Source organism: Salvia splendens, chromosome 9 (genome assembly GCF_004379255.2).
Source record: "Salvia splendens isolate huo1 chromosome 9, SspV2, whole genome shotgun sequence".
NCBI lineage: Eukaryota > Viridiplantae > Streptophyta > Magnoliopsida > Lamiales > Lamiaceae > Salvia > Salvia splendens.
The window spans coordinates 16,359,485-16,501,740 of NC_056040.1; the positions used below are offsets into that span (position 1 = coordinate 16,359,485).

Here is a 142,256-nt window from a genome sequence, read left to right on the forward strand (position 1 = left end):
TGGAGCATGCAAGAAAGAACTCCAATCTGTGAAGGATGATCTGACAGCAGCCTTTGATATGATGGACTTGGGCTCGGCCAAAAGGATATTGAGGATGGATATTGTGAGAGACAGACAGAAGAAACTGATTTGGCTGACTCAATATGATTATGTGTCAAGGCTTTTGAGGAAATTCAAGATGAATAACATTAAGGAGGCTGCCACTCCTTTGGCTCAACAATTCAAGTTGTCTGTGGAGCAGAGACCAAAATCAGAATCTGAAGCTATTGAAATGCAGAGAATTCCATTTGCCAATATAGTTGGGAGCATAATGTATGCTATAATCTCAACAAGACCAGATGTGGCTCACTCCATCAGTGTGATTAGTAGATACATGCCCAACCATGGAAAGGAACATTGGAGAGCACTCAAGTGGCTAATGAGGTATCTGAGGGGAGCTGATGATTTTGGTATAATGTTCAACGGAGATGATGAGTACAAAGGGGATGTGATAGTGGGTTTTTGTGATTCTGATTTTGCTGGGAGCATTGACAACAGGAGGTCACAAACCGGCTATATATTCACAATGTTTGGAGCAGCTATAAGTTGGAAATCAAGCCTTCAAAGTGTAGTTGCACTAGCAACTACAGAGGCTGAGTTTATGGCCTTGACTGCAGCAGTAAAGGAGAGCTATTGGCTAAAGAGGATAGCTGCTGATTTCGGTTTCAAACAGGAAGCAATCTCAATAGGCTGTGATAATAACAGTGCATTGTGTTTGGCAAAGCACAAGGTGTATCATGAACGGAGCAAACACATTGATGTCCGTTTACACTTCATTAGAGAAGGCATAGAAAGAAGTGAAGTAAAGGTTTTCAAGGTGCACACGGATGACAATCCGGCTGATATGTTGACAAAGTCACTGCACAATGATAAGTTTGAGAAGTGCAAGGCTTTGGTGAATGTCTGCAAGTTAAAGGCAGATTGAGCTTCATTCAATCAAGGTGGAGACTGTTAGATGATTGATTGTAGCTGTGGTATTGAGCTTAATCGAGCTCAATCTTGGTTGTTTTAGGGAACTACTGAATGGAGCAATCTGAGCCATCGGATGATGTTTAGTTAGATGGTTTAATGACAGCCGTTAGATTTGTTTGAGTAGTTAGTAATTGAATGTTAGTTAAAAGGAGGCAAAACTCAGATTTGAAACTAACTACTGCTGTATCTACCATTTTTCTTCTTCATTTTGAATAAAAGAATTCCTTCCACGATTTTGTGTTCTTAAGATTAATTGCTCACAATCCTTGTTCATCAATATTGATCATTGCAATTAACTTTTATTTTGATCTTAGATTCTATTTTTCAACCGTACATCATATTTAGTTTATTCTTTGTTGAGCGTGAATTTTAAGAAATGTAAAAAAAATGAAAGCGAGTCAAAAAATCGAATGAAACATGAGTTTCACATCTAATAATTTTTATTTAGGGACCTAGGTATTCGTGTTATTACTATATTACGTGGGAGCATTGGGGGGGGTCCTTGGGACCCCAACCATTCGTGTTATTACTATATTACGTGTATGCTTACACCACTTACAAATTAGTTCGCTAGGTTAGTTGGAGAAAATGTTGGGTTGAGAACCAGGAGGACAATGGTTTGAATTTCCTTTAGTGCCAATATTTTGGATTTTTTTTAATTTTACCTTACTAATTCATTTATCAATAAATTAATTCACTTTTATAATTAGTTTCTTTTTTTAATTTTCTCATGCTAATCCATTTGTCTATTAATTAATTATTTTTTTATTGTTTTCATAGTTATTTCACTGGCTAATAATTAATTTATTCATTGATACGCTTGAATTTTGCAATATTTTAAGGTCATTTATTGGTCCGTTTTGATTATTAAAGTTGTATTACATGTCCATTATTTGCATAATTTATCTATTTTGGTATTTTGACGTGTTTTGTGAGAAATGTGCAAATAGAGCTAAAAATTGGCATAAAAACGTCAATGTTCGGAAGCTGGGCCGCTGAAAACCACTCCAGAACGTTCTGACTCTCTCCAGCGCCCGCTGGGCCCTAGCCAATGGCCCGTTGGGCCCGGTCGCGCACGACAGCCTCTGTTCAAACCCATTTTTCTGGTGATTCTGAAGTCCGATCAGGGCGTGCTACATACCATTCTGTTCGTCTTTGAAAGAGCTTCGTGTTGGTACCTTTATCATCTCAATCGAAATTCTGTGGAGAAAGTTATGACCGTTCTACCAAAGTCGCGCAAAGCTGTCAAGTGCAGAATTTATGCGAAAATTCAAGGAAAGAAGATATTACCTTGTGAAGACAAATCTTTTCCTTAGCCCATGGGGCACGAAATTTACCTTCTCCAAACCTTTTTCAAGCCTATAAATACCCCATAACTTAATTCATATTATTCACTAATCTTAGAGCCATAATTCCATCCACAACCTTATAAGTAAATTCTTCCATCTTCTACAAGGAGCATAGAATTCAAGGGAGATCAAGCAAGAGCAAGATTAATTCTTTCGGGTTTTATCTAGTTTTTGTTATATTGAACATGTCTTATTTTTCTTATATTTATTTAGATTATCTGACCATGGATAGCTAAATTTATAGAATCCCAGGGGATGAAAGTAATTGACTCTATGTAGTTCTTTTTATTTTGTTTATTATTCAGAACTCATTTTACTTTAATTATTCCTTGGTTTATATTTAACTGCTTGGTTGTTACTTTGATTATTGTTAATCTCTTATCGGCGATGACTTTGAGTGGTTTATATTTTATGTGTCAATGCAATATTTGTGACATGAGTGTTGATACACGATAGGAATAACTCCTAGTAGAGCTTGAGTCGGATGAACATAGAACTAAATAATTAGAATTACTAATGAGTTGATGAAATTATTACCCTAGGATTCCGTTGTCTCATCTGCTTTCTCAAACCAAGTTAACTACAAACCGTGAAATTGTTTCATTGTTTTCATTTAATTGCTTTCTTTACTTGCTTTTATTTGCTGTTTTTCTTAGTTTAATCAAATCTTAACTGTGTGTCCAAATAGTATATGAGACTGAGTATGTGGTAGACAGTCTGTAAATTTATTCCCCATGTTCGATATCCCGGTACAGACCTTTAATTATACTATATCTATCCTGTATACTTGCAGGTATTTTTAGTGCTAATAAAAAGTGCATCATTCATATACTGTATTTTTTATTTTCTCGCACTAGTATTTTGTGTAAATTTTATTTATTTTTTCATATTAAGTAGAAGAGAGAAAGAGAGAAAAAGAAAATGTGAATAACATAGAACAACAAAAGTAAAAAGTGATTAATTAATTAAGCGTGACTTTACATTTTGGTGAACGGCCGGAAATGAAAAGATGAGACTTTTTTTTGTGAGCGGGGAAAGTAGTAATTTGAAACCCCCCACCAAATATCCAAATCCTGCGTCCGTCACAGAATCTTCCTATATTGGATGAGTGAGAAAAGTTGGAAACTATATACTACTCCAACTCCATTTAGTTTGAGACCTTTTGGGATTGACTTAAAAACAAATCCGTGCGGACGGGATCGACCTAAAGCGGAAAATATCAAACTAATATGCAGTCGACGATGCTAAGAAGTGGTATTAGAGCCAAGGTGACTTGGTTCAGGCCTTGGATGACCAAGGTCGGGCCCTGAATGACCCATGTTCAAGTTGGGCCTAGGATAACTCAAGTTTGAGTCGAGCCCGTAATATCTTGGTGTGTCAACTGTGTTCCGATGTAGTCTGGGTTTGAGGGGAGGTTTGTTGGGTTACAAACTCATCCAACATCGGATGAGTAAGAGAAGTTGGAAGTTATATATAAGTGTTGTCCAACTTCGAATTAGTTGACACCTTTTGGGAATAACCCAAAAACAAATATGTGTGAATAAGCTCGGTCTAAAGCGGATAATATCAGACGAATGTGTAGTCGACAATCCTAACAGTTTTATATATGAGTGTAATGATTTAATAGACAGTGAGATCTAATTAATCAAAATAAAAATAAATTTAGTTATGAATATGCTTTAAAATTGATTGTAATTTTATACTAGTATTGGAGATGGATTCAGTATTGCACCTTGGGCCCTTGACAAAGGGGTGGTTCAAGTCGACTATGGAAGCAATTATTGAGGCATAATCTCATATTCAGGTACTTATAATTTATTGTTTCGTTTCCCTTTTTAATATCATCTACATAAATAGCAAAGGGAACTATAATTCAATGTTTCTACTTTTTTTTTACTTCTATATTTCAATATCATAAAATTTTATTTAACTTTGTTATAGATATCACATACATTGTCAATCCCCACTTCTAAACTAATCCTCCTACCTTCGGCTAAAGTGATTAATTTCTTTTTGGCTGTTGTTTTGTGAAAATGATAATAAATAGTTAAAGTGAATAGAAAGTAAAGCAAGAGAGAGAATAATATAGAAGAGAGTCGTATCTACATTATTATCTTACTTTCTCTCCACGTTAACTATTTATTATATCATTTTTCTCAAACACGTGCGAAAAAGTAGTCAATCACTTGAGATGTAACAGAGAGAGTATGTTTTTTAATTGATAAATGAATAACTGAATCACGATAGATTAAAATCTGAGATCACTCATCTCAAACACTAATCACTTTATCACTAATCCATCACACGCTTCAAAACCGATTATGTTTCCAACCTCTTTGTTTCTAATTATTCGCTTAACGTGTTCATATACATGTATTTTTGGCTCATTCAGTTAGCACATAATTAGCTGTTTGAAATCATAATACAATTAAGCCATTTCTTACTGGGACACGAAAGAATTACACAGCTTCCTCAACAACATTTCTTTTAAAATCAAAAAATTAAACTCAAATCAATTACAAATTTGACAAATCTCCAAACATCATATTTTTATTATTATTTCTGATATGAATCTCAAACGAAAATGGAATAAACCAAAAAAAGAAATGAATTAGCCCTAGGATTAAAACTACAATATAGAACAAATTCCTAATTCTAAAAAATTAAATAAGTAAATACTACATTAACTTTCTTAAAATAGCAATGAAAACTTTTGAAAGAGCGAATTGCTAAGAGCATCAGCAATGGAAGCGTCAAAACCGCGACGCCGATTTTTCGCCGACACCGAACCATTGCGACCGGCGTCGGCGAAATCGGCGTCAACTTCGGCGTGGCCATGCCGATTCGTGTGATGACGCCGGTTCTAACGCCGATCCTCACGGCGCCATTGTAGGCACCGGATCGGCGTCAGACCGGCGTCAGATTTTAATTTAATTTTTTTTTTTCGAAAACACTATATATACGCGCTTTGAACGTCATTTTTATTCGCACCACTTGTTTTAACGAGTACTCCGAGGTGAAGGATTATCTTCGTGTATTGCTCCAGAGCCAGCGTGAAGAATTGGAGGCGATGAGGAGGGAGACCGGCGGGAATAGCCGCGGCGTAGGTGGCGACAGAGGCGGCAGCGACAACGGTGAAGAAGGGCTGGGCGACGACGAAGACGAGGACAGCGGCGAGGAGTGATTTTTTTTACTTTTTTAATTGTACTTTTTTTAAATTATTGTACTTTTTTTAAAAATTAATGTACTTTTTAAATTTTAATAGCATTATTCGAATTTCCCGTATTTGTCTCGTAAATTAAATTCCGTTTGTTGATACGATTGTAAATTAAATTATATAATTGTTATTAGTGATGTGGATAGGTAGTGGGAAGGCTATGTGAGAGCTATTTGATGTCCAGTTGATGTGGCAAGCTGATGTGCCAGGAGAATTTTAGTGCTGATGATGTGGCAGTGTGAAGGCTATGTGAAGTCCAGTCTCATTGTGGATGCTCTAAAAGAAAAGTGGATTTTGCGCCCTTTTAGTATGTGAAGTAGAAAAAATCACGTTTTAGAGACCTAAACAAGAAAAAAATTACATTTAAAGTGCCTCAAGCCCTCAACTATTATTTTTCCCATGAAACATGAATGATGTACAAGTAATTTTATTCATCTCATTATTACGTTCTCGCTCAATATCATTTATAGAGTTAATAAATGTCAGTTTTTTATTATTATTATTACATTGCTTTTTCAATCATGATTTCATAGAAATACTTAGTCCGCCACTGACATTTTAATACAAATTTAATATATAAAAATATAATTCACTTTTTTTCATATTTATTGTTTTTATATTTTTAGAACTCAAATTAAATCAAAATAAGATAAATAATTACAGTCGAACTCATGATAAATATACTTGCCTACTCCTGCGTATACAATAAATTAATGTGTATTTTTGTGTGCATGTATACAATAATTGCGTCCCAGCATGTGTCAGGACTGGGTTCGCAATCAATCTTCTACCAACCCCAACTTCTCTTGTTTGTTCAGATATACACTCCCACTACTAATTTGGAGTTGGGGGGAGTATTATTTTAATTTTCTAGTGAAGGAATTTGGAAATTTAAATCATTATATTAGGAGTAGTATTTGTAAAGTGCAGTGCAATCAATATTCCTAAAGAATGGGTAAAATTTAAAACTTTTGGGGCACCAGTTTCATGCCTAATTTCGAAATTTGAACATAGCTATAAAAGGTCTGGGTCTCAAATTCGAATGTCATCAACCCATTACAAGTCAATTTTTTTATACCAGATTTTTCTAGTGCGCTTAACTTCTGGTCTTGTGTTGCACATTATTTTTGTTGATCCTTTGTGATCTAATACTAGATTTTTTTTCTAATAGTCACTCCGTACTCTTCTCGACATTATTCTCTCTTTTACTTTACCATTTTTCTACTTTAACTATTTATTATCATTGTTATAAAACATGTGAGTTGAAATGGGACAGATGGGGCATTAATTTTATAATAACATGTGAGTTAAAATGAGTTAGTGAAATGTGAGGTCTACTACTAAAAATATTTAAAATAAAGTGAGACAATTAATAAGGGACGGACCAAAATAAAAAACTGGAACACATAACTAGGGAGTACAATTAACTTCCTGTCACTGGCTTCACATTCACAATTCTCACTTACTACAAAGTACTCCATCCGTCCTAAGATAAGCGAGTAATATTCCTTTTTGGGATGTCCCATTACAAGTGAGTCATTTTCTTTTTTAGCAAAAAATTATCTCTCTTACTTTATTATCCATCTACTTTATTCTCACTTTACTTCTTTACTTTTTTCTCTCTCATACTTTACTTTCTCTACTTTAATTCTTTAAATATTAATTTCTTAAATTCTGTGAAAAAAAAAGTGTTTGGTTATCTTGAGACTGAGAAAGTAGTAAAATCTATAGATAATGGATGCTGCCAACACAACGCATCAATAATGGAAAAAAGGCGGTAAGACCAAAACTATTGGGTCCCATGGTAAAATTAGGGTTAAGTATGGGGAAAAAGCAAATGAAAATTGTGGGGAAAGGACGGGCAGTTGACCGTAGAAAATGAAGTCATAGTATAGTAAGAGCATCAGCAATGGGGCGGACGATAGCGCGCCCGAGACCAAAACTATTGGGTCCCATGGTAAAATTAGGGTTAAGTATGGGGAAAAACAAATGAAAATTGGGGGGAAAGGACGGGCAGTTGACCGTAGAAAATGAAGTCATAGTATAGTAAGAGCATCAGCAATGGGGCGGATGATAGCGCGCCCGATGCGTCGGGAGCGCTATCGTCCGCCACTGTGGCTCCGCGGACGACGGGCGATACGTCATCTGCGCCCGACGCTTAGTCCGCGGACGAAGCGCGGACGACAGGGCATCGTCCACCCACTGTGGGAGACGCGGACGATGCAACGCGTTTTTATTTTTCTTTTTTAATTTTTTAAATTTGAAATTTGTCTATTTAAACCTCGATTGTCATTCTATTTTTCATACGAACATTTCTCGCATCAGTTCTCTCATCTCTCACACATCTCTCCAAATCTCACAAGCCAAAATGAACCACGACCACGACAGGAGTTCCTCGGAGGACGGTAGTCCGATCTTGACTCGAGCCTTAAATGCAGTCGTGCACGACGCAATGGTGGAATGCTTAGCCATAATGCAACGCGAGGAGGCGGCGACGGCGGCGGAGGAGCAGATCCCCAGGCCTATTCGACCTCGGAAGTTTGTCCGACGCGATCACGCCGCAGCTCACGAATGTCTAGTTGCAGACTATTTTGCCGACCAACCACGGTGGGGCCCGGCTGTTTTCCGTCGTCTGTTTAGGATGCCTCGTTACCTTTTTCTCAACATTGTCCAGACGTTGGAGTCCTGTGATGAATACCTCAAGTATCGGGAAGATGGCATCGGCAGACCCGGGCTTATGCCGTTGCAAAAGTGCACAGTTGCAATCCGCTAGTTGGCCTACGGCACCAGCGCTGACATGTTCGACGAGTACCTCCACATCGGGGATACAACATGCCGCGAGTGCCTGAAGAGATTTTGTAGGGGAATTGTGGAGACGTACATTGCCACATATTTGCAAAAGTCGACGGCTGTAGATTGCCAGGCCCTAATGAACATGCACGAGACGGCGCACGGCTTTCCTGGGATGCTAGGGAGGGTCGACTTTATACAATGGGAGTGGAAGAATTGTCCGTCGGCGTGGAGAGACCAATTTACTAGTGGATACAAGGGCAGCCACCCGATGATAATCCTCGAAGCCATCGCTGACTATCGGCTCTAGATCTGGCATGCTTACTTCGGTGTAGCCGGGTCGAACAACGACACCAACGTCCTCAACTCATCCACCCTCTTTGCCGAGCAATGCAACGGCAACAGCCCGGCCATCGAGTTCACTGCCAACAGGCGCCAATACCACATGGGGTACTACTTGGCCGATGGCATATACCCAAAGTGGTCTGTTTTTCTGAAGACGATCAGTTGCCCAATGGGTGAGAAGAGAGTTTTATTTGCGCAAAGGCAGGAGGCGGCGCGGAAGGACGTGGAGCAGGCATTTGGTATGCTCCAAGCATGGTGGGCAATAGTGAAAGGGCCGGCGCGTCTCTAGTTCAAGGAAGTCCTCGCCGATGTCATGTATGCATGCATAATCTTGCACAACATGATAGTCGAACATGAAGGTATGAGCATGTCCAGAGCATTTGTCCTAGCGGCAAAGAGCTTAGACATTATTGTATTAGGTGCCGAGTTCGAGCCCTCTTAACATCATTTTTAATTTCCTCCTTTCTATGGGAGTTTTTTAAAGAAAAAAAAACATGAAGGTATGAGCATCACCGATTGGACCGATGACGAAGGTGCATCTAGCTCCTCGGGCACGGCGACCCCGCCCCCCGCTCGAGGATTACCGACGGGCTTCAATGAGGTTCTATCTAGATAGACCTCAATGCGCAACCAACACGACCATGCGCAGCTCATGAATGACATGATTGAAAAAGTGTGGGCCCGTAACCGTCGTCGCTGAGTTTGCGTATTTTTTTAAAATCCGTATTGTAATGTATTAATTTTATAAATGAAATGAAGGTTTTTCTCAATTTTTTTAGTTATTTAAATATTCAAATAGAAGAAAATGCTTATGGCGCGGCTTAGGGCGCCCCATTGCAGGTGAAAGGGCAGGAGGATAAAATGTTGACGTGACGGTGCATACGGCGGGCTTTAGGGCGCCCCATTGCTGATGCTCTAATAGGGTTAGGTTAGTGGGCAATAAATCGTGGTCACGGGCAGGGGAGACAACCACCAAACGATGTCGTTTCCTCTTCTTGATATGGGCCATTGGGCCCATTTGCAACAATAAGTTAAATCAGCTTTTGAAAATCTTATCCATAAATGGGCCTATGGGCCCAACGGGACCACGCCTCTCTAATCATATCTCACCAAACTTGTTAACTTCTTTCACCTGCCCTGCTTTTGCTAACATGCACCGCCGTGGCGCAGTTTGAGTGTCGTTTTTTTGAGGTGTTTTTGGCTTTATTTGCGGAAAATGGAAAAGTAGTCAATATTCTTTCGGATTTGGGAGTTTTGGGGATATCTTTTTTACCTTAACAAAAAAAATCACTGAGATGAATTGTTTCGGTTGTAATTTGTAAACTACGGAGTAGTATTTAAAATTTGTTATCCTAATTATTACTTCTATATTCCAAAGTATTTGAATTTATGAAAGAATGTACTCCTTCCGTCCCAAGGAAGATGACTCTTTCCGTGGAGGCATGAGATTGTATGCAAATTAATTTTGTGAGTTGAGTTCAGAGAATAAAGTGATAGATCATGGAATAAAGTATAGATAAATGTATTTTTATTTTTAGTGATGCGTTATTTTGGTTTGGACAAACCACAAAGGAAAATAGGTGTGGAGGAACTGGAGAGAAAATTACTGCCAAATAACTGTGTGGTTTCTACTGATTAGCTTTTGGGTTTTTTCTCTCTAGTTTTTGTTGCTTTTTTAAGAGCGTCCACTATGGGTAGGACGCGGCTATAGCCGCGTCTGGGGCGGTGGGCGGGCGGCTATAGTGGGGAAGGTGGGCGGACAACTTTTGGGGGCTATTGGGGCGGCGGACGCGGGATAGCCGCGTTCAGGGCGAGGACGCGGCTGTGAAAATGTAGAATTTTGTATTTGAGGGCTATTGGAGGTGTCGACTATAGTGGCGGAAATAGAATTTTGGGGCTGTGGACAACAAAATTAGGGCTATGGACAAAAACTGGGGCAGGGCTATTGGGCGTGTCCGTCTTAGTAGATACCCTAATGATCAGATTTACTGTTGATGTACTGTCAATTTTTTAAAGTCTTGTTGTAATTAGTCTTTTATTGTTTTGCATTATATCTTACCGCTGTTAATGGTTTGAGATTTTGAATTATAAAAAAGGCTCAAATTTTTGAAATTTCCATTAATGTAGTTTATAAAGATACGGCGCGTGATATAGAACATCAGGTAAACGCAATGAATAAATCTTCTTACCTATTTGTGTCTAAAAAATAAATGAGGGCATATAATTCTTTGACTTTTGCTTTTAGATGAAAATGACTTTATAGTTTTTACAGCTCCTATCTCACTGTAAACTCAACTTAGTCAACTAAGCTAATAAATTAAATTATAATACAACTACTTTAATCTATAATTCAAAGTTAAAATGTTAGTAGACGACTGGATTTTTGTAATTCTAGTCTAATAATTGTATCATATATAGCTAAGTTTAAAAGATAAAATACTACTCTATCAGCAATTTCTTTCTTTGAGTCTGTTTAATTGTATATACATGTCTTTACAAAACCAAGGAGACATGCTTACTAGCCGATTTATTTATAGTAATAGTAATATAGTTCAAGGAAATATGTTGTAGTAATATTTTTACATTTTATGAAGTATTCGTTTTGAAATCATAGAAATGATAGTAGATGCTTATTAGACCATCAGCAGTGGGGCGCCCTAAGGCGCGCCCTATGGCGCGCCACGTCAGCATTTTTATCCTCCTCCTTCTCCACCTGCAGTGGGGCGCCCTAAGGCGCGCCCTATGACGCGCCACATCATCATTTTATTGTTTTGTTTAATTAATTTAACTGTTTTCAAATAACACGTAACGAGTAAAAAAATGACTAAATAACAAGCGGCGAAGTTTTAATAATAAAAAAAATTACACCATTCAACTAAAAAAAGAAAAAAACTAAGTCGGGCTAATTTCGAACTTCCTACGCAACTCATCGAGTAATGCACGGAGATACTCGGCTTGTTCGGGGTCGGTGCACTTCTTGAGGGCCTTGTGCGTCTGCAACATCGTCCTTGCCATCGACGCTGTAGCTAACGACGCAAACTCGGTGGCCGTCTGCGTCGGGAGCTCATCCGGGTCCGGAACAGGGGTTGCAGCGGTCGACGATGACGTCACGGTCGCCTTCCCCTTGGCCTTCGCAGCCTTGATGCCGGGAGGACGCCGGGAGGACACTGGTGTGCCGGAACTCCCTTCATCCACGTACGTCCGGTTGAGGTCAATCGGGTTAGTGCCGCTGCCGCTGCTCGTGTAGTCACCAGCTTCGGTGACCTTCGTCCTCTTCGGCGCACCAGTGTGCAGAATTCCACCTTGGAACTTCTGCTTCTCTCTCAAGAGCGCCCAGATGGCCTCGTGCTTGAACTCGCCGAACATCGACCGGTACGACAACATCGCTTTAGAGCGCACGTCGTGCACGCTCTCGCCGCTCCCCTGTGACCGCGCGCACTTCTCGAACTCCGCCGAGTACAAGTTCACTTGCTTCTTGATTTGATCTCAGTGCTTGCGGAGTTGCTCACTCTTGCGCTTGTACGCGGTCGGCGGCTTGACCTAATTGTAGAGGTCCGCGATGCGCTCCCAGTACGCGGTCTGTCTCTGGTTGTTGGCGAATATCGGATCTTCCGATATATGTACCCAACACCAGGCCAAAGTGAGAGTTTCGTCGTCGGTGTAGTTCGTACGGCCGGGGGCGTACTCATCGCAGTCACCGGGAGGCGTCAACTTCTGCGCCCGCTGCCGGTTCCGCTTCGCCTTCCCCTTGGCGGCACCGGTCGCCGCGGGGGCGGGGGCGGTGCGGCAACGGCTCTATATCAGACAACCCATACGATTCCGTACTGAAATCGGGATCGTAATGGGTGTTGTCGCCGAACGAACGATAATCGCCGGGTTCTGTACCCGGCCAATGCGCCTCTCCGCTAAACGTAAGGCTATTGGGGCTTGAATCCATTTCGTAGTAATTATGTAAATGTAAGTTTCGAAGATGAAATCGTGTGAAATGAAATGTTACAAATGAACGCTATTTATAAAAAATGAAACCGCGTGCCATCGTCTGCGGCTTTCACAATGGAGCGGACGATGGCCATCGTCCGTGGTTTAAGTCGCGCCCGAAGCATAGGCCGCGACTATCGTCCGCGGCCTATGCCACACACCCACAGTGGGGGCGGACGATGAATGGCGCGGACGATGCGCGCCATCGGGCGTGCCATCGTCCGCCCATTGCGGATGGCCTTATGTCAGATCTTGAATCACACATACATACAAGATCACTGAAGACAACATAAATTGCTAAATTATTAGTATCAAATAAAGATGGATGGAACATATAAATCACATCATATCAATTTGTCTATTTGACACCATATTTCGTTGCCAATCTTCTAGTGGTTGGTAATAGGAATTAATGCATGCCCATTTGCTAACTAAATGCATTGTTAGACCTAATTTATCATTGTAGGTACAAGTACAAAGAATTTGATTTATTTGATACCCTACACAATTTTGAATGTAAAATTTCCAAATTCTTCAATGTTAGACTTTTTACTATTTCCCCTGCTGTATACCCTTGCTCAGTTCTTTAAATTCCTTTTCCCAAATGCAAGTGGGGAGGGCACCAAAATATTATATTCAATGTTTTGATTTATGCACGTATATATTGATTCCAATATTGAGAGAAGTTGCGGGTGGAAATAAATGATTTTGAAGAAGAAAATGATGCTCACAATAGTGACGAAGAAAAATAGCCTCCTATAATGAAACTAAAAAAAAAGACAAAGACAATGTTGAATACAATGTATGTATTGATAATGACTATATTATCAATTCCCGTAATAAAGTATTATGACTTTGGATTTATTAAGTATATAAATCACGTAATTAATTTACATTTTTCACTATAACTTTCGTTATTTTCTACAAATATTTCTTATATAAGTAGTACTATTAAATTAAAATTATTTTGCAAGTATTTTACAAGTAAAATATTTTAGCTAAATTAGTTTTTTTAGTTATTCGATAAAAATACCGAGTATTTATACATTTTTTTTATCAATTAACTATACCAAGCACAAGCTCACCGTTTGAGCTACATAGTAGTATTATTTTCAATTTACCACGTTTATTTTGCCCGAGAATTTAAAATAAATATTCCTCGATCATGTACTACGTTTAAAAAATTTAAAATAAATATACCGAACGACAACACTTTTGTGCTCGGTAGAATATTTATTTATTTTTTAAAACATAATTGAGTTAAAAATATCAAGCACTGAGGGCTTGGTAACATATTAATTTTTCTAGTCTCGATCTTTTTAAAAAAATTGAGAGGGATGTGTTCCACCACGATGGGAATTATTAGCGAGCACTTGACGCTCAATAAAGATTAATAATAATAATAATAATAATAATAATAATAATAATAATAATAATAATAATAATAATAATAATAATAATAATAATAATGTTATCGAGTACATGGCGCTCGATAAATGGTATAATGTATACGAGTTTGAAGTCATTTTCCACTAGTATTTCCATGCCTTCTCTTTATCTCTTGTGTATCCTTGTTTTTGCGGAGAGTCATATCGACGACAACAACCACATAATCGTCACCACCTAACCCTTATACTTCCTCGGTTCCATAGTAGTGGATACATTTCTTTTCGGCACGGCGATTAAGAAAAATTGTGTTAAATGAATTAAGTAAATGACTAATAAAGTAGGAAAGGTAGACAGATGGAGAGAGAATAAAATAAGAGAGAAGAAATGTGTTTACTTTTACTTAAAAAGAGAAATGACTCTACTATTATGGAACATATCAAATGGCCAACTGTCTCTGAGATGATAGATGATAGATCCATCTGTCTCTGAGATGACTTGAACCTCCGACGTATTAGATGGAGGATATGCGTCTTAATTACAACTAAGTTGCACTTCATCATTCTCTCCATGTCTCCATTTCTTCTCCTTTAGCTGTCTGTTTCTCCTTTTATGGTAATATGATTTCTCCTTTTATGATTATCACGTAACAATCCCGCTCACAGATAAACAGTTGCCACTCACAGATAAACCATTGTCCCCATAGACCAATATATACAATTCTAAAGATTGAATAGTATTATTTTTAAATTTAATTTATGTACTTAACCTGTGTTAACTTGAAAATAATACTAGTCCGTATTAATTAACAGTTTTTTATTTATATTTACAACTCCTTAATAATGGCAATCATTGTTTATACTTTAATTTTTTTCCATACTTTCTCTTTCTCTTATTTTCGAATGCCTTGTACTCCATATTTTAACTAGGCGGAGAAAATAGAGACAAGATTGTGGTAAAGCATTGCATTATGAATAATTGAAAAAGTGTGATGTGTAATTGGCACCAATAAATTAAATTTATTTTCTGAGCACTAAATGCGCTCGGTAATGTAAATAGTAAATAGAAAAATTAATACCGAACGCACCTAGTGCTCAATTATTTTTTCCACCCGTCATTTGAAAAAGTTATAAATACTACGGAGCACCGTGATGCTCGGTACTATCTTTAGTTCGTCATTAAAAATTGGGCCATTCGGCCATTGTTTTACCAAGCACTGACATTTGGTCATTAGGTGCTTAGCACCTAGGCTTGTACCAAGAACCCTAAGTATACCGTAAGTGCTTGACATTTTTGTTTTATCAAGCACTTTTATTTTTTTTACGATCAAATATCAATATAGTAGTGACTAAATTATATCACGTCAAGATTCGGTGTACGTAATATAAATCACATCAAATCAATCCTCCTATTTGACATTATATTTCGTTTTCAATCTTCTAGTGGTTGGTAAGAAGAATTAATGCGTGCCCATTTGCTAATTAAATGCATTGTTAGACATAATTATCATTGTAGGTACAAGTACAAAGAATTTGATTTATTTGGTACCCTACACAATTTTGGATGTAAAAAAATCCAAATTCTTCAATGTTAGATCTCAAATTCAAATTTACAAATACAAGTGTAGAACGATACTGCAATTGTTCATGATACATTGTCCACATATATTTAAATTGTAAATCTCAACTTTCTTTACAAAGAATAGACCTATAACTATGAATCTACTATTCAGCATGCACGGTTAGGGGTGGGTAGGTACGGTATACCTTACTGAAACCATCATACCGTATACCTTACCGTAAATATGTTATGCGAAAAAGTCATACCTTTACCTTACCAAAATTTTCGGTATACCGGACTTCGGTATACCTTATTTTCGATATGGCGAATTTCCATACTGATACCGTATCGAAGTTCGGTATACGTAAAATTTTGCGGTATACCTGACTTTCAACATCAATTTAAATAGAAAATTTAAGTTTTTAGAATATTATTTATATTTTATAATTTTAAAAATATATTGAATACATTTTATTCATAATTATATTTATATTGCACAATAGATTTTATAATACAAAAAATATATAAAATATATTTTATATATAATTGTATTTATATTTTTACGGTATATACCGAATTTTGGTATGTTGCGGTATACCGCGGTATTTGAAAATTCGTATCGTTACCTTACCGGAATCTTTCGGTAAGGTATCATACCGTACCGAAAATCATGGTATACAAAAAATTCGGTATTTTCGATATTTTTTCGGTATGATAAGGCCGGTATATCGGTATTTCGGTATTTTTCCCCAGCCATATGCACGGTAGAAAGATGACTTATTTATTTAGTTTATATTGTTTTCATAAATAAAATAAATAAATAATAATAATAATAATAATAATAATAATAATAATAAGGCAAATTGTATGATATAATGATTTATTTTAATTATTTAGGAAATATGTACTATTATACATATAAAATAGCACAAAGTATGGTTTTCAGCATATATTCTACTACCGTCCATAAAAGATAGACTAATTTTACCATTTTGGAGTGTCCTCCAAAATTAGACCAATTCTAAATATGAAAGTTTTAAACATATACTATCACTACACATCATTATAAATGTGGACCTCACAATCCTCTAACATTACTTTCACCACCTTTTTCCTCCATCTCTCTTACTCTACCAATTGCGCATTAAAACTCGTGTCGCTTACAACTTTGTCTATTTTTTTTGGATGGAGGTAGTAGACCATCTCCAACCATACACCAAAAATGAGTTTTGGTGTATAAATCTTCTCCAACTATACATCAAACTCAAACCCATTTTTGGTGTTTTTTGTGAAACAACACCATATTTGGTGTTGCTGCAAAAGTTTTGTGAGACAAAATCCCAAAAATGGTGTAAATCTTAAATTTGGTCTAATTGGTTGGAGTAAAATTATTTTTTGGTGTGACTTATACTCAAAATGGGTTTGAGTTTGATGTAAATGATTGAAGATGGCCTAACAAACTTTTGCCAATACTCAAAACATACAAAAAATTAGTAGTATCAATTATAATCATACCTAATAAAATGGATATGCTAGTATGCCACCCATTCATTTTTTATAAGAACCGTATGTAATATATAGCGTGAATATACATCAATATAAACACTGCATCTCATATTCTAAATTACTAATCTATATATGTTGCTTATTACTAGTATATCTCAAGTTGTTGTGATAACAATATACTATGGTACCAAATATAATTATTAAAACTAGTAGAATGTAGACTTTATAATTACTATAATTACCCATTACTATATGGACAAAGTTTATTGGTCCAAATTTAAGTCAAATCAACTATTACCAACCCTTCCCCAAAAATAAGTGAGTGTGAAAAAGAAAATTAGAGAGAAGTGTGTGTTGACTCGAAAGATTTCAATAAAATCGCTTTTGTCAACTATGCCAATCTTTCCATGATGTGGATATCTATGCTTCCATTTCTTCCTTTTTCCAAATGTTTCCATGTAGTCTTATAGTAAATATTTAAATAGTATTAAATTGGAAAGGACTTATTGTAAATCTAAAAAATTGTCAGGTTATATTAAATTGCAAGATTATTTATTGAAATATGAAGATTCCAATCAATTAACGATCACTACATTTGAATAATCTCTGAAACATTTGATGCGTTGAAGTAACGCATACTAGTATAATTTACAAAAATATTGAAAATAATTTAAAGAAGAATTTGCTATTTGCGTCTTTAAAAAAATCGAGTCCACTATATATTAAATATAAAGTGACACAAGTGCATGCTTCAAACCTAAATACAACAAAATATTAATGATTAAAATGAACCAATTGTTGTGAAATCTTGATTGTAGATAAATGTATTTTATTGTCACAGTGAAAATAAATAATTGCTGAAATCATGATTGTAGATAAATCATGATCGAGAGAGAGGAAGCAATTTCGTGTCGAACAAATTTATAAATTAAAAAAGTAAAATATCAACAAAAATTATTATATTTTGCAACGAATATGTCAGCATACTCATGCTAAAAATGTCGTATTTTGCTAAGAAAAATATTATATCTACTGTAGGATGACAATACGTGGTTGTGGAAAAGATGGATTATTTATTAGTATTAATATTTATAAGTTTTATAATTGCATATTTCTCCCCGGCAAGAATGTAGGATAAACAATCTAGTCTTTTTCAGATATATTTAATCACAATTATGTTGACATGTTTAATTGTTGGTCTTATTAAAAGGTGATAAGAAAGCTGCAAAATAAGAAAGGCAAGTCCCCACCTAGCTTAATTAAACATCCATAAGAGTAAAATCACATTATTTTAGACTGAAAATTAAGTGTATCCAAGCATATTATTAACTACCTTTCCGTACTTCATTTCCCTCAAAATATAATGACAATGATTTTTTTATTTTCGAATAAGAGGTAAATAAATTTGATTACGAATGGAATGCAAATATGGGTGACAAAGATAAATTTAAGTAATTATTGGGCAATTAACTAATTTAGATAGCAAAGAGAAATAAAACATCGAAGCGGGACCCACGATGCAGTTGGCGAAGTGGGCCCAGTTATTTAACAGAGGAGCTGCGGTCTGCGTCGGGCGGCTGCCAACCATCGCCTACAACCACAGAAATTAATAGCTGACGTTTCAATTATTGCATATGACACCCTGAATTTTCTTTTATTTTTGGATCAACCTCAATACTACAACCTATTCTCACCACTGCCTCTGAATCCTTGCATTGTGCCCCCTAGAATCGGGAACTTACTGAACATTAAATTTACATTTTACTCCCTCTGTCCCAGATAATTCGTCACACTTTAGTGGAAGGTGGGTCTTACTTTTATATATTAGTTTTATAATAAAATGTGAATATGAATGATTTAGTGGAATGAGACAAATTTATGTGGGGATGGACCGAAATGGAAAAATGAGACAAATTATCTGGGACGGAGAGAGTATATTTTGTGATTTCTCGCAAGATCACCCCCCGTTTTTTTCTTATTGTAACAAACGTAATTTTTTATTTTCATATTTTTATTCAATATTCTGTAATCGTGAATAGATTTTGATTGCACGCAAGTTCAATAATTGTAGCAACTTTTACTAGTATTAAGCTATCAATCATATCGACAAATTTAACAGGGTTTGACTTTTGCAAGGTGGTAAAATAGTCAAGGTTTGAAACATCATCTTCACAAATAAGAATAACTAATTGTTATTGTGAAATTGTTTTATATTGGGATTTCATAAAACCACTCACTACAATTTTTTTCTCATTAATTATTGGTCATAAACATGTACAAACTTACAACAAGGATGTCGCTGATAGTTGAAGTAATAGGATTCTTAAAAATTATTTTCTTTTGTCAACTTTACATTAACTGTCAAATAAACAAATCTTTATAAAATTTCCAGGATTCATATATTCTCATATTATGCGAGGTCCACGACATATTTTTCATTTGTTGGTAATACAAAAAGAGATATAAATATTAGAGCATCCACAACGGCGCGTAGGAGGGCATCAGTCCGTCCGTGCCAGCGGCACGGAGACCTTGTCCGCCGCTGCGCCGCTGGCAGGTGACGTGGCAGGCGCTGATTGGCCAATGGCATAGCCGTTGGCAATTTGATTTTTTTTAAATCGGTTTTTAATTAAAAATAAAAAAATATATTTTCCCACTTCTCAAAAAAATTATATCCGTTTTTTACCCACTTTTGATTTTTTTTTTCTTTTTTCCCCCCAAAAATACACATTTTCATCTATAAATACCCCCACTTTCACACCTAAAAATTCACACCACACTACACAATTCTCATCTACATTCTCTCATTTCCATTCTCATCTACATTCTCTCATTTCCATTCTCAATCTTTCTTCCACTCCTACAACATAACAATGTCCGGTCACGGCGATCACCCCCGGGGCTCCCACGGTTGGAACCCCGATTGGTTCGGTTCACAACCGTTTCCTAGTCCGAAAACGGAATATTCGGCCCCTCCTCAAACCCAAAGTTCGGGAGGTCCGGGTGGCTACCGGCCTTACCCGATCGACGACCAAGATGCCCCCGAAGGGCTATACGGGTGGACACCCGAGCCTAGAGCGAGGTCGAGCGGCCCCTCCCAAACTCCGACTCCTCCTACTCGTGGTGTCAGCACACCGTACACTCCAGCGGAGATGGTGCAATTGTTCAAGGCGTTCTTGTCAATCTCCAAAGATCCGCAGGTTGGCACGAACCAATCCGGCGATCATTATTGGTGGCGCATCTGTTGCCGGTGTAATGAAAACCGGCCGGCGGGAACAATCGAGCGCAACAAGAGTATGGTGCGCAACGCCATATACAGAGCCAACGAAGAAATCCAAAAGTTCCAGGGGTATTACCTCCAGGAAGAGCGGTCGGCAGGGAGCGGCCGGAGCGAGGTCGACATCATCAGTTCCTCCTTGTCGATATACGAACCCATGAACTACAAGCCGTTCAAGTACCTCAACATTTGGCAGGAGACGCGGTCGCATCCGAAGTATAGGAGAGGCGTAACATCCTCCTCTAGCGGCTCCTCCAAACGGTCAAGGTCGGTATCCTTATCCGACGCCGGCTCCGAAGACGTGGCTAGCCAACATGCCGAAGCTAACTTGGGTAGCCCCGGCGCCGGCCCGAGCGGTTCCCAACGCCGACCGCAAGGAAGGAAGAAGGCGGCGGCCAACTGCCGTCGCGCCGCGACTCCATCCGGCGATGCTCCCGAACCCGCTCCCGTTCCCGTTCCCTATGCGCCACCTCCACCCCCCACCAACTCGTTGTGGGCGATTTTGGCCCAACTCAATATGGCCGATAGGTCAACTATGACCCCGTGCAACTTCGATCGCATGAGGCCATGATATTGGGTCTCCAAAAATAATTGGGGGTAGTGCCGCCGGATGAATAGTGTTCCACGGGGTATTTTTAGCCTTTAATTATGTAATTTTTAATTTTTAGGAGTTTAATTATGTAATTTATAATTTGTAGGAGTTTAATTATGTAATTTTTAATTTTTAGAATTTTAATTATGTAATTTTTATTTTTTAGGATTTTAATTATGTAATTTTTATTTTATTTGTAATTTGTAATATTATTTTGGTTTTTTAATGAATTTTAATATTATGAAATGTTTTTATTTAAATTGAATAATAGAATGGTGGGACCCTTTTGCTCGTCCTTGCGGAAGAGCACGGCTGTGGGTGTTGTGCTCTTGCCTAAGAGCAGGCAGAAAAAGTGGGGCCGTGCCCACAACCGTGCTTGTTGGCAAGAGCACGGTTGTGGATGCTCTTAGATCCCAAATTTCGGACATTATATATCCAGTTTTATAAAATTTCAATATTATTCTTAATTTCGATTTGCTGCTAATTTGTCCATTCATTTTACTATTTTAGATGATATTGTAGGTAATGTAAGGGCATCATTAACGCGATAGGCCGGGCCACAAATCGCGAGTCGGAGGAGACGGATTTCCGGCCCAGGCCGGTCCCGGGGTCCGGCCCGGCCCGGCGATGGAGGGAGAGGGGCCGTGATGAAGCTGCAATTTTTGAATTTGGAGGAGGAAGAAGAGGGAGGAAGAGGGAGAGGGGCGACGGAGCCCGATTTTCTGATTTCTTTTGCATTTGGAAGAGGAAGAAGAGGGAGAGGGGCGACAGTCGACAGAAGGAATTTTCTAATTTTTAATTTTTTTTTGCATTTTTGGCATTTTTTTATGTTATAATTTTTAGTTTTTTAGTTTATAATTTATTATTTTTGAATTAAGAATGAATTTCTCGTATTATAATTGTTCAACTTTTTCAATTTTTACACATAAAATAGGTCGAAGTTGTAAATAATGTCATTTATTAGTTGCGGCCGGGTTGTGGCCTGCAGGGTTAGAGCAGTTGGGGCCTGAGCCGCAACTGTAGAGGAATGATGACGTGGAGGGGACTTGGAGCCTGAAACCGGGCAGGAGTTAATGATGCTCTAAACTTCCATCCAATTATAAAACTGAGTGAAGGCTTATTATTTAAAATTTTATCGTAAGGTGTCTGGCGGGTTAGTTATTGATCAATGATCAGTCTGAAGTTAATTTGACAAATTCAAGATTTTTGATGGGTTAAGTTTAAGTTGTAATTTTGTACGTCAAATAAAATAGAGGACAATCTCAAAACGGCCTTCTAAAGCTATCAATTAGTTTCGAGTTTTAATTTTGATGGATCTCTAAATAATACTCCTACTACTAGTTCCAAACTCACATTACAAAATCACAAAGGACTAAATTAATAAATTTAAACAATACTATAATGCCACAAAGGACTAAATTAATAAATTTAAACAATACTATAATGCTTTAGAACTTGATCTATTTTGCAACAAGGTCTAAAATTTGAAGTTTAAACTAAAATTATCTCTATGCACTTGCTGATCCCATGAAGGCCATAATACATATTTTTAGCAACAGGAGCAAAACCTATAAAACTGTGAATTAAGTACGAATATCCTGTGACTTTTTTTATACAAAGGAAATGTTAATTACAAGTCAAAAACTGACGAACAACATATTAGAATATAAAAGAAGTTGAGAACATAATCAACGACAAAATAATAATGAAATAAAAAAATAAATATTTTATCGAAAATTATTGTGTAAAGGTAATCCAATAAACCACAAAGAAAATAAGAAGCAAACCCCGACTTTATTGTAAGAGTTAAGCCTACTTTACGAAACGAGGAATTAAAAAGAAAATTCCAAGTAATATCGTGCTATGGAGTCAAGGTCATTCTGGTAGAATTTGTGGTATCTACATTATCAATACAAAATTGTTACTATGGTTTAACTTTTCTAGAGTTTGCCATAATCACAAAGCAAGAATAAACATTATTATATTTTATCGTGGCCCAATTATTTCTACTTGTGTTGAGGAATATTAAAATTTCCACATGCGTGCACCACGGCGCAATTGACTTTATAAAATAAAATCCTTTATTTTCTTGAATCATAATGATTATTCCTAATTTGCTAAGCTCGTGACTCGAGCTAACAAGAATCAGTTCGTAATTAGTAATTTCGATAAATACTAGTTTTTCACTTAATTGGTTATCATTAGGTACTTTCATATTAAGATAAATATGCGAAGGATGGAATATCGTGTGTTATAAGAAAATTTTTATCCAAATATAAGGAGGAATTTTATTATTATATAGCATTGATGTAAACAGAAGCAATAATTATATATGTGAGTCATGATCTCATTTAAATAATAATTTTATTTTTCCCTTTTCTTGAAATAGTGGGCAAAAAATATCTTATGGAAGCTTCTAATGTCTCTACCTAACACATTAGAAAAATGGTGGGACAATAAAAAGTGACTACCTTTTCTATTTGCTAAAGGGCAAATGTTTTTGGGTTTTCTTGTTCAACTCATATGCTACTCTCACTTGTCACTTTAGCTTGCAACCATGCATGCGCATAAACTCTATGGTTAAAAAAACTCTCCCTATATATGATATAATTGAATTTCAATAGCACTTATTTAAGTAAGACTTACCCCATTTAAGCATCCATGAAGTAATTTTCTGTCGCAAAATGAATATAAAAATGTGATTGGGTAATATGATAGAGAATTGAACCTTAATTTGTGCGATTTCTAAGTAGCGGTTGGTAGAATTTTTTAAGTCATGTGATTACTTGATATGTGTATTTAGTTTACAAGTAATTGTCACGTGTCAAATAAAAGTCAAAACTTCAGTCTAAGAGCATCCACAGTGATGCAGATGTCTCGACGGACATCCCCGCGGACATCCCAAAAACACCTCCTGCCACGTCATAAGGACTTCCCACTGCACTGCCACGACATAAGGACATCCCACTGCACAGTGACGGACATCCCCAAGGACATCCCGACGGACTTCCCACAATAATAAAAATTCACAAATTCACCAAATTAAATAATTTACGGAATTAAAATTTCGATACAAATACGGAGAAATTGCAACCACTTTATTTAAAAAAAACATACATAGTACAAAAAAAAACATACATAATTATTAAAAAAAATTACATAGTTAAAAAAAACCTCCGTCTAACTCATCGGATTCCCCGCCGCCAATACCCTCGTCGTCCCCGCCGGTAGTCCCCTCGTCTCCACTCTCCGCCATGTCTCCCAACCCCAAATCGCGCCGCATACTGTTGATGATATACTTCAGCGACGACCTGTAATGGCGATCGGTCGATGTCCGCCATTCAACCATTGCACGTAACAGGGTTTCATGTTGCGCGACGCAGGCGAGTGAGGGGAGCTCGGGATCGTTTTGGGTAGGAGCTACCGATTGGGCCTCGGCGGACCCGCTGGCGCTTCCACTCGCCATCCGCGCCGCAGACTGTTTCCCTACCGGCCGACGATGAAGGTGTCGGGAACTCTGCCTCGGCGGGTGGGGGGAGTTCGTGGGAACCAGCACTACTACTGCACTCCCCGGAGGAGCTGATCTTCGTCCGCTTCCGCCAGCCAGATTCAACACCCGCAGTAAACTTGGCCGAAGTCTGCACTACAAGATACGCCTCCCAATATTTGAATTCCCCGAACCCCGCCGCAGCGTCTTTGAACTGATGGTGAGACAGAAGCTTCACATCCTCGGCAAACATGCCGCTGGTTGCTGAGCGGAGGTTGTTTGTGTAAATGCCGGCGAATCGGCTGCGATGCCTCTTCAGCCGCTCCCACTGTTTTCGGCATTGCTCTCCGTTATGAGGCTTCCCTCCTGGCGGTTTGAATTGGAGGTAGCTTTGGCTAATGCGCACCACATCCTGTCTATATGCTGGTTAGCCTCATATATGGATCCTCCACTATACTGATCCACGCCTTCGCAAGCGCGATGCACTCCTCTGTGCTCCAGACGGTCCTCTATTTCCCGCTGGATCCCTCCCCCACCTCAGCGGCCACCGCCTCACCATCGTACCCCGCCGCAGGCGTGGTAGTGCCCCGTCCCCTGCCCCTCCCTCTCCTTGTCCTCCCCCTCCTCCATGTCACCGTTGGTGCGTCTGTGGGAGAATCCCGGATCGGAGATAGCCCCAACTCCTCAAACGAGAACGTCTCGATGTCAGTGAACTAAGTCTTGAGAGGAGTACTCGGGCGTTGTCTGATACGACCACAAGTTCCGAGCCTCAAGAGTCACTCGTACTCCATGAGCCTTGGGTAGATTGGGGTCCAAGAACGATGAAAAGGCCATGACAAGGAGCTAAGATGTAGCTGGGGTCTGATTCAAGCAGTGATCTGACAAATCAAATGACGTCCAAATTCTCTTCCAAGGCAACCGATGTCTTCGTCTTCGAAAGAGGGTCGCATGAGTATGTTCCACGCCTCGATCGGAGTTCAGTGGAGAGAGTTATGGCCAATTTACGAAAAGCGCGCGCTGAAGAGCGGATGACTCCAGGGAGAAAGCGCGACCGGGCGTTTTGAGATGTGAAAAACGCCCGGTCGGGCGTTTTTGTCCGATTTTAAGAATTGAGGCAGAAAGTTCGCCCGGTCGGGCGATTTGCCGTGTTCTAAACGCCCGGTCGGGCGTCGGCACTGTTTTGGCCAATTTTTCACTTATTTTGGGCGCTTTTCTTGGGTTTCCAACCCTAGCTATAAATACCATTTGTGAGACATTTATTTGCAGACTTTGATGAATGAAATTATGAAGACTCCTTTGAGAGCATCTCGCTTGTGAGATTTTTATCCAGATTCCTACATGTTAGGTTGCTTGGTTTATGTTTAATAGACTAGATCAAGTATAGGTATGCATTTATAGTTGTGTAGTCATGAATGTGGAGCCAATGTAGTATTTGCTTTGGGTGAAAGTAGCCTAGGATTGCCTTCATCTTTTTGAGGGAGGTCATAGGTTCCCAAAGAGGATTCCTCCCTCTTTACACTTTCTTCTCACCTCTTTTCTCTCCATCAAAATCCATTTTGAGCCTAGTTTTTGTGGCTATCTCAACTTATCTTTGTTTATCTTAACTAAAAATTGGAATCAAACACTAGTTTGAGTATTTCTTGGGCACATGGAAGGATTCCCTCACAAGGAACATTATCATTGTCCGTCAACAGTAAATCCATATAGGGGCGATAGACATTGTCCACCGGTGATTGGGGGACCTCCTGCCTACTCCCCCCTCAGCGACAGGCGAGCCCTGCATCATCCTCGGCATCATCATCTCGGTCATCTGGGGCGGCATCATCCCTGACATTCCGGGCATCATCCCCGGCATTCCGTGCATCATCCCCAGCATTGGGGTCATTCCAGCACTCACCCCGGGCATTTGGGGCATCATCCCATACCAAGGCGGGTACATATTGTAGTACCCGGGCATCATCCCCGCCGTCATTTGGGGTTGGGGCATCATCCCCGCCATTTCGGACATCGTGGCGGACATTGGGGTACTTCCGCCAACGGGAAAGATCGGTCCATGTGACTCGCTCGTGGCGGGGGAATCACTATCGCGCTGCTCCATTTATCTTCGAAAGAAAAGTATTTAGAGAGAGAGAGATACTCGTTAATACAAGTGGTGCGAATGAAATGAAGTTCAACGAGTCGTATTTATAGAATTTTCAAAAAATAATAATAAAATAATCGGGACGTCAGCGCGGACGTCCGTGGAGTCAACACAACGGCGGACGTCCCGGGAACACCACGGAACTCCGGTGTCCGCAGCGGACGTTCGTATCCGCGTCACCGCTGCACAATGGTGGACGTCCCGCGCGGAACTCCGGCATGCCGGCCGGACGTCCGACGAGACGGGCGCCATTGTGGATGCTCTAAGAATAATTCGTGATCTTAATTCTATTGCAATACATGCAAATACAGGTTCATTTATTGATTTTGAGCGAATTACACGAGCTATATGCGTCGAGCTAGTATATTAATTAGAGTACTATATTGCAAATGTGGAAAATATTGCACCATGCCTAGACAGGCTTAAACTTATGATCTCTCGAAAATATTGATAACAATTAAATTTTACCAAAATGACCCTTAATATGTTGTTGTATCAACAGAAGCTACATTCACGTAAGTGTTTAAAATCACTGCCTCATGCTCTTGTGTTCATATTTATACAAAGAGTAGTCTCACCCTGATGCAGTTGTGTGGGATGTGTGTGTGTCAGTATATATTTAACATGCATATTGATGAATTTTTATTACTACTAAAATATTATTGTAAGTTGATAATGTTATTTCAGTATAGCTAAAGTCATGTGTGGGTATTGTCTCCAGAGAGACTAATGTTTAGGGTTCCTAAATACTGCAACTTAAATCTCATGTATTATCTAGATCATAGAAGTTAAAAATTGTTTTATCCAATTAAACATAAATGCATAATAGCAAATAAAAAAAGATATAAAACTGGCCATGAGCAATTAAATAAGGGGATTAAAGGATTTTATTGATTTCATTAACTCTTCGGTTAGTTCAATTGTAAATCCAATATCCAAATATGACTCAAATTATACTAAGACTATCAAGCCAATTCTAACACTTGAATGAGTGTAACTCTGTAAGATACATGTTTATATATTAATTGAGATAGATTACATGTAATTTGAAAAATTCTTTAATACTATGTAGATCAAACTTTTATGATGAAGTACCATTTAAAAGTGTAATTTTTATTCTAAAGTATTGATGTTGAGTTAAGCCAAATCAATGATAGTAAGAAATATCAAACGAAATGATATAGATTGACAATGCGCGCGATTGAATAATCAATGATTAACTGATTAAACAACATTTATTTGATTTGTACATCAAATTATAGGTCGACACTCGACACAAATGTAATGTTGTAAGGGATTAAACTCTTACCAAGCCTATTTTTCATTATATTTTTCGGAGCCTTCAAATTTATTTAAATTTTATTTAAATTGTTATGCAAGAGCCTTTATTAATAATTTAGATCATCTAAACTTTTTTGATACTCTGTATTTTAGAAAAAATCCCTTCGAATTTTTTTGTATCTATTCTATATCAAATTACATGAATAACAAGTTTATAGTATTATTTTTATGAGCAAATTATAGACGTTGTTTAGAGAAATAGACGTATCACTTTTAGTTAAGCTTTTATTTCCATGAAACAGTTAGACAAGAGTGAGGAGACCTAACATAATTATTAATTAGGTAAAAAGAGAGGTCAAATCACCTAGTATCATTGAACAAATTTCATTATAATCTATATTGAAAATAAGGCTTAAGTCTTTTTAAATTAGTGTAGTGACGGATGGAGGCGGAGGCGGAGGTGGAGTCGGATGCCCAACCCGAACATCGAACTATATGGGTATTATATTGTTGTAAGATTTCACAAATCGACATGACAATCCATATCAGCTCTACCTTCAACTTCACGATAGCTCTGCCTCTTTCCCAACCCTTCTTGCTTCTATTCATTACTCTCTCCGTTCCTAAAAAAATTGACAAATTTGTAAATGTCACGAGTTTTAATGTGCAATTAGTAAAATAAGAGAGAGATGAGGAAAAGTAAGAGAGAGAGGAAAAATGTAGTGGAATGAGTGTTAGTGGATTGTGGAGTCCACATTATAAATGATGTGTATTATTATTAATATTTGTTGAAAAACTTTCCATATTTAGAATTTGTCTAATTTGGGGGATGGTAAAAAATGATCAAACTAGTTTATTTTTTGGGGACGGAGAGAGTATTTCTTTTTAGATTGAGGAATGATGTTTCATTGGTATGACATGACATGAAAATGTATGAATTGATGTATGGTTCTCTCAATTTTGAGCCCTAGTTAATGTATTTATATGGGAAAGAGATTGAGCTCCAAAACTATCTCCAAAGTCGCATTAGGGCGGATGACCTCACTCGATCGAGCGATGTTTTTGCACAAACTCACTCGGCCGACTCCTATGATGAGTCTTACTCGACTGAGAGACTTAGTTGCAACATCTCACTCGGCCGAGTCACTCTTTAGTCATCCCCTTCCTGATTTAGCCAAGCAAAAAGGATAAGTTAATTGGTCGGAAAAATCATAAACTATTGCTGAAATTTGGTATTTTGACAATCTTTAAAGTTGGTCGGATAAATCACGAACTTTAACAATTATGTGAATTTCCCACAATGATTATTTTCAGCCATGGCTAATACTGACGTGAATTATTTAATTTCATGTGGCAACATGTGTGTCATTTCTGAAATAGAAATGTATTTATAAATCCCATGTAGGCTTATTAGTTTCCAACTAAGAATCCATATTATTTAGCCTCTAATTTCAAAGCAATAATCGTTATGGGAAATTCAAATAGTTATTAAAGTTTGTGATTTACTGAAACAACGACTTTAAAGATTGTAGAAAATATCAATAGTTCATGGTTTTACGGTCCAATTATCCAAAAAGATAAGGTAGACTTAATTGAAGGACTTTGCTAGAGAAAAAATAAAACTCAATGACACTCCACTTTCTTATCAAAATCAACAACTTCACATCATGTATTACAATGCCTCAATCTTAGGGGTTACTCGGATAAATTAGCTAAATCCTCTAACCTTTAAATTGCATTGTTGATAGAGGCCATTTCTTTTGTTTGCCTAGACGACACCCGTCTCAGTCGTGCTATGGTTTAGTTTTAATATTTCCTTCGTGGGTTCTTCTTTTCCTTGCTACTTGTGATCATCAAATGAGGATTTTCAATTGATTGCTACGTCATTTGGCCTTGATATGCGTTGCAAAATTGATTTATGTGCATTGGTGCTTATTGTAGTTGGTTTCTTGTCATTTGCTAATTTTCTATTGCTTTTTAGTTGGATTTTTTATGTTGCGTTGATTTTGCTATTATTTAAGTATATATTTTTATTATTTTTGATAGATTATGCTCGTCACTAAAATGCTTGATAATATATATTAAAATTAAACAATTAAAAAGCAAAACCGAGTTTCTTACAAACCAACTGTTCGAATTTGTATGAATTTGTAAAGATGCATTATTACAAGGATTAAATATTTAGGTGGAAGAGTTAAGTACTATAAAAAGCGGTTTGACCTAATCTCATAACTAATTTAGGTATACCATAAATGAAGTGATATCAAAATCAAACTTAAATAGGACAACAATATGATGACACCACCGAATTAAAATATTACATATATGTGCGTGGAAAATATAGTATTTACGTCTGTATGTAATAAAACATGATAAAGCAGTGGTGGTGATACTTATTTATAAGATAAATATTGATAGGTAGGTAAAAAAGGTAGGTCGATCACGGCTATAAAGAACAGATAGTAAGTTAGAAGTTGGTAGAGTGATATTGCTCTAATATATGGTCTACCCATTTTTATCTTATGACTATCCTATTAACTTTTTATTTTATTTTTTTATTCAACTTAGTTTTTGTGGTCATAGTAGGAAATAGGTAATTTATTAAATAACATGATATACATAGAAGAAAATATTTTTAATTAAAAATAATTTAATTAACTGTTTATAAATAATATTTCAAAGTGTGCACTACTACTTTATCGTTCTTCAATTTTTGGTTCTGAGTTTTGATCCTTTTACATCAAACACATAGTATACATTAAGAATAAATATATATAATTATTTAAATTATAAGAATGTAAGATTGTCTATTTTGAAAATCACTTATTAGGTGCAGAAATATAATTGAGTGAATGAAATCTCCTGTACTTTTAAATGCGAAATTAACTCATCTATATGCAGTAGTAAATAGATCAAACAAGAAGCCCATTACTACAAGATGTGGCCAATTTACCTCCAAACTCAGGATTAAAAATTACCAACCACTTCATTTTTACAAATCACTAACTACTTATAACTAATCAACCTTCAAACTCATGATTAATTACTAAACAAGCTAGAATTAGTTATGTTTCTAAATATGAATTTATTATTGGTGCCATTAAATCAAATATATTGTACCAGTGTGCTAAAATTATCATTATTATTGAGTATTAAATTATTACATTTATTATGTTGGAAGAGATGGGTTACCCACCTCTGGATCTTCTTTTCTTCTCATCCTCTCACTGCTTATCCATTTTCTCTCATTCATTCATATCCTCTGATAAAGAAGACAAACTGCAAATAAAGGGAATCTAAAATTAGTAAAAACAGGCAAAAGTAAAAGAAAAGAAAAGGAGAAGATCGACGAACATAAAAATAGTGTTTATTTAAGGTCACATCGTTCAATACTCCATGTCGCATGATTCATCATATATTCCATATTATATATATAAAAACATACCAATTGCACCAAAGTATTTAGATAAGGATGAAAATTGCAACTAACCAATTTTATGGAGTATTAAAAAGAGTCACCTTTTTTGTAAAATATGTACCCAAAGATCAACTACCTGTTTTTTCTATTAATTATAGTACAGATTAAATTCTATATATATTCAAACTCCATAGAAATATAGTACGAGTATGAAATAATTTTGAAGCAAAAATTAAAATAAAGGAGTATTAAGATTTTGGACCACTGCACCAGTTGGAGTAAGTCCCTATGCAACAGAGTTTAGCTACCGCAAGTACAAAAAAATAATGCCTTGATTTTGAAACATTTCATCAAATTCACGCGCGACAATGTTTATTTAAGATTTACTTGCTCATCCGACTTTGAGTCAAATCCTTAGGGACAAAAGGTGATTCGCTCACCCCAGGCGCCCCCATAACCCGGCCCGACATCGCTATGGAGGGGTTCAAACACGGTACCTCAGCGGCCCATTAGGTGGGAGGAACTTACACTGGTAACCAGCACACAAGGAGCCACCACAGTGGTGAAACTCCCACACTGCGGCTGCCAGCATTCGATCCTGTCTGCTTAGGGACAATCTACCACCCAGGAACCAACTGAGTTAAGCCCGTGCGGGCAACTTTGAGTCAAATCCTCAATCTATTTGTTGGAGATGAAGCATCTTTCAAATCATTTCATAAATTTTGCCTCGGTGGCAAGAGCGAATTGCTAAAAGCCTAAAGCTACGGATCAAATTTCAAATCACTTCATCAGGTGTCCAACCTGATCGTATATATTTCGACAGTAATTATAAATTTTGTTAAATTAGAATACTCAATCCGTTTCAAGATAATTGAGGCATTTCTTTTGAGCACATGAAATTAAGAAATTGGGGTGTTAAAGGTTAAAGAGAAGAAAGTAAAGTAAGAGAGGGTAAAGTACGGGGGAATTAGAGATTTTGTAAAAAAAATGAATCAACTATCTTGGGACGGAGGGAGTATCTTAATTAGTCAATAATAATTTGCTATAATATGCATAATCATCAATGTTAATTATGTAAATATGACTTGTACAAGATTGATAGAGAAATTTCACAGAAGAGAATATCCCAACTAATACTAGTAATTAATATATCTTCAAATTTCTACTATATTTCAAGAATTAATCTTAATTCTTACAAAGAAAAAAAAGGTAAAATATGAGATGAAAGTAGTAATAAGAATGCCACGTCATTTCATCTCCAAACTTCTATAATCCAAAACTCCAGCTTTCATGCCCAGAAAATCATAGCCAGAATAACTGCTGCTTCCATTAATATTAATATTAATATTAATATTATTATCATCACCACCGCAGCTGCAATCTTTGCTCTTGTGGATTCCCGTACTACACCCGAAGCACAACGTACCACCGCCCCCCTCCCTCTGATTCGGCGGGCTGATTCTCAGCTCAAGATTCAAATCCGGGCATTTCTCCCTCTTCACCACCGCCGGGCTTCTCTCCCTCTCTCTCACCACCACCTCCTCCTTCGCCGAGAACGAGATTGTCTTCGTCTCCGCCGCCGCCACGCACGCCGGCTCATTCATCGCCCGGTGCGTCGCCGGGTCGATCCCCCGGCTCAGAAGCTTCCTTCGTATGTGCGTGTTCCAGTAGTTCTTGATCTCGTTGTCTGTCCTTCCCGGCAATCTTCCCGCTATCAACGACCACCTAAAATTAAAGAAAAGGTTTAGCAACAATGATTTTTTTAAAGTTTTTTTAAAAAAAAAAGAAAAAAAAGAAAAAAGAGAAAGGCTTACTTGTTGCCAAGAAGGCTGTGGAGTTTGATGATGAGATCATCTTCGTCGTCGGTGAAGTTACCGCGCTTGAGGTCGGGGCGGAGGTAGTTGATCCAGCGGAGGCGGCAGCTCTTGCCGCAGCGGAGGAGGCCAGCGGCTTTGGGGAGGGAGCGCCAGCAGCCCTCGCCGTGGGCCCGGATGTAGGCGATGAGGCGGTCGTCTTCCTCCTTTGTCCATGCGCCTTTGTTAGTGTGAGCTTTCTCACAGCAGGGAGATCTTCCCATTTTTTATTTCAAGGGAAAAAAAAAAGTTTTGGTTTTGGGAAAACCCTTTTTAGATGGGGATGATTTATGGAGTGTGTAGGTGGATTCTTGAATCTTGAACATCAGCAGCAGCCCTTCATGGACATGATGGGGAGTTTATGTGTGTGTATATATAGAGACACACATATATACATACAGCCTTTTGACTCTATATGTGGGGGAGGGGGTGGTAATTTCTTCTAGATGTGAGTTGGTGAGACAGGTTTGAGTTGAGAGAGAGGCTGGTACCATCTCTCTTAATTCATCTTTATTAGCTTCACATATATACATATACTACAATAGGGAGAGGTAAAAAGTGGATTCAATTCCAATTTTATGAGTGATGGAAATTTCATTTTTTGAATTTTATCATTTTACACACCGTTTATTTAATAATATCAGGGTTTTTGGATGTGGGAATATGAATTGTTGGGTGAATTTGTTTGTGTATATTAATATAGGTATTTATATTAGGTGAAAGTGACATAATATATAGGTGAGCTTTCAGGTAGGTGTAAAGTAAGGTAATAAATTAAAGGCAGGAAAGTGTGCGATATGGTGTGTTGTTGCCTTATTTCATCCAAACTCTGAACCAACCATTATTAATAAATTCATCTAACAATCACTACATAAATTTGGGAATCCCATTTTTGGGGCCATCTTAATGCTTTCTGGTGAGGTATTGCAAACTATTCTGCACATTTTTTATGTTATTCTATATATTACCAATATCATTATTAATGAGTAGAGAATTCAAATTTCAAAAACCTTGGTAGAATTTGAACTTAAAATACCGTGTTTCGGCCCACTCGAATACTAGGTCCTGGGCCCATAGGATCTATTCCACATTACTATTATTTTTAAAAATATTTTATTTTAAAAAAGATCTAGTGACAAAAGCCAGATCTAAGCAATTGAAACATTCTCCCACAAGATTCATTATTTTTAGAAACTAATACTAAAAAGAATTAATTTGTTTAATCAAATTTTCTCAACTGTGAAACTAGATGATGATCAAGTCCAAAATTTGATATGGAGAGCAACAAATTAAAGTGATTTCCGGAATAAATCCAAAACTGTCAAAATTAAGTGGGACTAGATGTTTGTTCCTTGTGTGTGTGGGTGATTAGAAATATATGATTATGTAATTAAGTTAGTTGTGAGTTGTGAGTTGTGAGTTGGGATTATATATTTTAGGCAATGGGAAAATTGCTTTTGCCTTACTCATGAGCATCATAGATGGTAGGTTGTTGCACTTTATATTCTATTGGTGCATGTAGATTGTTGTTATTATGGGGCTTCTAGAAGGATTTATTAATTTGAGGTTGGGTGCAAGCCAGAATGACATAACAACAAGTGCAAGTATTGATGTGGTTGAGACTTGAAATTTGAGCTTTATTTCACCTTCCACTCCTCTCTCTCTCTCTCTCTCTAACCTTGTGCTGCAAGTTTAGGCATTGAAAGTGGGATTTAGGGTAGGGTTAGAGAAGGGTTTGGGATGGCTGATGAATCATCAAACTTTGAGGAATAAGGTTTTTAATTGAATCTTGCAATAAATTTTAATTGGGGTTATTCACCAGTATAATTAATAAACTCAACTGACAATTACTGCGATAAAATAGGAACGAAGATAAATTATAATCATACATTATACTTAATTTGTTGTACTCTTATAATCACTTTTTATATCATAACCAAATATGAATATCAGGGGTTACATGTGTTATAGAAACGGTCTTGATTACGACACATCACAGCATTGCATATTTAATTGGTGATGTTGTGGGATATTTTATGAATTTATTTTATGTTATAGTATGATTCATTGTTGTGCGAAAGTATGTTTTTTGTTGTATTAAAACATAGTAGTAGTTGTTCTTAATTTGTTACATTGAAGTTCATTTCGAATTGATTATAGTGCTAATATACTGTCAAAGACAGCTGGAATTTGAATCTACACATATTCTCTCATAAAAATCTCAAAAGAATAATAATTCTGTTGATTAAAATTATTTTTTCATATACCATGTATTAAACTTAAAGTAATTTTATGAGAATTCAAACAAATCAGAATTGTATGCGTTCAATAAAGACATTTGCACGAGAAAATAGAATATTTAAGTATCTCAACATACTATCGGCACACAATAAATCATATTATAGCACAAAATTGAAGGAAAGAACATGGCGTGAAAGCGAGAGTGTGACATCTGACAGTAATTGAATTTTACCAAATAACCCGTTTTGGTTATGATATAAGTGCTATGTATAACCATAATGCAATCCTATGTGTGTATACGTATTATTGGATTTAATTGATGTAATATAAATATTGTATGTGGTCTCATAGAGTTTGGAATAACATTGAGTAATGCCTACCGTGTGCATACAATGGTAATATAATCAAATCGGATAAATAATTGAAGGCATGGCTCCACTTATATATCAAGCCTAATTCGTGATTATATACATACACTCACAGAATTTATCACAGTTACAAAATTCCATTATTATACAATTTCATCGATCAAGTTCCAAGCAACATATTTAACTCATCGATAATCGTCACATAATTGATTGATAATCTGCACACAATTTTTCTACTGCTTTATAAATACACACTCCTATATACCCGAAACGTTAAATTACGTGACAAATTTTGATGATTTAGTATTATTATTGACCTAATAATTTAATAGAGTTAATTGCAATACTTGGCTACTCAAACCAAAAGTGTTTGGTCGAGTGAGATATCCAACCGTATTAAAGTGTTTTTAATTAGTATCTGTTAAAAGAGAATACCCAATTTACACTTCCCTGAATTGCTAGAAGAACGAATATATACACCTTCTCCAACCCAAACACCCCTAATATAGAACAATTAGGCCTGTCAAAATGGATACTGGGTATTGGATACCCGATATCCAAACCCGAAAAAGTCGGGTAATTGGATACCCGAAACCCGATTTTTCAGGTATCGGATCGGGATCGGGTAGTGAGAATTTTGGATGATCGGGTATCGGGTAACCCGATACCCAATCGGGTATACCCGAATTATCCGATTTGTTTTTTTTAATTAATAAATTATGTTTTTATTATAATTAAATGTAATTTAATTTCTTAATTACATGTGGATAGATGAAAGATGTTAATATGTCAATTTCTTATTATGGATGGATGAAAGATGTAATTTAATTTAATTTAATTTTTTATTGTGGATGGATGAAAGATGAAAAATATAATTTAATTTCTTAATTACATATGGATAGATGAAAGATGTTAATATGTAATTTAATTTTTTAAAGTAATTTATTTTCTTGTTGTGGATGGATGAAAGATGTTAATATTTTACTATAGCTTATGAATTTTGTATTTCTCAAAGTTTGTAGTTATTTTTCTCTTAAATTCAAACTATTACAAGAATTTTGTATGTCTAAAAGTTTGCGACTATTTTCTCTTGAATACTACTTCAATTTTGTATTGAATTCATTCGAACTAAATAATTATTAAATAAATTGTAAAACTTTATAGTTAATTTTGAAAAATATTTAAAAAATATACAATCAGGACTGGATACCCAATTTTCGAGATTGGATACCCGAGTCGGGTATCTGGGTACCCGAAATCAAATTCGGATCGGGTATCGAGTATTGGATTTTGGGAATTTCGGGATCGAGTATCCGCGGGTACCCAATTTGACAGGCCTAAGAACAATAATGAAATCATATTCTCCAAAACAATATTTCTTATTATAACAAATATGGGGAAAGGATTAAAAGAGGGGGAAAAGTGAAAATTGAAACACGTAACATCACACATAAATAGCACTTGTCACCCACCATCACATGATTTTCTCCTCCCCTAACCCGAAATAACATTGATAACAACGTGTGCCCGTCAATCACAATCCTTAAATCTGCCCATCAATTTGGTATTTGTTATTTATTATGTGTGTCACATAGAGATAGAGCAGGGGAAGAGAGATGTCTATTTATGTAATTTCATGCCTTAATTCTTTACTTACCTATTTCATCTTTTCCCCCTCCAAAGAATGGCTCCACCTTAACGGCCACCGCTACTGATTTTAGTTCCACACGAACATTATCTCTTCTTATATCAAAAAGATAAGAATGCATAAATAAATAAAACCTTCCATATTTTTCTTCCACAAAGCTTATCCAAATCCATTAACAAGCATATTTTTCCTAATTAATAACGCAAACACACAAATTTTCATTCTCAATTTCCATCTTATATTTGTAATTTTTTTTTCTACAACTTTAACACGCCTCATATTACCTAAGGTGACTTGAATTTTCCCGACCTATTTGTATAAGGGGAACGTGTTAAGCTATATTTTCAATCATTAACACACATACTGACCGAATAAGTAACACAAAAAAATTTATTTTTATTTTTTGAAAAAACCTAATAACCTCACCCACAACGAATTTGAGGACATTTAATAGCTTGCCCTCCGTCACTTTCCAACCTCCATTAAACTTGGATTGGCACTTGTCATACCAATAAAGTTAGGTTGGATCAATTCTTAGGCTGTGGGGTTGTACAAAATTCCAATCTATCCCAACTTATACCCCTCACAATCACACACACAAACATAGTAAAGGGAAATAACACAAAAAGGGCCCAAGTATTCCAAAACTTTTCCAAGATTGGTTAAGGTGATTGAGTGTTGGGTTAGGCCATAATCTTGAATAGTTAAGGGTGGCAATTAAAAGGAGCTCGTGCACATCATGTGTTTAGGTATACAACAAGACTCATGGGGTTGTCCTAAACAAATAAAAGTGTGGCTTACCTACCTCTTTTGGTCCTTTTCACTTCACCATGTGAGTGAGGCCCCTTGTGTGTCATTTTTTGTGGGAGATTAGGGTCTTTGTCAATTGACTATAACTTGGTTGATAAACCTAATGTCAACCCCATCTACTAACAATGATCTTTTTTTAGAATGGTGTTTTTTAAATTCTTCCTATCTTTATTTGGACATGGACAATAACTTGGTTGTATAGTTTTAAGTTGTTAAAACGTAGAATCTGTAGATGGATTAATAGATTATTCCAGCAACTAAATAATTCGACCAAAGATACATAGGTAAATACTAGCTCGAATAACAAATTTATAAATCAGTAACTGAGTATAGCAGGAACTATCGCCATAATCACATCATTAATCAATAACCGAATGGAAGAAAGTTAGGAAAAGAAACATAAAGTTCGAAATCATTGTGTGGGCTCAGTGCTCTCTCTCCCCACCTCTCCCTCTCAATTGTGTGTGTGGGGCCATCCACAACGCTGTTCCCATACCGTTCCTAAACCGTTCCTTAAACTACTATTTGCGGACCCTACTGTACTTTTTTACTCCATTCCTTAACTAAGGAACGGAACCTGCAACCCTCCGTTCCTTAACCGTTCCTTAAATTACTATTCTTTCAATTTCATTTTTTATTTTTATTTCCAACTCAATTCAATTAAAACAAACACACTTTAATAAAAAACAAACACACTTTATTAAAAAACACACAACATTAAAACAAAGTTACAACTTAAACTTAAAAAAATAAAAGCACACAATTAAAATCCTAAAAAAATAAAAGTACACAATTTTAATAATTTCATCCGCCAAAGTTTGCCCAAATGTGCTCAATTAGATCCTGTTGGAGAACCCCGAACGCCCTCTCCACATCCTTGCGAGCGGCCTCCTGCTTCTGCGCAAAAAGAGCCTGCTTTGGGTTCGCAGACCCACTGGACGTCTTCACGAAGGTAGGCCACTTCGGGTAGATGCCATCGGCGAGATAGTACCCCATTTTATAAAGCCGGTTGTTGGCGACGAAGTTGATGGCCGGCACTTTACCATCCAAAACTTCGGTCAAGAGGTCGGACTGGTGGAGCACGTTTACGTCGTTGTTCGACCAGGGAACCCCGAAGTACGCGTGCCAGATCCAAAGGCGGTAGTCGGCAACGGCCTCGAGTATAACGGTTGGGTGGGTGCCTTTGTGGCCGCTCGTGTAGGACCCCTTCCACGCCACCGGGCAATTCTTCCATTGTCAGTGCATGCAATCGACGCTGCCGAGCATCCCGGGGAATCCGTGCACTGTTTCGTGAAGGTCGAGCAGGAACTGACAATCAGTCGTGCTTGGCCTCCGGAGAAATTCGTCGGTGAAGACTGCCCAGACGCCTTTGCAGAATTTGAGCAAGCACATTCGCCCAGTGCTGTCTCCGATGTGGAGGTATTCGTCGAACATGTCGGCCGTTTGTCCAGTCGCAAGCTGGCGGATTGCTGCAGTACATTTCTGCAGCGTCGTGTGGCTAGGACGGCTGACCGCGTCGAACCCTTCCTGGAAGAACTTTTCCCGGGCTGCCAAAGTATTGGCGATGTGGAGAAATAACGGTTTCCCCATGCGGAAACGGCGACGGAAGTACGTATCTCCACAAACCGGGTTATCGCAGAAGTAGTCGCGTACTAACCTTGCGGCGGCTTCCCCCCGTTTACGTTGGATGTATGTACGGGAGCGTTGTTGGGGCGGCGCGGCTTCTTCCGCCTCCCGTCGTCGATCTTCTTCAAGTGATTGTTCCAATATTTGACGCATTTGTTCAAAAGGATCCATTAGTTTGATTAAATTTGGGAGAAGAAAAACATAGTTGATTTGAGATGAAAATTGGGGTGGAAATAGAGAGGATTTGAGAGGAATAGATGTGTGTTTGTGAGTGAAATGAGTATGAAATAGGAGTATTTATAGAGTAAATAAATTTAAAATAAATAAATAAATAAATAAAAAACGGCAAAAAAAACGGTAACAATACCGGTGCAAAAAAAAATTTATTAAATTCTAATTTTTTTAAAAAAAAACAAATTATTGCGTCACCGTGACGACGCCCACTCACGGGGCAGCAAGTGGGCGTCACGCGTCGAATGGGAGGCCGCCACGTCGCCTCGGCGCGTGGCGGAACGTGTCGTGCCGCATCTCGCGGGAACGGCACCCGGCACGGAATGGCGACGACACGGGCAGCTGCAACGCGTGCCGCCGCGGTTCCGTTCCTCCGGAACGAAATAAGCCACCGCAACGGCACGCGTTGCGGGTGCTCTAAAACATATTCATTTAAGCTTTCACATACTGGCCTAAATTTCAATGACTCATATTTGATATATTTCACATATGTCAACAGCTGAGTAAAAGTTATGTCGATTTAAAAAAGAATATAACATCAAATCAAGAATCCTAGAAAGAAATTCATTACCTGTATAGGCTGCGGTAAGACGCATTAAATTTCCGATTGGCTCGCCAACGTGGTAGCAGCAGCTGCGGATATCTAAAAAAGAAGGCACAACAAACTGTATAACCTCTAGTGTGTTATTTCAAATATTTAGCAAGTGGTAAAATGTATCCACATACAAATATATGATCCGGCTAGAGGGCAGGGACCAATGCCTGTCTCTGATTATCATATCACAGTAGAGAATATAAAAATGTAACCATGTTTTAGTATTTTTTATTTTCTTAATCTACTTCATCTTTTCCTGGCTTCATATAAGTAGCCAGCGATCACAACGGCAGCAGCAACAGCAACTCCGAAAGCACTTTGTGCTAATATAGTGCCATCTTTGACGATTGTCTTAGCTCCAGGAGGAGTGAAACCTAATTCAGAAAGCTTTTTGTGTGACTCTGCGTAGTCTCTAAAGAAGGCATCTTCATCCTGCATGTGCATATGACAAGACGAAGGTTACAATTTTTGTGATAAGATTGTGACGAAAGAAAAGGAAACTAGAGTGCGACAGTAATAGCATTGGCCAGTTGAACAAATTTGACTATGTCACCGACTAGAAATAGCAAAAATTTCATATGATATGTTGTCATGGCTGAGAAACTAATCAAGCCTGATGCATGATTAGGGTTGAATTCTAGCAGGTCCACATGGAAAATGGTATGTTTCGAGTTAATGGGTAGGTTGAAGACAAATAAACGATTTGGTGGCTTTACATTTCTGTATTCGGAATGGCTGATAAAGGTCTTGACTAAGATTAGTAGTGCAATTATTTCGTGACGCAGTTTTTTATGTGGGAGGCGCGCTAAAATTAGGGCTCTACATCACTCTGACCAAGGAATTGCTTGTTTCTAGAGTAAAGTTTATTTGTTCGGAAATAGAGATTGGCACCTGACAGTTTTTATTTGCTTTTTCTAGACAAATTCACACCAAGGGTCCTCGATTTGAATATGACGAGATTGAACTTTCTAAGTACTCCTCCGTCCCTCTGTAGTAGAGGCGTTTCTTTTCGGCACGAGATTTAAGAAATTGTGTTAAAAGTGAGTTAAGTGAAGGAAGGATAAAGTAGGAAAGGAAAAAGGTAGAGAGATGAAGAGAGAATAAAGTAAGAGAAAAGAAAGGTTGGTGCTTTTTACCAAAATAGGAAATGACTCAGCTTCAGTGAGACAACCAGCGACTCAGCTACAGAGGGACAGAGGGAGTATATTGCACCAACTTGAGATGTTCATCTCTTTAACTTCTTATACACTTACTTGCCCAAGAAAAAAGAATAGATGGCTGAAAATAAAACACTATGCCGTACCTTAGCATAAAGCTCCACGTAACGCCTAAAATCAGGATCATCCAGCAAAGCCAGATCAGTGGAGAGTTTTAGCAGACCCTCTGATTCCCCCTTCAGCAGCTCCCTGGTTTAGATGTGCATTAGAGACATATGCAAAGAGTCAATTCGACAAAAAAAAATGGCATGAAGTGCTCTTAAAGACTTACTGAAAATATGAATTGTCAAATTTCAGTGGCTCTTTAGTCCAAGCACCGTCGAAGCCTGATCTTTCAGGATGTGCCCTTCCCTGTATAAAAGCATTAACTATCATTTTACTGAACAATTTTTTTTTCCCTTTCCGTGGTACATTCAGACCAGTGGAAAATTGATATTACCAGGGTGTGACCGCCAGAAAGTGCTACAATGTCTTTATCAGATAAGCCCATCCGATAAAACACCTCCTTCAGATGTGGCACTCCTATTATCACAAGACAATAAAGTACATCAGTTCACCTTCTAGTAAGCTTTTAATGTAAATGACACTAATTACTAATCTCAAATTCTCAATTTAATCCAGTATATCAGTATATGGAGTGTTTTCTCCCAAGTCCACTGAGACAGAATTCCTCAAACTTATACTCCACTGTGAGAAAGAGCACGCTGTACCCATAGACAAGAAATTTTTTTATATAAAAGTTAATTAGAGTCGCAGTATATTTGGCCAGTATCTTAAGCGTAAACAAACTTTTAATTACATCTCAAGATTATACCAAAAGAAGGGACGGCCAAAAAGCATGTGCAAAAACAATCAAAACATAAATAATGTTTTCAGAGAAGGAAACATAAAAAAGCACTGGACAAACGAAGGATCAAGATTCAAGAACTAAGACATTCATAATATTTTTATTTAACCTTTATTAGCATCTGGAAGCCGCCCTTCCTTCGGAGAAATCTTTGAGTCCTGAAAAAATGACCCGGCTATCACTGTATTGTTCATTAGATTGAAATGAAATGCCAATGCACAAACTAATTGAACTAAAACCATTGCAGTGCACAGGGGAAAGAGCTTTAAGATCGGGCACAAGAATGTTTTTCTTTTTTCTCCGAAGATAGACTAACAGTACCTTTCTACCAGGAACAAAACTGACTGTGGGCCCACCAGTAACTTCAACTGCAACAACACCTGCAAGCTATTGATTAAAAATAGTTTGGTTAGCAGATGAATACTAGTATTATTTATCCTGATTCCTGACCGCATTTTCTGAAGAAAGATTGAATTCTTCACTCCAATCATAATCAACAAGTATGATCCATTTCCAGTCTAAAACAGTTCCTACTTGCTCACATGGAGTTCATTGTGCCAGGCAACTTCTAAACATAATCAGCATGTACCTGACTTCTCATTGTTCCCAAGCAATTATATAAGGTGGACAGGGTGACTATAGATTGTATAGAGAAGTATTTTATTTTGACTGACAGAGCAAAGCAGTTCAAATTACTAAATTTTTGGAGTAATTTTGTTTCAACTGGCGAAGCCCAACTAATTCAAACACATATTCTCTCACTCGTGCTCTGTCTACTTAATAACAGCCAAACCGACCACAAAAGAGTATCATATTCTACCATACATGAAGACTCAATTGTACAAGTTCATTAAGATCATAATTACAAATTTGACAAATAATTCACTCCACTTATACAAAATTTATCCAAAGTAAGTAAAAGAGCTTTGAGCTTCCCTTGTACTATTAACCAGCAGCCACTTAAGGGCATGAAGAAAGATTACCTGGTAGAGATCGGCATATGTAATTTTCGGGCATTTAGACTTCACTTGTTCTGCATTCAAATATAAGATAAACCCCAAGAAAAGTTGCTGGATTACTTTTTTATTACCGAAATTTAGAATTCACTGAAAAGCTCAGTAGTAATATAGAGTATATCTACTGCCACAAGAATAATTGAAATTTTATCTGATAACTATACAAACCCAAAATGTGGAAGACTACTTTGGAGTAGCTTAAAAACCTACCTGAAATATCTTTTAAGATGTAAGAGTTCATGAGCTCCTTGAAATAAGCTTTTATCCATGCAGCATTCCCATTACCACACCCAATATCTCACAACAATCATCGTGGAACAATTAATTTATATAAATAATACCGCCTAAATGTTAAACATATTTCACAGTTAGCATGCAACTAACCGACATACACAATAACAGTAAAATCCAATCCGAAGCAGTAACACAATCAATCAACACTGCCACAATCAATAACAACCTCCTCAACTTCCTACTACTAAGAAACAGAATCTAATATCGCAATGAATTATACAACAAACACAAGCATTCTAGTGTAACCTAAACAGAAATTCTCACAACAGATCAACACCAGCAAAATTTCAAAAATAGAGAACAAAAACCAACCGCAAAATTCAAGCGCTATTTTCAAGCCACTGTTAGCTCCGTGAGCGTACTCCTCCTCATTCCGAATCGAACCGTTCGGACCTCCGGTCTTCGTGTTCACATCATAAGTCCCCGCGTCATGCCACCTGTAAATCGAAAACACAATTCGAACATAGAAAAGAATAGTTCCAATCGAAGTAATCAAAAACGAAAATCAGAGGAAACAATCCGACAAAGTTGAGAAGTAGAAATTACGCCAATCGAAGCATGATCGGCGCGCAATTTTTGTTGGAGATGAGAGCGCGGAGCTCGCGGCGAGCTCTCTCGACATCCTTGAGGTATTCGGAGTCGACGCTAACTTTGGCCATGGCAGAGAGGAGCAGAGCAATGAGAGACGCTGAAAATTGTTTCCGAATAAGATAAGCTTTTTTGTGAAATGTGCTGCCTGGCGTTAATATATATGCCGATATATATGAGCTGAGGATTAAAAAGAAGGCTGAGAGTATCTTTTTAATTGAGCTTATTTTTATTTTTATTTTTATTTTTATTTTTATTTTTATTTTTATTTTTATTTTTATTTTTATTTTTATTTTTATTTTGGGGTTGTTGTGATTGGTGATATATGACAAAGAAACAAGTGGATTGAAAAACGAGCCCGATTTATGAGTAAGATAATGTACGGGCCGCCGTTCACAGCTCCTATTTTATTTTTATTTTTCATTTTTATTTTATTATAAAATACTAAATTAATACTTCTTTCGTCCCATAAAAATATGGGCAATGGATATGGCACGAGGATTAAGATAAAAAGCTTATCCTACATTATTATGATAGTAGAGAAGGGAAGAGAATAGTATGGTAAAGTAAGAAAGATGAGTAGAATGATAGTTAAAATAATGTTAATAGATAGTGAGACCTACATTATTAAATTGGTATAACTTTCAAAAAATGAAATGCACATATTTTTATGGAACAGAGAAAATGTACATATTTTTATGAGATAGATGGAGTATAAATTTAAAGATCACAGTTTCAAAACTTTTGGCATTAGCCATTAGAGATTAGACCAACTTACATCCAAAATAAACAAGAGGTGGTTTCATATTTTCATCAAATTATCATATGTTGAACTATTTGGGTACAATTGATATAATTTGATAGTAGTACTTATTTATAATCTTTTTTCAATTTGAAGTACTAATCACAGGACGGCAAACCCCCCTTCTCCTCACTCACAGAACACGTAGTCATCCATCGCTGTGCAAACCACACCCCAAGCTCTAGTTCGTCGCTCATATTATTGGTGTCTCAAGTGTATTAGAAAATATTGTAGGAAACGTTACAGGTGCTAAAATAAACAAGATTAATGTGTTGATTTTTGTCATAAAAAAAATAACTCAACTGCAATGAAGCGAACTTAAAAAAGAATGACTCAATTACAGTAAAACGAAAGGCGGAGGAAATCAAAGAACTTCTCTGACTAACTTAGCTAGTTAGGCCCACAACGACAAATTTATCATGTCACAAATCGAGATTGTCTATCATTACATATTCTCATTTTTTCTTTGGAATCAGCAACGAGTTGAGATTCGTCAAATGGGGCATGACCCAGATCCAAACATTAGTAAAACACTGATAAAATGAGGTCCAAATGTGTGTAACTTTAAAACTTACTCCATTTAAATCATTCCCAACACACACACAGGTAGACATTCCGGGGCATTTCATCAGTGAAAAATTTTACAGCAATGAAGTTCAAGCGTGTCAAAATGAAACTCATAAAGAGAGAAATCAACAAAATATGCAAGGATCCAAATATGTCAATATACACAACCGGCACATACAGGAATATAAGATAGCTGTTCTTGTCAAAACCAAGCTCGAAAACACCTGTGCCGTTACACAATTACATGCTCATAATAACTCCATTATCTCAAGCAAAACACGAGAGTGGCTAACCTCAAGTCAAGATGTTTGCCACTGCAGCTCAATTTGTATCCGCCCATTCTTTGAGTCAATGAGATGGAACTTCTCGTTGATCCTTTTGTTGCTGACAACATCTGCTAGGCTGATATCAACATAACCTAATGTTTCCTGATTTTGGGGGTTGAGCCACATAGTCAGAAATTAGTCAGATGATGTATATGCGTATGCTGTATGTGCAAGATAGGTATATACTGATGTAACTGTAATGATAGGTTGGTTGATACTCTGACCATCCTTCTTGATATTCAATCATGCGCCAAATTGTTACATTGATAGAAAGGTGAACTTGAATACCTTTGGGTGCAGCAGGCCAATCCTGGTTGATGTGCTGAGTACTTCCACATGGAGCTTATCCTTCAAAGGTGGTTCTTCCATCATGAATGTGAAAACCTCATCCCACCTAGGATCCCGGTTCTTCTTAACTTGCTGTATAAACATTTAAATCAACCATTAAACAGATAATCCACTACTACACTTACAAGCATCATTTGGCACAATTCATAACACAAAGCAGCAAAGAGATCTAATTTATTTCTTAGACCGGTCTTGTATAGGGCTGGTTTCCTGGGAAAGTAAGTATTTGGTGGTACTTATATGAGGCCAAAGTCAAGCGTTTATTTATTTTGTAACTAGCAGAATGCCTAAAGTGATTTCCTAGTTTTCTTGTTGTTCCTTCCCTTTCGAGATACCAATTCTTTATGTTTCACTAGTCATCATGCCTGTGTTCAAAATCTTTGTGTGATCGCCTTTGACTGTATCACATTATCATGCGAAATATATTATTTAGATTCTCTAAATGAATTCCCTTAGAATGAGTTTCCATAAACTTTAGTGGCGCCTAGAATCTATTTGCTACACAAAATATGCACAGAGAACTAAGTCAGAGAGTATAGCTCGAATAATATACTAAAACAGTGAGGGGAAAAGTTAATTGCACACCTTAGTTTTTCGCTCCTCTCCTTTGCAAATGATGCGGACATATGGGTTAGTGTGGTGCTTTCCCTCAACATCTTGAGCTTCATGGACTGTAACCACTAGTGCACCTCCACCCGGTGGTGTGCCATCAGGAGCCTTTTGTACTTCACCAGTTTCCTCAAAATCTTTTGGCAAATCCTCATCCTTAAAAGGTTTGTATGTCAACTCGACCTCAATCTGACCACGCACCTTATCATTTTGAACATCATTTGGGTCCATATTCTTAAGCAGAGGCAGCGTCAAAGTTTTTGATTCATCCGGGGGGAGGTCCTTCAATGGAACTACATTCATACCCATCTTTTCATGTTTGCCCACCTTACAAAACAAAAAATTTCAATTTTCAAGTGTTGGACATCATAACATAACAATATGCCTAACCTGCAACTAAGTATGTATACCTGCTCCCAGTCATAAACAAGAAGTTCCAATGCTTGTGTTTCAGGATCTTTTACTACCATGCTGAATTCTTCATTCCACTCAGGATTCAAATTCTTATGTTTCACTGTGGTCTTCTTGGATGGAGCCTTTGTTTCAGTGAGCTTCAGTTTAACATAAGGATCGGATGCCCCTAGTAGATCTTTCTTCTTCAGCTTTAGTGCACGCACAACCTTCGCATGAAGAATCCCAACAGGCTTCTTCATAGCTCTGATGGTTTAGAGTCAATCAGACTGAATATAAGGTCCTCCAGAATGCAGGCTATTTATAAAATAATTATATGAGAATGAGAAACATACTTTGTCGGATCCAAAACTTGCACTTCAAGGGTTTTAGGCCACAGATACATGTTAGCAACTTGATCTTTAATAGTTTCCTGCAGAAAGGATTATTTCCGTCCCCCTCACAGAATGGGGAAGGGATGCGCAAAATGGTTAGCACATATGATCTGACAAAAAGAAGTTTATATCACCAAGTCCCAAATTTAAGTGTATAAACAAACTTTAGTACTCATTTGGCAGACCCTGGTATATATAGTTTCTTCCAGTATTAGCAAATAAATCAAAAACAAGGTTAGAGTACCCTTCAATAGAATCTCGGATTGCAAGTTAAAATTCAATGTCAATAGCATCACAACTTTTTAAACAGATGCAAGTGAGCTTCAATTATCAATGTTTGTGATGCACATATAAGCTATCTTAAAATACAACTAAGCAATACTATTATTATTCAATAAGACCACAATACATATCTGAATAGATGCAAGTAAGCTTCAAATAAGCTCTCTGAAAATGCAACTATGCAATATTATTCACAATATATATGTGGCATCTAGAGCTCATCCTTTTTGGTCATATATTGTAAATTCCATTTTCTCAAATAATGTGTTTCAAGAATTGATATAATGGAGTTGTACCTGTACAAACCCATATAGGCCAGGAATTGACATGAGATCAGCCCCACCAAGCTTAAGTCCAAAGTCAACATGAGGCTGCAAAAAACGAGAACAGGCCAAAGCCAGCTTATTGCAAAAGAATATCAATAAACAGGACTTTTTAAACAAATATAAATGTGAGATCTGTACTAGATGAAAGCATTTCAAGTTCTAAAGAACTAACTTTAAAGTTTCCAGTGGGCCGAGAGAACTAAAAATACCTCCCTTAACTTGTATCACAGGCGAAAAAATATTACGAAGTACGAACGCAGTGAATATATTAATTCCACAGGTATCTTTTGTGTGGCATCCCTTCTCTCCTAGTTTCATTTTTATATTTAAAATGAAGGAAAAGTAATCCACCGACCTTCTCCATAAGAGACACACAGATGTTTGCGAAACATGGAAAGCTAGGAACAAGAGGCTTAAGTGTAATGCGGGGTACAGTAAAGACTTGCAAATCAACAACCTGCATTACATACAATTAACAATTCCATTTTATTTCATCATATTTCTTTGGAAAAAGGTAAGGAGGCAGAAATTGATCAGATCATACAATTATATAAGTGAGAAACTATTCAATGAAATTAAAACAGCTAATAACCTGAACTGTTGCTTTTAGTCCATAGGCTTTCACTGCAACAGTGACATTAGGATTTCCTGCCCATTTCAAAGCAGGCTCCATAATCAACTCCTTTTCTTCAGTAAGATAGACTTTCATCCCTGTCATTGAGATTTTATCATTATGTTTCGGGACAACGTAAGTCAGGCCACTACAACTAGACTTTCATGTTGCTTCTATGTTCTGCTATGTTCTTTAAATGACAACAGACTATGGCCTAAGCAATTCAGTATAAAAGTGTAAAATTGATGGCCCTTTACTTTACTGACCTTGAAAAGTAGGTGGTAGAGCTCCCAGAGTTAGTGCTTCGAATTCAAGGGACTCAATTTTATATTTTGGAATTTGTTCAGAAATAATTGGAGTAGCAATATTTTTGGCTGTCTTGCAAATTGCCTGCGAGCATACAACAATTAATGCAAATAAAAGCGATCATATGGACCAGGTAAATTAGACAGAAAACATAATGTAAATCAATACCTTGTCCAGGTATGGCCACATAACTTCAAGAAACTTGTTAAGCCAGTCAACCTTCATTCCAGAAGATAGAAAAGGGGTGGGAAGACATTGATTACAATCTATTTAAATCTCAAGAGACTAAGTAACCAAGTGATTGCAGAAGTGACTGAGTCCTCGCAAACTTACACGATCATAGTCTGGATTTTTCACCCAGAAGGGTATTTCAGGTAATAACTGTTGCAGAGTTTTAGAGTCTTGCTCAACCAAAGGGCGGATTGTAGGATTCTGTCGAAGTACAAGAGTAAGAAGCATTTATCATATTTGGCAGCATATCTCAATCGATCTATATATTCCTCTTCTACATTTTTTCATTCACAAACCACATCCTGAACTTTTAAAAAATTCGAACATATGGTGTAGTAATTCTTAATGGAACAAAGCAAAAAAAATATGCCAAAATGCCAGAGCTCAAGTATGTTATGCCAGAATGAAAACTGAAAATCTTATTGAAAACACAAAACATATAATAAGTGAGTTGGACACTAATGCTCTCAAGAATTCAAGCTGATTGAGCTACAAAGATGATATGTATTTTGGCTGCATTATTCACCCACATTTAACAATGTAGGAGCTGATACGGATTGGAGGAGGGGGAGAGAGAAAGATGGTTGGGCCGGCAGAGAGAAAGGAGGAAGCAGGTGGAGAAGATTAAGGGAGAGAGTTGATTCCTATTTTTATGCTTTTCAAATATTTGTTATTCGGTTGCCTTTATTTTAGCACTAGAATTGCCTATATATAGAGAGAGTCTCCTAATAGAGAGATCATCTTGGAGAGATCATTATTGGACGAGTTTTTCTCGTTGGCCTCCTTCGTGAGGATTAGGCCTCTGCGGAGGATTTCCCTTTCTTGTTTTGCTATTCAGTTTCTTTCAATAAAGCCGAGCATTTCAGATTCCAGATTCTATATCATATTCTTGTTCGTCAGCCTTTACTCCTATCAATTGGTGCGGTGAACGATGGTGAATTCCAGGACGGATACGCGATTGGACGGATTGGAGAAGGCTGTAGCAGAGTTGAAGTGGCGGTCCCAAAGGAGGATAGATCAATTCGAGGATTTGAGTACTAAGTTAGACGAACTCAGACGGGAGTTTCGAGCTTCCCTTGCTGCACATCTGAGGACCTTTCCCACACCCAGCAATAATACTGCGGCTATCCTACCCACGGTGACAGCCCCATTGCTGCCCTTTAGTCCACCTACTCCTACACCAGCAACTCCACCTACACTAGCACCAATGACAGCACCGCTGCTGTCCTCGTGCACTATTATGCCACAGTTTCAACCTTCCGTCTTGCCTCTGTTCCAACATTGTGATCCTGCGGCTGCTGCGAACCATGCCAAACTCTTGGTTTCTTCTGGTCCGCCTACAACAACCATGGTTTCAACACCACGGTTGTCCTCCAGCCCCAATATTCAGCTTCAGCCTTTGCGTGGTTTAGTTTTGGCTGCTGCCCACCAGTCTATGCAGTCGATAGTTTCCCTTCCAGACCCCCCATATGCAGCAGTTGATGCTCCATTCTCCCATCAGGCCATGCTGTTATTCCTTCATATAGTTGGCCATCTTCTATGGTTCAATGCTCTGGCTACTACCCAAAAGTATGAGTTTGAACCTCCACCAGACGAAGTACTTAGGGTCCAGATTTAGACCTCAGCCTTGAGGGCAAGGCTGTTTTGAGGGTGAGGCTGATATTGAGTTAAAGGCAGAAGTAAAACAAGAACTGGAATTCAATATAAAAGAAGAACAATCCTCCAAAGAGGCCAAGATAATCCTCCGAAGAGGCCTACGGTTGATACCGTCCTAATACACTTTATTTTTCGAGATATCTAGCTCTTCTAAAGAGGAGCTATTTATAGGGATCAACCTATAGATAAACAATGAAACAAATCCTCGACATTTAAAGTAATCTTTCAACAATCTCCATAATAATGAAAATAATCTCAAGAGATAATGGAGATCATTAGCTTGATCTCTATCAATTGTAATCTTTCAACAATCTCCATAATAATGAAAATAATCTCAAGAGATAATGCAGATCATTATCTTGATCTCCATCAATTGCCTCGCTGTCAAAACAGCCTTGCCCACAAGGCTGGAGTTGAAACATAAACACATTGCTTTGATCGGTGGAGGCTCGTACTCGTGCTTTCGAAAAGAATCCACATTGCCGAACAAGAGAAAATGACCAACAACATTAATGCATTGCTTGGGTATCCTTGTTGTTGGGCTTGCAAGTAGCCATTCATACTGAAGATGTTTGGTAGTCATATGCATCACAAAGGTACACCAACAACGAGCTTCAATGAATTCACATGTGGAATTGGGAGAGGAAAACATGAGCGAAGAGAGATGGCCAGCCCCAACTGGATGTACAGTGAGGGACGGAGAGAGTGCAAGCAGTTTTGATTGTGAAATGGATGGTGAAAGTGCAACATTAGGTTGGGTGATGGGTGATGGGCAACTTATGGAGATGCTGATTTGCAGGGATGGATGGTGCATCCAAACATGGGAGAGTCACTGGTTGCAGGAGTGGTTGTATCTCCTGCACAAGGGGGCTGGTTGGGGGAGGATTAGGTGCAAGAGGAAGTAGGGGCGGCGTTGGCTCAGTGTTGAAGTTGTGGGACTTGGTATTGTTGGTGTGAGATAAAGGTTGATCATCTAAAGTGAATGCGATCTGTTGCCTGCGCTCCCGAATGAAGCCACGAGACTGCAGATCCTGCAAGAATGGTGCCAAGGCATCATTGATACGGTTAGAGATCCGGGCTTCGAATGTGCTCATTTGCACTTTGATGTTCGCGACCGCCTTCTCCAATCTGTCAAGACGTTCTTCAGTGCTCTGAGGGTTCACCATGATGCGATCCACGTTCGCCGCACCAAATTGATATGGAGTTAAAGGCGGAAGTAAAACAAGAACTGGAATTCAATATAAAAGAAGAACAATCCTCCAAAGAGGCCAAGATAGATATCTAGCTCTTCTAAAGAGGAGCTATTTATAGGGATCAACCTATAGATAAACAATGAAACAAATCCTCAACATTTAAAGTAATCTTTCAACAATCTCCATAATAATGAAAATAATCTCAAGAGATAATGGAGATCATTAGCTTGATCTCTATCAATTGTAATCTTTCAACAATCTCCATAATAATGAAAATAATCTCAAGAGATAATGCAGATCATTATCTTGATCTCTATCAGAGGCCGTTGATACGGATTGGAGGAGGGGGAGAGAGAAAGATGGTTGGGCCGGCAGAGAGAAAGGAGGAAGCATGTGGAGAAGATTAAGGGAGAGAGCAGATTCCTATTTTTATGCTTTTCAAATATTTGTTATTCGGTTGCCTTTATTTTAGCACTAGAATTGCCTATATATAGAGAGAGTCTCCTAATAGAGTCATCTTGGAGAGATCATTATTGGACGAGTTTTTCTCGTAGGCCTCCTTCGTGAGGATTAGGCCTCTGCGGAGGATTTCCCTTTCTTGTTTTGCTATCCAGTTTCTTTCAATAAAGGCGAGCATTTCTGATTCCATATTCTATATTATATTCTTGTTCGTCAGCCTTTACTCCTATCAGGAGCTGTACTCCAATATATAAAAATCGACCATAGCTCGCAGAAATTGCGATCGATTCTGTCTGCCAGTATCAATAGGCATTCTGGCCGATTACGATGAACTGGGCCAAACTTAAATACTAGCATGGCTAAGGCCTAAGAGAAACAAATCATCAACAGTTCTCACCTTACATGAATTCCATCTACAACATAAATCTACTGAAATCTCGACCAGAAATAGCCGTTCCTACTTCATTTCTAATTCTCGGCCTACCTCAAAATCCCCTCCAAGAAATAACTACTGAAACCTCTATTATATGTCAATTATCCGAAAAACTTAGATATATACAAATCACAAATGCTCACAGCTAAAAATCACCTAAAATTGTGCACAGCTAGCAAATTGAGTGAGTTTCGGAATGTGCGTGCGTGTGAGTGCGTTTCAGAGAGAGAAACCTTAACATCGGAAGGCTGAAAGTAGATGAATAAGAAATATCCAGCAACCAATCCAGAAGAAATCCCTACTCCAAATCCACAAAACCCCATTATCATACTGACAAAACCCATCTCGACCAAAAAAATTGAAAATCCTTTCTCCAAAAGCAATCAAGTCCCACTAGCTCAAATCAAACCGCGAATTCTCCCAATACTTCCAAAATTTTCGAGTTCAAATTCATTCTACCCAGTTTCTTCTACAAGTCATCTTTCCCCTTTCTCTCTCCAATCCTTGTTTAATTTCCATTAATTTCGATGATAATCGATATACATAAAATGGATAAAATTAGGAAATGACCAAAAGCACACCCGCGGCAGATTCCGAATACATAGCTGACACGCTAAAAGTCGGGCCGTTGCGTGCCCATTAAGGTCATTTCAAGGCGCGTGCGACCATGTCGACCATTCCGCGGAATGTGTAAGAAGAGGGGAAGCGGCACTTTAAGTCCATCCACAACGATGTTCCTATACCGTTCCTATACCGTTCCTTAAACTACTATTTGAGGGCCCCACTGTACTTTTTTACTCCATTCCTTAACTAAGGAACGGAACCTGCAACCCTCCGTTCCTTAACCGTTCCTTAACCGTTCCTTAAATTACTATTCATTCTATTTCAATTTTTATTTTTATTTCCAACTAAATTAAATTAAATAAACACACTTTATTAAAAAACAAACATACTTTATTAAAAAACAAACATACTTTATTAAAAAACACACAATATTAAAAAAAATTACAACTTAAACTTAAAAAAATTAAAAAAAACACACAATTCAAATCCTAAAAAAATAAAAAACACACAATAAAAAACACACAATTAAACGTGGAAAAATAAAAAAAACTACTCCGCCGGCGAATCATCCTCCGGAGGCGGTCGAGGTTTAGGGGGAGGGGGAAGACCAAGTAGTCCTGCCATATGCACAATTCCGTTCCACCAGGCCGTGTATTGGGCGTACGAGAAGCGGGAAGTGTCCGCCATTGTGGCGGTTATGTACGCCACCATAAGTGTGTTCGAGCCTCCTTGTGAGCCCGATCCCGAGGCCGACTGGCTTGATTCTCCTCGGCCCTTCCTCGCTCTAGCCGCTTTCGCCGCCTTCGTCCCTTGCGGACGACGGCGCCCACGGCTAGATCCCTCGTACTCGGCGGCCGTAACCCCAACCTCCTGCGTGCCACGATCACTGGGCGCATCGGTGTCACCAGACGAGTACTGGCCGCTCGTCGTGTGCTTCGTCCGCTTTGAGGTTGATCCCGAGCTGGAGCGGACACCACCGGCCCACCTTTCCTCGTCCTTGACGAGCTGCCAAATATCAACATATTTGAACTGTACACCGGTGTCCTGGTGGAAGGCGCGCATAGCCGCCCTCAGTATGTCGGCGCCCGAAGCTCCGCTTTGGTAGTGCGCCGCTTCGGTGGAGTAGATCCCGCAGAATTTTTTGACCTGTAAATCGACTCGGCCAAAGTGAGCACGAAGCATTGTATATTTGCGCTTCCGGGCCCCTTTCGGCTTAGTCTCGTGGTAGACATCACGGACCTTTTCCCAGAAGCACTTGGCGGCTTGTTGGTTGCCGACGATGGGATCATATGAGACGGTGAGCCAGGCGGTGTACACCGCCTTTGTTTCTTCGTTGGTGTAGGGATGCCGGCCCAGATCCTCCGGCTCCTCCTCCTCATCCTCCTCGGGTGCCTCAGACGCAGCCCTGTAGCTTCCACCGCCTCGGCCTCCTCCCTGAGTGGGTTCAACGGGGATATCCTCCCGAATCTGGGACAAACCCTGGGAAAGCCGCGAGCCGGAGCCTCGAGCGTAGGCATCCACATCGAAAGTGGGTGGTTGGTACCCACCCGGCGTCGCCGACCCCTGCGTGCCCGGCGTCGATGACCCAGAACCACCAAGTGTGTTGTACATGGTCTCCCAATCGCCGAACGCGTTGAGATCCCACCCTCCGGCGCCGCCACCACCGTAATTGCCGTCGCCGGACATTTTTTGAAGAGATAGAATATGAAAATTGGAGAGAAATTGATGTTGATGTAGGAAGAATAGATGTGTAGTTGTGTATAAAATGAATGAATTAGGTGTATTTATAGAATAAGAAAATAAAAATAAAAATTAAAAAAATTAAGAAAAAGTTAAAAAAAACGGTAATGTTACCGTTTAAAAAAAAAAATTTTAAAAATTCGATTTTTATTAAAAAAAAATAATTATTGCGTCATTGCTGACGTGTCCCACTCGCGGGCCGGCGAGTGGGAAGCACGCACGCACGGGGATCGGCCACGTCGCCCAGGCGCGTGGCGGCTTGTTCCGTGCCGCGTTACGTGCCGTCGGCACCCGGCACGGAATGGGAACGGGACGGGAGCGGAATGCAGCGCCGCAACGCGTTCCGCGGCGAAACCGTTCCGGCGGAACGGCACGCGGAACGGTTTCGGCACGCGTTGCGGGTGCTCTAATTGGGCCAAGCAAAGTTCGGATGCTCTAAAATTAGTCGGGCCCCGCCTGTTGTGGTGGGCCCGAATTATTGTCTTCCTATGCGATGGTGACGTGGCGTGCGAATATGAGTGCCACTAGGGTGGCCCGTATCCTGTCACTCAGGGACGGGACGTCGGTGTGATGCGTTGCCGCGCCCCATCTAGTCCCCAACCCGTCACTCGTCCTGTTCCGCCGTGACGAAACACGAGACGGCTCGCCACGCGCCGAGGCGACGTGGCGCGCTCCCAGGCCATGCGTGACGCCCACTCGCCATCCCGCGAGTGGGCATCGTCACGCTGACGCAATAATTTATTTTTTTTTAAATAATTGAATTAAATAAAAAATATGAAAAGGTAATATTACCGTTAATAGCCGTTTTTTCCTTTTTTTAATTTTTTTTATTTTTTTACTCTATAAATACTCCTAATTCATCCTCATTTCACACACAACTACACATCTATTCTTCCCAAATCATCTCCATTTCCTCTCCAATTTTCATCTAACATCTCATCACAAAATGTCCGGCGACGGAAACTCCGGCGGTGGCGGCTCCGGCGGGTGGGATGTCAACGCGTTCGGCGACTGGGGGAGCATGTACAACACATTGGGTTGTTCCGGTTCCTCGACGCCAGGGGTACAAACCACCCAATTTTGATGTTGATGCATATGCTTGTCCCTCCGCCCCGCGGTATTCGCAGGGATTATCCCAGATTCGGGAGGATTATCCAGTTCAACCCACTCCGGAAGAAGGCCGAGGCGGGGGAAGCACCAAGGCGGAGGCCGAGGAGGAGGAGGATCTAGGCCGGCATCCGTACGGCCCCAAAGAAACGCTGGCGGTGTACAACGCCTGGATCAGCGTCTCGTACGATCCCATCGTCGGGAATCAACAACCCCGGAAGTGCTTCTGGGAAAAGGTCACCGTCACCGAGGCCTACCACGAGATTAAGCCGAAAAAGACCCGCCGCCGCACATATAAGATGCTCCGCGCTCACTTTGATCGAGTCGACAGAGAGATCAAACGATTCTGCGCCATCCACAAGAATGAAGCAGCTCATTACCAAAGCGGAGCCACGGGAACCGACATTCTGAGGTCGGCTTTGCGGGTCTACTTCGACGACACCGGCAAATAATTCAAATATGTCGATGTTTGGGAGGTCGTCAAGGACGAGGAAAGGTTGGTCGGCGGTATGCGGTCCAGCATGGCTCGACGTCGAAGCGCACGAAGCATACGGCGAGTGGCCAATACTCGTCTGGTGAGGGCGGTTCGGGCAGCGGGCCACAAGAGTTTGCCTCGCAGGAGGTTGAGACCCCCGCAGACGATGCCGGGGGATCCTCCCGTGGGCGCCATTGGCCGCAAGGGAGAAATGCGGCGAAGGCTGCTAGAGGGAGGAGGGGCAGAGCCGAATTAAGCCAGGCGGGCTCGGGCTCGGGAGGACCCCCCAACTCCCTTATGGCCATGTACATGACCGCCACAATGGCGGACACTTCCCGCTTTACGCCCGCCCAATACCAAGTCTGGCTTAACGGAGTTGCGTTTATGGCGGCACAACTTGGCATTCCGCCTCCTCACGGCTTCAGTGCACTTCCACCGCCTCCGGGGGATGATTCGCCAGCGGAGTAGTTTTTTTTATTTTCTGTAAAATTGTATTTTAAATTATGTCATTATTATTTTTTTATGATTTTAATTATGTCTTTTTTTATTTTTTGAATGTTAAGTTGTATTATTTTTATGTTGTAATTTTATTTTTTTTTTAATGAAGTGTGTTTTTTTAATTGAATTTGGTTGGAAATAAAATTAAAAAATGAAATTGAATGAATAGTAATTTTAGGGACGGAGGGTTGCAGGTTCCGTCCCTTAGTTAAGGGATGGAGTAAAAAAGTACAGTGGGGCCTGCAAATAGTAATTTAAGGGACGGTTTAGTGTCGTGGATAACCTGGTCGTATGGTTTTTGTCCTTTATAATTTTTCATTGTCAACTTCTTGATGATGACTAGTTACTAGATAGGGTATTTGTGTGATTTTTAAATAATATGCAATCGTTAGGTAACCATGACTCTAGTTCATTGATATTCTTCAAAGTGATATTCTTCACATGTTTTATGTATGGGATGGCATATTTGCTGCTTAATGGTATTTTTGTATTTGACTTGTTAATAGTTTTGATATTACTATTAAGTTTAATTTGTTTGGAGGGGGTGGCTTTGCTTTAAGGACTGCGAATGATCAACTGTTCTCTATTTGCAAAATGTATATATTAGAAGTAGCAATTTACTAGTACCTAAATAAAAAAATCAATGAAATAAATACAAATAATGAGAGCACTATCAGGATTTATGTAGAAACTTCTCTTCAATAAGGTAAGAATATAAGATCCAAAGATCTATAAATCTAATATCACCGAGTCAAAAGTAGGATAATCAGTTGCAGACGCAGAAAAATTTCTTAGCGGAGGCTTCACTATATATATTAAAAAGTAGAGGGAACATCATTTTAGGTCAACGAACTTTGCCAAAGTATCATTTTAGGTCCGTGAACTTTGAAAATCTTATTTTAGGTCCGTGAACTTTGAGTTAGTATCATTTTAGGTCCTTTTTACTATTTCCAAGTTTTTAGGACGAAAATACCCTCAATACCTTAAAAAATATATATTTTTAATAAATTTATCATATACTCATATTTTTTATAAATATATTTACAATATATTTTTGACAAATTTTCTAAATATAATTTGACCTTAAATATTATCACTTAATTTTGTGACATGCAAGTAAAATTGCTTCTTCAATTTTTTATATTAATTTTTTTTAAAATTGAATAAAGAACTTTTCTTTAATAATAAAAAAATTGAATAAAGATCTTTTTATAAATATCTTTACAATATATTTTTGACAAATTTTCTAAATATAATTTGATCTTCAATATTATAATTTAATTTTGTGACATGCAAGAAAAGATCTTTATTCAATTTTTTTTATTAGAGAAAAGTTATTTATTCAACATTAAAAAAAATAAGATAAAAAAATGAAAAAGCAATTTTACTTGCATGTCACAAAATTAAGTGATAATATTTAAGGTCAAATTATATTTAGAAAATTTGTCAAAAATATATTGTAAAGATATTTATAAAAAAATTTGAGTATATGATAAATTTATTAAAAATATATATATATTTAAGGTATTGAGGGTATTTTCGTCCAAAAAAACTTGGAAATAGTAAAAAGGACCTAAAATGATACTAACTCAAAGTTCACGGACCTAAAATAAGATTTTCAAAGTTTACGGACCTAAAATGATACTTTGTCAAAGTTCGTAGACCTAAAATGATGTTCCCTCTAAAAAGTAATATTCCCCATCCACTTAAGGGGACTCGTTTTCTTTTTGGGACGTCCACCTAAACTGACCCGTTTCCTTAATTAGAAACATCACCATCTATACTTTTTTCTTTCCTTACTTAAGCCTAAAAAACACTACATAAAATCTCATGTCTAAAAGAAAACTTCGCTTTATAGCATGACAAAAAAAGTATATCATCAAAATATTAGCGCATTTCATATTATATTTTTATTTATTTTTACTAAAACGGTGAATATTGAGTACTGAGTGTTCTCACAGATTAAATTATACTACTCCCTCCGTCTCATTCAAGATGGTCATATTCTTGAGTGACACGTAATTTTAGGTGTAATAGTTATTTGTGATAAAGAAGAATGGAAAAGTGATTGAACATTTTAATGAGGAAAGATGATAGATAAATTTAATTCAAAATATAAAAAATGAACATCTTGAATGAGACAAACTAAAAAGTAAATGTGGACATCTTGAATGGGACGGTGATAGTACTTTTTAAAGAGTGTAAATGTTATTTGAATCAACTTCTAACTTTGAACAACTTAAATTCAAACTTAGAATAAAAATTTTAACCCAAATATTTTAAAAGCCAGGAAAAGGAATCTATTTTTTAATAAATCACATAACTTTATATATATGAATTATACTATACTACACATCCAATCATATTTTTTATATTTTATTCTCAAATTTTCATAATAAAGTAAATATAAAGAATTACTATAAAATATAAACATTTACATAATTGAAAAAAAAATAAAGAAAAAACTGAACTTAAAAATTAAAATTGATCCATGATAAATTGTACTGATTATATAGGAATAAGTTGAAGCCATTAATAACTTTTTCGGTCGACCTCAATTGCTTTTTTTTCTTTTTAGTCAATTATTATTAATTTTTAATACTATCAAATTATGGATTTTTAGTGAATTTACTAATACTGTAATTTTTAAAGTCAATAAACATATAGACACAACATTCAATAAAGCAACTGTATAATATAATAATATAATATTAAATGTTATCTTCTTCCTTCTTCCTTCATTGGACGGCCATTTTTCCTCAATATTTTCTTCTAAAAATTTTCACTTTCCAGGTTTAATTCAGCCCTCTCTACCATTAAATTTTTGTAGATTTAGTCTTCAAAGGCACTATCTTGGCAAGGGCTGAAGCTTGCTTTAGAAATTTTCAAAAAAATTTGAAGTAGAAAAAAGGAATAATTTTTTTTGTTGGCATGTGCTTAAGCCCTCCCCTCCCTCTTACTACTGTGTCCTCTCTACCGTATTATCCTCCACTGAGGATAATATGGTCAACAAGTTTGTAAGTGATTTATAGTTCTTAGAACATAAACTAATTATTATATTTGTAAGTTTAATTCAAATTTCTTTTTAATTCCATGTGACGACTAATATTCCACATGCAAATTAAAATATTCTCACGGGGAGATGTTAAAATGACAAAGCTATTTTGGGTGACACTGTGCCACCAATATGAGCCATTAGATTTTGGGTGAGATGTGGATCCTATGATATATAAACTGCCACCTGGCATAATAATTATATACAAAAAATATGGGATTAGGCGTGGAGGGGTATTAGAGCATCCACAATAACCGGCGTCACCACCGCCACGCCGATTTTTCGCCCACGCCGGTTTGACGCCGAACCATTGGAACCGGCGTGGGCGAAATCGGCGTCAAAATCGGCGTCGCCATGCCGATTCCCGCGCTGACGCCGGTTCCGACGCCGATCCTCACGGGCGGCATTGTGCGTCCCGGATCGGCGACAAACCAGCGTCGGATTTAAATTTTTTTTTTTTTTTCGAACACACTATATATACGCGCGTTGAACCTCATTTTCATTCGCACCACTTGTTTTAACGAGTACTCTCTCTCTACCTTACTTTCTGTACAAGATCAATAACGAGCAATGGAGAACAACTACGAAGGTACTCCACTTGTTTTCGCCCACTCCAGTTATGCCACCAAAATCTGATTTGGACGGTTTTATTCTTCCATAAATTCAAGCAATTAAGAGTATGGTAGATAAGAGCATGCGTAACGCTTGGGGCCGGGCCGCAAATTGCGAGTCCCGGCCCGTCCCATGCATTACACGGAAGTGCGGCACGGCTCAGGACCGTCCCGGTGACGCGTGACCGGCCTGGGGAGCGTCCCGCGTCCCGGCCCGGGACGGGGTTGCACGGAGACGGGCCGCAAGTCCCGCGTCCCGGCCCAGCGTTGCACGGTGACGGGCCGGGCCGCAACCAAATATTTTTTTTTATTTTAAATTCGAAATTTTTTTCTATAAATACTACACCATTTTCATACACATTCAACTTCACATTCAACTTCAAATCTCTTCCTAAAATTCGAAAAAATGCCTCCTCGTCAAAGAATATTCGAAGATCAATTGACCCGAGTGTTAGGAGAGGCGGTACCGGCAATCCAAGAAGAAATGAACAACGAAGTTGAACGCTTCCAAGCTGCTATTCAAGCTCGGAACGAACAACGAACCCGGGTACCACGTACCCGGATGTATATTCACCGAGACCGTGAACAAGCTGCCTTGCGGCTTTTCACGGATTATTTCTCTAGAGATCCGCGATGGAGTGATCAGATGTTCCGTCGCCGGTTCCGGATGCGGAGGCCTTTGTTCATACGCATTGTCAACGCCGTTGTAGCTCGTGACCCGTATTTCTGCCAAACTACCGATGCTGTGGGCCGGGAAAGTATATCGACGTTGCAGAAATGCACGTCTGCCATTCGTCAACTCGCTTACGGAACTACATCAGATATGTTCGATGAGTATCTCCATGTAAGCGAGCCTACTGGACGGGAGTCCCTCGCTAGATTCTGTCGGGCAGTCGTCGAAGCATTCAAGGATACGTACTTGAGAAAGCCAACGACCGACGACGTTAGCAAGTTGGTCGACATGCACGAGCGGGCCCACGGCTTCCCGGGGATGCTTGGAAGCATCGACTGTATGCACTGGCAGTGGAAGAATTGTCCAACGGCTTGGAGAGGACAATACACTAGCGGCACAAGGGCACACATCCCACGATTGTGTTGGAGGCCGTTGCCGATTGCAGATTGTGGATCTGGCATGCCTACTTTGGTGTCGCGGGGTCCAACAACGACCTCAATGTGTTGAACGAGTCTCCATTGTTCAACGACTTGTGTGCTGGGCGAGCACCGAACGTAGAGTTCACGGCCAACCACCGTCGGTATAATATGGGGTACTATCTGGCAGACGGGATCTACCCTCGATGGCCCGTGTTCGTGAAGACTATCACAGCTCCGACAACCGATCGGAGGGCAATGTTTGCCCAAAGGCAAGAGGCGGCTCGGAAAGATGTCGAGCGTGCATTCGGAGTCCTCCAAGCGCGGTGGGCTATCGTGAAGGGAGCGGCCCGTGGTTGGCAGCGGTCAAACATCGCCGACACAATGTATGCATGTATCATAATGCATAACATGATCGTTGAGGACGAACAAGATAACGTCACTTTGTGGAGCGACGATCCGCTCGCCAGCACCGGGAGTAACTACGTTGTCACCGAGCCGCCCGTGCAGGGCCTTCCTCACGACATCCGCAATGTCATGGCTCGTTCAGCTGCGATGCGCCAAGAGGAACAACACACTCGCCTCCAAGCCGATCTAATCGAAGAAATTTGGACTCGCAACAACGTTTTCCAGCATTGACGTTATGTTTTCATGTATTTTATTTTCAGTTTGAAAATTTATATGTTGTAATTTTGCAGTATTCGATGAAATTAAATTTTCCGTGTTATAAATTTACAGCGTTTTTTATTTTAATTTCAAAATAGGTTGGAGTTGTGAATAGTGTCATTTATTAGTTGCGGCCCGGGCCGCAACCTGCAGGGTTACAGCAGTTGTGGCCTGGGCCGCAACTGTAGAGGAATGATGACGTGGAGGGGACTTGGGGCCGGAAATGGGGACGGGGTTACTGATGCCCTAAGGTTAGTTATTATTCTTCCTAATATTATGGCATGTACATTATTTTTTGTAAAAGTTATAGATTTATTTCTCTTTTATAATGTCGATTATTTGATTTCCTTTATTTCTTTACCCATAATTTTTTCATATGCATGATATTATTTGTTAGCGCATACAGTATGCCTATCATATTGCAGTGTAATGTCTTAGAATTTGCTTGTTACTAAATTAATGTACATGCCATAATATTAGGAAGAATAATAACTAACCTTATCTACCATACTCTTAATTGCTTGAATTTATGGAAGAATAAAACCGTCCAAATCAGATTTTGGTGGCATAACTGGAGTGGGCGAAAACAAGTGGAGTACCTTCGTAGTTGTTCTCCATTGCTCGTTATATTGCTTGAATTTGCTTGTTACGTGATATTATTTGTTAGTAGAACGTGATTTATGAAGTACTCGTACTTCATATTTGAAGTTTACATTTTTTTAATACGTGCAGTACAACGCATTACAATATAAAAGAGTCTGCATTTTATACAACTTGTTATTGCATTAATCATGAAATAATTGTTGTAGAGTTTACATTACATAGAAATATTATTGAAATAGAAAAATACATTGACTTCCATCCATCACATGTAAATGTAACAAATTTGATCCACAACAAGTCATCATATTCTTCGATTTCCATAAACCTGCAAAAAAAACAAAAATCAATTGAAATTTATTATAAACATGCGCAGTGTATAGTTTTAATTTTCAAATATTACATTGCATATAATAAATATTAGTACATTATATTACATAGTATATTACCCAACATAATGTCCAGTAATATGCAATTACATATACTTTGGAAAGCAAGATCACTATACCAAATATGATGCAAATTCTAGAAGATAACTAATTTTAATATGAGGTTTTGAAAAGCAAGCAAATCTCATTGAAGAGGATGCAAATTCGTATAAAGAAACAAGCAATTTTTTTAATTGTAATATGCAAATCAGTAATGCTCAAGCATAAAACAAGCTACCTAACAAAACTGACCCAAAAATCAGAGAAACAACACTTCCATGATTATCAAGCAATTACGAAAGAAAAAACAAGCAATTTTTTATCATATAGCAAGCAATTTCAAGCATAAAATAAGCTACCTAACAAAATCGACCCAAAAATCAGAGCAGCAACACTTCCATGATTATCAAGCAATTACGAAAGAAAAAGCAAGCAATGTTTTATCACAAAGTAAGCGATTTCAACCATAAAACAAGCTACCTAACAAAATCGACCCAAAAATCAGAGCAACAACACTTACGAAGGAATAAGCAAGCAATTATCAAACAAAATACAAGCAACTCACATTAATTGAACAATTTTTCAGATTTGCAAAATTCCACAACCGAAAACATTGGGACCAAAATATCAAAATCAGAATGGGGATGCAGAACCAAGTCCCAGCAATGGCAAAAATTGACCTAAAAATAGCACCAACTCAACGACGTAGTTAAAATAGATAGCCACCCAATCTTTCGACAACAAAAAAGAGAAGCAACACTTCTAGTATTATCAAGCAATTACCAAGGAAAAAGCAAGCAATTATAACATTTATAACATACACTAAAAAGCCACAACAAAAAACATAAGGATGAAAACACCAAAATCGGAATGGAGATGCACAACCAGGCCTTAGTGACGGCGAAATCGTCCTAAAAATCGTGACAACTGAATGACAAAATTGTATTAGAAATCCGCCGACTCTTTCCATGGCAAAACTAGAGTAGAAACACTTGCAACTATGCTCCACCCATGTCAATAAAACCCTCAACAACGAAGTGAAAATTGGGGTCGTTGTAAACCCCACCAAAAACCGCATATGTCGAACGAAAATATATCGGAACAGAAAGAACATAAGGATTTATGAGAGTAGTGGAGGCGCGATTGTGAAAATCCTATAAACCCTACAAACCTCAAGAGAAATTGCAGAGAATCCGGTGGGAGAATTGCTTTTAATCTTCAACCCTGGCGTCTTCCTTTGGTATCGAAATCGGGCTAAATTCCAAGAAACTACCTCCGGGGAGGTAGTATCCGCCATTTGTTCCCGCAAAAAAAGAGTTTCCAGAAAGGGGAAAGACGCGAGAGCTTGTCGCGTGTATCAATATTAAACACGCGTTAGGCCCATGCGTGTTTCAATTTAAACACGCGAGAGGCAACAACGTGTTTCAATGTATACACGCGTGAGGCAACAGCGTGTTTCAATTTATTGGGAAAACAAAGTAAAAATGAGAGAGGAGAATCGTATATACTGAGAGAGATTAACATGATGGCACTGGCAGCCTCTCATTTCATCATCACCTCATCTCTTTCACTGTTACACTCTTTTTCTGGCTAAATTCCACGAATAAGTAGACACCTTCATCCCTCTCTACGATCCATCTCTAATCTTCAACAACCAGACCTTCAACAATCATCATCACCAACACATCTACGCCAACGCCGCCGCCGATCCCGCTATTCAAGACATCAGCCTCGTTTTCGACCATCCCGCCCAGAGCCTCTCCCTCTCCCTCTCCCTCTCTTCGCACCTCCCTCTCGAATTGAATCCTCCGGCGCCGGTGTCGGTGCCGCTGGGGCCCTTCATGCCAGTGCCTGACCTGCTTTTGTTCCAAGGGAGACACGCATCAGCCTGATGCGGGTATGTTTAGAGACGCTAATTCGTCATGCGTGTTTCATTTTAGAGACGCGAGAGGGAGACGCGTCTATAAGTAAACACGCGACAAGCTCTCGCGTCTTTCCCCTTTCTGGAAACTCTTTTTTTGTGGGAACAAATGGCGGATACTACCTCCCCGGAGGTAGTTTCTTGGAATTTAGCCATCGAAATCGGCGTCATGGGGGAATGGAGAGTGGGGAGAGAGAGAGTCTCTTCTCATTTAGAATTTGATTTACAAAAAATATGTTCCCTGAATTAGTGGATGTCCATAACCGATTCAAATCAAATTAATATGGACGGACAAATATACCCTTAGCAAGAAATATCTAATACTCCCTCCGTCCCATTAAATATGCAACATTTGCTTTTCGGCACGAGATTTTATGTAGTGTTGTTTTGTGAGTTAATGAAGAGAGAGTAAAGTAAGAGAGAAGAAAAAGTAGAGAGGGTATTGTTTCTATTTTTAGAAACGTTTCATTTTTAATGGGACGGACCAAAAAGGAAAACGTTTCATTTCTAATGGGACAGAATGAGTACATTAACATGCAATTCGGACTCTATTTCTACAGATCAATCTGACGCGTCTATGTAGAGATCCAACGGATGTAATTGATGGTACATTGTCACTCTAACTATGGTGGCACCCTGGTGCTCCCTATTGCCATTTCACACATATACATATACCAACAACAAAAGAAAGACATTTTCTAATGACTAAAAGAAGAGAGGTGTGGGGTGTCCGTCACAAAAAAAAAAGATAGGGAAAAGTTTGAACTTTTGAAGGTATGATCACATATATTTCATCGAGATTATATAGTATTGGAATAGGGGCGGACATAGAAAAAGTTTATAGTAAAGACTACAAGAATAGGAATTTGTTGTTTGGTGAAGTTAGTAAGGGCTTAACATGATTTTCTAACATTTTTAAAATCTAGAAATAGAAAAGAAAAGAAAAATTGAGTAAGAGCTTAAGTCTTAGCCAAGTGTCACATGTGTTCACCCTTGATTGGAATGTTTTGAGGTTGATTTAGATAAATCATTGTTACCCAAGAATAATGTACAAATATGTTATATATTCCCTCTGTCTCACTTTAGGAGTCTCAATTGACCATTTTTTCGATATCCCACTTTAAGAATTCTGGTAGAATATTTCATAAATGATAATAGGCTCCACATTTCACTAACAATTTTTCCACTCACATTTTATTGTAGAACTAATATATAAAAGTAAGACATACATTCCACTATCTCTTTCACTTACTTTCCTTTATATTTTTTAAAACTCGTGTCGAACTCAAATGAGACTCCTAAAATGGGAGGGACTGAGTTATATTTAACAAATAATAATTTTTTATACTAATATATAGTACCAGTGTATAATGATTGGAGACCTTATTACCGTTTACGGAAAAATGAAAAGGGATTTCTATTGGCGGACGAACTAAAGATGGAAATGTGGAGCTCCTATTCGCGGATTGAGATAGTGGTATATTAGATTTATTAAATTAACATAATAGAAAATATGATGTGACATTTTCATTGCCATGTGAAGAAAAGGAAATTAAATCTAAAATATGAAATAAAATATTAAAAAAACGAAATTAAATCTCAAATGATAACTATTTATGTTGAGTTAGTTAAGTTTAATAACTAATTTCATACAAATATTGTACTCCCTCAGCCAATGAAATATTGTCCAAGTTTAACTTGACACATATTTTAAGAAATATGAAGAAAAGTGAGTTGAAAAAGTTAGTAGAACGTGAGTCCCATATTTATATATTAGTTTTATAATAAAACATGAATGTAAGTAGTTATTAAAAAGTGAGGTTTATTTACCAAAAATAGGGGGAAAAAAAGAAGCAAAGTGGACACCTTTTCACGGACGGACAAAAATGATAAAACTGGATAATATTTCGCGGACGGAGGGAGCAATTTCTTAGCTATTTATAAAATCAACCAAAAAATATAGAAATGTTTGAAACTATTAAGAAAATGAAAATGATAAGAATTTCATTGCTCTTCCCTCCAAAAATTTCAAAATTCCCCGCAAAATGAATGAAAATCTAAAACCCTAGTTCAGTTTGGATCCCCATTTTCATTTTCTCAAACCAGACACAAATATAGAAATCAAGCGTTGTTAACTCAGTAATCAGAGAAGACAATGTCGACACCTACCCACCAAGACGATCTTGATCTTCTCCTGTCGCTCGAGGATCGCGTGCTCGAAACGCCGCCGGCTTCTCCATCAGGTACCTCACAATCAATGTCACACACACTGCTGATAGTTTTTTTTTTGCGATTGAAGCAGAAATTCTCTGTATCTCTCTCTTTCTGCTTCGATTTTCAATTCTCTATACCGTTGTGTGTATGATCTGGCACTGGTATGTAACATGCGGATATTGTGTTGGCGTAGCCCTCGATTCGAGCTGTTTCCTATATACGGCGCCGAACATGAAATAAATATGTGGATTTGATAGTACAATCTGAGAATTGTTATTCATCTTTCGATTAGATTAGACTTATCTGATTTTTTAAAGTTTCCCTGTATTTGGAAATGGGGATGTTTTGGAAATTCGTGGTAAATAATGTGTTGAATGAATATGCGTGTACCTTAGGGTATTTATCAGATGATGGGAGGCCACAGCGAACTGGGCCTATGAATTTGTCTGCTTTCCGAGATGTGGTGGGAGATTGCCTTGATTATGATGCGAAAGATGCCAAGAGAGCTCAGAGCTCTGGGAAGAGCAAGAGCAACGGCTCAAAAGATATCGAAGTTGAGAAGTTTTCAGGATTGCGAATCCAGTAGGTTTCAATTTTACTTGATTTGATAATTGTTAATAATGCCATTTCCAATTTAAGCAATGCTACCGATATTAGCTGCTGTAGTATGAGGGCACAGAGCTTCGTGGAATTAAAATGCTTTCTGCAAATTTGCACGATTTTTTTTGAAAAATTTAAATGAGATATGCGCTCTGTCTCTATCTTGACTACAATGATATGCTATACAAACGTTGGGAGTTTGGTACAAGTGGATTCCATTTTGCATATACTTTCTGCTAAATTTGTGTATTTACAAGCCTATTTTAGATGAAAAGACTGCTCTTGTTCAAACTTCTATATTCAAGAAGTGTAATCTCTTCATATATACTCTATATTTTAATAGAAATTCATTTTTCCTTGTTCAGGAATCCAGTGGTCTCCCGTGTTGAGTTGAGCAACCATTTATCGGATATTAAATATGTTCAGTTAGACACAATAAAGTAAGCAATTTGAAAAGAAGTCAAATTTTGTGTTATAGGTGCTATTAAAACACTGTTATTGACAGCAGAACATTTATTTATTATATTCCAGGAATTTGATAAAAGGAGATACTCTGTCTGGGTGTTGGGCCACTATTGGTGTTTTAGCAGAAAAGGGTGCACCGAGGATGAGTTCCATAGGAAAGACTTTTGCAATTTGGAAAATTGGATGCTTAGGTGATGAGACCATTTCTCTCTTCTTGTTTGGGGATGCATATCAGAAGAGCTGTGAGGCGAAAGTAGGAACCATCTTTGCTTTACTCAATTGCAGCGTCCGCAAAGATAAACCAGTATGAGATTTGACATTCTGTGATATGGTGGTTGTTTCCTTTCAAGATTTTTCACTTTTTTTTACAACTGTTTCAGGGAACATTTTCATTGAGTATCTTTGCCGCTAAGCATATTCTGAAGCTAGGCACTTCTGCAGATATGGGGGTTTGTCAGGGAAAAGGAAAGGATGGAGCCCCTTGCACAGCAGTTATTGACAAGTACGCCAAATTTATGCTATATTGCTCTGATGTGATCGTGTCAATAAATGTCAAAAGGACATTGGTTTCTTTGCTGAGCTTGTTCTCTGATATTTTCATTGTTTAAAATGGTTTTCCTCAGTTTCTCATTGTTAGTCTACTTTATAGAAACTTTTTTTGTGGCTATGATATAAGCAATGAGGAGAAATTTACTGATTTATTCTTTTAACCTTTTGATCATCCAAGAAAAAAGAACATTTTCAGCTTTTAGTTGATTGCATTTCTGAATTATACATTGAATAACTTATCCAAATTACTAATACATTTTTCTCCATCTGCAGACGGCGTAGAAAATTCTGCAACTTCCACGCACATGTACTGCCAGAACAAAGCTATTGGCTATCAACCCGCCTTAATCAATCCCAAATGAATATGATTTGTTTATGCTAACTCGTTGTTTATTTTGTCAGAATTCTTCGAAGAAATACACATCTACAAGGACAGAGCTCAAAGGAGGGTAAGTGATCATAGTTTCATCTGCTGTCATTGTTACAGTTCTTGTTACATAACTATTGTGTTCCATCTACCAGGAATTTAAGGACAGGCTTCAGAGATTATCTCAAGTCTGAAGGAATCTATGTGGTGAAACCTACAGAAGCGAAAACAAGCTCAACAAAGTCTACCAAGTTATTGTCTGTGGAAGGACTTAAGAGGGCATTGAGGTCTCCTTGAACTGATTCATTTTTCAATGCTACTACGTTTTTGTCCAATCTCAAGAATGTTTGTTATACTTAAAAGAATGCGCTTCCAATAAATTCTCTATATTTCTTGCTGCAATATCTGAAGTATCTATCAACTTATGTCCTTGCAGCAAGGCAGACAAAGTGACAACAAATGTACACTCTCAAGGAATAAGGTTTATGAATCACATCACAGGTATTGTATTATTGCTTTTCTTATAATCCTGTTTTGGATTATCCAATCTAGTAAACAAAAGATTTATTGAATTACACAATTCTCCCAAAAACCACTAGTTCATTAACTTCAGTTTAATCCAGAATACTCATGATTAGATAACATTCAAATATCACTTTTTTCGATTCCATTTGATTTGGTCGCATATTTTGGTCATTGCACTTAAATTACAGCGGAAAGGGATATCAAATTGAACAAAGCCGCTAGCCTTCCACGTCAGCAAACGAGTAGACCAGACAACAACATGTAGGGAAAAGTTTTGTGTTGTATTTCTTGTTTAGAAAAATTTGTTCCTATTTCTTGCTGAAAATCCTCTGTATCTGGTTGGTCAGGTTCAGACAAGGCCAAGAACCAGATGCCAAGAGATTGAAAACAGATCCTAAGAAGTCCCAAGAAAAGAACACCAAAGAGGTTGGTGTTAAGATGATTGAGTTAGATTTTCCTAGTTCCGATGAAGAGCTTTGACCTCCTACTTGTCTCCAGATTCTTGAAAATTTTGTAGATTTACCGTACAAAAACTTGTGTGTGAGGCTATTTGATTGGCCGAAATTTTTGATAGAAGGATTGGGGTTCGAGCACCGTCTAAAAATTCTTGATACGTCAAACTAATATGAGAAGTATTATGTATTTATTTATTTGGAAAATTTTGGACTCATCTTTTATTTTACAATTTTTATAAAAACCAACGTTCTATTTGCCTTTTTATGAATGAGTAATATATTTGACGTTATAAAGATAACAAACAAATCGATTAGTCAATTTATATGATTACTATTGTTTTTATATGCTACTATTAGATGGAGTACTAACTAAATGTGTAAAACAAAACAAACATCGCTAAATGGGCTCACATAAGGTATGCAATCCATTGAATTGAGTCATTATTCTTTAATGAAAATTCAACATATCTCCAAATAAAAAAGAAAATTCAATATTGTAGTGTTTGTTGGAGTAAATATCAATAGTCGGAAAAGTAAATTATAATGAATTCAATTACTACAATAATATTGTAAGTATTAATTTGCTTGCCATTGCACTATATATACCCAGAAAATAAATCATGTGTACTGAATGAAATGTTAGTGATGATATTTAATTGATAAATTGTAGTAATTGAATTGATTATATAAACAGAAAATTCAAACAACAATGACAAATCAAAAGAGAAATTAGAAAAGTGATCAAGAGAAGAAGGTAAGAAACTTTTCTTCGAATCTTGGTCTGTCTATCATACACATGTTTTTCACTGTGTATGGAGTCTGAATTTTAACTGACATTGAAAAGGTAAGTTGCATAGTTGCTGCATGACTATTCATGCATACACAAAATTATATTTTTAAAAAATAATACTGATATTAGGGTCATGATTCCCTACTTTTGCAGGTTTTTTTCTCATTGTTTAAATATATGATCTCGATTGTTCACAGGTTGTGAAGGAGGAGTCGCTGAAGACGACGAGATGAGCGCCTCTACGTCTAGGCTCATAAAATGCGTCACCGTCGGCGACGGAGGCGTCGGTAAAACTTGCTTGCTCATTTCCTACACCACCAACACCTTTCCTACGGTGAGGTCTTTTTCTTTCTCGGGCTAAATAAAATCAAGGCTGTGATTCGTTGAAATTGAAGTATATATATATGTGCTTAAATCTTAGTGAGGATTTCTTCATCAATGTTTTTGAATTTGGCTTCAATGATCCAACGCTTTATGAATTTGATTTTATAGTGCTAGCGATTCGTCTTGATAACATATTAATTGGTCTCCTCTTTTTGGCATGAATTAATAGGATTACGTCCCAACTGTATTCGACAATTTTAGTGCCAATGTGGCGGTGGATGGGAATAGTGTTAATCTATCATTGTTCGACACTGCTGGTAATAATTAGTACTTGTTAATCTTGATCAGTTTCGACTTGATTATATTTACTTGTAGAGAAATTTACTCAAGAAGCTTATTACTACTTGTGTTGAGCAGGTCAAGAGGATTACAATAGATTAAGACCACTAAGCTACCGTGAAGCTGATGTCTTTATACTTGTATTCTCTCTTATTTCCAAGCCTAGTTATAACAATGTCCACGTCAAGGTTAATCTTCTTACTGCTCGATCATTTTTTTTTCTTTTTCATTTTTTAAGACGGTCATCAAATATCAATGGTTCCTCAAGTCATCTAGCATATTAGTTAGAGAGGATGCGCATTACCAATTGAGCTGCACTTCATCATCATCTTCTGTCTCGCTGTATGCTCACCCTTTTTATTGGATGGATTTAAAGTTACATGTTGCTAATAGTTTTCCTTTTCTTCTTCTTAAATATGCTCAGTGGATTTCTGAGCTGAGGCATTTTGGTCCTAAAGTTCCAATAATTCTTGTCGGAACAAAGATTGGTTAGGATCTCCTTTCATCAATATCTCTAGCATTAACATCATAACTAAATACTATATTTTTACGGTTCACCACTACAAATAGTGAAATCTAATTTATTTTCAGATCTTCGAGAGGATGAACAATTCTTTGTCGAGCACCCTGGGGCAATACCCATCTCAACTGCACAGGTATAGTTTGTTTTTACACGGGCTAAATCCGCTTCGAAGCTCCAGTATATAAGCGATGACGACTGTTGATTTCCATTTTACTTTGAAGGGGGAGGAGCTCAAGAAAATGATTGGAGCATCTGCTTATATTGAATGTAGTTCCAAGACACAAGAGGTGCCATTGCAACACATTGTCTCTATGTCCATTATCGAGTATATGTATTCTCATTCTGTCTCCAAATTTTGCAGAACGTGAAGGCTGTATTTGATGAAGCTATCAAGGTTGTTATGCAGGCACCCCAGCAAGGGAAGAAAAAGAATAAAAAGGGCCAAAAAGGCTGCACCATACTATGATTGCTTATGATAAAAATAAACAGGAGTACTATCATATTGAAAAATAATAGGAAAAATAATGCTTACTTTGTGAAGAAGCGCATAATGGCCGAAATATTGGAAGTTTTAATGATCGAATACTTAATTTTTATAGTAATAAGAACATATATACACTATATCGTAACTAGTACTCTTATAGTTCCTTCATCTATTTTTTTTGTATTTTTGATAACATTATAGTCCATCTAATAAATAGTACTCCTGTATTCACAAATATAATAACAAAATTAAACCAATGAGAGAAAGTAATAAAAACAAAAACTACTCCACTACGTAATGAAAAACATGAGTAAGAACATGCATGTATAATAAGCAATTCAATTTGAGAGAGGAAACATGTTAGGCGTAATGGTTAACTAAGCACACAAAGTAATTTGGTATTTATAAAGGTTCAAAACTTTCTCTAGAAGTCAATTTCTCTCCATTGTATTAGCTAATGGCTTCACCCAATAACTTTTGCCTTTTTATTCAATAAATGGTTATATTTATCTCCAAATAAAAATAAAACCCAATATAATATACCCTGTTTACACAAAAATATTAATGTTGGAGTAAATCTCAATAACCGGAAAAGTAAATTATACAATGAATTCAATTATAATAATGTTGTAATAATTTGCTTGCCATTGCTTTGTATATACCCAGAAAATTAAATCATGTGTACTGAATGACATGTTAGTGATGATATTTGATAAATTGTAATTGAATTGATTATTTATACCAACATAGAAAATTCAAACACAATTGACAAATCAATAGATAAATCAGAAAAGTGATCAAGAGAAGAAGGTAAGAAAATTTTCTTCGACTCTTGGACTCTCTGTGTCTCTATCTCACACACACATGTGTATCCGGAGTCTGAATTTTAACTAACATTGAATACAGTTGATTGGATTAGTTGTTGCATGAATATTCATGCATACACATATTTAGGGTTCTAAAAAATTATGCAGGTTTTTTCTCATTGTTTAATTATTAACTACTAATAGATTATGCGAGTGATTGTTGATTCAGTCTAAGTAGAGCATTGATGGGGTACGAACTAAACCCTAATGGCAAGCCCAATAACAGTGACGGCCCATCAGCCCAGAGCCCAAGAAAGAGTATCTGTTCGGCACCAAAGAGTTCGGCACGACCAAAGAGTTCGGACTCAGCCTACAGCTCGGTAAAAGCCGACCAGTCAAGCTCTCCTCTCAGATCGGCAAGAGTTGATCGGTAAAGTCCAGCAGTTCGGTCTCAGCATTCGACCGAACTAGGAGTTAGTGGACTCATGAAAGGCCTCCACGACCTCCACTATACCCACGATCTATTTAGTGGTATGAAGCAGTTATTGAGCAGTTATTGCTCACCCACGATCTTGTTAGTGGGGCTGCAAACCACGATCTTAGTTCAATGTATAAATAGAACTTAGATCAGATAGAAAAGGGTTAAGCTCTCTAGAGATAAAATCATATAGCAAGTCTGTGTTGTAAGCTGTAATCCCAGATCAAGCAATACAATCTTGCCCTCCCTTCTTCCCGTGGACGTAGATTTACCTCAGTAAATCGAACCACGTAAATTCACCGTGTCGTAATTTATTTTTACGAGCATTCATCATCATCAATAATTCGCGGATTCATCACTGGCGCCGTCTGTGGGAAACAGAGAACAAAATTTGTGATAAAGCGAATTTTTGATCCATTTTTTCCACCCAAAAAATGCATACCAGATCGCAGAATACCCGTATTCCAGCCCGTGAGAACCAGGAGGAAGCCAATCCATCCCATAGGTCGGGAAAACAGCCTAGGGATAAATCCACCACCAGTTCTCATGGCGAAGGAACAAGCCGCTCCAAAAATCGTCCCACTGAGTCTTCCCAGCAGCCCGATTTGAATGAGGCTGTCAAGCAGTTTTTGGCTGAAAAGCAGGAGGAATTCTTAACCTTCCTGCGAAAAAGCCAAAAGCAGCCGGAGACGAAAACGACGGATTCTCCTTCTCCCTCCGCACAAGAAAGTCACTACCGCAGTAGTGTCGCATCTCCCAGGAGAAAGAATCCTCAACCCCGACATATTCCTGTTCCTCCTCGGTACCGGAATCACAGGAGAACTCAATCTCCTCCATACCGACGAGATATCGGATTCGCCGTGTACGGAGCACTGAAGACTCCGTTCTCGGACGACATCACCCGAACTCCCCTACCACAGAACTACCGAACTCCGTCGATGACTTACGACGGGCTCGTGGACCCTCACGATTTCTTGGGGCGCTATCAATATAACATGGCGAACCAGGGTCTCAACGAGGTCCACATGTGCAAGCTGTTTCCCGAGCTGCTCATCGGGAACGCAAGAAGGTGGTTCGATAGCCTCCCCCAGGGCAGCATCAGATCTTACCGAGATCTAATGGATGCCTTCCACAGGAGGTTCTTTCAGAAAGCGGAAGCCCGAATCACTTCGGCTCAGCTGCTTTCCATTCGTCAAGGTCGCGACGAAAAAATCAGCGACTTTATGACAAGATTCCACAAGGAATGCCTGCAAGTAGACGATCTCAACGATCTGCTTGTCATCTCGGCATTCCAAAATGGAATCTTGCCCGGAGCTCTCTACAGGAAGCTCGTTGAGTGCGGTCCGCAGACAGCTCAGGAAATGTGGGACATTGCGGACCAGTACTCCCGGGCCGATGAGGCAGACCGTCGCAAACGGTCGTTAGACAGCTCATCGACCCGAGGAGACAGAAGGAAGCCCGATCATAGCGATCAGGGGCATCCTCGCCGGACTCCATTTGAAAGAATTCAAAGGGCTCCGGTGCAAGACAGATTGGGACCTCGTCTCAATCCCGAGAAGTCGCCCGCTCAGTTCGTACCGCTGAACAAGCCGAGAGCGGAAATTTTCGAACTGCACTCTGACCTGTTCGAAAAGCCAAAGCGGATGACGAAATCAGCCGCGCGCCGACCCCAGGATAACTACTGCTCCTATCATCAAGACCACGGTCACGATACCGAGGAGTGCAGAAACTTGGCTGCAGGTATCGATGTTCTTGTGAAGGCAGGGACATTGAAAAAATACCGAAGTAAGCAGCCAAAGAAGAATAAAAAGCAGAGTGGTGCGAACTGCGCTCCTCAGGATCCGAAAAGGCAGCCGGATCCCGAAGACGATGACGAGCCGCAATATGATGGAGTAATCCAGACTATTGACGCGCTCCCTGCCGGGAAGACCAAGTCGTCCCTAAAGTCAGAACGCAGAGGCTCCAATCGAGAGGAGCCAACGCATAAAAGGCTGAAGCAGGACGAAGTGATTACGTTCTCGGCTGCTGATCCCGTCCCGGCCATCTCTCCTCACCAAGACGCCATTGTCATCCAAGCCGGAGTGGCAAACAAACTGATCCACAGGGTGTTTGTGGATACAGGAGCGTCGGTTAGCATTCTTTTTAAAGAGTGCTTCGACAAACTAGAAGTGGACCCAGCTCGGCTCAGTCCGGCTCCGCTTCCCCTGAAGAGCTTCACCCAGGAGGACACCCGCCCTGAAGGTATTATCAGCCTTCCGATCACGGTGGGGAAAGCGCCTACTAGCTCCAGTACGATGATTGAGTTTTTCGTGGTGAAAGCTCGGTCCCCGTACAACGTCATCCTGGGAAGAGACTGGCTCAACACAGTTCGGGCCGTTTGCTCCACCTATCACCTCACCATCAAGATCCCTACTAAAGGAGGGATAGCGGTCATCCGAGGTGACCAAAAGAGAGCAAAGGAATGTCTGCAAATTGCGCTTAGAAGTGCCGAGCAGTCAGATCGGCACCACCAAGCATAGCAATCACAGCAGCCGGAGTCAGAGGCGATGACCGAAGTCATACCGGAGCCGAACTCGATGACAGTTCAGCTGTACGAAGACGATCCATCCAGAACGGTTAAGATCGGTTTCGCGGGAACGCCCCTACTTCGGGAAAAAACCATCCAGCTCCTCAAGGAGTATAAAGACGTCTTTGCATGGTCTCCGTTGGACATGACCGGAGTGCCCCCCGAGGTAATCACTCATCGGTTAAATATTGATCCTTCAGTCCGGCCGATAAAACAGAAGCAAAGACTCTTTGCGGCAGAACGAAGTCAAGTCATCCATGACGAAGTCCGTCAATTATTGAAGGCGGATGTGTTATTCGAAGTGAAGTATCCTTCGTGGGTGGCCAATCCTGTCATGATCAAGAAAAAGGAAGGAGGATGGCGGATGTGCATAGATTTCACCGATCTAAATAAGCACTGTCCCAAAGATTGCTATCCCCTTCCGAACATAGATAAAAAAGTAGAAGCTTTGATAGGCTTTGAAATTTTTTGTTTTCTTGATCTGTACAAAGGATACCATCAAGTTTTAATGGATGAGATTGACGCTTCAAAAACGGCCTTCATTACTGATTTCGGCATTTTCGCTTATAAAAAGATGCCATTCGGTTTAAAGAATGCCGGAGCCACTTATCAAAGGATGGTAGACAAGCTTTTTCGGCACCTGATTGGAAAGGAGGTCGAAGTGTATGTTGACGATATAGTCGTCAAAAGCAAAAGCACTTCGGAGTACGAGCACAACCTCAAGTCCACTCTTAACGTGCTCAAGAAAGCCAACCTCAAACTTAATCCCCAAAAGTGTACCTTTTTGGTAGATTCGGGAAAGTTTCTGGGTTGTTGGGTTTCAAAGGACGGACTCAAGGCAAACCCCTCAAAAGTTCAAGTCGTTCAGAACATGGCGATGCCGAAGTCCATACATGACGTGCAAAGGCTAACCGGATGTCTAGCCGCACTGAATCGATTCCTTTCCCAAGCAGCCGAAAAGCAACTGCCGTTCTTCAAGGTGTTGAAGAAGGCACCAAAGTTCGAGTGGGGAGCCGAGCAGAAAAAGGCCTTTGACGAACTCAAAAGTTATCTAGCCGAGCTTCCTATTCTCTCTGCTCCAACCGAAGCCGAAGTAATATTCTTATACTTAGCGGCATCGGATCAAACCATCAGCGCGGTGCTTGTACGAGAAGAAGGCCTAAAGCAGCTTCCCATCTACTTTACAAGCCGAGCATTAAGAGGTCCAGAAACAAGGTATCAACCTCTGGAAAAAATTGCTCTGGCATTAGTAAATGCAGCAAGGAGACTGCGGCCATACTTCTATGCTCACAAGGTATGCGTCCTAACTGATCTGCCACTTCGGCAAGTGTTGACCAAACCAGAAGCATCAGGCAGAATCGCCAAGTGGGCTATAGAGTTGGGAGAGCACACAATTGAATATCTACCTCGGAAAGCCATCAAGGGACAAGCCTTGGCAGATTTTCTTGCGGAAGCAAAGTTCGATCAAGCAATTCCTGTTATTGCCGAACAGAAGAATTCTGCCAATGCCGAACTAGCACAGCCCTTGGAATCCGAAGTAGAGCCGCCGGACTGCTGGAGCGGATTCGTAGATGGAGCTTCAAACAAGATGGGAAGTGGAGCTGGTATTTTACTTGTCGCTCCCGACGGACACGAGGTAACCTACTCACTTCGGTTCCTATTCCCCACTACTAATAATGAAGCCGAGTACGAAGCCCTCCTGGCCGGACTCCAGTTAGCGCAAAGTCTGCTCGTCAAATCTCTCAAAGTCCATTGTGATTCACAAGTCATAGTAAATCACATGTTGGGTACAAGTGAAGCTCGTGACGAGAGAATGAAGAAGTATTTGGACAAAGCGCAAAGCATCAGCCGAAGTTTCTCCTATTTTCGGATAATCCGCATTCCTAGAGCGGAAAATAGCCGAGCAGATACCTTAAGTAAGTTGGCCTCAGATCCGAGCTCAAAGGCGGAAGAATTAATGCATCGAAGCATTGATGAAGCCGAGGTACATTCAGTATCTAGCTCGCCGAACTGGATGACGCCGATCTTGCAGTATCTGGATCAAGGACAATTGCCCGAGGATAAGAGAGAAGCTCGGAAGATCACGTGCCGAGCACTTCGGTACGAACTTCATGAAGGAGTCCTCTTTAGAAAGTCTTACCTCCAACCGTTATTGCGGTGTGTAGGACCAGAAGAGACGGACTACATCCTCAGAGAAGTTCATGAAGGATCGTGCGGTAGCCACATCGGAGCCAGAGGTTTAGCTAAAAAAGTTCTGAGATGGGGATATTATTGGCCAACCATGGTACAAGAGGCAGTGCAGCTCGTCAAGAAGTGTACGAAGTGCCAAATTCATGCAAATGTCCCAAGGATGCCGCAGACTGATCTATACACTATGCAAAGCCCTTGGCCTTTCATGCAATGGGGCATAGACATAGTGGGACCACTTCCTCAAGCTCCTCGGCAAATGAAATTCCTTATCGTTGCCGTGGACTACTTCACGAAGTGGGTGGAGGCTGAACCATTAGCTACGATAACGAGCTCAAAGGCATTGGACTTCGTCTGGAAGAACATAGTGTGCCGATTTGGCATACCCCACATCCTCATCTCGGATAATGGGACTCAGTTCACCGACAAGACGTTCAAGAATTGGTGCCAAGAGCTGAACATTCAACAGCGGTTCACTTCGGTCTCCCATCCCCAAGCAAACGGACAAACGGAAGTAACGAACCGGATTCTGGTGAAAGGGTTAAAAGCCCGGTTAGAACAAGCCAAAGGACAATGGGTAGAAAATCTCCCTCAAGTCCTGTGGTCCTACCGAACTACACCCAAAACCTCCAACGGTGAAACCCCGTATAGTCTGGTGTACGGCACTGAAGCCGTAATTCCGGTGGAGATCGGCGTACCCAGTCCCCGAACTCTAAATTTCTCCTCAGAAATGAATGACGACGGACTGAGAGCCGAACTAGATCTCGCCGAAGAAAGAAGAGAATTGGCGTGCATAAAAGCAGCCAAGTATAAGGAGCAAGTAGCCCGGTATTATAACCAAAGGGTGAAAAAGCTTCAATTTCAAGTGGGAGATCTCGTCTTGAGAAACAACGAAGTAAGCCGAGCAGAAAAGCTGGGCAAACTCGAACCCACATGGGAGGGTCCGTATCGGGTGTCAGAAGTCCTCGGCAAAGGGTCTTATAAATTGACTCACATGTCAGGAGAACAAGTACCCCGAACATGGCACGTCTCCAACCTCAAGAAGTTCCACTTGTAAGAGACAAAGTCCGGTCAGTCTGTCTTGTGTCTAGTTCGGTCATAGGGGTACATGTTTTTATTTGTTTGTTTTTACTTGTACCTTTTCCTTGTCGTTTTATAAAAAGTTTAAAGTTTTTTTCTTTCGTCTTTTTCATTTTTTCCCTATGTGTTTTGTCTCTATGTGCTTGTCGTCTCTTACAAATGGTACCAAGGTATATCGTTCTTTAAAGACTGATCCCCTTTTTAGATCGATTATTAAAGACTATTGTGAGTCCAAGCTTCTAAGGAGGATATAAGACCACAATTCAGCTTAACAAGCAGTCCGTCTGAAACGAACTGCAATAAGCCAACGATTGTGAGTCCAAGCTTCCAAGGAGGATACAAGACCGCAATTCAGCTTAACAAGCACTTCGTCTGAAACGAACTGCAGTAAGCCAACGATTGTGAGTCCAAGCTTCTCAGGAAGATACGAGACCACAATTCGGCTTAAGAAATAAGCACTTCGTCTGAAACGAACTGCAATAAGGGAAAGTCCGATCCACGCGATAAACCTCGCCGAATTAGGACGACCAAGTTCGGTCAAAGAAGTTTACCTCATAAGACCGGGGACGACCACGTCTAGTCAAAGAGGTTTACTGCATAAGACCACTTCGGTTAACTGGGAAAGTCCGATCCACGCGATAAAACTCGCCGAATTAGGACAAGGGAAAGTTCGATCCCGGCGACAAAAATCGCCAAATTAGAACACAAACCAAGTCTGGTCAAAGATGTTTATTTCATCAGACCAAAGACGAGTCCGGTCAAAGATGTTTATTTCATCAGACCAAAGACGAGTCCGGTCAAAGATGTTTATTTCATCAGACCAAAGACGAGTCCGGTCAAAGAAGTTTACTTCATAAGACCAAGGACCAAGTTCGGTCAAAGAAGTTTACTTCATAAGACCGAGGACAAGTACGATGAAATTTTTTCGCTAAGCTGTAAATACAGTGTTAGAAGCGAAAACAAAATTTCATTTTTCAAATCTTGTTCGGCATACAACTCAGCTACCCTACAAAATGGCGTTACGCTATTACAAAGGACTATTCTACTGTCCAGGGTTGCTGAAGTTAAGCCACCTATCTGCAAAATCCTCTGGAAGCCGAGTTCGGTTGTTCCGAGCAGATGAAGAATAAGCAGGTCGACGAGATGCTATCCTCGACCCAACGCCTCTTCCCCGAGCCCGAGAAGTCCTAACACCTCGGCGATGAAGAGTCTCTGCAATAATCATCTGCTGATCTTGCTCGCTCATAGTCACAACTCCTCGGCGAATTTCAGTCCGTCCCTGTCTTGACGATTCCGGTTGCTCCTGAGCCCGTTCTCGTCTTGACGTTTCCGGCTGTTCCGGAGTTCGTTGTTGACTGGAAGTAGGATTTTGAACAAGGGAACCAGAGGCTTGATCTGGAGTGCGAGCATCTGTTGGCACGACATGCCGAAGGAATCTTTCTATGGAGGGGCGCCGAGAAAGAACAATGTCGTACCGAGAAGCCCAGCGCCGTAATGATTTCACAACTTGTTGGCAAGCCGAGCTCTCCAGCGCATTGTTCCTCCGGAGTACATGATATTCCTCCCACAGTTCGTCAACTCGACTCTGAACATCTGATATGGTCAAGCCCCCGCGCACACGGATGTAATCCTCGTACGCAGTCCTCTCAGCAATGGTCGTATTCAGCTCGGCCTCCAGATCCTTCTTATCGGACTCTAAGTCCTTATTATCGGCCTCCAGCTTCACTAAACGAGCCAGAAGCTCGTCATTCTTCGTCTGATCGGCTATAGCTCTTTTCTCAGCTTCGTCTAAAGCCGAAGAGTACAGCCGTTTCCAGTGAAGTAACTCCATCTCCTTGAGTACAAAGCAGCTATGTTAGTTCGGCAGGTGTACCGAGCAGATAGTAAAATACAACAGGAATAAAGGCGAGTACGAAAAGCTATACGAAGACAAGTGTAGAGAATTTTTCATTCACAAGGAAAATTTTTTACACTAGGAGGGCTTCAAGGCCATTTTACAAGGAAGAAACTAGACTAAGAGAAGGGAGACGAAATCATACTCCGCCAGCTTCGTCTCCGGCTCCTTGGTCTGGTTCAGCTTCTTTCTCCTGAGCTACCTCAGCCTCGGCCTCGCCTCTTGCCGGCCTCGCCTCCGCCTCCTGATCGGCTTCCTTCTCCGGATGCCCGGCCCGCTCGACTTCGGCCTCCAGCTCCAGCGGCTCGGCCTCACCCTCTCCATTGTAAGTCGAAGCGGGTGAAACGGGTCCCACGGAGGCAAAGATAGCCTCCAGGTTCTCGTCCCGATCAGCTCGACAACTCCGGACTCGGTCTGCAGAAAGCAGGACCGAGGATGAAGCGAGCTCCTCCAGGAGCGGCAGATTCTGAAGCCGAGCTGCTATCTCTCGGCTGTACAGAGGCAGCACGACGTCGGCCCCCTGCTCGCCCTTATCGGCAATTAGCCTTACCAGGCTACCGACAAAGGCCGAGAACTGGCTGCTCAAAAAGAGTTTCTCCGTGTAAACACGGAGAGCCTCCCCTTGGGCAACCACGGCAGCAGCATCGCTCCGCTTCGTCTGCTCTCGCTGGATGACGAGCTGGTTTTTGGCAAACTGAGCTTCATCCTGGGCCGAAATCCTAGCAGCTCTGGCCTTCTCAAAGTTAGCCTCAGCCTGTTCGGCCCGATGACAAGCAGCCGCCAACTTCCTCTGCATCTCGGCATAGTCATTGGACGCTTTGGAGAGCTCGACGGCGACGAGCTTGGAGAGCATATCGTTCCTCTGAAAATGAATAAAGAAAAAAGTCAACAAAGGGGCCACAAAAAATACAGAAAAAAAGCAAGGCCAGAAAATCAAGAAGAGAATTCACCTCGGCGAAGTCCGTGGGCCATAAAAACGGCTCACAGATATGTTCCGAAGGAGGCGCCAAGACCACGTCTTTCTCTGGCGCTCTCGGGGGCTTCTGGGCCTTCCCCCTCCCCTTTGCCGAAGTCGACTCCGGCTTCTTCGGATCCGAAGAGGTTTTTTGCCTTTTCGGAGTCCTCTCGGCATCAGATGCCGAGCTGGTGGTTTTCGGCCTCTCCGGCTCCTTGGACTCCGAAGATTTTCGGGTAGCCTTACTCAGCATGTACACTGCCAAAAAGCAAGAAAGCAAAGTCAGGTTTTCTTCGTTAAAGCAGTAGAGCATAAAGATAAAAAGAGAAATCCTCACCCTCGGCCTCTTCGTCCGAAGACGAGATGTCGAACACGACGTCGCCCTTGACGAGCTCAGACTCCGGGTATTGTTTCCTAACTATGGGAATCTTGTTGAGCTCGCCATCGAGCTCGTCCAACGGTTCAGGCCGAGGGTGACGGATAACGGACTCCGGCCCTCTCCAGGGAAAACTAGGAGCCGCGGTCCTATCATAGTAGAAGAAGCGATTTTGCCACTTCGGCCACTTCGTTTTACAAAAGGCTCTAAAGGGCTGTAAAGGGATCAAGTAAAACCAAGACCCCTTCCTCTTAAATTGAAAGAATTTAAGGATCGCCTTCAAAGACAAATCCCTTCCTAACCTACGGAGTTCGGCAGCGAAGGCCGACAAGTGCCTCCAAGAGTTCGGAGTCACTTGGCCTAAAGGAAGCTGAAAAAAATCTAGTAAATCTATAAAGGCAGAAGGGAGGGGGAAACGAAGCCCGCATTCTAAGCAGGCCTCGTACACGGTGGCGTACCCCTCCGGCGGGGAGTCAGCCCTATGATCACCGTCAGGTACCACTGCCTTCCCCCCAGGAAAAAAGTATTTTTCGGGTAGGGATATCACAGTATCCTTACTCAAAATACTATGGAAATACTCTACGGTCTTCTCCCCGGACTCTTTCCGGCCAGAAGACCCCTTATCCCCTTTCCTACCGCTACCCGACTCCGAAGAAGAAGAAGACATTTTTCTTACTTTTTGAAGATGAAGAAAGTCTGAAGAAGCTCTTGAAAGCGGAAGAAAATTTCTCGAAAAAGAGAGAGTATAGAAGACGCAACAGCAAAAGTGTTCAAATGAGGAAAAAGGAGGATACTTATCAGATTCGGGAAAGATTTCGAGATCGTTGCGCCGTTTCGAATCCCACCTTTTCAGGATTCAACGGCCGGATTTTACTGTCGCATTTAATGCAGGCACGCGCAAGGCACGTCCCCTGACGTCAGCCTCCCCCTTACCATTATCCAGAATGCCGAAGTGACTCACCTCGCCGAAGTGATTCACTTCGCTTTTCGGGGGGGGTAGTGATGGGGTACGAACTAAACCCTAATGGCAAGCCCAATAACAGTGACGGCCCATCAGCCCAGAGCCCAAGAAAGAGTATCTGTTCGGCACCAAAGAGTTCGGCACGACCAAAGAGTTCGGACTCAGCCTACAGCTCGGTAAAAGCCGACCAGTCAAGCTCTCCTCTCAGATCGGCAAGAGTTGATCGGTAAAGTCCAGCAGTTCGGTCTCAGCATTCGACCGAACTAGGAGTTAGTGGACTCATGAAAGGCCTCCACGACCTCCACTATACCCACGATCTATTTAGTGGTATGAAGCAGTTATTGAGCAGTTATTGCTCACCCACGATCTTGTTAGTGGGGCTGCAAACCACGATCTTAGTTCAATGTATAAATAGAACTTAGATCAGATAGAAAAGGGTTAAGCTCTCTAGAGATAAAATCATATAGCAAGTCTGTGTTGTAAGCTGTAATCCCAGATCAAGCAATACAATCTTGCCCTCCCTTCTTCCCGTGGACGTAGATTTACCTCAGTAAATCGAACCACGTAAATTCACCGTGTCGTAATTTATTTTTACGAGCATTCATCATCATCAATAATTCGCGGATTCATCAAGCATAAATTTTGAGGTAGTAAATCTGAGCTCGATTGTTCACCAGTTGTGAAGGAGGAGACGTCGACGACGAGATGAGCGCCTCTAGTTATAGGTTCATAAAATGCGTCACCGTCGGCGACGGAGGCGTTGGTAAAACTTGCTTGCTCATTTCCTACACCACCAACTCCTTTCCTACGGTTGAGTTCTCTCTCTCTCTCATGCTAAATTACTACTCCTTCTGTCCATAAAAAATGGTACTGTATCATTTTTTTTCCATCAGTCCACGAAAATTAGTCTCATACTAAAAATGAATATTTACGGTTTATTTGTGGCATGAATAGGGTTACATCCCAACTGTATTTGACAATTTTAGTGTGAATATGACGGTGGGTGGGAGCAGTGTTAATCTATCGCTGTGGGACTCTGCTGGTAAATTACTTGTTCTTGATTTTATTTAGTAGTACTAATGTTAATGTAGAAACATTTAGTCATGAATTGTGTTGAGCAGGTCAGGAGGATTACAATAGATTAAGACCGCTAAGCTACCATGGAGCTAATGTGTTTATACTTGTATTCTCTCTTATTTCCAAGACTAGTTATGACAGTGTCCACAACAAGGTCAATCTTCTTTAATTTAATTCTACTCACTGTCTATCTTCTTTCTCACTTGTTGCTCATAGTTTTCCTTTTCTCCTCAAATGCTCAGTGGAATTCTGAGTTGAGGCATTATGCTCCTAATGTTCCGATAATTCTTGTGGGATCAAAGACTGGTTAGGATCTCCTTTCATCACATCATACTGTTGTTTTTGTGGTTTAATTTACTAAATTCTATGTGTGTAGTTTTTTGTAGTTTGGTAGAAATAGTGATATCTAATTTATTTTCAGATCTTCGAGATGATAAACAGTTCTTTGTCGACGACACTGAGGCAGTACCCATTTCAACTGCAGAGGTATAGTTCTTTTTTTCACTTGGTTAAATCCGCTTCAAATTAAGCTCTAGTATATAATTAAGCGATGATGACAGTTGATTTATCATTTTTCTTTGAAGGGAGAGGAGCTCAAGAAAATGATTGGAGCATCAGCTTACATTGAATGTAGTTCCAAGACACAACAGGTGTGATCAAGGAGCTACATATTTATCTTCATTTGCCATTTCAACACGTTATCAACGTCCATTATCGAGTCTATTCTCATTCTGTCTCCAAATTTTGCAGAATGTGAAGGCTGTCTTTGATGAAGCTATCAATGTCATTTTGCAGCAACCAAAACAAGGAAAGAAAAAGAAGAGAAAGGGCCAACAAAACTGCAGAATACTGTGATTGTATTATGGAACTCCAAGATGATGATGAATGTGAATGATGGTGGTGAGTGAGAGTAAGAGAGATTAGCTTGCCATGTTGCTTAGTTTCCTCTTGAATTCAATTTTAGGTGCTATAAGGGCATCCATACAAATACAATGGGATGACTATCTCCATGCAAAAACTTCCGCCACGTCGTCATTTTTATCTTTTTATTTTTTTTGTCTCAGACTACAACTTCTACAATGGATGCTTTCTCCCCATGCTAGAACATTAATATGCACTATTCATTATTTTACTTTTAAAATTAAAATAAAGACAATATATAATACCAAAGTACTTCATATATAATAAAGTAAAACTACAAATCCTAAACATTTAAAAATTACAAATCCTAAAAGTTAAAATAACAAATACTCCCTAGAAAATGTCACTTATTTCCATTTTTGTCCGTCCCTAAAAATTTGTCACATTTCACTTTTACCATTTTTGATAGTGGACCTTACATTTCACGAACCCATTCTCACTCGCGTTTTATTATAAAACTAATATATAAAAGCAGGACCCACATGTCACTAACTTTTTCAACCTACTTTCTATTACATTTCTTAAAACCCGTGCCGGATAAAATGGTGACAAATTATAAGGGACGGAGGGAGTACTAAAAGAAATCGACGAATCATGTCGCATGATCTTCTTAATGAGTACGCAGATCATGAGGTTGTGCATGCAGAGTTGATTTGAGGTCACCTCTAACGTATTCTTGGCGAACAGATGTTCCATATGTTGGAGGTTCACATTAAGACTGATGTTGTCAAGAGCCATAGACTATCAAGAGACGGTAGGTGAGGGTTACGCAACGCTCGCACTTCCTAAGGGATCATACCCTTCCCCGCTTCACTCCCCGTCGGACGACTATGGTTGTTGGGTGATGACCAGAAGTTATCAGGCTCTTCCTGCTCCGCCTAGTTGAGGTCGATGGAAGTAGGTCCACCGCTCGTGGAGTAGTCACAGCCAAAGTTTTTGTTATCTTCGGTGCACCACTTTTAGCCTCGGATCCACTGCTAAATTTGGGGCTCCTTTGGAGAAGTTGCCAGACGTCTAATACTAGAAGGCTTTCTTCTCCTCAGTGAAGAAGACCCCGTTCGCCTTCTTGGCAATGTTGGCCAAGCTATGTCCGGCCACATCTTCTGGGCGTTGGCGTAGAGGCCACCCCACTTTTGCACGTCCTTTTGAACCTGTGACCAGTGCTTCCAGATCATTTCGTACGCACACTCGACAGAGCCCCTCAGCCTCTGAGCGTTGTACTTCTCAATAATCCATGGAATATATGAAACTTATAATTGTTTCCGATGACGAGTCCTCGGAAGCATCAATGAATCACCTCACCAACACTACCGTTTCTCCGGGGGTATAGCCCGACGACCCGTATGGGTTGGCCTGAACCCAAACAGATTAGCCCAATTGACATCCTAGTAATAATAAAGAATTATAATTGTAATCACGTTTATTATAGTTTACTTATTGTTGTTATTAATATGTTATCAATTAATAACTTATTATGAAAAATCTGATGTTATATTGAAATTAATTATTACGCTCTTGAGTAATATCTTACTACATGAATCTGAATTTGATTCTAAACTTATTATATTAATTAAAAAATTAATCAAAAAATCTTACCCCATTAGTCATTATTATATCAATTAGTTGATTTATTATTAAGATAATCATTTCAGAATTTAATTGATTAATATAAATTCAAAAATTTGAGTAATTATTCTAAATATTTCCAAATACTACAAAATAAATAAACTATCAGAAATCATATTTTGAAAAATAATAATCTTTAAGAGCGTTACTTTCTTGAAATATTTTCACGGAATCATCAATTTTTACTGTAAATAAGACATAGCAAGATTATTTGATGAATCGTTACTTAGATCAAAGTATCAAACGCCATCAAATTCTAATAACATTACTAGTATATCAATTTATAGCAATATTTACATGATTTCTATATTGTTCATAAACAAAATAATTACGATTTCACTTCATTTATTCATTACAAATGAGCTTTACGATTGAAGTGGAAATAAATCACTTTTGAAGGCATAGCACGCACATAGTGTCGGTGAGATTGTGCGTGTGATTTATGATAGAAAAAATACATCTTACCAAATAAAGCATTGATAGCGATATATGTCACTATCTCTGTTTGGGAAAAATATTGTTTCATCATAAGATAATGTTTTTAGTAAATTCACATAAAATCTTCAAATGATATTTATTCAAAAAACGGTTAGTGACTCAATTCATTCAATCACAACCACTACACTAAACAATTTATTGATTTTTTTATATGCTTGTCGGGCCTTGATATATTTCAAATCTCTTACTCATACTGCTTAATTATTCATTTCGTGTTGTTTATATGGCAAATATATACTCATTAAGGAAAAATCTGAACAACTCGTATTTGACTAAGATAAGATGTTAGTATTTATTTTAGTATTTTTTACTAAGATAAGATAGTTTTTAATTTACAATTTTCCAGTCAAAGCTGAGGTGTATATATAAGACGTGAAACACAATGCAGTTGAACTTTATTTACCATTATAATGAACTTGATAGTACTAGTATACTTTTTAGTCCTTGACCCATAATAATTATTGTGTTTTTATATCAGATTTTTATTTGTGTAGTAGACAGATTCCCTATGATTTAAAATATTACAAAAACTTGAAATTTAATAGTCTAAAATATCTCATTGTTGGCCCTAAAATAGTTGATATGTATCTTTCATAATTCATAAATAATAAGCTTCTAGTGCCTTCATTTTAAAAATATAAAGTGGAGCTAATTAATAGCTATCCCATAAACTCAACTTTATTAGCAAGAATATTTATAAAGTAAATTCAGTGGGAATCTTGAAGATCATAAACATAAAGTATATAAGCTACCACTAAAGTATTTTATTTTTCTACGTAAATCATAAAAATATCAAGGCAGATATAGTCATAAAAAATTCTTCCCAAATAATTTATTTGATACCTTCGAATTCTAGTTGAAAGAAAAAACAAACTAGATAGTGGAGTTGGCGGGCTGATAACTTACGGCATAAAGATCACTCAATTCGAATTTTACCAATAACTAAAGTCGAATATTGCAATTAAAAAATAAAAAGAAATGCAAAAACTATAAATTTCTCTTTTACCTAGGAAAAAATCAGATTTAATTTATTCACAAAAACTTGTATATGATGGATGTTACACATATTCAAGAATATATTTACATTTAGTAATATTTGAAGATTTCTAAACTTGTATAGCACAAACTCCCTATCACATTTATAAAAATATCTCCATTTATACGTGGAGCCTATCACAATATTTTTTGATGAAAACCGAGTCTATTTCAATTAGTTATTTTGAGGGAAATCGAGTCTATCACAATTAATTTTGTCTAACTGTATCCTTAAATTTTGAGGAAGCCGACTCTATCTTAATTCTCATATTCAAAACCAATCTAATAAACGCGACTTAGTACTAATCGTGAGTATTTCTTCGTAAAAAAAATACATCTTCCATCCACAATTAACAATCCTAAATTTTAATTTTAATCACATAAAAATTAGTCCTCCTCCATTTTTAATAATATAACACTTTTTTCTCTTTACTTTAATAATACTCCTATAATATAGGCATAACTTTATTTAAATGGCGGGCCCACGTTAATAAAACAACATTAAGTATTGGCTGTTGGACTTCGCGGCGTTTATTTTGAGACCATCAAATATGGGCCCCAGCCCAACTAGCGTAATACACACGAAGTTGACCGTGGGGACTGTATAGTAAATGCAATTAAGAGAAGGGCAGTTCCGTCTTTTCCGATCGAAGCGGACAAACCCAACCCCATTCCCCGTTCATGCACTTATGCCGTTAGTGTACCGTTGAAGCAACCGTCAACCCGCAATAGCCGGTTGTGAGCCCCCCGCCCCATTTGTCGGTCGTTATCCGATTACCGGATATCGTGGGTTTCCCGCGAATTATTGGTTTCCTTTTTATAACAAAAGTTTCAATAACAGAAAAACAAAAAATGTGCGAAAATTAACGACTTGCCGTAATTAAACACTCAACATTTCTAATTTTAGTGGGACTTCTCTCATCACGGACAATTCTTTCATGCAGCCTTTGTTTCTCCAGTAAAAGATTGAAATTCGGATGAAGCCAAATCCATTGCAGTAAAATTGATCGTTTACGATTCAATTAAAGCAGCCCTACGTTTGAATTTTAAAATATTGTATGTTAGCTGAGAGTAGGTAAGCACAGGATCATCGGTGGCGCTATTTTGTTGATTTAAAATGTTGGATGGCTTTGAACGGAAGGGAATATTCAAAAAATTTAGGTAGGCTTCCATTTTCGCATTATATTCTTATTGTTTCAACGTGCAATTTTTGGATTTTATTGCTGATTAGTACGCCATAATGAATATTTTAATTATTATTGATATTGTATCATGTGGTGGAAGCAGGGGATTTGATTAATTGAGGTGCCTGCTTTTGAACTGGAGGTTGGATTTTGTGATTTGTTTTATCTGAATCGGAAATGGTGATATAAATCAAGAGGAATTTTGGAATTCAAGGAATTGGCAGCGCCTTTTCTTCGGAAGCAATACATATTTGCTACGGCGGTTGAAGCTACTGCAATATGCATCCAATTAAGTGTTCAATGTTTCTGGCGTAGATTTAGGAGTGATCAGGTTTCTGCAGAAACACGCAATTTTTAGCTTAAATGCACATGGGGCGCTGTTTTAGGCTTTGATTGCATTGAGATTATCGAGTTGGGGAAGAAATGAAAGTTGAGAGGTTGGATTTGGGAAGGAAGAAAGTGATTGTGGGGATAAGATTAGATGGTTATGCTAAAGAGTTGCTTGATTGGGCTGTGGTTAAAGTAGCCGGTCCGGGCGACTCAGTTGTGGCAATTCATGTTTGCAGGAATTCAGGTGCTATGTTACTAAAGCTTTGAACTCTTCAGCTGTTTGTACAATGTGAAAATCTTGAGTTTTTTTTATGTTTTGGTTTGTGATGAGGTGAGATTGATTGGCTGCAGGTTGCATTCCGAAGGAGAAAGTGTTGTTGGATGGTTACTTGGAAGACTATGAAGGTGTATGCAGCAAAAACCAGGTTAGCTCCACCTTAACTACATCTGTTGAGTTGTGATGATAATGCTGAATGGCAGAGTGAATTAATATTGTTTGGATTTTATTGCTTGTTTCCATTTTCATGTTTGGTTGTGGTGATTGGTGGGGTGTTTCAGGTTTCTCTCAGCGCTCAAGTCTTGAAAGGGAACTCGACCAGAAAATCTCTAGTGAGGGAGGCGAAGACTCATGGTGCATCGACTGTTATTGTGGGATTAACGAGGCTTAGCGCGTTGGGGTAAGACTATTGAGGTCCTTCAGTTTCTCTGTATTTGGACATTTATGTTGTTTTTTTTAAAGTATCGATAGCATCTGTATTTTAGGGGATGGGCTTCAATCGCTAGGTATTGTGCAAGGAAACTGCCTTCCACTACTGAGGTTATAGCGATTCACAATGGCAAGGTTGTCTTCAGCAGGTGCTCGAAACTTTTATTGGAAGGTGTGGTGTTATTTCTGCAAAAAAATAAAAGAAATATATGTATGTCTAGATGGCTAAGTGTTGATCTCTTGTGATTGCAGGCGTGAGTTTAGACTCAAAGGCGAGTGCATATGGCAATGACAGCATGTCCACTAAAGACACTTTTTCGGAGTTTGGAGAGTCTGAGATATCAAGCATTGATGCAAGAGATGGAAACATGAGCTTGCGAGATGATACCATGAGCCCTCTAGGGAGGCTTCAACGAGGCTCTATAAGCTCCATTTTTTTCCATGCTGAAGAGTTCTCCAAGCAGAGTCCGGGTTGGCCTCTACTTCAGGCAGAAAACTCCAGAGATGATGCTGTGAGCCCTATTGGGAGGCTTAAACGAGGCTCCTTAAGCTCGATTTCTCTCCCTGCAGAAGATTTCACCAAGCAGAGGCAGGGTTGGCCTCTACTTCAGACAGCAAACTCAGGAGATGGTGCTGTGAGCCCTATTGGGAGGCTGAAACGAGGCTCCTTAAGCTCGATTTCTCTCCCTGCAGAAGATTTTACCAAGCAGAGGCCAGGTTGGCCTCTACTTCAGACAGCTAGTTTGGTGACTCAACTTGGCGTGGAAGCAAGAAAGATGTCGGTTGTTCAATGGGTGATGACCCTGCCAAGCCGGCCACTCTCTGATGCCTCATCTCAGTCCAGCTCGCCTATGAGCTGCCAGACCGATGATTCTATTGAAGGAGAGAGTGATAAGGCGGCTCAGGTGACTAGTTTCTGTAAGGAAGCCAGTCTGCTCGAGCTTCCTAAGGATTTGGAACTCATACTGATGAGAAATCCGGCAGGTTGCACAGTTCTCAGCCTCGATTATCTGAAGATGTCAACTTCTGATTTCTCCTCTGGTAACTCTCTCAAACATATTGTTTTTGTGTAGCTGTATGATTCGCAATCCTTTTATAAGCACCCTCCTAAATAACACGAAATGGAATAGGAAATCTTATCGGGAGAGGAGGCTGCAACTCGGTGTTCAAGGGAGTTTTTCCTCAGGGCAAAGCAGTAGCTGTGAAGATCATGGAGTCTTCCAAAGAAGCGTGGAAGGATTTCATCCACGAAGTCGACGTAATGACCACGTTGAAGCACACAAAAATTGCGCCTCTACTTGGGGTCTGCGTGGAAGATGATGCTTTGATCTCCGTTTATGACCTGATGCCCCGAGGAAACCTTGAAGAAAATCTACACGGTGAGTATTTTCACAAATTCTTGAATTTTAAACTTCATGACAAACTGTCACTGCATCACCTCAGGTTGAGTTGTTTCTTGAAGCAGGTAGCATTAAGGAAAATTCAGTGTTGTTGACATGGGAAACGAGATACCGGATAGCTATTGGGATTGCTGAAGCTTTAAACTACTTGCACAACGAATGCCCTAGGCCCGTCATTCATAGAGATATCAAATCTTCAAATATTCTCCTAACTGATGAGTTAGAACCACAGGTAGTTTCATCAGGTTCAAAAGTGGCCTTATAGTCAAAATGCAACTAGATCATCTTCTCAAAATCATCGATCCATGGTTAACTGACTGAGGTTCTGTTGTTTCCTTGTCAGTTATCCGACTTTGGCTTGGCGACTTGGGGGCCCACAATGTCATCCTATTTGATGGACAGCGATGTAGTTGGAACGTTTGGGTACCTAGCTCCCGAGTACTTCATGTATGGCAAAGTTAGTGACAAGATTGATGTGTTTGCTTTCGGTGTTGTTCTGCTTGAACTGCTCTCCGGGAGGAAACCAATTGGTTTGGAGACTACAAAGAGTCAAGAAAGCTTGGTCATGTGGGTAAGAATCATTGATTTTGAACTATATAACACACTTGTTTCATCGTACTTTTTGTATGATCAGTTGAAAAAACTAACAAAACTTAAGCATGTGAACCAAATTCATGTTTTGTTGTAGTTTTGTAGTAATCATTGAAACTTGTTTATGTGATAAGGCAAAACCTAAGCTAGAGAGCAAGGACTTGAAGGGTATATTGGATCAAAATTTGGAAAACATCGATGAGGATCAGATGCAGAGGATGGCTCTTGCTGCGTCTCTATGCCTGACTCAATCATCACGCCTTCGCCCCAAAATGCACCAGGTAACGAAGATGAGTATGGACACGAACTGGATGTGATCCGCTTCGTTTTTTCTGATATACTAATTCAGCAGCTGTTTGTGAATGCAGATACTTAGTATACTAAGAGGGGAGGAGTATTTGGTTGGAGTTAGGCCAAAATGTGGTGATGGTGATGAAGAAAATGAGGACGAGAACGACGATGAAGTATATCCAGATTCAAGAGCAGAGTCACATATGAGCCTTGCATTTCTTGATATAAAGGAGAACTCAACATCATTCAGCAGCATTGATCAGAGCAGCCCTCTCTCTGTTGAGGAGTATTTGAAGAAGAGATGGAGTAGATCATCAAGTATGGATTAGTTTTTGCAAAGATTTGTTGTTGTGTTTTTTTTTTTTTGGGGGGGGGGGGGGGGGGGGGGGGGGAGAGGGGGAGAGAGTGGAGGAGGCATGCACCCAAAAAATAATGAGGTGGGGGTTGGTTTCCAGTTGCACTCAACATGATTTTTTTTTTGGTGATAATTTGTTAGAGAAAGGAAAAAAATCCCTCAATTGTAGGGTGTTGAAGAAGATTGTGCTTGAATATTAAAAAGTGCATTGTATCATAGTATACAATTATACAAATTGTTAACATCAATATAAACCACTCCATATCAATAAAAAAATTGGATCCTTTTTATTGATGGCTTATGCTTTGTACATGTGTATGTTATGTGTAATCTTATAAAAAAAGAACAATTTTACATAGAAGAGAATCAAGAGATGTTGGCATCTAAATTTCCAGTATTTCCTAATTCACTATAACTTGTTTTTTTTAGTTGGGATTGAAATTTGGGATGCCTCTTAACATCAACACGGCCCATTGTTGGGCTGGAAATTTATTGGGTGATTCAGTTGATAGATTTGGGCTTGGTCTATTTTCAGAGTAAAGAGACAAAAACCTGGCCTAGGCAAAGATTAGTAGGAGTATTAGTAGATGTGATGTGATAGTTGAATCCTACTCTCCTAATAATTTTTCGTTAATTGAGCTTTGACATAATTGCACCCTATTTTTCTTTATCATTGGTACTCAGTCGCTTTCATAGAAATACAAAGATGGATGATAATAATTAATGATATTTGCCCATACGAACCAATTAAGACCTCAGATCATGGTGTTATTATGCCAAGTCTAAAAGTAAAACTAGGCTGGAAAAGTAACTTTTTTTTTCGCAAGATAAAGAATATAATAGTTCAAAATGCTTGTATTGTACTATGTCGAATATGTCATGTAGATTGCGATTTCAAGATTTTGATCTTCACTTCAAAATTAAAATCCCACTATTACATTATTCTGTGAAATCAGAAATTGGCATGAATATTGCACATTTAAACAGATTACTCTTTCCACGCGTCACCCCTTCATCCATCATTTTATAAATTAATTGTATACTAAATTAGTAAGTCAATACATATTAATAAAAAAGTAAATTTTTTTTGTAAAATGGAGTAATTAAATGGTAGGCATCAAAGCCTAGCGTTTCGCAATCAGCGAAATTTTGAGGAATCTGATCTATGGCTCCTGTAAATCGCCCCCATTAAATTATCGCCATTTGTATCTTCGTTAAAGCTCTTTTTAGCCCTTTTCGTAGCCCTTCCTTTTCACCCTTATATATTCCCCAATCTCCGCTTCCTGCCGCTTGCTCTTGCGCAAAGATTCATTTTTTGTGGAATTCGTCACTTGTTTGTAAGTCATTTTGTTTTTCTTCCGATTTGCTTTTGGTAAAATCTCGGATTTGCGTTAGTTTTTTTGTCATTATTGGACTTCTATTTGCTGAATTTCACCCTCTTTTGCTCGATAAGGGTTAGTTTTAGTTTAAATTGAAGTGCCCGGTTTTGATTTTACCTAAAATTTTGATTTTTGTGGTGGAATTTGCTTTACAATCCTTGGTAATTACGGTTGGTTCATGATTGTATAAATTGTTCAGCTTCTAAATTAGTCAATTTTGTGATTTTTTTTCTTCTTTTGCTAGGGTTTTGTTATTTACTATTGCTATAAAGGGGTGGACACAAAGGGTTAATTGTGACATAATTCTGCAAGATTTGGATTAGCTGTTTTGTTAGAACACTGTGTATCAGCTGAAAATGGATGATGGAGAGCTTGATTTCCCAAATGACCCAATGTTGTCATGCTTGGATATAACTAATGCACAGAGCAGTTGCTCGTTCGACATAGATGAGTTTCTTAGTCGGACGCAGTCTTGCAATGATGCCCTTGGTCGAACAGAGGCTTACACCGATGGTCTTGGTCGAACACAGGCCTGCACCCATGCTCATGCTTGCAACCCTTCAGGCCCTGATCAATCCCACACGCACACTTGTATTCATGTCCATACCCAAATTATGCCCTCTCCTAGTGAAGGTCAGGATCCCAGCGATGACACTGCTGAGTCTGTGGACAAGAAATCTAAAAAGAGGCCGTTGGGCAACCGTGAAGCTGTGCGTAAGTACAGGGAGAAGAAGAAAGCTAGGGCTGCATCGTTGGAGGATGAGGTTATCAGGTTGAGGGCTTTGAATCAGCAGCTAATGAAGAGGCTCCAGGGTCAGGCGTTGTTGGAGGCTGAGGTTGCTAGGCTTAAGTGCTTGCTCGTGGACATCAGAGGGAGGATAGAGGGAGAAATTGGTTCTTTCCCTTACCAGAAGCCGAACAAGAGTGGAGACGTCTATCAAAACATGGTGAATCCTAATAGTACTGGAAGATACGTGGTCAATTCATGTAATATGCAGCGCAATGATCCGCTTTACTGCATTAATCCTGTACCAGAAGCTGCATTGAGTGGACAAGGCCTTGGGGATTGTGGGTTTGACAATCTTCAGTGTTTGGGAAATCAAAATTCTGATCTGGAGGAATTCCCTGATTGTGGACTCGGCAATGTTAACGTTGTCTCTAATACCAATACTTCCACTGGAAGTAAAAGAAAAGGTAAACCATTATATGCCTCTTTGTATTCAAAGTGCCTTAATAAGAACATCTTGATAAGAACCTCTCCGTTGTATCATTTGTCTTCTCTAACATTTTGCTTAGGTTATTGTATATTCTTATCTTAGTAGTCATTTAGCTGTAAAATAGTAGTAATGCTATCCTTCTGACATGCATATCTGTTTATGCTTATGTTGTAGATAGCTTATGTTGTTGATCTTGTTAGTAAAGGTTTAGGTGAAATGTTGGATGAAACGGTGTGAATTTTGGCCTAATGTGTGTTTCTAAATTTTGTACTGCTATTGCTTGCCTGCTTGTGCAATATGGTCCCCATTTTATAATACGATCAAGATTGTTCTTCATGTTAGATATCTGATTTAGATGCTAGCTGATCTCTTTACACGATTATATGGTTCCTAGTTGATCAAACTAGAATTGTAATTGGGCTTTGGAATTTGCATTCCCTTGTCTTTCTAAACACGATGTTGCTTTTGCACATCTTGTCAGCAGGTTCGCGTGCTGCAATGCTTAGCTGAAGAGCTGGTCAGACAGAGGCAATCTCAATGTCGAGAACGAGCACTCCCGCTCATTTCCGTCCTCAATTTTGAGATCAGCGGCCAGCCCCATCATCACCTCCCTCTAATAAGCTAGAGTTGGGCATGCTTAAATTTGTGGGTTTCGTGTACATTAGTTTACATATTCTACTCTTTGTAAAGCAGAAGGATCGGAGCATAGCTAGCAGAACTCGAGGGAGAGGACTAATCTTTCAATTTTTAAGCTTTCTTAGATTTACCCATGTCAGCCTCCAGGAAAGGCAGCAGAACTTGTTTAATTCCGTCTTTGATGTGTTCTTGACTGTATTTTTCTTCCCTTTTTTGGAATGTTGTTCCTTGAATTTGGAAACGCTAAGTATCGTGCTATGTGGAATTCTATTTATAATGTTATGCCATGAGCAAATGTTATTGTTTGCCATGATCCGGCAAGAAAGGTGTAAGCTTGCAGATTTTCCGGAGCTCTTGTTTCGTTTTCGATTTTTCATCGTATTTGTTTTTTACAGGTGACACTCATCGTGTGCGTCGCTTGGTATAATGGTATTATTCGGGGTCTCGTAGATGCCACTGTAGTATTTGGGACTTGTGGACAAACTAGTAAACGTCAAGCCACAGAGAGAGTTGCATTTGGATGTTGCTTCCATTTGGTCAATATTGGGATTGGATGTGTAGTTTGATTTAGTCCCCCATTTTTTACTGGTCATACACAATTTTATCTTCAGAGACTTTCCAGAACAGGGTGATCAGATTTTCTACAAAAAGAAAGGTCCCCATTGGATGATCAAAATTTAAAGAGGAAAAGAAGAAACTAAATTGTTAGTACTGTTCCCAACTTGAGTGTCACAGCGCCTCCAACTCTGAATATCACTAATATTTTTTTCTAAGTGGCAACAAAAGGATCAAAACTAAATAAAGTTGAATAATCAAGAAGAGACTTTTCTTGCATAAAAAGTGAGTGTGATGAATGGAAGGAGAAGCCAATTGATGATCAAAACAAAATAAGATATGTCATTATTATGTTGTGAAAAAAAATTGGATATGGAAATGGTCAAGAAGCGTGTTGAGTACAAAAAAAGAGAACTAATTTGAATTTAACATTCTCTTTATTTTAATGATTAGCATATGATGTAATCCAATACTATGAAATAGACAGATTCAAACGATTAGGTTTAATTTTATTCCCTTTATTAAAATCGAGCCCTCGAATTTACACTTTTTTTTTTAATTAGACCCTTTTTCTCAATTTTTTGTGGTATACTTAATTGGTGGGTTCAGTTAATTAGCCCAAATCGCTAATTGCAAGTTGCAACACACCAGTTAGCCTTCTAAACCGACCGGTTACTCGGCTAACAAAAACAACGCAATAAAATTTTGAATCTAACTATATTTCATTTTTAAACATGAGACTCATAACTAACCACATTTTTTGATTTATATAAGTTGAATCAAATATAAGCGCTCTTATTCGAAGATATATTCGGTGAATTCCTGCATAAAGAATATGGAGAACTGAAATATTATTCATTGAGCCTTTCACAGATATGATGTTGGCACCAAATAATGATGAGTCGAGGCGTTGAAATTGTTCACTACTTAAATTGTACAGTATTCAAGAGAGATGATCAGGATCAGCTATATAAAGGGAATATTGCTCCATTGCATTTTCGGGGGTGAAGATTCATTATTGAATTATAACCACATAGTATAAAAATAAATCTGTGTATCAGGCGTATAATAAAACATATGGATAGAGATGACACGAACCCGATCACATAAAAATAACAATAAACATTGGCCTTCAATGGAGATATACACATCACAAAACAAAGGTCAATCAACGATCTTACACACGACTTTTATGTATCAGTAAACGAATTGGCTAAAGATAAGATTATAAATTTAGAATCGCAGAAACTATTGCGAGCATACATTGATTTGTGGCGAATATTGAGTTCAAAATATGTTCCTAATATCTAAGATTCCTTGCATATTAAGCTGAATTCGAACTCAGTGTTGTACCCCTACAAAACATTTTATCTTTATGCACTCGGGTACCTACGGAAAATCATCGTCACGGTAGATGCTTTCTGCCATTTGCCAGACCTGCAGTGTGTTGTCCTCTGCTACGCTCGAGATGACCCATGGTTGATTCTTATTCCATGAAAAGTCTGAAATCTTTGCTTTATGACCACCATGGGAGAAGAGGAGCTCAGGAGGACCATCTTCAGCTTCTCCTTCTAGTTGCTCGTCTCCAATCCTGAAAGCAAGACCATAAGTTGTACAGCCCTCATCAGCACTAGTCGTATTCACGTCAATAGATTAATGTATGAATATGGAGTACAATGTAATGAGTACGGGCACGAGCAGCATGGAGTGTAATGAATGCAGAGTCAAAAATCAAGTAATCAAGTTACCATACCTGTTAAGGTCCCAAACCATCAACCTTCTGTCATCAGCAGCAGATGCAAGAATCGTTTCGTGGTTAGGATCCCATTCAACCTGGAATACCTCTTTCCTGCAAATAAAAGGTATTATAGCATTAGAAAGTGGTTTATGGAGTACTAGTTAGCAATCACAAATTTGGAATAGCTAGCCGACACAAATTAAATTTGAGCAAATACCATTTCAAAATTGGTGCTGGAAGCACCCAGTTTGAAATTTTCTTGTGACATAAATATTCAAGATGAATCTTTAACAGCATTTAAAATCCAAGTCGAAAGAAAGCACTCTTCCTACTAGATACTGATGAAAAGAAATAATGCGTATGAACAGGGTGCACTATTTTGTTGCAATTGTAAAGGTATCATGGCAACACACAGGTTTTTTCAGCAGAGGAATTCATAAAAACTAGTTTAATTCCCAGACCAAGAAGGAGCTGTGTCTCATGATCTAGTTAAGTACCACTATTCGAGAGTTGAATAAGTACAGAGGACTTACTCATGACTGCTTAGAGCATGCAGAGGAGCATTCAAGTTCCGCATATCAAATAGACCAACTGTAGAATCAGAGGACGCAGTTGCCAAAACCCACTCATTAAATGGATTGAAAGATAAATAATTCACCTGATATTGAAAGAATTAAGGTTTCAGTAAGTATCTTCAAGTTATATTAAAACAGGAAAAAAGTAGATCAGTCCAGAGCAAAGAGAGGGATCAAGCAAAAGTTATGTGGTGAATTTAATGGCATTCAGAATTGGGTAACTAAGTCCATGTTATAGAAAATGAGCTCCAATTCAATACACAATGAGTTTGAATGAGCAAAAGTACCAATCACCTCAATTATATAAACAACGAGGTTTTCCAGGCTGGAACACTCTGTTAAGCATAATACATTCTGCACATTTTTTGTCTTCAGAATAATGCCTAGCATTCTTGCTAACCGTATCAAAGAAGAAAATATAAATACATAGGCAGACGTCTTGTGGTTAGTTGGAATTTTATGTAAAAATAGTTAGGCCACTCCACAATTAAAGCATTACTGAAGGAAACATGGCACATGGAAAGCTGATATCGAGAAATGCAGCAGATAAGCCATTCACCTCTTTCTCATGTACAACAACAGAGTGCTGGAACTTGTTTGTGCGCAAGTCCCAAATCACTAGTTTGCCGTCATCCCCCACAGAGCCGAACAAGTTCTCATTCTTTAAATGCCACGATACATCCTCAACCACATTCTCATGGCCCTACAGCAACATTCACAAAATTCAGCTAGTTCAAAAGTTCGTGTTTTATGATCAAAAACAAATGTCATGCTAGCAACCTTATTATGTGCAAGATTATTAGTTTTAGCACAAGGAACCATTACAAGAGGGCACAGAGATAATGAGTTACCTCATAAATAAACTTTGCATCAAGCACTTTCTTTTGAGGCGTTGCAGAGACATCCCACAGACAAATTTTGCAATCATTCGAACCACTCAATAGATATCCTTCTCTGAAGGAGCTCCACGACAAACCATATCCTTCTTTATCATGTCCCCGAAGTCTCAAGTCCGGATTGCAACAATCGACATTGGCATCCTCCAGCTGCTTAGCAGTGTCAAACACGAATATTTCAGGAATATTGGTCTTTGCAGCGATTAAAGCTGGGTTCTGTAACATACACCGTGACCTATTCACTTCTCCATCAACTCGAATTTTTTGAACTATATCCACCTGTGTATAATAACCATAATCAAGGAATCAATAACATCCTCCGATTATAATTAAACACATAGTACTATATTAATGTACACATCAAACAAACGGATATTTGTTCATTCAGAATTATACAAGACATTTCCCCAAATATCAATAGAACATTTCGGTGGGTAATTTAATCAAACAGGTGGAGCTCATACACAAAAAAATTCAGAATGTAGTGTACAGAACCGAATATGAAATAGAAATGGACATAAAATGGTTTTCTGTACAAACCCTAGGGACGATTGAGTTCTCGGGGTCGACATCGATGGCGGAGGTGGGGTCGCGTGGGAGGAAGGCGTCGGCGAGCATGAGGAAATTGGGGCAATCATCGGATGTATGCGTCCCGAGGATCAATTTGTGCGCGGCGAGATCGCCGGAGTCAGATGAAGGCGGCGTCGGCAGCCACTGGACGGTGAGTGACGGCCATTCGAGGGAGTGGCATACAACGAGGTCATACAGCAACGGCGTGTTCTTCTTCCACACCGAAAACTCCTCCTCCACCATCGCCTCCTCTGCCATTCTCCTCTCTATCTCTCTCTCCACACACACACTCAAAGTATGTTTTCACACACAGGGACACAGCTGAGAACTGAGTGAAGAAGCTTTGGATTACTGATTTAGTAGGGTTTATTTTCCCGCCAATTGTGGTGAGAGCATACAACGAAAAATCGCGGGGGTGACATGATAATAGGCCTGGCCCATTGGGCCTTAAATGTTACCCAAGATCAAATTACAAAAAATAAAGTTTTGATTCGACGTTGATAAATGTATGGACCGTTTGAAAATAATTTATGGTAATATTTGTTGTTTTAAATTCAGTATTGATAGATATATTCACCTTTCCAAAATTAATCGATTAAGCCATTTTTAATCACTACTTAAATGTGTAGTTTGGTGGATGAGATAGGATAGGAAATGTCTAGGATAGAGAATGATTGAATTACTACTTTGTTTTGTATTTGGATTGATTGATTGTGGTATAAGATAAATTGAAATTAAAATATTATAACTAAAATGCAAATAATTAGAAAAACTAATGTAATAATTTTTTAATTTGCGCTTTATTGCTTTAATTTAATTGTTTTTATTAATTTATGTGTATGTTATTTGGGATTTGGGCCATTGGCCTCTAGTATTTTAGCTTTCAGATTTGGGCTTGAAGGAATAATGGAATAAGAAATATACATGCATGCATTTAATCAGATGCTAATTAATTAATTTGATTTCAATAATATTTAACTAAGTGCAAATTTTAGTTCACTGATTTTTTGCGAGGTGACATGTATAATTTTAATAAATTAAGTTGTGCAAAACAAACAAAATAATTGTTTCAAATTGATGGGGTAACCGTGTAGAAAATAGTGTGATTTTGTTCATATTTTTCAAAAACGGTAAACAATGTCGTTGTGATCGAGATACTAGAGAGCATAATTGGACGAGCACCGAAATTTTAGTAGTTAAATACTCATAAAACAATCCAAGCTGATCTATTCAATTATTGATGCAAAATGGAGTTTACGAATTTCTCCCACAAATCATTTCGAGAATTACCAATCACCAATTTTGTACACCCTTGTAACTCAAATGTGTGTGCTCGACAACAATATCATTGCTCACTAAAGCCCAAGGTGATAGATCTTGCACTTGCTTTCATTTTATTTTTGAAACATAATTACAATCGCATTCTTAATTATAATAAAAATTTGAGGTTCAAGCTCTTCATCTTTTTCTCATTCACCAATATTGGCTAGCCATACATGAAACTCCTACCACAAGAAGTATCTACAAGCATGCACTGCTGATGTGACTCAATTGTCCTGCTCTCTACTATTATGTCATTCACCAAATTGGTATAGTAATTCTTTAACATTTTCAGCATACTCAATGGTTATAAAAGTATTATGCAAAACTATAACTTGAGCAATATTTACTAGCTAATATTAAAAGTATTATGCAAAACTATAACTTGGGCAATATTTGAAAAGTTACATACCCTTCTTTTGCTTATGTTTATTAGAATGAGAATGGGAGAAGGGTGAATTTAATTAGAGTTTGATAATGTGGAACGATAGGGATGAGAAAGGCATTGAAACTCATGCCGAAAGGCATAATGGATTTGGACAATGTTGGCTTTTTCAGTTTTGATTTATCTAAAACAAGTTGTTATTTTTACATTTTTTTTGGTGTATTTTTTTATTTTTCATTAAAGTGTGCAAATTACCATATTTATATTTAGGAAGAAACACTAATTAGACTGATGATCAAAAAATATTGAGCAACGAAAGAAATTATGATTGGAAGTGACAAAGGTAATTTAATAGTATATGTTGAATGCAGTTGACTAGCTAAATATATGATATTATATATATATATATATATATATATATATATATATATATATATATATATATATATATATATAGGGTTGCGTTAAAGATAGAACCATTCTTAAGTGTAGAACCTAGAACTCTACATATTTTATTCATTGGATGAGGAAAAAATGACGGTCAAGATTAAAAATCATACATATTAGACTATGTTTTCACGACATTCCGGACTCAACATGTGAAAAAACTCACATGTTGATCGAAGAATGAATGAAACGAAGAAGAGTCCATGCATGCTTTATTTTTTCACTTATCTGCATTCACCCATTAATAATAGTTTTGGTTGTAAAGGGAAGTTGTTGTGCAAATCAACACCATTGGATTAAAAGATCTAACGACCTCCGTTTGGCATTTGTTCTACGTTTAAGAATGGTTCTATCTTGATCACTACCCTATATATATATATATATATATATATATATATATATATAGGGTTTTGATCTATGCAAAACTGGATTTAAATACAGAAACGCAGAACAATATCATAATTAGGGCACTTTTAGGTCATAATTAGGTAATTTGTAGGTCATGCTAACAAAGCATGACCTAAAACGATCTTAGTATGACGTTAAATCCAAATATTATAATATGACCTAAAATTGCTTAATTATGACCTTCCGTGTTTTTGGTTAATTATTGACCATTAGATCATCTAATCCTAGGGCTGAGATTTGGTCTGCATTTCTGGATTTAAACACATACTTATTTTGATCATCTCCCTATATATATATATATATATATATACATATATAGGGTAGTGATCTATGACTAAAGCCCCTTAAACCTATAACTAGAGAACAAATCACAGCCACATGATCAAGAAAATCAAGGGCTAGTATTAATACATGTAATTTTAGAGTTTAAGGAGAAATTAATTCCACCAATCATAAATTTACTCCACAATAACAAGACAGGGTATAATTGTCATTGCAGCCAAAATTACATCATTGGCAAATTCACAAATTCAATTCTTTGAGAACGAACCCGCGTTCTTCGTTGAGCTCCGAGAATCCGAGCAAGCGGAAGTAGGCGGCGGAGAAGAAGCCCTACCGCGGGGATTTCGGCGACGGCGTGCCATTTTTTTCATTTTGGCAATTGAATTGCGGCGGGTGGTTGGTGGCGTGAGGTTGGGGGAATTCGGAGGGGTGTGAGAGTGAAGGGATAGGATCTGTTGGGAGATAAGAAGGATGTTTGGAGCGGCAGGACTGCAGAGTGGTGGCGATGGCTCTGCAAATTCTGAGCTTCAAATTCTTTGCCATAGCTATTTAAAGCTGCTGCAGAATGCAGTGTAAAAGGATTTAAATATAGAGGGAATTGAAGCTCACTTTTCATCTACCCTGGTTTTGATTTTTTTTTTTATTTTTGTTAGTTTGAAGATTTAAAGCAAAAAGATGTAAATCTGGTGGGGGAAATGGAATTAATTATAGAGAAGGTATTTTTAATTTTAGTTTCTTGATGAAATTAATTTAGTGACTCGTGTTTTGTAAACAAGAGTGAAGTAAAATCACGCTAAGAGTGAAGTGTTTTGTAAACAAGAGTGAAGTAAAATCATGATAAGAGTGAAGTGTTTTGTATACAAGAGTGAAGTGTTTTGTATACAAGAGTGAAGTAAAATCATGCTAAGAGTGATGTATTTTTTAAACAAGAGTGAAGTAAAATCATGCTATGAGTGAAGTGTTTTGTAAACAAGAGTGAAGTAAAATCACGCTAAGAGTGAAGTGTTTTGTAAACAAGAGTGAAGTAAAATCTGAGTAAGAGTGATGTGTTTTGTGAACAAGGGTAAAGTAAAATCTGAGTAAGAGTGATGTGTTTTGTGAACAAGAGTGAAGTAAAATCTGAGTAAGAGTGATGTGTTTTGTGAATAAGAGTGAAGTAAAATCTGAGTAAAATTGATGTGTTTTGTGAACAAGAGTGAAGTAAAATCTGAGTAAGAGTGATGTGTTTTGTGAACAAGAGTGAAGTAAAATCTGAGTAAGAGTGATGTGTTTTGTGAACAATAGTGAAGTAAAATTATGCTAATAGTGATGTGTTTTGTTAACAACAATGAAGTAAAATTATGCTAATAGTAATATATTTCTAAGGCCAATACTAACTCGATCGTGAATCTTGAATCTGACATCTTGAACTTTATCACATGGCTAAAATCGCCATTATCGTCCTTGGAGCTACTCACACTATCATTCTGTTCAGATTCTAATTCAGGCGTCATATTTCCTCTCGAAGCAAAGCATCCAATTTTCAACCTCTGCTTCTGGAGGCTCTTATTATCTCTCAAAACCACAGGCAAAAACACGTCTTTTCGACAAATTACCACTTCTAAAAAATGGCACATCAGCAAAATCGAAATACGATATCGAGCATACTCCCGCACACAACGCCATCAAAATCAATTCAAACTAAAACTCTCGTCAACTGCATAAACCACATATTGAGCTGAATCAGTAAATTCTCAGCTCAAAACACAATCAATTCAACATCTCAATGCTTAATTTCACAAACCGAACCAAAAATAATTCAAATTCTACACTATAAGGAAACCAATAGCTCAACTAGACAGAGAAAGAAAGGAAACCACATAATTGATCGCAGATTTAAATTTGATAATATAATTTCCAAAAATACCCTTGGCATATTTTTTATAATTAAAATAACTAATATTTGTTCCATTAAGATGTGTGGCTGAGATTTGTTCTCTAGTTATACACTTAAGATTAGTTATATCTTGATCACTATCCTATATATATATATATATATATATATATATATGGTAGTGATCTATGGCAAACACCCCTTAACCAAATAACTAGAGAACAAATCACAGCCACAAGATCAAGAAAATCAAGGGCTAGTATTAATACATGTAATTTTCTAATTTAAAAAGGAATTAGTTCCCTCAATCACAAATTTACTCCATAATAACAAGGCGTGGGTATTATGGTAATTTTGTAAAAGCTTGATACCAAAATCACGCCAAATTGATTTCATTTGAAAAACAACCACGATTTCTTCTTCTCTCTTCTCCTCTTCTCTGTTCTGGAAAATTAAACCGCGTTCAAGCAATTGCCATCGTCGTAGCCGTCGCCGTAGCCGTCGGTATCCAGTCGCACAACGATGTCGTCGTATTAACGCACAATAGTATTCCTCGAGGACGAGATCGCTCGATTTCTGGCAGAATCAGACGGCCTTGACGACGGTGGAGGGAGCGGCGGCGGCAGCTTCAGAGTAATCGGGATTGAGAGGGGCGCGAACGGTGGCGGCGGTGTCGATATCGTCGTCTGGATCGTAATTGGGGTTGAGGTTGCGATCTATGGCTTCGCGACCTTTCTCGAGACAGGGCTTGCACGCGATCTCGATTGTACACCATCCCAGCGCCACCGCCGCTATGGCTATCAAGGCCGTTGTCACTGCCCCCATCTCTCTCGCTAAAATATGCAATCTCGAAATCGGGATTTGCGTATTGCTCTTCGATTGAAATCTCTTCTCCAGCCCTCTCTGCCATTTTCTGATTTGTGTGAATTGCTTTTGGTATTGGGATGGAGATTTTAAAGAGTAAAGAGTTGACAATCTACATGAGATAATGCTCGCCTTATCATCTCAGAAAGTCCTCAATGGCTCTAGACTATTGGGAGAATGTTGCAGAATCAAATTTGAACGATGAACAGTGCTTGAATGTATTATCTTTGTTATAACTACTTGTCTGTTCATCTGAAGTCATGTTTCCTATTCAGCTGGTTGTGGTTACGTTAACAGAAATGAAAGAAATTGGGGGAGAGAGAAACGAAGAAACAAAGGGGAGAAATCAATCTCTATTTCCAGAGAAAAACGAACAATTAGTTGCACAACTACTGAGATTTTTGTTTCCTTCTTCTTCCTCTCTATCAATCTGATGTAATGCATTATACGTAGTCACACACACACACATATACATATATATGTGTAACGCTGAGAGAACAAGAGCTCGATTGACACCTAAATAAATCGCCCTCTTTTGTTGGTAAAGCCCTATAAAGCTCAATATATTTTGGGGAATATGTTATGTCATTATGATCCCAAAGTGAATATCACAGAGAAGAGCATTGCGATTATATATATATCTCTAAATTATCTCATAATGTAGAGTTGACAATCTACAAGAGATAATTGCTTTTGGTATTGGGATGGAAATTTCACAACAGTGAAGTAATATCATGCTAAGAGTGATGTGTTTTGTAAATAAGAGTGAAGTAAAATCATGCTAAGAGTGACGTGTTTTGTAAACAAGAGTGAAGTAAAATCATGCTAAGAGTGATGTGTTTTGTAAACAAGAGTGAAGTAAAATCATACTAAGAGTGATGTGTTTTATAAACAAGAGTGATGTGTTTTATAAACAAGAGTGAAGTAAAATCATGCTAAGAGTGATGCGTTTTGTAAACAAGAGTGAAGTAAAATCATGCTAAGAGTGATGTGTTTTGTAAACAAGAATGAAGTAAAATCATGCTAAGAGTGATGTGTGTTGTAAACAAGAGTGAAGTAAAATCATGCTAAGAGTGATGTATTTTGTAAACAAGAATGAAGTAAAATCATGTTAAGAGTGATGTGTTTTGTAAACAAGAGTGAAAACAAGAGTGAAGTAAAATCATGTTAAGAGTGGTGTGTTTTGTAAACAAGAGTGAAGTAAAATCATGCTAGAAGTAAAATCATGCTAAGAGTGATGCGTTTTGTAAACAAGAGTGAAGTAAAATCATGCTAAGAGTGATGTGTTTTGTAAACAAGAGTGAAGTAAAATCATATTAAGAGTGATGTGTTTTATAAACAAGAGTGTGTTTTGTAAACAAGAGTGAAGTAAAATCATGTTAAGAGTGATGTGTTTTGTTAACAATAGTGAAGTAAAATCATACTAATAGTGATGTATTTTATTTTAGTAGTAGCATTAATTTATTTTTTAATTTGATTGGGTAGGCAGATTGCTCTCTTCACCGGACCAACAGGTAATAGTACTACTCCCTATCATTTTCAGGATTTTTTTTGAAAAAATCAGAAATCGAAATGTAAATATGTGTGGTTGGAATTAATTAGCTAGTAGAAATCTATGAAATAAATGTGGATGGGTGACAGACAATTGAGGGATATGTTTGTGGAATAATCATATTCGGTGAGAAATGACAAAATCCTCAACAAATTACTTACTATATAGTATGTGTTTATTTCTTTAATTTAATTTGGGTTGCAGTTGGGGGGCTTCTAAATGCGACACGTGGAAATGTGACGGAGCTTGTAATTGCCATATTTGCTCTGATTCAAAACAAAGAAATGATCAATGTCACCATCTTCCACCACGCCTCCAAGCGCTCCCGCCAGCGCCGCCGCCCTCGGCCCCGATGCCGCCTTGTACAACGCTCCAGACTCCAGTGGCCAATCCTGCCACAACGCTGTTGTTCACGTCGTCCGTATCCCTCCACTCGACCATGCCGCTCTCGAGCCCGGCGTACATCAGCCAGATCACGCCGCAGCGGTTCCCGATCTGGCGCCCCTCCTCCCAAACAAGCGCCCGAAACCCCATCCTCAAATCCCCCATCCACCGTCATCATGTTGATGGAGTTCAGCAGCAAAGTTCCAGCACGGCAGAATCACGTTGCCTGTTATAAATTTCATAATGTAATTTCCAAAAATACCCTTAGCTTATTTTGTATTATTAAAATAAATAATATTTGTTCCATTAAGATGTGTGGCTAAGATTTGTTCTCTAGTTATACACTTAAGATTAGTTATATCTTGATCACTAACATATATATATATATATATATATATATATATATATATATGGTCATGATCTATGGCAAACACCTCTTAACCATATAACTAGAGAACAAATAATAGCCACAAGATCAAAAAAATCAAGGGCTAGTATTAATTTTTGAATTTAATGAGATATTAGTTCCCTCAATCACAAATTTACTCCATAATAACAAAGCAGGGGTATTTTGGTCATTGCATAGCCTATTGAATTAACTCCAAAATCAGGTAGGTTGCAAAATTGAATTCATTTGAAACCGCTTCTTCTTCTCCGATCACGGAAGCGAGGAATCGATCAATTCGCACACCAGAGGCGGCGATCCTATGGAGAAAATTGATTTGTGGCTGCAGGATTTGGTGCCGGACATTGTTAGGAACCTAAAGCAGGTGCCGCTGCTGGGTTTTGGTGATCTGCTTTGCAGCGTCGGCGGAGGAGACGACGACGACGGAGAGTTGGCCAAGTTTGAGGTGCATCGTTGGGCCAAAGATGCGGGCGAGTTGGTGGAGGGAGCGGTGAGGGACGGCGCCGAGGAGGTTGTGGATGTTTCCGATGAAGGGGAGCTTCCATGGGCCTGGTGGGATGTGGATATTTCTAGTGTTTTTGGATTTGAATATGAGACTGAAGAGCAAGAGTGGGATGCATAGTAATAGTAGTAATAGTAATGATATTTGGATCTCCATAATAGTTAATACTATATTCCTCACTAATGCTAGGTTGATGGATGATGATAGTATTATTTACTTACGCAGAGGTTGAAAATTGACGAATTAACTTTTCTTGCTTGAATTTTATTACATGAGTAGTAGAAAATTATCACTTCCTCATGATAAGAGTGATGTGTTTTGTAAACAAGAGTGAAGTAAAATCATATTAAGAGTGATGTGTTTTGTAAATAAGAGTGAAGTAAAATCATGCTAAGAGTGATGTATTTTGTAAACAATAGTGAAGTAAAATCATGCTAAGAGTGATGTGTTTTGTAAACAAGAGTGATGTGTTTTGTAAATAAGAGTGAAGTAAAATCATAATAAGAGTGATTTGTTTTGTAAACAAGAGTGAAGTAAAATCATAATACGAGTGATGTGTTTTGTAAACAAGAGTGAAGTAAAATCATAATAAGAGTGATGTGTTTTGTAAACAAGAGTGAAGTAAAATCATGCTAAGAGTGATGTGTTTTGTAAACAATAGTGAAGTAAAATCATAATAAGAGTGATGTGTTTTGTAAACAAGAGTGAAGTAAAATCATGATAAGAGTGATGTGTTTTGTAAACAAGAGTGACATAAAATCAGAATAAGAGTGATGTGTTTTGTAAACAAGAGTGAAGTAAAATCATGCTAATAGTGATGTATGGATGATTTTCCAATGATATTCAACCCATTTTCATCCAAATCTGCAGCTTATATTGGAGAATTCCACCATTAATTTTCGCCAACTTATTCACGAGAATCTCAATTGTCAATAATTGGTTCTCACTTTTTCAATCCAAATCTGGTAATGTTGGTGTTATTCCATAGTTTCATCCATTCCGTCTTTAGTTGTAGACAATTTTGATCCCAATTGCATCAAATTTGTATTCAGTTTCAGCATTTTTAGTTCCATGATTTTCGTCCATTTTGTTTTCAATTTCAGCATTCTGATCGAAGACGTTTCAGCTCCATAATCGGACAATATCAAATTGCAGACGACATAGCATGTGATTCGATTCTCAATTTTGAAGGAGAAAGAAAGGATCGCAGATTTGGAAGGAGAGAATGAAAGCTGCGTAATTTGATCGCAGATTTAAAGTTTATAATGTAATTTCCAAAAATACCCTTGGCATATTTTATATTATTAAAATAAATAATATTTGTTCATTTAAGATATGTGGCTGAGATTTGTTCTCTAGTTATACACTTAAGATTAGTTATATATTGATCACTAACCTATATATATATAGGGTTGTGATCAATTGAGATTTTTTAGCCTAATTGAGAATTGAGATGCATTATAAGCCACTCATTTTTATTAAATGAGTGGTCCAGAATTTGCCACATGGAAAATATTTTTACATTAATTAATTGTGAAAGGGCATATTTGTAATTTCATCATATATTTTATTTAATAAATATTTTTTTTATTTTTTTTAAAAAAATTATTTTTTTTTTCGATTTTTTATTTTTTTATTTATTTATTTATTTATTTTTTTGTCAACTACATATACAATTCATGTCAACTACACACATATAATGTCAACTACATATACAATTCATGTCAACTACACATATATAATGTCAATTATAAGCTGTTGACATTTGATGTGCAGAGCTATTGACATTTGATGTGCAGACTACACATCGTAGTTGACATAATGCCTCAGTAGTTGATATCGCGCGAAAATTTTAAAAAAAATTTAAAAAAAAATAAAAAAAATTTAAAAAAAATAAAAAAATTAAAAAAAATTAATTTTTTTTAGTTGTTGACATTTTAATACGAGTTGTTGACATTTGATATTCTGGCTATTGAAATGAAATGACGATAATACCCCTTAGTTGACATAATCTACTTGCAGTTGACATTTCAAAATGAGTGGCTGAAAATGCATCTCAATTCTCAATTAAGCTAAAAAATCTCAACCTAACAAGACCATATATATATATATATATATATATATTTTATAAAGATATATAAAGAAAATCTAATTAATTGGTAAATGTGATTTCTGATAAAAACGTGTTTTCTCAACGATATTTCCTCCGTTTCAATATTTATATGAATCTGATACATATACTCCCTTTTTAAGACCGTCACACATATCACGATACATGTCTAAGATATTTCTATTACTTAATATTTAATATATGTATATGATATATCTCAAAAATTATACTCCTTCCGTCCATCAATACAAGAGCATATTTAACTGGACACAAATTTAAAAAATTGTACTCTGTATTAGAAAGTGTGTAAAGGCTAGTGGAAAGTGAGTCTTACTATATATCATATACTATAATTTTAATTTTATAATAAAATGTGATTAAAAAATAAAATTAGCAGAATAAATTATCCATTACCAAAAGTAGTCAAAATACAAATAAAAAGTTTAGGGATAACTGCCTTAAAAGTCATGAACTTTGCCCGAATTCCGGTTTTTCCCACGAGCCATTTTTTTGGCGTATAAAGTCACGAACTTTACTTTTTGTCTGGTATTTCCCAACCCGACCCGACCCGACCCTGTGATTTCCGGCAATTTAAAATCCTATGTGGCATGCCTGAATTCCGACGTGTCAGGCATCGGAAAAATTCAAAACGACATCGTTTCTGATGGATCATCATTCAAAATTAGGTTATATCGCCCAAATCAAACGCTATTCACTCCTCCTCTCTCGCTCGATTCATCCACCCCCAACCATTTTCCATTCTTGGATTCAAGTCGCGATTCATCCACCCCCATTGGAAGCGAAAAATCCAGTAACAAGGTAAGACCATTGCTTCATTTTAGGGTTCAATTCGCGATTCATCCTACCGATTTTTTGTTAAAGATGCAATTGATTTCGTTGGGTTTAGGGGTCGATTTAGGTTTCCAATTTAGGTTTGCGATTTAGGGTTTAATTTCGAGTATGAGATTTTGTGGTGCCCGAATTGTGCAGTTGGCAACCTGCAATTTAGCGATTTCCCGTGTGCAATTGGCAATGGGTATTTAGGGTTCATGACTGTTAATATGAGTTTTGATTGTTCAAATGCAGGATGTCGAGTTCTTCCCAGCATTCGAGCAGAACGTGGCCGAGGTTTGAGGCAGTGGTCTGTGATCACGGTCTTGAAGCTGATGTGGTGACATCCAATACGAATGCCAATCCCGGACGACGCTTCTATCGTTGCCAAGTCTGGAAGGAGGACGACTGTAAATTCTTTCGTTGGATTGATCCATCATTGTCACCGAATCAAGAGTATTTTTTCAAAAAACTGAAGCTTGATAGGGACAACGTGCAAAGAGCATTGAGAGATAGGGTTGCTAAGCAGGATGCACTCGACGAGAGCGTCTGTTCGAAAATCGTTGAAGTTGAAGCACTCCAAGGTGTTGTCGGACAGTTGCAGCGTCAAAACCGGAACTTGAAGGTTGTCTGATACGACCACAAGTTCCGAGCCTCAAGAGTCACTCGTACTCCATGAGCCTTGGGTAGATTGGGGTCCTAGAACGATGAAAAGGCCATGACAAGGAGCTAAGATGTAGCTGGGGTCTGATTCAAGCAGTGATCTGACAAATCAAATGACGTCCAAATTCTCTTCCAAGGCAACCGATGTCTTCGTCTTCGAAAGAGGGTCGCGTGAGTATGTTTCACGCCTCAAACGGAGTTCGGATGAGAGAGATATGGCCGTTTGAAGAAAGCCGCGCCATGCAGAACAAAACGCGCGGGCGGGCGTTTTCCCTTATGCAAAACGCCCGGTCGGGCGTTTGTGTCCGATTTTAAGAATTTAGGCAGAAAATTCGCCCGGTCGGGCAATTTGCCATTTTCTAAACGCCCGGTCGGGCGTCGGCACTGTTTTTGCCAATTTTTCACTTATTTTGGGCCATTTTCTTGGGTTTCCAACCCTAGCTATAAATACCATTTGTGAGACATTTATTTGGAGACTTTGATGAATGTTATTATGAAGACTCCTTTGAGAGCATCTCCCATGTGAGATTTCTATCCAAATTCCTACATTGTAGGTTGCTTGTTTTATGTTCATTTGGCTAAATCAAGTATAGGTATGCATTTATGGTTGTGTAGTCATGAATGTGGAGCCAATGGAGTGTTTGCTTTGGGTGAAAGTAGCCTAGGGTTGCCCACATCTCTTTGTGGGAGGTCATAGGTCCTCAAAGAGGATTCCTCCTTCTTTACACTTTCTTCTCACCTTCTTTCTCTCCATCCAAAACCATTTTGAGTTTAGTTTTTGTGGCTAGCTCAACTTATCTTTACTTTATCTTTGAAAACACAAAAAAATTGAAATCAAACACCGCTTTGGGTATTTCTTGGGCACATGGAAGGTTTCCCTCACAAGGAACCTTTATCATTTGGTATCTAGAGCCTAGGTGCCTACCAAGTGTTTGATTTTAAACCTCTATGAAATTTCTTTTTCCTTATTTTTCCTTATTTCTTTTGTTTTAGTCTTTGCTTGTTTATTGGTCAATTGTTGTAGGATTGAGCTGATTTTTGGTGTGCATGAACCTTGATATATGAACTATTTTCCTGAAAAATCTCAGCCAAAAATTCTATCATTTGATAGGTCAAATTAATGTGTGAAGTTGCTGCCCTGTTTTGTGCCCTAGTTTGACAGATTTGGGGAAAACGTAAAATCGAGGGTCTTCTCGAAAACCTGCTATATTGGGGATATTTTTCCCTCATTCTAAACCCTTTAATCTTGTTATCTACCAAGTTTCATCAATTTTGGGGTTGGGTAGCCATATCAAAAAAATTCCTAAAGATCAGCCAAGAGTTACATAAATTTTCAGCTCAACTAAGTTTGTTTGTTAGCTTCCTTAGGCATTGAACCTTACTTTCACATGCTTGATTGGCTTTACTTGCTTGGTTATATTGCCTATGTGTATACCTTGATTGATTTGTCTTAGCACTTGCATTTTGGAAGTTGGATATTGAGAGTGAGTGAACCTAGCCCTCACTATATTCTAAGCTTTGTTCCGAGTGACATTGGTGAGCGAATTGGGGGTGGGATTATCATTTGGGAAGTGAGCTCTTACTAAAATCTCCTCTTGTTGTGTGGGTGAGTTGTGTTTTTGCTAACCACACTTGGACTAGCTCCTAGTGTATTGTTTGTTATTTGTGTAGGTACACCTTTATGGATGTTTACACTAAGGTCCGTGATTGGCAACTTAACTCATTGAGGAGTGAAAGGAGGATAGCTTGTGACAATTGGGGTCGAGGAGAGCAAGAGTTGGAATATGAAGAAAGACCTCATCAAGATTATAAGTACTATGAAGAATATAGTCGAGAGAGGCATGGTAGAGGTGATTATGTGTCAAGGGGGCATGATAATGTAATTAATAGAGGGATTAGAAGGGAACGAGTCTCAAGGCGTTATGAAGAGCCTCCTCGTAGAAGCAAAAAGAGAGAGTTTTGTAGAATTCCGGGGCTTGAGAGGGAAATTGAAAGAGAAGTTCCATGTAGTGTACGTATTGGTCCTTTTGATCGACATGGTGGTGGGGACATAAACCAAACATTCACCTCATTAAGTTGTAAGGGCACATCCTCTTCTTTCCATACCCCGAAGGTGCCTCATGGTTTGTGTCCGGATGCCTCATCTTCATCGATTTTAATCCAAAGTGATAGAAGAGATAACCGAGAGAGAGAAAAAAGGCTTGAGAGTGAAAGTGAGTCTAAAAAGCCAAGAGAGCGTGATAAAAGACAAGAGTGTGAGGTGCAAAAGTCAAGAGGGAGTGGTTGGGGTGAGAGAAAAGAAAAATATCAAATGAGAGAAAAACCACAAGCACAAGTGAGTAAAGGGTGTTTGTTAGATTCTAAGGCCAACCTTGGGTGGGCACCAAATGAACCTTTGCCTCTTGCCCTTGGTGAGGAAAATAAGTTTTTACCTACTAACACTACTTGTATGTCTTCTTGTGTTGATGACTTTGTAGTGAGTAAAGTTAAAGACATGGAAGTGAAGTATCAAGTTGCACATGGCTTGGAAACTATGCCCCCGGAAAAGGATCAAGAGGAACGAGGGCAAGTGGATGAACTCCTTGCCCAAGGTTCAAGTGCACTATCTTTATCTTCTTGTGATGATTCTTTGAGTGTGATTACATTAGAGAAGTCCCTTTGTGTTGATAGATTTGTTAATGATGATTTGTGTAAAAAGTGGGCTCATGAGCTTGAATCTTTGGAGGATAAATCTATTTTTGCCTCACATGTTGATCCTTTTGGGTTAAATACTAGCATTGATAGACATGACTACTCTCTTGTGAAATCTACCTTGAATGTTGGAGTGACTTCCTTTCGTGCCAAGATGCCTAAGCTTTCATTTGTTGGTAACTTTGAGCTTCATGAGTATGTAGATGAGAATAGTAGGACGAAGAGAAGTGACATGGATAGTGACTTTAGAACTTGGTGTGGGCTATGTTTTCAATGCAAGGTGGTTAGACCCTTCAATGGGATTGGAGTGTTCTATGGCCGTTTTGTGAAGGATTTTTCCACTCATATGTCTCTTGTAGATTGTGTTGTGATTAATGGCATAACAATGTATCGTTCTCATATTTGTGTTCATGCTTTGAGATTGTTGGGGCAATTGAGTGAAATCCTTTTTGATAAAATTGGTTTGTTGATTGACATATCTTCTTGCAAGCTTGATGTGAATTGTCATGAACCTACTTTATGTGTTGGACAAAAGTTTGTCAATTTGAGGAAGAGTATTCCTTATTTGAGCAAGAATGATGTGTTAATGATTATTGATGGTCTTCCCTTGTATGATCTTGAGGTTAGAGATTTTGTGCTTAGGTTTTTCTTGGTGATATTCGACTATGCACAATATGAATACCCTTTCTTGTGTACCTTTATCCCTAATGTGAATGTCAAATCTTTTGTAAAGATATTCAAGAATTTGGGCATAGATAGTGTAGGGATGATTGAGCCAAATAGAAACAAAGTGCTTGGGGTATGTGTGTTTTGGCATGTTAGTTGTTTTTATTGCATGTCAATCAAGCCTTTCAACGTAATTGGGATGTTTTATGGTCCTTTTATTAAAGACTTTGTTTCTAGTGGTCTTGTTTGGGATTTCATTGTTAAAGAATGTATAGGCTTATGTGCACCCACATCTAGTGCCGATATTTTGAAATTATTTGAGTATTGGCATGAAGGATATCTTGATGAGCTTGATGTATTTTGTTATGGTGATCGCTATTTGAAGTGTTCTAATATCCTTGGTCACATGTTAGCTATTGAGAATGTCTATTTGCATGAAAACCTACATTTGTCGATTGGTAAGCGGAATAGATGTTATGTATTCTTGAATGAGATTGGTTCATTTGATCATATTGCTATGCATGTTAGAATCATCCACGACAAGGGAATTGAGAATGTGATGAATTGGCTTATGCTTGGTTTCTATTATGCATCAATTAACCCAATCAATGGAGTGGTAATAATTTATGGAAACCACCTTGCTAAAGACTTTTCTTCATATGGTTGTGCTTTGGACATGAAAGAATCCATGAATTTATGTTCTCATACTTCTTGTTACATGGTCTTGAATTTGATGAAGCATGAATATGTTAGTTTGCCGTTTGGTTTTGTGCATGATTATACCCACCTTATTGGTGTGATACCATATTTTGGATGTTGTGGTGGTCATAATCCCTTTTATCGTACCATGATACTTGATTGGTTCATGTTCACTCTTGTAGGTACGCGCGGGCGGGATTTGAGGACAAATCCTTTTCAAGGAGAGGAGGATGATATGACCACGTATGCCGGGCATCAAGAGTCACTCCGAAGACGTGAGCCGTGGGTTGATTGGGGTCCAATGATGGCCTCCCAAGGATGATAGGAAAGAAGAACGCTCGGATTTGAGGACAAATCCTTCCAAAGAAGGATAGGATGATACGACCACAAGTTCCGAGCCTCAAGAGTCACTCGTACTCCATGAGCCTTGGGTAGATTGGGGTCCTAGAACGATGAAAAGGCCATGACAAGGAGCTAAGATGTAGCTGGGGTCTGATTCAAGCAGTGATCTGACAAATCAAATGACGTCCAAATTCTCTTCCAAGGCAACCGATGTCTTCGTCTTCGAAAGAGGGTCGCGTGAGTATGTTTCACGCCTCAAACGGAGTTCGGATGAGAGAGATATGGCCGTTTGAAGAAAGCCGCGCCATGCAGAACAAAACGCGCGGGCGGGCGTTTTCCCTTATGCAAAACGCCCGGTCGGGCGTTTGTGTCCGATTTTAAGAATTTAGGCAGAAAATTCGCCCGGTCGGGCAATTTGTCATTTTCTAAACGCCCGGTCGGGCGTCGGCACTGTTTTTGCCAATTTTTCACTTATTTTGGGCCATTTTCTTGGGTTTCCAACCCTAGCTATAAATACCATTTGTGAGACATTTATTTGGAGACTTTGATGAATGTTATTATGAAGACTCCTTTGAGAGCATCTCCCATGTGAGATTTCTATCCAAATTCCTACATTGTAGGTTGCTTGTTTTATGTTCATTTGGCTAAATCAAGTATAGGTATGCATTTATGGTTGTGTAGTCATGAATGTGGAGCCAATGGAGTGTTTGCTTTGGGTGAAAGTAGCCTAGGGTTGCCCACATCTCTTTGTGGGAGGTCATAGGTCCTCAAAGAGGATTCCTCCTTCTTTACACTTTCTTCTCACCTTCTTTCTCTCCATCCAAAACCATTTTGAGTTTAGTTTTTGTGGCTAGCTCAACTTATCTTTACTTTATCTTTGAAAACACAAAAAAATTGAAATCAAACACCGCTTTGGGTATTTCTTGGGCACATGGAAGGTTTCCCTCACAAGGAACCTTTATCATTGTCATTTGCATGTTATGTATCGTCTTGTGGATCTTGTTGTAGCTTAGCTAACATAACTTCGGATCTTGTTGTAGCTTAGCTAACATAACTTCTATGTAATGATCTATGCATGTTGAACTCCAATGTAATACACTCCTATGTAGTGAATTTTCCTCTATGAATGCATTGAGTTTTGAGTTCAAAAGCAGCATAGTGTGAGTTATAGTACTCTGCCTCATAGTATGTTTTTGGTGCAACACCACACATGGTTCAGACATATAGGTTTGGTTGAACACAACACACGGTTTAACACATACAATATCATCCAATTCCAAAGTCTCATGCTCCCATACAAATTGATACAGTCATTGTTTGGTGTTCACAAAACACATTGCAAAATCACAGTTAAAACAAATTTGTCTTCCAAATACAGTCACTTGACACTTTCAAATACACAAAACATTGTCTTCAAACATTGTTGTTATTGTTTTGCTGCGTTGGGATTGAGCCACGTCCTCCAGTGCGCCCTCCACCACGGCCTCCTCCACGGCCTCCCCTTCTTCCACCTCTCCCCGTAATTGCGGTGGTGCCACTTCCTTCAAGGGATGGTGTCTTGCGAGGCCTCCCCATCTTCGCCTATAAGTATAGCAGTTGCAATGTTAGTAGATAGTAGTAACATATGTTAGCAAAAATGTTGAAGTATAAACTGGAGTTGATTAACCTTTGGCTTCGGTTGCACTACAACTGGCTCATTCTTGCAAGTTCTGGAGTTGTGGCCTTCTTGTAAACACTTCTGGCATGTCATCACACAGATCTTCTTCATTCTGTTGGGTCTGGCAGGATCCTTCTCGAACAGATCTCTCCTTCTAACCTTCTTCAGTCTGCCGGGCATCTTCTTCACAGGAGGAGGCACAACCGGGTACCCCTCAGCCTGAGGCCAGAGCTTCTCTCCATTCAATGCTGGTAACCCATATCCATATGCCTTCATGTACTTCCTCAAGGAGTAGTATTCATGCACATAATCATCAACATTTTGCTTGAGAAAATGAATAGCAGCGCATGCATGAATACATGGGATGCCAGTCAAATCCCATTTCCTACACCCACACATCTTTAAGGAAGGAGTCACTACAAACCTATCTTCAAAATGTCCAACTTCAAATTTCCCCCCAACCGCAGGAATTGTGGTACAGTTTCTACTTTCATATACCATAGCTTCTATTTTCTTCCTGACCTTTTTGCACACAGTTGAATCACTTCCCATAGTCTCCACTTCTATCCTCTTTCTATAAAGCCTCTATATTAGTTTGGTTCCCATATCATCTAGCGTATCTAACACATGCTTACTCCTTGCTTCGAGTATATAGGAATTGAAACATTCACAAACATTGTTTAGAATGGCATCGGAGCAGTTGCCAGGGGTTAGAAATGCCTTACAGAATCTGCTTGGATTCTTATCCATCAAATCTGCATATGCTTGGCCATCTTCCTTCTCAAGCTCTCTGCAAGCAATCTCATACTCCTCCAGGTAAGTACTCCTAACTATCTTCCAGAAATGCTGCTTCAACAAAGGACCTTTGTGTGTTTTCTTCCAGTTTGCATAGATGTGCCTTGCACAGTTTCTATGCTCAGCTAATGGAAGTAGACTTTGTACTGCATTCTCCAGTCCCTATCCAGCAACAATGTTAGTGGTCAGTAGACAACATATAACAAGGTAGATCACAGTATGAAAAAAGAGAATAAACCTTCTGTTGATCACTGATAATGGTAACTCCTACCCCTTCACCCAATTCCAACTCTTCAGCAACAATTTTCATGAACCAAGTCCAGCAAACTTCATTTTCAGCCTCAACCACTGCCCATGCAATGGGGTACATTTGGATGTTTCCATCAGTCCCAACCGCGGTTAGCAATATACCACCAAGATAAGTCTTAAGGAAAGCCCCATCTAGACCAATCACAGGTATGCACCCCTCCTTGAAACCCTTTCTTAGACCACTGAACCCAATGTACAATGCCTTGAAAACAGAACATACATCTACATGTAGTTCAAACCTCCTTTCTCTGTCAGACTTGCTCAACTCCAGAATATAGCTCCTTATTTTAGCATAATGAGCTTCCACGCTTCCCCTCAGCATCTCAATTGCCTTTCTCTTAGAGTGGTATAGTCTCCATTTGGTTGCATCAAATGCAAACCGTTGCATCAAGTCCCTACCCAACTCTTTGCAACTGAACTCTGGCCTAATTCTAAACACATGCAAGTATTTTCTGGCTATCCAATTGGAGGTCACAATCTTATTCTTCATAGCCCTAGGACATGTGTGTTCAGGTTCAAGGCTCTTTATCACTACAGATCCATTCATCTTCACTAAACTCCCGGAACAGAACCATTTGCAAGGACTCTTACAACCTGCCTCAAATTGCTTCCTACTTACTCTCTTAAAATGAATCTCCCAACCATTTTCCACAGCATTGTCTGTCAAAGCATCCCTTGCTTGAAAACCATCAATAAAACCCATACCCAGACGCAATTTCAAACTCTTATGATCACACCGAGGATCATACATCACCTTTGCATGCCTTTCTAACCTTTTCCTCCCTTCATCCTGAGAATCAGTTGAGCTAGAGTATATGTCCCCTTCTTCAGAATTCTCATCCTCAGAAACATATTCACTTTTCTTCCCTCCACTCACTGTGCCATAAAATATGTCATCTGTAACAACAAACTCTTTCTCCTTGTTCTCTTTTACTTTCTTCCTTCCCTGAGTGTATTCCTCATCCTCGGATACCAACTCCTCAGCCTCCATGTCATCATCAGTTTCCTCATCTTCAGAAGATGGCATATAACTCCCATCATCCTCACTGTCATCTCCCAGACCCACTCCCAGACTGTAATCAGTCTTATCCCCCACACTCTCCTTAGTTCTATCTCTCATCCCCACAGATTCACTTATAGTTCCCACATTATAACCCAAATCCTCAGCATCATTATCCTCACCTCCCACACCTTCACCCACACTCTTTCCCACCTCCTTAGCTGCTGCCTTCCTATTCCCCACTGAATCACCCATATTTTCAACCACTGACTTCTTGGAAGACTGGAACAAACTTTTCTTAACACTACTTTCAGCATTCTTCTCCACAACATCTTCGGTAGAAATAGACTTTAACTTGCCAGCCCTTGTAGTTGTTTCTTTTCTACTCCTTCTGGTAGACATGCTCTTATTCACAGTCTCAACCTTACTCATTTTCACTGACTCAAACACTTCCACTCTATTCATGGCAGCTTCCTCACCCACATTGTCTCCTCCACCCACTGATTTATCTTCATCAATGTTCTCAAGCCCACCCTTTCCACCTACAACATACACATCACAAATTTGTTGCCTAACTGTTGTCAGAAACTTCAACATTAACATCACATCTGCATCACCCTTTATGTTAAGAAACTCCATTCCCCATTTTCTCTTGAAGCATAGTCTATCCCAGCTATGAAACCCTAGTTTATTCAGTTCATCCACTAGGTCAAAGTACCCAAACCTATCTTGATCAAACCCACTGTCTTCCCACATTTCCCCACCTACGTATTTCTCGCAAAGCCTCCCATCAGGTATAAATTTACCCCCATGGTAAATCCGCAGCAGAAAGGTTCACTGAAAGAATCAACACAACCAAACTTGAGGATACTCCAAACAATTTTGAAAAAATCAACACAACCAAACAATTTTATAGTTTTATCCGGCCACATACTTCAAACAATGGTAAACACAAACTTACGGGTTCGGATTCGGCTTGTCTGGGAAGAAACCCGGCCACATACTCCATGGCGTCGCCTCAACATTCCTGGTCGATTGGTTCATCGTCGTCGCAGCAAACTCAATGTAGGTTACTTAGGTTTGAAAGCGGCGAAGAAAGGTGAGTTGGGGTGGGGGGATATTAGGTTTAAATTTAAAATTATTAATTTTAAATTGTTTTTTGTGTTTTTATTTTTTAATTTTATTACCATATCAGCTTCCATGTCAGCTGCCACGATCCGCCAGGTCAATTAAACGCGACACGTCATCTCACTCGTTTGCCGGAAAACACACCATGGGAAAACGGCGACAAAAAGTAAAGTTCGTGACTTTATACGCCAAAAAAATGGCTCGTGGAAAAAACCGGAATTCGGGCAAAGTTCATGACTTTTAAGGCAGTTATCCCAAAAGTTTATTGGTCAAAAAATAAAGGAGAGTTGAACGCTAGTGAATTTGATGATAAGATCCATTACCAAATTAATGACCGCCCTAAATGAATCGACCTTGATGAAGTTTCAATACAGTATTCACCCATGACTCAATTGATATGATTTTAATAATAATATTATGTAACTTCATTTAATTCAATAAGTTAGTATTTGTTTTATCTATCACATCTTCTCGCTAAACCACAACAAATATGTGCTCCTCTAATTTGTCATAAACTTATATGGGATTTGAATAATGAAGAATTGTTTTTATAAGGCTATCCACAATGGCGCCTAACGCACCGCCTAGCCGAGCGCCGGCGCTAGGCGGTCGCTAGGCGAACCATTGCAGCTTCCGAAAACCGCCGAGCGGTTTTTCGGAATTAAAAATCGCCTAGCGCTAGGCGGTCGACGGGCGCTGGGCAATCCGCTCGGCGCCATTGCAGCGTCGGGATCGCCCAGCGCATCGCCCAGCGGTTTTTTTGTTTTTTTTTTAAATTTTCGAGACAGTATATATACGCGATTTGCACTTCATTTTCATTCGCACCACTTGTATTAACGAGTACTCTCTCTATCTTAATTTCTATACAAGATCAACACCGAGAAATGAGTAACGCGGGAGATGGTAGTGGAGGTAGTGGGGGGGACGCTGAGGAGTACGAACGTCGAATGGCCGAAGCGTTTGAGGCATATACCAACCGCGGGATAGACCAATGGATGCAAAGAGCCTTGCAGCCGGCGGTACCTCGACCTCGGCCAGTTGTCCATCGCCGACAAGCGATTGATCGTGATCACGTAGCTGCACATCAGCGCCTATACGAAGACTACTTCGCAGAGGAGCCGCGGTTCAACGCCAACATTTTCAGGCGACGTTTTAGGATGAGCAGAGCCATGTTTATGCGTATTGTTAACGCCTTGGAGCAGCGATATCTGTATTTCCGCTTCAGGCACGATGCTGCTGGCAAACCCGGCCACACACAAAAGTGCACTGCGTCAATCCGGCAGTTGGCTTGCGGAGGCGCGGCAGACATGTGGGACGAGTACCTCCACATCGGTGAGACGACTTCCCTAGAATGTTTGAAGTATTTCTGTCAAGCCGTGATTGAAGTATTCGGTGATCAGTATCTCCGAAAGACTACCCGCGAAGATTGTCGGGATCTGCTGAGGATGCATGGGGAGCAGCATGGGTTCCCGGGAATGTTAGGCAGCATAGATTGTATGCATTGGGAGTGGAGGAACTGTCCCGCTGCCTGGAAGGGGTTCTACACGACCGGCTACAAGGGAAAGAATCCCACGATGATCCTCGAGGCCGTAGCTGATTACCGGCTGTGGATTTGGCATGCGTATTTTGGGATAGCCGGTTCGAACAACGACCTAAACGTCCTCAACTCGTCGCCCCTATTCAACGAGCAGTGCCAGGGCGTCGGTCCGGCCATCAGTTTTGTCGCCAACGGCAACCGGCATGATATGGGCTACTACTTGGCGGATGGGATATACCCTAGGTGGCCCGTTTTTGTGAAGACGATCCGATGCCCAGGAGATGAGAAGAAGGCCTACTTTGCGGCACGGCAGGAGTCCGCGCGCAAGGACGTGGATCGCGCATTTGGTGTGCTCCAGGCTCGATGGGCGGCGGTTAGGGGTCCAACGCGTTTGTGGCACGTCGACTGCATTGCTGATATAATGTACGCATGTATTATCATGCACAACATGATTGTCGAAGATGAAGGTGTACAACTGACGGATTGGGCCAACGACGATAATGAAGCCGGTCCAAGCCACGGCGTGGCCGTCCCCAACGCACGGAGTGGGGTACCTCACGATGAAGCCGGCCTCCTCTATGCACATGCCGACATGCGCCAAACGGAAGCTCATATTCGACTCCAAAAGGATTTAATTGAAGAGTTATGGGCGCGGAGGACTGCTCGGAGTTAGTTTTTTTTAAATATGTAATTTTGTAAAATGTATTTTTTTAATGTAATTTTTATTATTAATGTACTTTTTTTAAAATTTTAGTACTTTTTAAAATTTATTGTACTTTTTAAATTTATTGTACTTTTTTTAAATTTAAAATAGTATTATTAATCTTTCCCGTATATGTCTCGTAAATTAAATTCTGTATATTGTGTTATTAGTGATGTGGCTATTGATGTGGCTGGGCTATTTATGATATGGCTAGGCTATGGCTGGGCTATTTCTGATGTGGCAGGAGGATTTTTAGTATTGATGATGTGGCAGGAGGAGTTTGTGGCTGGGCTATGGCTGGGCTATTGCTAGGCTATCACCACTGTGGATACCCTAAAAGTTTCTTTTTCCTTCAAGCATCTACAGTCAAAAATCGTAATTGCTCCCAAACACCCCACGCCTTCTAATAGTGCATGGATTTTGTAGCACGTGCTTGAAGAATATTCCACAATAATTTCTCTTTACTTGAAAACCATCACTAATTTATTGTTAAAGAATCCTAATTTATGTTTAATAATCATAAGGTTAATCAGAACCCAACTAATAATTCCAGAAAAATCCAACGCAATAAAACAATTGCCAATCAATCACGAAAATTGTGCTTCCTACCAATATATCCACTAAATCCAGCTTTATCTGTAATAGTCTCAAATGAAATGATATCTATCTTTACTCATCACACCCATCTGCTCAAATGTCATTAACTACGCTACAAAAAAAAAAGTTGTGATCGTTTTGTTCAAGGGCAGATCGATGCAGAAAAATAACCTTGATAAATATCTTACACAATTTAAATTCTAAATTCGAGATTTTAAAATTGTAAAATTGAGAGTACAGTACAACAATTTTAAAAAATTATATATTAAGCAAAAACATACAGTACTTCATAATAACTCTTGGATCCGCCGCAAGTTGCAAACGCATAAATTTATTTTGATACATGAATTTTTTACAACCATAAATATAGAATACCGAAGATTTAATAAATATTGTATAAAAAATAGTTTAATGAGTTTAAGATCCTCCTATCAAATGGCCTAATCATTACTTAGTATATAAGTGTTGTGTAAAAACTAAAACTATATCCCTTTTTCGCTTGTTCCACCAAACTACATCTCAATCCAATGGCATTTGCAAATCTTATACAAAAGAAAAAGTCTACAAATCCAACATCACACGATATTTCATTACACAACCAACACACCTAAAACATTACTTCAATTTGCATAAAAGATTACACATACCACATGTAACCCAAACAAAATCCTTAGCTGCGCCAAACATAGCTTTCTACTTCTTATTCTACATCCAACAAGATCACATGACCGCACATGCCGAAGGATTTTCGTCACTGAAGGCAGTTGTGTAGCGAACCTCGGTCGAGCTTGCACGTGCAAGCTGTGAGACATGAGGGTCCATCGCATTCCTAACATAGCCGGCTGGAGCCTTCTTGTCATATACACCAGCCGCATAAGGATGCTCGACCACATCGTACGGGACATAAGGCCATAACTCAGCCTTCTTGCCTGTGCGATGGGCCACACGGGCCACAACCTTCTCCGGGTCCACATACCCGACTACGGTCAGCTTGTGTTGCTTGGGGTTTACTTCAACAGAGCTCACCCCTTTCATTCCTTCGACCGATCTTCGTACCTTCCTCTCACACCCTTCGCAGTCTATTTTGATCTTGATCTCGACTGTCTAAAAATCCAACAAAATCCCAATAAAATCAGCTAACACTATATAATTCCTATAACTGCCATAAGTTTTGTTTTGTAAATTAGACACAACTATAATATGCGGACGAAATAATTGGGACCATATTTTTCATTCTAACATTCACATTAACAAATATTTAGAAAAAAATAATTTTCTACTAAGGTTCACTTTCATGAGGAAAGAAATTCCTAAATAAATAAGGTTCACTTTCATGAGGAAAGAAATTCCTAAATAAATAAGGTTCACTTTCATGAGGAAAGAAATTCCTAAATGTGTCAACATCAATAATGTGCTTGAAACAGTGCTGCAAATAGTGGACATGCTCCATCCTAAATTAAACATCCAATTTAACGGATAAAATAATTTTACATATGGTGAAAATATATCACAAATTACCAAAATTAAAATATCTAAAGTATTTTAGCTACTCAAAATATATTATCAAGAAAATCAATATTCATATTTGGCTAGAAGACGGAAGAAGTAATCCCAAAATTTGCGGTGAGTTGTCAAAGATATGTCTATAATTCTTACTGATATAACAATTTCTGTCTAACCAGTTACCAACATCAAGTGAAATACATCAGATTTGATAATTTTATGCATTATTTAAGGTAAATTAACATAAGTGTGAAATAATATACTCCCAACTCTACAAAATTAAGTAGTACTACTAGTTTAGATGAAGGAAATATACTTGTTTACTTTAATCTATGATAGCCGATTGAATCTCATAAAAGCAACTGTTGAGCTAGTACTGGTCATTGTAAAATAGTATGAAGTCAATATTTTTAATGTAAAGTCGGCCATCTCAATTATTTCAAGCCAATCTAATCTCGAGAAATGCATTCCATCAATAAATTAAACATAGCAACCAATTTCGAAAAAAGCCTGCATCTTCTTTATTCCACCCAAAATCCATCCTAGATCTCCTTCACAAACAACTAACTAAATACTTACTATCCATAATTATAAACTAATAAGTTTCTCAATTAAACATAATCACTCAGGTGACAATCACGTAACAAACAGAAAATACCTGCAAAAAATAAATTAAAAAAAAAACTAATTCAATTTACAAATGCACAAGTAAATTCATGAATTTCTATTTATTTATTAATTTTAATTTATAAGCAACATTTGACTAAATCATAATCACTCAGCTAACAAACAGGAAAAATACTTCAAGGAAATCAAAAACTAATTCAAGTTACATTGTGCACAGGCAAATTCATGAATTTTATATTTAATAAAGTAAATGTAAAAAATAAAATAAAAAGAAACACACACACAGACCTGAAGCTGCTTGCGTTTCTTATGCTTGGAGTGGCCGCTGGAGCAATCGAACATGTTGGAGAGATGATCCAAAGCTCCCATTTCTTCGTGCAAATTAAGATCTCAAAAAATTCTCTCTGCCTCGCGCTATTTCACTTTACAGCAACCTGCACACAAACTGCGTGTGTGTGTGAAAAAGTGTGGATAGTGAAGAATTGGAGTGATTTCCTTTTGCTTCGTGTGAAAGCTTTGACAGAAGGGAACTGGACTGCTGTGTTGTTATTTAGCTTGTTTGGTAGAGCTGAATTTTTATAGAGAAATATATACAGCTCAGCGATTTTGGTCAAATCTTGGCCGTTGGATGTTTGTTCCGCCGATGGGCGCCACGTTTTGGTTTGGCATTGGCTCCGTTTTGATATCCGCGCACCGCACCGCACCGCACCGACCCGGATCTTGCTGTTCTTCAAAATTCGGAATCATGGGAAAGCGCAATTTACAAGAGCTTGCGACTTTGGATTTGGATCCAGCATGTTATTTCCTTTTTTTAATTTTAATAAAAGGATAATATTTTGTTGTTCATATCCAAATTTCAGTTTTAGTTTATAAACAAATGTCCATAATTTTTAATGGGGTGAGGTTGAAAATGTATTCCTCCCTCATAGAAATCCATGGGTTCCATCTTAAAACCAATTGGTGATAAGAGGAAATGCTTATGATACTTATATAGTGGATTAAGCTCTTTCTGTACACCAATGTGAGATATTATTATATTTATTTTTATGTTTCGATTGCCAACACCCTCCCTCAAACCCTTCAAGGTGAATTTTAGAGGGGTTGACCCCTTCAAGGTGAATCTTGGAGAGATTGGACTTTTTTATGATCGATTGGACAATCGGCCTAATTTTTTTCGATCAGTTGGACCACTAGCCCAAATTTTCAACCCAGTTATACTACTGGGTCAATCATTTTTTTCGGTTTCAGCCCAGATATACTGCTGGGTCAGTTAAATATGACCCACAATCAGCGACCCGCTCTGATACCATGAGAGAAATCCATGGGTTCCATCTTAAAACCAATTGGTGATAAGAGGAGAGGCTCATGAGACTTATATAGTGAATTAAGTTCTTTGTGTACACCGACGTAAGATATTATTATATTCATTTTTATGTTTCAATTGCCAATCCTCCCTCCTTCCATTCCAAGATAGTTAAAGATATTTTTTATATGAAATTTAATAAATTAATGTTTAGAGGTCAAAGTGGGTAGGCAATAAAATCAAATAAAGAATAACGTAAGAAAGACACCATAATAAAGTGGGAAAAAATAAAATTATTTGCTAAAAATATATATGATGCAACTATTTTGGAATGACTTAATAAAATAACTTAATTAACTTAAGCTGGATGGAGTATTATTTTTGACATTTTGTGATATATAATAAAATTGGGGATACAAAATACTCCGTATTAGTATAACCTTTTTTAATTAAGTTATCGCCAAAATCCAAGTCATCACACTATTTTTTATGGTTTATGGCTACGAGCCTACGACTACTATATATCCGTTTTTTGCATGTAGCCTGGTAACTATTGCATATAGCCTGGTAACTAATGTTTATTTTTGTGTTACCGCACCCACGGTGGTGCAGATGTCCCGACGGACTTCCCAAAAATACCTCCTGCCACGTCATAAGGACAACCCACTGCATAATGGCTCATCCCCAAGAACATCCCGACAGCAGATATACACAATAAAAAAAATCACAAATTCACCAAATTAAACAATTTAAGAAATTAAAATTTCGACACGAATACGGACTGAGTAAGTGCAATGAAAATTTGATTAATTAAAAAAAATAAAACAAAGTACAGTTCAACAAAAAAAATTAAACAAATTACATCATAAATATCAATGTGCACCCCTCCGCGTCCATAGCTCTTCAATTATATTGTTCTGGAGTCAAATATGGGCTTTTTGTTGGCGCATGTCGGCAAATGCACGGACCCGATCGGCCTCTCCATGGGATATCCCCATACGTACATTGGCGGTGGCCACTCTGTGGCTTGGACCGGCAACATCAACATCATCATTGGCCCAATCAGTCAGTGCTGGACCTTCATCTTCGACAATCATGTTGAGCATGATAATACATGCGTACATGACATCAGCGATGCTGTCAATATACCACAACCGTGATGGACGCTTCACTGCCGCCCATCGAGCCTGTAGCACACCAAATGCCCGCTCCACATCCTTGCATGCTGCCTCCTGACGTCTAGCAAAATAGACCTTCTTTTCGTCTGATGTGCATCTGATCGTCTTCACAAAGACGGGCCACATAGGGTATATCCCATCCGCCAAATAGTAGCTCATATTGTGCTGGTTGTCGTTGGCGACTAAACTGATAGTCGGACCAATGCCCATGCACTGATCGTTGAAAATGGGCGACGACTGGAGGACGTTGATGTCGTTGTTTGACTCGGCTACTCCAAAATACGCATGTCAAATCCACAGCTGGTAGTCAGCTACCGCTTCAAGGACAATCGTGGGATTCTTGCTTTTAAAGTAGGTAGTGTACACCCCTTTCCAGGCGGCGGGCCAGTTCTTCCACTCCCAATGCATACAATGAAGGGGTTGGCAGCGGAAGCGTGCAGGAATTTAACGATCACATAAATTTGATCTATTTAGCAAATTATTTAGACAAATTCTATTCGCGTAATTATCACATGTATCATGTTCATAACTTGAATTAAAACATGCTTTAGCATATAAAATCCCTAAAACATGCTTACTACGGAATTAGGCAATTTACCTTGTTGATTCAATCAAGAATCAATGATGGCTTGCGTCTTCTCCACGTGAAGATCTTCAGTACTCGACCTTGGACCTTCTGACTGGTGTCCTGGACTATACGCTGATATTTGTGTGGGCAAATCTCACCAACGTACTAGGACTTGAATAACGAAGACAGAACTCAGCTCACGGAGGAGGTAAAATTTCGAACTCTCTCTTTCTCAGAGGGGGACGAAAATTCTCAAAAATAATAATTGTGTTTTCTGTCTCCTTTATTCTCCTATTTATATTAAGTCACATATTGGGCTCAGTCAGGGATCTAAGGAAGAATTTAGAACAGGCCTCACCCAATTAACTTTTTACTAATTAAATTGAACCCACAATTTATTATAAGCTTATATTGGAATATTACAAGCAGTCACTACAGAAGTAATATTGCATTGCCTTCCAAATCTGAAATTACAAGTATTCCGGGTTTCCTTTAATTGCATTTAATTTATTTCCCGCGCTTAAGATGGAAACATCCATTAATTAATTATTGTCTGCTATGGACTTAATTAATTAACATATTTTAATCTCCAAGAGTGGACTTAGCAAGAAACTCTTATTTATTATTCATAGAGTAATTAAACTCCAACTAGCTAGGTTCCGAATAATAAAACCTTATTTCAAGCTCCTCTTGTGGATGTTATCAAACGAGACTCTCCTCGAGCACGATTCAACGCAATAACAATCCTAGCACCGCTCGCCACTACCCAATATACCTGGATCGTTGGGTGGCGAAAAACCCGCACCTTTGGTAAGTCAAAGTAGTAGATATTCAATATCGCATGCTCAATGCTAACGTACATTGATTAAGAAATTAATTATCAAGACCTCGTCTTTCAGTAGATAGCATAAAGACTCATCTTCCTGTTAGATCCATTCAGTGCTATACCACACCAACGTCATCTTATTTCAATAAGGGTTAGAAATAATCGGACTGACATTGCAACCTTTCGCGATAGGTAGTCTAGGCCTATCTAGGTTGTGAAATTCTTATTTTTCTTTGTTTAGAACTGACCGCGTTAACTTAAATTGGACGACGCCCACAACCGGTCTACTAAAACAAAGACTTAGACTTTGTTACGTTTGCTTATACATTTAAATATGCAATAAACAACCATTAAATGTAAAACATAACAACATTATGACAAAAAAATAATCTGTTGCATTTATTGGAAAATAACAATTAGAGTTTTACAGTATCCAATCACTCGAAAGGTGATTTCTAGTATACAAAACCCTAACATACAATCTATGCTGCCCAACATTCCCGAAAACGCGTGCTGACTCCTGTGCATATCCATCAGAGCCTGGCAGTCTTCAGGGGTAAGCTTCCGAAGATACTCATCCACGAATATCTCCCTAATGCCCTCACAAATATTCTACAGGCAATCGCGGGCAGTCGTCTCGCCGATGTAGAGGTACTCGTCGAACATGTCGGTTGCACTTCTGTACACCTGCTGCCTGATTGCGGCAGTGCACTTCTGTATGGGTGTGTGAACGGGTTTACCATCCGCATCCTCCCTGAACCTGAAATACTCGTATCGGAACTCTGAAGCGCTCACGATACACATAAATAGAGGACGATGCATACTAAAACGTCACCGGGATATGTTATCCCCAAACCGCGGCTCTGAAGCGAAGTAGTCCTCATACAACCGACGGTGTGCAGCGATGTGGTCCCGGGGTACTATAGCTCGACGATGGATGGGTCGTGGCACTGCCGGCTGCTACTGCTGTTGCAAGGCCGCTTGTATTAGGCGATTTATCTCCCTGGACGTAACGACCCGCACCTCTTCGTTGATTCGCCAGCGTAAGTCATCAGCACCCCTACCACTACCACAAAGACAACTACCACCAAGAAAACTACCACCCGCACCACTACCACTACCACTAGCCATTTTGGATATACTAATAGAAACGTAGAGAGAGAGAGAAAAACTCATTAAAACAAGTGGTGCGAATGAAATGAAGTTCAACGAGCTATATATATAGAGTTTTTTTTAATTAAAAAATCGGGACGCCCGTCGTGGCACCGCAATGGTGGACGTCTCGGCGGACGTCGTCGGAAAGCCGCAGATCTGCGGTGTCCGCAAGCGACGTCCGCGTCCGCCTCTCGCTCGCCTAATGGCGGACGTCCGGCACGCCGGTCCGACGTCCGCCGAGACATCCTTCGTTGCGGATGCTCTTAGATAATTTGAGCTATTTGAATCTTTTTAAGATTTTATTACTTATTAGTCATTTTATTGAAATCATAGGCACCAATTGGGTAACATTGTAGAGATTTGCCTTAAGATATGTCTATTTCAGTTCATCTCAATATGAATTTGTGAGTGAAAACGAAATGAAAGTCATATCACAATCGAAAAAGATATGGTCAGGCGTTTGCGTTACATGGTCCACGTTATTTTATGATATTGCATGTATTGGGACGCTAATATTTAAAAATAAATTTCGGAATAAGAAAATGATTAAAGTCCATGATTCAGAAGTTATTATTTTAGAATGGCCCATCACCATTTAATGTTAAAGCTTGGTCGGCGAAACCACCTTTATGCTTCGTTGTCTTTATTGATTTGAATGAGGTCTTAATTATTTAGTAGCATTATATTGACTACTTTATTGATTATTAGATTATTTTTTAAACATGTAGTTTGGATATTCAAAACCATATTGTAATAAGATGTATTATAATAACACTATAAAAATTCATACTATATAATTGTATGTTTTGTCTCATAAATAGTACAGTAAAAATTTAGATTCATGTTTCAAATATACATACAAATTTGTCACTGGTGAAAATTCACTAAAAATTCATACGAATTTGCACTAAAATTCATTAGCCAAAAAAAGCACATGCATAATTGGTACTCAATTATTTATAATGATACTATGATAGTACTAGTTTGTTTATTTACCTCAATTAAGGGATATATAATTTAATCATATCTCACGCACGTACATACCATGTGCCTATAAATGTAATTATAAAGGTCATATCCATTGTACCGACGCCACTCACTACTGCACCTTACAATATTTTATAGTATATGTGTACGTAATAAAGAAAAAACAAAATAACCAAAACTAATTATTATTCTGTTATTTCAAGGCAATTAATAATGTGGTTGTTAAGTCGTTGCCAGTCTTAATTCGAGTTTGTTTGAAAATTCAAGACTTATCTTATTAAAGTACTAGGAATTTGCTGTGCAAGTCACGAATTTGTCGTATAATCCGCATGCTAGTAACATTTCAAATATTAATATAATTTAAAATAATAGGAGTACATATATCTGAATCAATCGCAATGGGCCCAACTATGTAAATAAATAGATATAGCCCACAACATGTCATTATTATAGCCCATCAACTGGAAAAGCTATATCTTGGGCCAAAAAATATATTAAGTTATGGACTAACCATTAAATTGTTTGGAAATGATGGATGCAAGGACATACCATCTTAAGCGTGCCAAGACTCGATTAAAACTACGAACATAATATTAGTATAACATAATTTTGGATCTGAACTTTGTTTTAATTTCTGTGAATATTCAATTAGTCTTTCTCAAATAAGAAGCGATTATGTATCTTGGAAACATGTGGCTCTGATGGAATATCCCGTGACTATGCTTCATTGATTCAATCTTATATTGAGTCATGGATATAATATTGCTTATCAAACATGACATAAAACTAATCTTGAATTGGATATAGACCTAACTGGTCCTATATGTTGGATATTTTAGTATAATTAGATTAACTTGATTGATCAATGTAATCATAATGAGACATCAAATAAGTTGGAAGTGCGGAGTGTACCCTTATTTGAATTCATTATGATTAGACGAGGGTTCAGGGGCAGCGCCCCCGAGTACCGGGGTCCAAGGGGCAGAGCCCCTGGCTGGGGTTGAGCTGTACATAAATTTTTTATTTCCATTAAAGTTGTTGTACAAAAAATTCAACCGAAAACATAATTTCCGAAAGTTGAAGGACTATTTTGCAATTTCCTATTCCCGCCAAAAACTGTTAAAAACAGTTGTGAAACGAAGAGACGCGACTCTTCGTTTTTCAGCCTCTTCTTATGATCAATTTCTGGGTTCAAAGTTGTACACAATCAACAGACGAATATCTTCAAAACCTGAATTGTATCCGATTAAATATTGCTAGAACTACCAAATTGATTTGATCTGAAAGTGTTTTGCGCCTTTCAGGACATCCGATTTATTCACGTTTTGTTTAAACTCCCTAACACTATATAAAAAAAAATCTCATCCTATTGACTGAGACATGTTTTTATTGACATGTAAACTACGAAAAGTTATATTTTATACATAAAATAGTTACTTTTTTGAATCAAACCACTTATAAGAGTAGGATTCGTTAAATTTGAGTAACTATTTTTGTATGCAAATCTTTCTCTATTGTAAATTAAACTACTACTTGATAATCCAAAGTGATATACAAATATACAAACAACTTTTAACGAGAGTACTTATATTCCATATCGGCATTGTGATTTATGAAAAATGTTTAATAATAGTAGGGTCAAATGTGAAGGCGAATGAGGTGTAAGCTTTGATTGTGGTGTGTGACTGTGGATGAATCACGGGCGACTCCAACTTATAATAAATTCCTTAGTCAAAGTTGGATACCATTTTTCATAATTTCTTGTACAATTTTTCAGTTAGCTTTTTCATCAACCAAATTGTAAAACAAAAATCGAATATATTACTACTACTACTAGTAACTATAAAATCACATCGTTTTGAGTTCATTAGATTTTGTTTTTACCATATTTTTTTTATGCTAAGCTACGTTGAAAATCTTAATTTTTGATATTTTATTTTTAAATAGAATATGGATAATCTCGTCTTCGTTTCTCGTCTTTATAAGTGTGACGAGTGCTTTTGAATTATAGAAATTGTGAGGATCAAAACAATTTCAAAAGTCACGTTTTGAGAGACCAATGAATGAATGCACCATAACTTTTCCCCTAAAATAAATAATCACTTGGTCGTAACTTTCTGATTATTAATTTAATCATTATTTGCGAAATAAATAAATTAATTAATTTTGTAGTTTTTCTTCGTATGAAATATAAAACGTTTCATTTAGTCCCGACGTTGAATAATCAAAGCTAATCTTTTCGTACCACTTATTAAATTAGTCATAACATAGCTCACGGAAAAACTATGATAATAATACCAAACATCATAAAAATTAAATGAATTCTCACTCAAAAGTTAGATTTAAAATATCCAAGAGCCTAATTCCCATTTTATTATCTCGTTCCAAGAGTCCAATGCAGATTTATATTAAAATTTAAAATAAAAAAATACCGCAAAATGTCTGCCAAAATTGTACTAGTACTATTAATTAAAAATAAAATAGCTAGCACTAACCGACATTTGGGTGTGTGATAATATAATGTAACATAAAATTATTAGAATGAATTTGAGCCATCAAAAGTGTCCATATTGGACGCACTATAACTTTTTAAATGCATGATTGAATCCTTTCTATGCTTAGATATTAATATCAAGACAAGATCCAATTTATGTGATAGACTGATGCCAAGCATTTAACAATTCCACATTTACATTGTAGAAATAGTAAAATACTGGCTTCTCACTTTATTAATCTACCATCATTTTTTAATTGATGATCAAAATGGCTTCGATGCCCAATCAAAGTTGTGACATATATACACATTTGATTAAAATCGTCGGTTCAAATCAATTTCGTTGGGTCCAGTTTGATTTTTAGCACGATAATAATATAATCATTAATTTTTTTCATGTGTAGCAAAATGTGCCAGGTATGTAGAGCAATTTCGATGGGACCAATTAATCAACAAATTTTGTAAGACTTAAATACCAAAAAAATTTATGAAATTTAGCAAGGACATATTATTTACAATCAACCAAAACTGACTTTTAAATTTTCTGTAAAAAATGTAATAACAAAGTATATTCATATCACTTAATTTTGACCGTGCTCTTACTATATTACTAACAATTTATCACAAGCTGTCCCCTATTATATACAATAAAAATGGAATTATTTATACCTCTTTGATCATTTGAAAAATGAAGCGACAAAAAATAAACATAATTATATATGTACGAACAAAATTCACGTAATTATTATTCAGAATTTTTATAGCAGATTGAATTTTGGGGCCATTTTATTTGGTAGGGAATTAATACACTCAACCACGAAAAATAAAAGTTATTGGTGCAGTAGATCAAACCAATCCCACTGCGTCTATATTCATAATTGCTACTTATCCTCAGTTTGTCATTCTTTTTTTGTGTCCAAAAATATAAAATAATACTCTGTATGGTGGAATACTAATATTTATTTCTTAGATTTGTCGAAAAAAATTCTTTATAAGCTTAAAATACACATTTGAAAACAAAGATCATGTATCATTTTTGTGCAAAAGTGAAAGATTAAATACTATTTATGTAGTTTATGTATGTAAGCATCATGCCTGGGCACCACTATTGTTCGGTTTATTTAACGCTATTTATTTTGTTATGTACATTTAGTTTAATCTAATAGCGTGAATATTGATATTAAGATTATTTATTTTGTAAATTGCATAACAAATTAAAGTTTACTTTGTTAGTTTATTCATCTATTTGAAATTATAGTACAAAATTAACAATTCAAGCTTTGACCTTTTGGTTTATAAACTTATAAAATTAATGACAACTCTATCATAAAACATAATCTAAGCAAGAGTTGTGGTCACATAATATATATACTAATATAACAACTATCTCTCTATTTAATTACAACTTAATTAAAATGTATGAAGATACAATTTGAATCGCATAGCGTAGGGTCAAATTCACACATAAATGCAGTCTATGATAAATACGCAAGGTAGAAATAAGAGATCACATAAATATTAAATTTCTGCCAAATAATAGCTTCTCTTATTAAATGTATAGGAAAGGGGTAGAATGGTCCATCTATCTATATAGATGGACAAGGCAATGTACAAATAAAACAAACGTTGTCCGTGCGTACTGATTATCCTTATTTAATTATTACTACTATTATTGCATTTTTGTAATTTGTACACGTACTTTTATTTTAAAATTTGTACAAGTAATTATTTCGCATCGACATTTAATTGCCAAGAGTAATTTGCCAAAATTTGACTTAGTACATCAAGGAGCCAAAAATTGATGTTGCTGTTAGATCCTGGAATTAAATATGAAAAGTTTGAACTGTCAATAATTTTATCAAAAAAAAAATAAACATGTAAATAGAATGATTTTACTCTCGAGTGGCTGATTTTAATGATATGAGTCATATGACATGTCGAATTTAAATAATTACCAATTGTCACATTCTATAATATATTATATGTTAAATCAAGAACAAATGTATCGATTAGACGACACGAGAATTACGTGGTTCAATCTCTTGCGAGATTTACATCCACGGACGAAGTAGGAGGTGATTTTATTTAGTGCAGAAACAAAGAATCCCCATACAAATCAAACTAATCTCTAAAGCTAATCTCTCAATTGAAAACCCCTGCTTCAATTGTAAAACTCATAATGGAAAAAGCTGTGTGGTTTGTGTGTGCTGCTCTCACTCTCTCTCTCTGATTCCCCCTTATATATGAAACACAATACAAGAGATGAAACGACAAAACCTAGCCGTTTTAAAACAGAAAAGTAACGCCTTTCAGCTTCAACAATGAGCTGAACTTCATATCATCGAGCTGGAGCTTCTTTCTTGGGCAGGACTTGAAATGATTTTGGGCTTGAGATAATTCAGCCACATTACTTTCATTATAAATATAATTATTAAAAGCTAATAATTAACAAATTAGGAGGGTGTTTGTTTAGAAAATTTGTGAATTTTAGTTATGCAGTGGGATTATTTTGGATAATTATGCAATGTGAAAACTAGCATTTAATTTGATGATGTATAGGAGTACGTTACTACGTGTGTATATTATGGGAATTGGAAGAAAATAAGTACTGTATTAATTAGCATCCTAATGCTAGGAAAACGTGATCTTCGATATTGATAAGAATGATTCCTAACTTGTAGTACTCTCACTAGTTATTATTTGGTGTAATATTTTAGAAAATCCAGTTGATTCAAATGCATTAGTATAATGACTATAATCAATTTAATTTCAAGTTTTTAAAGCTTTTGTGATAAAACTCTGATCAATCGATCTTCAATTAATCATAGTACTGTATAACATATTTGAGCCCATAAGGCATCGAAAGTAAGACCAAAATATGAGCCAAACCAAGTAAATTTAAGATGCTTAAATGAAATAATCATGTTAAATTTCAGATATTGTCAATTTAAAATAATTCAGGGTTTCAACTGTATATATGGCTGATTGAAAACCAAACCAAGTAACCAACATTGCAAATTAAAATAAAATTTTGTGCATGGCATAGCACTTTTAATAGTTTATAAATTTTGATCGAAGCTAGAGTAGTTGTTACACGAGATTATAATACAAAGATAATTAAAATCGTGTTTACACCACTGAATAATTGGGAATTAATACTGATCGATATAAGATAATAACCCAACTCCGAGCAATCAATTTCAAATAGTTTAACTAAATTTATAATTTTCATATGCATACGACAATTGCGGGAAAAAAATGCGCGATTAGATTTAGACGCTGACATGTCATATCATTGAATAAATCAAATCCGTAATTGATTAATTACTTGATTAGCTTAAAATAATTGCGTTTTAGTGAAGGTCACACCGCCAAAGAAGAAGCGAGGAAATGGGAAAAAAGTCACCGATCCACTTAATTCGAATAATACTAAATTAATATTGTCTTTACGTATACTTCCTCCATTCAATAGTAATAGAGTCATTTTGCTATATTGTTATGTTTCATAGTTATATAGTCATTTTCCTTTTTAGTAAAAGTCAACACATTTTTCCACCCCTACTTTACTCTATTCTACATTACTCTATTCTACTTTTTTCTCTCTTCATCTCCCTACCTTTTTTTATTTTCCACTTTATTCCCCCTTTACTTAACTCACCTAACACAAATTTTCTTAATCTCCGTGCCGAAAAGAAACGTCTCCATTAGTATGGAACGGAGGGAGTATAATAGTAAAAAAACAAAACGGTTTTTACGTATTCATGATTAACACAAAAGAAAAAATGATTAAGTTGTTATGTCTATCTATTTGAACTTTGAAGTGTAAACTAATGATGGCTTCAAAGAAGCCGACTTTACGCCTTTTATGAAGAAAGTTACAAATTGATGATTGCTATTTAATTATTTATCAATGCGTGCATCATTGCATCATGTTTACTAATTTAATTTTGCGTCCGATCGATAATACAGATAGATGCTATATGTATATATTTATCAATAAAATATGTGCATATTTTATTAAAAATGAGATGTAGAAGGCTCGTGATGGTTCATGCTTCTTGAAAATACTAGTAGTACTAGGTATCTAATTCATCTATTTTGAATATTTGTAAACAATATAGATTAATGATACATTGAAAAAAGAAGAGGGAAAAAATGCCTTCAAACTCTTGTGATTACACGTTGTTGGAAGAATTGGCTGTCAAATTGTTAAACTTAAAAAAAAATGAAATTTATACATAGCCATATTCAACGGTCCGATGAATTTAGTGTAACTAAAACGAGAAAAATATTACTATTCAACAAATGTTTTATAGCCAAATAGAAACGGTGGTTGCATAAGATCTTGAAATTACTAAAGTCATATCTTTGCTTTTGTCATGGCATTGGTTTTGATTTAATGGCGTTTGAATACTTCCACTTTTCCCAACCTGGTCCTTATTTAGAGGGCTTGCATTTTTTGCCTTTAATTTTGGTATCCATTCACGACTTTGCTATTCGTAGATGCTTTTCACGTAATAAACAAACTTACTTAATTCACATATACACAAAATAACAAAATCAAGTTGTGTTTTCATAATTTAAA

At 38.3% G+C, this 142,256-nt stretch overlaps 12 protein-coding genes and 1 long non-coding RNA gene across 18 annotated transcripts; 6 read left to right on the top strand and 7 right to left on the bottom strand.

Annotated features, from left to right (window-relative positions):
• Nucleotides 1-7,945: 7,945 nt before the first annotated feature.
• On the top strand, nucleotides 7,946-8,350 carry LOC121749219. The gene has a single exon (XM_042143807.1). It carries the CDS (start codon nucleotides 7,946-7,948, stop codon nucleotides 8,348-8,350), a length of 405 nt encoding a protein of 134 aa, XP_041999741.1.
• Nucleotides 8,351-32,375: 24,025 nt separating this feature from the next.
• On the bottom strand, nucleotides 32,376-33,672 carry LOC121746771 (MYB-like transcription factor 4). Its single transcript, XM_042140701.1, has 2 exons — nucleotides 33,152-33,672; nucleotides 32,376-33,062 (listed from the first exon to the last, which is right to left on the bottom strand). Exons 1-2 carry the CDS (start codon nucleotides 33,412-33,414, stop codon nucleotides 32,585-32,587), a joined length of 741 nt encoding a protein of 246 aa, XP_041996635.1. The 5' UTR covers nucleotides 33,415-33,672; the 3' UTR covers nucleotides 32,376-32,584.
• Nucleotides 33,673-40,780: 7,108 nt separating this feature from the next.
• Nucleotides 40,781-44,832, bottom strand: LOC121748480 (L-ascorbate peroxidase 3-like). Of its 2 annotated transcripts, XM_042142865.1 has the most exons (10): nucleotides 44,630-44,832; nucleotides 44,396-44,520; nucleotides 44,000-44,086; nucleotides 43,757-43,806; nucleotides 43,095-43,160; nucleotides 42,883-42,931; nucleotides 42,366-42,448; nucleotides 42,198-42,277; nucleotides 42,013-42,115; nucleotides 40,781-41,141 (listed from the first exon to the last, which is right to left on the bottom strand). In XM_042142865.1, the coding sequence occupies exons 1-10, from the start codon at nucleotides 44,740-44,742 to the stop codon at nucleotides 40,956-40,958; spliced, it is 942 nt and encodes a 313-aa protein (XP_041998799.1). In that variant the 5' UTR covers nucleotides 44,743-44,832; the 3' UTR covers nucleotides 40,781-40,955. The 2 variants fall into 2 exon arrangements, with proteins under 2 accessions (XP_041998799.1, XP_041998801.1); XM_042142867.1 differs by lacking the exon at nucleotides 44,000-44,086.
• Nucleotides 44,833-46,032: 1,200 nt separating this feature from the next.
• On the bottom strand, nucleotides 46,033-54,117 carry LOC121747602 (synaptotagmin-1-like). 2 transcript variants are annotated; one of them, XM_042141671.1, is made up of 12 exons: nucleotides 53,841-54,117; nucleotides 49,969-50,067; nucleotides 49,804-49,854; nucleotides 49,596-49,719; nucleotides 49,309-49,427; nucleotides 49,072-49,173; nucleotides 48,687-48,761; nucleotides 48,070-48,146; nucleotides 47,734-47,980; nucleotides 47,300-47,650; nucleotides 46,655-46,786; nucleotides 46,033-46,468 (listed from the first exon to the last, which is right to left on the bottom strand). In XM_042141671.1, exons 1-12 carry the CDS (start codon nucleotides 53,949-53,951, stop codon nucleotides 46,340-46,342), a joined length of 1,617 nt encoding a protein of 538 aa, XP_041997605.1. In that variant the 5' UTR covers nucleotides 53,952-54,117; the 3' UTR covers nucleotides 46,033-46,339. The 2 variants fall into 2 exon arrangements, with proteins under 2 accessions (XP_041997605.1, XP_041997606.1); XM_042141672.1 differs by lacking the exon at nucleotides 53,841-54,117 and adding an exon at nucleotides 53,764-53,785.
• Nucleotides 54,118-64,175: 10,058 nt separating this feature from the next.
• On the bottom strand, nucleotides 64,176-66,677 carry LOC121746954. Of its 2 annotated transcripts, none has more exons than XR_006039091.1 (2): nucleotides 65,612-66,677; nucleotides 64,176-64,340 (listed from the first exon to the last, which is right to left on the bottom strand). It is a non-coding gene; the product is annotated as an uncharacterized LOC121746954 (long non-coding RNA). The 2 variants fall into 2 exon arrangements; XR_006039092.1 differs by having other exon boundaries at nucleotides 65,326-66,677.
• Nucleotides 66,678-68,406: 1,729 nt separating this feature from the next.
• On the top strand, nucleotides 68,407-74,004 carry LOC121748545 (protein MCM10 homolog). 2 transcript variants are annotated; one of them, XM_042142972.1, is made up of 15 exons: nucleotides 68,407-68,604; nucleotides 68,971-69,157; nucleotides 69,541-69,615; nucleotides 69,707-69,944; nucleotides 70,021-70,142; nucleotides 70,463-70,496; nucleotides 70,592-70,638; nucleotides 70,712-70,807; nucleotides 72,561-72,660; nucleotides 72,880-72,967; nucleotides 73,068-73,177; nucleotides 73,414-73,477; nucleotides 73,581-73,645; nucleotides 73,734-73,799; nucleotides 73,874-74,004. In XM_042142972.1, exons 1-15 carry the CDS (start codon nucleotides 68,517-68,519, stop codon nucleotides 73,976-73,978), a joined length of 1,485 nt encoding a protein of 494 aa, XP_041998906.1. In that variant the 5' UTR covers nucleotides 68,407-68,516; the 3' UTR covers nucleotides 73,979-74,004. The 2 variants fall into 2 exon arrangements, with proteins under 2 accessions (XP_041998906.1, XP_041998907.1); XM_042142973.1 differs by lacking the exons at nucleotides 72,561-72,660; nucleotides 72,880-72,967; nucleotides 73,068-73,177; ... (2 more) ...; nucleotides 73,734-73,799; nucleotides 73,874-74,004 and adding exons at nucleotides 70,993-71,057; nucleotides 71,270-71,342; nucleotides 71,429-71,740 and having other exon boundaries at nucleotides 70,712-70,843.
• Nucleotides 74,005-86,004: 12,000 nt separating this feature from the next.
• Nucleotides 86,005-87,394, top strand: LOC121746831 (rac-like GTP-binding protein 5). Its single transcript, XM_042140769.1, has 7 exons — nucleotides 86,005-86,109; nucleotides 86,254-86,341; nucleotides 86,421-86,530; nucleotides 86,619-86,682; nucleotides 86,798-86,862; nucleotides 86,961-87,026; nucleotides 87,127-87,394. The coding sequence occupies exons 1-7, from the start codon at nucleotides 86,005-86,007 to the stop codon at nucleotides 87,229-87,231; spliced, it is 603 nt and encodes a 200-aa protein (XP_041996703.1). The 3' UTR covers nucleotides 87,232-87,394.
• Nucleotides 87,395-91,319: 3,925 nt separating this feature from the next.
• Nucleotides 91,320-95,325, top strand: LOC121746648 (serine/threonine-protein kinase BRI1-like 2). 2 transcript variants are annotated; one of them, XM_042140557.1, is made up of 11 exons: nucleotides 91,320-91,617; nucleotides 91,744-92,214; nucleotides 92,322-92,395; nucleotides 92,529-92,647; nucleotides 92,733-92,848; nucleotides 92,929-93,717; nucleotides 93,807-94,055; nucleotides 94,139-94,308; nucleotides 94,420-94,647; nucleotides 94,802-94,948; nucleotides 95,036-95,325. In XM_042140557.1, exons 2-11 carry the CDS (start codon nucleotides 92,064-92,066, stop codon nucleotides 95,285-95,287), a joined length of 2,295 nt encoding a protein of 764 aa, XP_041996491.1. In that variant the 5' UTR covers nucleotides 91,320-91,617; nucleotides 91,744-92,063; the 3' UTR covers nucleotides 95,288-95,325. The 2 variants fall into 2 exon arrangements, with proteins under 2 accessions (XP_041996491.1, XP_041996492.1); XM_042140558.1 differs by having other exon boundaries at nucleotides 94,142-94,308.
• Nucleotides 95,326-96,406: 1,081 nt separating this feature from the next.
• Nucleotides 96,407-98,866, top strand: LOC121748486 (basic leucine zipper 19-like). The gene is made up of 3 exons (XM_042142875.1): nucleotides 96,407-96,650; nucleotides 96,937-97,886; nucleotides 98,394-98,866. The coding sequence occupies exons 2-3, from the start codon at nucleotides 97,049-97,051 to the stop codon at nucleotides 98,417-98,419; spliced, it is 864 nt and encodes a 287-aa protein (XP_041998809.1). The 5' UTR covers nucleotides 96,407-96,650; nucleotides 96,937-97,048; the 3' UTR covers nucleotides 98,420-98,866.
• A 1,341-nt stretch (nucleotides 98,867-100,207) lies between these two features.
• Nucleotides 100,208-103,242, bottom strand: LOC121749017 (WD-40 repeat-containing protein MSI2-like). Its single transcript, XM_042143625.1, has 6 exons — nucleotides 102,850-103,242; nucleotides 102,265-102,588; nucleotides 101,973-102,116; nucleotides 101,372-101,496; nucleotides 100,854-100,949; nucleotides 100,208-100,691 (listed from the first exon to the last, which is right to left on the bottom strand). The coding sequence occupies exons 1-6, from the start codon at nucleotides 103,135-103,137 to the stop codon at nucleotides 100,490-100,492; spliced, it is 1,179 nt and encodes a 392-aa protein (XP_041999559.1). The 5' UTR covers nucleotides 103,138-103,242; the 3' UTR covers nucleotides 100,208-100,489.
• Nucleotides 103,243-108,179: 4,937 nt separating this feature from the next.
• Nucleotides 108,180-108,474, bottom strand: LOC121747948 (outer envelope membrane protein 7-like). The gene has a single exon (XM_042142120.1). It carries the CDS (start codon nucleotides 108,417-108,419, stop codon nucleotides 108,180-108,182), a length of 240 nt encoding a protein of 79 aa, XP_041998054.1. The 5' UTR covers nucleotides 108,420-108,474.
• Nucleotides 108,475-114,306: 5,832 nt separating this feature from the next.
• On the top strand, nucleotides 114,307-120,454 carry LOC121747002 (uncharacterized protein At4g04775-like). The gene is made up of 2 exons (XM_042140976.1): nucleotides 114,307-114,869; nucleotides 120,270-120,454. The coding sequence occupies exons 1-2, from the start codon at nucleotides 114,500-114,502 to the stop codon at nucleotides 120,347-120,349; spliced, it is 450 nt and encodes a 149-aa protein (XP_041996910.1). The 5' UTR covers nucleotides 114,307-114,499; the 3' UTR covers nucleotides 120,350-120,454.
• Nucleotides 120,455-127,549: 7,095 nt separating this feature from the next.
• LOC121749764 (heavy metal-associated isoprenylated plant protein 26-like) lies at nucleotides 127,550-129,726 on the bottom strand. The gene is made up of 2 exons (XM_042144393.1): nucleotides 129,449-129,726; nucleotides 127,550-128,134 (listed from the first exon to the last, which is right to left on the bottom strand). Exons 1-2 carry the CDS (start codon nucleotides 129,527-129,529, stop codon nucleotides 127,751-127,753), a joined length of 465 nt encoding a protein of 154 aa, XP_042000327.1. The 5' UTR covers nucleotides 129,530-129,726; the 3' UTR covers nucleotides 127,550-127,750.
• Nucleotides 129,727-142,256: the final 12,530 nt, after the last annotated feature.

Excerpts from the sequence above, each read along its gene's own strand:
- LOC121749219 (XM_042143807.1), top strand. The coding sequence starts at position 7,946 with ATGAACCACGACCACGACAGGAGTTCCTCGGAGGACGGTAGTCCGATC.
- LOC121746771 (XM_042140701.1), bottom strand. The coding sequence starts at position 33,414 with ATGGGAAGATCTCCCTGCTGTGAGAAAGCTCACACTAACAAAGGCGCA. Across the intron at positions 33,063-33,151 it reads CACAGCCTTCTTGGCAACAA|GTGGTCGTTGATAGCGGGAA; the intron begins GTAAGCCTTTCT and ends CTTTAATTTTAG.
- LOC121748480 (XM_042142865.1), bottom strand. The coding sequence starts at position 44,742 with ATGGCCAAAGTTAGCGTCGACTCCGAATACCTCAAGGATGTCGAGAGA. Across the intron at positions 43,161-43,756 it reads CATATGCCGATCTCTACCAG|CTTGCAGGTGTTGTTGCAGT; the intron begins GTAATCTTTCTT and ends TTTAATCAATAG. Across the intron at positions 42,932-43,094 it reads GTTTTGTTCCTGGTAGAAAG|GACTCAAAGATTTCTCCGAA; the intron begins GTACTGTTAGTC and ends TCATTTTTTCAG.
- LOC121747602 (XM_042141671.1), bottom strand. The coding sequence starts at position 53,951 with ATGGGTTTTGTCAGTATGATAATGGGGTTTTGTGGATTTGGAGTAGGG. Across the intron at positions 49,720-49,803 it reads TGTGGCCATACCTGGACAAG|GCAATTTGCAAGACAGCCAA; the intron begins GTATTGATTTAC and ends GTATGCTCGCAG. Across the intron at positions 47,981-48,069 it reads CAAGTTTTGGATCCGACAAA|AGCTATGAAGAAGCCTGTTG; the intron begins GTATGTTTCTCA and ends CTAAACCATCAG.
- LOC121748545 (XM_042142972.1), top strand. The coding sequence starts at position 68,517 with ATGTCGACACCTACCCACCAAGACGATCTTGATCTTCTCCTGTCGCTC. Across the intron at positions 69,158-69,540 it reads TTTTCAGGATTGCGAATCCA|GAATCCAGTGGTCTCCCGTG; the intron begins GTAGGTTTCAAT and ends TTCCTTGTTCAG. Across the intron at positions 72,661-72,879 it reads CCACCAACACCTTTCCTACG|GATTACGTCCCAACTGTATT; the intron begins GTGAGGTCTTTT and ends ATGAATTAATAG.
- LOC121746831 (XM_042140769.1), top strand. The coding sequence starts at position 86,005 with ATGAGCGCCTCTAGTTATAGGTTCATAAAATGCGTCACCGTCGGCGAC. Across the intron at positions 86,531-86,618 it reads ATGACAGTGTCCACAACAAG|TGGAATTCTGAGTTGAGGCA; the intron begins GTCAATCTTCTT and ends TCAAATGCTCAG. Across the intron at positions 86,863-86,960 it reads TACCCATTTCAACTGCAGAG|GGAGAGGAGCTCAAGAAAAT; the intron begins GTATAGTTCTTT and ends TTTTCTTTGAAG.
- LOC121746648 (XM_042140557.1), top strand. The coding sequence starts at position 92,064 with ATGAAAGTTGAGAGGTTGGATTTGGGAAGGAAGAAAGTGATTGTGGGG. Across the intron at positions 92,215-92,321 it reads TCATGTTTGCAGGAATTCAG|GTTGCATTCCGAAGGAGAAA; the intron begins GTGCTATGTTAC and ends GATTGGCTGCAG. Across the intron at positions 94,949-95,035 it reads TTCGCCCCAAAATGCACCAG|ATACTTAGTATACTAAGAGG; the intron begins GTAACGAAGATG and ends TTGTGAATGCAG.
- LOC121748486 (XM_042142875.1), top strand. The coding sequence starts at position 97,049 with ATGGATGATGGAGAGCTTGATTTCCCAAATGACCCAATGTTGTCATGC. Across the intron at positions 97,887-98,393 it reads CACTGGAAGTAAAAGAAAAG|GTTCGCGTGCTGCAATGCTT; the intron begins GTAAACCATTAT and ends TCTTGTCAGCAG.
- LOC121749017 (XM_042143625.1), bottom strand. The coding sequence starts at position 103,137 with ATGGCAGAGGAGGCGATGGTGGAGGAGGAGTTTTCGGTGTGGAAGAAG. Across the intron at positions 102,589-102,849 it reads AGAACTCAATCGTCCCTAGG|GTGGATATAGTTCAAAAAAT; the intron begins GTTTGTACAGAA and ends TATTATACACAG. Across the intron at positions 102,117-102,264 it reads ATGCAAAGTTTATTTATGAG|GGCCATGAGAATGTGGTTGA; the intron begins GTAACTCATTAT and ends ATGTTGCTGTAG.
- LOC121747948 (XM_042142120.1), bottom strand. The coding sequence starts at position 108,419 with ATGGGGGCAGTGACAACGGCCTTGATAGCCATAGCGGCGGTGGCGCTG.
- LOC121747002 (XM_042140976.1), top strand. The coding sequence starts at position 114,500 with ATGTCGAGTTCTTCCCAGCATTCGAGCAGAACGTGGCCGAGGTTTGAG. Across the intron at positions 114,870-120,269 it reads TCAAAACCGGAACTTGAAGG|TGTCATTTGCATGTTATGTA; the intron begins TTGTCTGATACG and ends AACCTTTATCAT.
- LOC121749764 (XM_042144393.1), bottom strand. The coding sequence starts at position 129,529 with ATGGGAGCTTTGGATCATCTCTCCAACATGTTCGATTGCTCCAGCGGC. Across the intron at positions 128,135-129,448 it reads AGAAACGCAAGCAGCTTCAG|ACAGTCGAGATCAAGATCAA; the intron begins GTCTGTGTGTGT and ends TTGGATTTTTAG.